This window comes from Salmo trutta, chromosome 14 (assembly GCF_901001165.1).
Source record: "Salmo trutta chromosome 14, fSalTru1.1, whole genome shotgun sequence".
Classification (NCBI taxonomy): domain Eukaryota; kingdom Metazoa; phylum Chordata; class Actinopteri; order Salmoniformes; family Salmonidae; genus Salmo; species Salmo trutta.
In genome coordinates, this window is record NC_042970.1 from 3,414,637 (window position 1) to 3,558,815 (window position 144,179).

The 144,179-nt window shown below is 42.3% G+C and overlaps 6 protein-coding genes and 1 long non-coding RNA gene across 11 annotated transcripts; 6 read left to right on the forward strand and 1 right to left on the reverse strand.

The window, feature by feature from the left end:
- Nucleotides 1–427: 427 nt before the first annotated feature.
- Nucleotides 428–11,210, forward strand: LOC115207258 (E3 ubiquitin-protein ligase RNF186-like). Of its 3 annotated transcripts, XM_029774234.1 has the most exons (4): nucleotides 469–513; nucleotides 759–1,312; nucleotides 1,907–1,982; nucleotides 10,914–11,210. In XM_029774234.1, the coding sequence occupies exons 2-4, from the start codon at nucleotides 975–977 to the stop codon at nucleotides 10,920–10,922; spliced, it is 423 nt and encodes a 140-aa protein (XP_029630094.1). In that variant the 5' UTR covers nucleotides 469–513; nucleotides 759–974; the 3' UTR covers nucleotides 10,923–11,210. The 3 variants fall into 3 exon arrangements, with proteins under 3 accessions (XP_029630095.1, XP_029630094.1, XP_029630096.1); XM_029774235.1 differs by lacking the exons at nucleotides 759–1,312; nucleotides 1,907–1,982 and adding an exon at nucleotides 9,796–10,370 and having other exon boundaries at nucleotides 428–513; nucleotides 10,847–11,210; XM_029774236.1 differs by lacking the exons at nucleotides 469–513; nucleotides 759–1,312; nucleotides 1,907–1,982 and adding exons at nucleotides 9,602–9,673; nucleotides 9,796–10,370 and having other exon boundaries at nucleotides 10,847–11,210.
- Nucleotides 11,211–22,892: 11,682 nt separating this feature from the next.
- On the forward strand, nucleotides 22,893–25,156 carry LOC115207257 (RING finger protein 208-like). The gene is made up of 3 exons (XM_029774233.1): nucleotides 22,893–22,978; nucleotides 23,224–23,777; nucleotides 24,357–25,156. The coding sequence occupies exons 2-3, from the start codon at nucleotides 23,440–23,442 to the stop codon at nucleotides 24,439–24,441; spliced, it is 423 nt and encodes a 140-aa protein (XP_029630093.1). The 5' UTR covers nucleotides 22,893–22,978; nucleotides 23,224–23,439; the 3' UTR covers nucleotides 24,442–25,156.
- A 6,274-nt stretch (nucleotides 25,157–31,430) lies between these two features.
- On the forward strand, nucleotides 31,431–32,887 carry LOC115207264 (RING finger protein 208-like). Its single transcript, XM_029774240.1, has 3 exons — nucleotides 31,431–31,495; nucleotides 31,742–32,310; nucleotides 32,511–32,887. The coding sequence occupies exons 2-3, from the start codon at nucleotides 31,973–31,975 to the stop codon at nucleotides 32,593–32,595; spliced, it is 423 nt and encodes a 140-aa protein (XP_029630100.1). The 5' UTR covers nucleotides 31,431–31,495; nucleotides 31,742–31,972; the 3' UTR covers nucleotides 32,596–32,887.
- A 24,148-nt stretch (nucleotides 32,888–57,035) lies between these two features.
- Nucleotides 57,036–66,384, reverse strand: LOC115207265 (RING-H2 finger protein ATL7). The gene is made up of 4 exons (XM_029774241.1): nucleotides 66,308–66,384; nucleotides 65,506–66,062; nucleotides 64,949–65,012; nucleotides 57,036–57,621 (listed from the first exon to the last, which is right to left on the reverse strand). The coding sequence occupies exons 2-4, from the start codon at nucleotides 65,841–65,843 to the stop codon at nucleotides 57,610–57,612; spliced, it is 414 nt and encodes a 137-aa protein (XP_029630101.1). The 5' UTR covers nucleotides 65,844–66,062; nucleotides 66,308–66,384; the 3' UTR covers nucleotides 57,036–57,609.
- A 10,290-nt stretch (nucleotides 66,385–76,674) lies between these two features.
- On the forward strand, nucleotides 76,675–109,607 carry LOC115207266 (homeodomain-interacting protein kinase 1). Of its 3 annotated transcripts, none has more exons than XM_029774245.1 (17): nucleotides 76,675–77,216; nucleotides 82,065–82,753; nucleotides 84,186–84,377; nucleotides 85,090–85,271; nucleotides 88,354–88,477; nucleotides 88,661–88,780; nucleotides 89,212–89,298; nucleotides 91,876–92,060; nucleotides 92,206–92,350; nucleotides 93,036–93,222; nucleotides 96,355–96,473; nucleotides 98,778–98,935; nucleotides 99,188–99,292; nucleotides 100,508–100,675; nucleotides 102,001–102,182; nucleotides 103,872–103,993; nucleotides 107,526–109,607. In XM_029774245.1, the coding sequence occupies exons 1-17, from the start codon at nucleotides 77,189–77,191 to the stop codon at nucleotides 107,937–107,939; spliced, it is 3,207 nt and encodes a 1,068-aa protein (XP_029630105.1). In that variant the 5' UTR covers nucleotides 76,675–77,188; the 3' UTR covers nucleotides 107,940–109,607. The 3 variants fall into 3 exon arrangements, with proteins under 3 accessions (XP_029630105.1, XP_029630104.1, XP_029630103.1); XM_029774244.1 differs by lacking the exon at nucleotides 76,675–77,216 and adding an exon at nucleotides 81,625–81,806; XM_029774243.1 differs by lacking the exon at nucleotides 76,675–77,216 and having other exon boundaries at nucleotides 81,971–82,753; nucleotides 98,781–98,935.
- A 16,193-nt stretch (nucleotides 109,608–125,800) lies between these two features.
- LOC115207267 (uncharacterized) lies at nucleotides 125,801–126,058 on the forward strand. Its single transcript, XR_003880971.1, has 2 exons — nucleotides 125,801–125,838; nucleotides 125,899–126,058. It is a non-coding gene; the product is annotated as an uncharacterized LOC115207267 (long non-coding RNA).
- A 921-nt stretch (nucleotides 126,059–126,979) lies between these two features.
- LOC115207170 (uncharacterized) lies at nucleotides 126,980–132,721 on the forward strand. The gene is made up of 4 exons (XM_029774153.1): nucleotides 126,980–126,985; nucleotides 127,029–127,325; nucleotides 131,000–132,481; nucleotides 132,539–132,721. Exons 1-4 carry the CDS (start codon nucleotides 126,980–126,982, stop codon nucleotides 132,566–132,568), a joined length of 1,815 nt encoding a protein of 604 aa, XP_029630013.1. The 3' UTR covers nucleotides 132,569–132,721.
- Nucleotides 132,722–144,179: the final 11,458 nt, after the last annotated feature.

Below are 144,179 nucleotides of genomic sequence, written 5' to 3' on the forward strand. Positions count from 1 at the left end.
CCACAGAGAGGGTTCTACAAGTCCACAGAGAGGGTTCTACAAGTCCACAGAGAGGGTTCTACAAGTCCACAGAGAGGGTTCTTCAAGTCCACAGAAAGTGTTCTACAAATGCTCCCCCCTCTCTTGTGAAAATTCTCTACAAAGAAGATTGATCCATCTTAAACTGGACGTACACTGAGTGAACTAAACATTAGGAACATATTTTATACACTCAGTGTATGTGCCCTTTGTAGACATGAACACCTGCCCTGTAAATGTCAATACACGGCCCTGGCAATTCTCCTGAAGTGACCTACTATGCTATAGAAGTGACCTGGAAGTGTTTACCTCGTTCTATGGAACTTTCCTGCCTCACCTGAGAGTAGAGGAGGTGAGAGACCGCCCTTTCTGGGAAAATAACTGCATTTTGTTTCCTCCCTCAAGGCTTAAAATAAGAGCACACACTCTTCTCTCTCACACACAAAGTTTTGTCGTTAGATAGTTGGTCGCTGTGCTGAAAATCTTCCAGAACCTGTAAGTAAAATATTGCCTCTCATTGATAATGATAAAAGTGAAAAGCTTTGTCTATATCTGATAACTATGGATGTTATAAATGTGTGTGATATTTTTAAAGATATTTTTTCTTCATGTCTTTTCAGAAAAACATGACAGCCTGTTGATTTAAGATATGTTATTACATTATATATGTTTACATAGTGCCAGTGATGAAGTCACTGTGTCTAATTTAATTTATTTTAACATCTTAATGTCTTTTGCAGATTCCTGACCTACTCTCCAAAGCACAGATCTAGGATCAGCTCATCCTCATCAAATCCAAACCAGGACCTGAATAAACCACAAGGGGAACACTGACCTCAGACCAGCGTTTAAACCCCACGTCTTCCTGCCCAGACACTGACTCTCTGTCTAGAGTTCCTCTGTGCTCCAGCCGTATATCCATCCATCCATCCATCCATCCATCCAGCCATCCAGCCATGGGTCTGATGAGTGAGGACATGGAGTGCTGCGTCTGCCTCCAGTCCTACTCTCGTAGGGAGAAGATCCCTCGGATGCTCCACTGTAAGCACACAGTCTGTGGGCTGTGCTTGCAGGCGATGTCCAGGCACCAGAGCGGCCTACTGACAGTCTGCTGCCCACTGTGCCGTTGGGTCACCTGCACCGAGCCCAGCCTCACCCTGCCGGGGTCGCTGTGGGTTAACACTGAGATCTGGGACCAGATACCAGACACACAACAGGAAGAGGAGGAGGAGGAAGAGGAGGAAGAGTGGAAGGAAGCTAACAGACAGACACAGACCACTACACAGTACACATGGTGAGTACCCCAAGCAAAGGTGGATGGATTTATAGACTGATTTAGAAACCTGGAGAAACATTCCTCTGCTCTCTGCTCTTCCTCCCATTTTGTCTCTTTCACTCTCTCTCTCTGCTCTCACTCGCTGCTCTCTTTCTCTGCTCTCTTTCTCTGCTCTCTCTCTGCTCTCTCTCTCTGCTCTCTCTCTCTGCTCTCTCTCTCTGCTATCACTCTCCCCTTTGCAACGCTCTGCTTTTTTTCTCTCTCTCTCGTATCTCTTGTTCTCTCTCTCTCTCTCTCGCTCACCTCTCCTTTTCTCTCTCTCTGCTCTCTCCCTTTCTGTATCACTACATCTATTGGTCTTGATTTCTCTATTCATCAGTTGTATTGTTGTACTGTGATGGTTTTAATTTAGGTGACAGTTTCCTCACGTTGATGGTATTATGATTGTATTATGCAGCAAGTACAGCTTCCTTTTTAGGTTCAGAAGTCTGTTCAATTACTAAACTGTAATTCTCTCTCTCTCTCTATCTCTCTCTCTCTCATTCTCTCTCTCTCTCTCTCTCTCTCTCTCTGCCTACTCTCTTTCTTTTCCCCTACTCTCCTGTCCTCCAGGTCTCCATCAAGGCATTGTGGCCTGAGGCTCAAAATACAGAATTTCCTGAGGAGGATGAGGAGGATGAAGCACATTGTACTATAAACCGAGAAGACGAAGAGCAGAGAAGAAGAAGACTGGATGTTACCATTTCAGAGTAGGAGATACTCATTGAGTAATGAAGCTAATTCACTAAACAGGACCGACCGGGGATTTTCCATAATGAGGCAAGATTGAACCAATTATCCATGTGCTTTGGTTCTGATTGACTTTGGGTATGTGTAATGTTCTCAGTCAACTTTCCTGGTAAAATAAGGGTTAAATAATATTAATAATAATGAAGGATGGATAGGGGATAGATAGATAGATAGATAGATAGATAGATAGATAGATAGATAGATAGATAGATAGATAGATAGATAGATAGATAGATAGATAGATATAGATAGATAGAGGGGTGAAGGTTAGAGACTGTGTGCTGTACAATGTGTGCTGTGTACAATACAATATACTGTGAACAATGTTTATAATAGATGTTTAATCATTTGATAAAAGGTGTATTACTGCGTGAAGGGAAGTGGATGTTTAGTATTTATTATTACATCATTTTATAACAGCTTTAATATTGCAGATTGATTGTTAATTTTATTAATGTAATTGTCTGCATCATTTCCAATCCCCCATATAAGGGAAGTTGGATTTGTTTATCCTCATTTTACATGTTTTATTTATCTGTTCTGTTTAAAGAGCATGTTTTTTTTATAATGGAATTATATTTATTGGTAAATAAATACATCTACTTTAAAATAACCCTGTCTTAGAGTTGTGAAATTGCTTGTTACTATCATTACATTAGGAAAGTAACTGTCCGATATCCAACTATTTATGGACCCCAAATAGAGTTGGGGGTGTTAATTCACTACACATTCTACACTACTATTTCCTAAAACACAAAACAACCAAAAACATTCCACTGTCCTTGGTTTTGGTGTGTGCTGTACATGACTGAAATCACTCTCTGTTGTAATCATGTTTCAGAGAACCTTGAATGCATTCTTACATATGAGATTCCCTAAAAGCACGTCACTTTGATAAAGCTATAACCAAAATTGACTTTTTCGTAGCAGGTTAGGAGAATTTACACAGCAGGTTAGGATAGTTAAACTAGCAGGTTAGGAGAATTTACGCAGCAGGTTAGGAGAATTAACTTAGCAGGTTAGGAGAATGTGGTTAAAAGAATAGATAGATAGATAGATAGATAGATAGATAGATAGATAGATAAGTATTCCCGTGTGGCTCAGTTGGTAGAGCATGGTGTTTGTAATGACAGCGTGGTGGGTTCGATTCCCACGGGGGACCAATACGGGAAGAATTTTTTTTTTAATAAAATGTATGCATTCACTACTGTAAGTTGCTCTGGATAAGAGTGTCTGCTAAATGACTAAAATGTAAAAAATGTTAGGAAAAGGCTTAGGGTTAGCTCTCCTAACCAGCTACGAAGTCACTTCTGGTTGTAGCTGTATCGAAGTGGTGTGTTTTTAGGAAGTCCTTCTGTGATTGGTGACCATAATGAGGAGAGAACAAGTCTACATAGGCCCTAGTGAGGAGACAGCAGTCTATATTGAACATAATGAGGAGACAGCAGTCTGTATAGCGCCTAATGAGGAGACAGTCTATTGAGCGCATTCAGAAAGTATTCAGACCCCTTGAATATTTCCACATTTTGTTACATTACAGCCTTGTTCTAAAATGGATTAAATATAGTATGCTCACCCATCTACACACAATACCCCATAATGACAGAGCAAAAACAGGATTTTCTAAATTTTTGCAAATGTATTAAAAATTAAAACCAGAAATATGACATTTACATAGGTATTTAGACCCTTTGGTCAGTACTTTGTTGTAGTATCTTTGGCAGCGATTACAGCCTCAAGTCTACTTGGCTAGGACTCTACAAGCTTGGCACACCTGTGTTTGGGGAGTTTCTCCCATTCCTCACTGCAGATCCTCTCAAGCTCTGTCAGGTTGGATAAGGAATGTTGCTGCACAGCTATTTTCAGGTCTCACCAGAGATGTTCGACCGGGTTCAATCCAGGCACTGGTTGGGCCACTCAAGGACATTCAGAGACTTGTCCCAATGCCACTCCAGCGTTGTCTTGGCTGTGTGCTTAGGATCGTTGTCCGGTCAGAAGGTGAACCTTCGCCCCAGTCTGAGGTCCTGATCGCTCTGGAGCAGGTTTTCATCAAAGATCTCTCTGTACTTTGCTCCGTTAATCTATCTCTCGATCCTGACTAGTCTCCCAGTGCCTGCTGCTGAAAAACATCCCAACAGCATGATGCTGTCACCACCATGCTTCACCGTAGGGCGTGACGCTTGGCATTCAGGCCAAAGAGTTCAATCTTGGTTTCATCAGACCAGAGAATCTTGTTTCTCATGGTCTGAGAGTCCTTTTAATGTGCCTTTTTGGCAAACTCTAAGAGGGCTGTCATGTGTCTTTTTACTGAGGAGCGGCTTCTGTCTGGCCGCTCTACCATAAAGGTCTGATTTGGTGGAGTGCTGCAGAGATGGTTGTCCTTCTGGAAGGTTCTCCCATATCCACAGTGGAACTCTGGAGCTCTGTCAGTGACCATCGGGTTCTTGGTCACCTCCCTGACCAAGGTCCTTCTCCCCCTGATTGCTCAGTTTGGCCGGGCGGCCAGCTCTAGGAAGAGTCTTGGTGGTTCCAAACTTCTTCCATTTAAGAAAGATGGAGGCCACTGTGTTCTTGGGGACCTTTAATAATGCGACATTTTTTGGTACCCTTCCCCAGATCTGTGCCTTGACACAATCCTGTCTCAGAGATCTACGGACAATTCCTTCGAATTCATGGCTTGGTTTTTGCTCTGACATGCACTGTCAACTGTGGGACTTTTTTATAGTCACGTTTGTGCCTTTCCAAATCATGTCCAATCAATTGAATTTCCAACAGGTGGACTCCAATCAAGTTGTAGAAACATCTCAAGGATGATCACTGGAAACAGAATGCACCTGAGTACATTTTCGATTCTCATAGCAAACGGTCTGAATACTTATGTAAATACAGTATTTATTTCTTATTTTGCAAAAAAATCGAAAAACCTGTTTTCGCATTGTCATTATATTGTTATGTGTGTCGATTGATGAAAAACATATATTGAATCCACATTAGAATAAAGCTGTAGCGTAACAAAATGTGAATAAGGTGAAGGGGACTGAGTACTTTCTGAAAGCTCTGCATAGGCCCTAGTGAGGAGACAACAGTCTATATAGGCCCTAGTGAGGAGACAACAGTCTATATAGGCCCTAGTGAGGAGACAACAGTCTATATAGGCCCTAGTGAGGAGACAACAGTCTATATAGGCCCTAGTGAGGAGACAACAGTCTATATAGGCCCTAGTGAGGAGACAACAGTCTATATAGGCCCTAGTGAGGAGACAACAGTCTATATAGGCCCTAGTGAGGACACAACAGTCTATATAGACCCTAGTGAGGAGACAACAGTCTATATAGGCCCTAGTGAGGAGACAACAGTCTATATAGGCCCTAGTGAGGAGACAACAGTCTATATAGGCCCTAGTGAGGAGACAACAGTCTACATAGGCCCTAGTGAGGAGACAACAGTCTATATAGGCCCTAGTGAGGAGACAACAGTCTATATAGGCCCTAGTGAGGAGACAACAGTCTATATAGGCTCTAATGAGGAGACAACAGTCTATATAGACCCTAATGAGGAGACAACAGTCTATATAGGCCCTAATGAGGAGACAGCAGTCTATATAGACCCTAATGAGGAGACAACAGTCTATATAGGCCCTAATGAGGAGACAGCAGTCTATATAGACCCTAGTGAGGAGACAACAGTCTATATAGACCCTAATGAGAAGAAAACAGTCTATATAGACCCTAATGAGGAGACAACAGTCTATATAGGCCCTAATGAGGAGACAACAGTCTATATAGGCCCTAATGAGGAGACAACAGTCTACATAGGCCCTAATGAGGAGACAACAGTCTATATAGACCCTAGTGAGGAGACAACAGTCTATATTGACCCTAATGAGGAGACAACAGTCTATATAGGCCCTAATGAGGAGACAACAGTCTATATACAGTGGGGGGGAAAAGTATTTGATCCCCTGCTGATTTTGTACATTTGCCCACTGATAAATAAAGGATCAGTCTATAATTTTAATGGTAGGTTTATTTGAACAGTGAGAGACAGAATAACAAAAATATACAGAAAAACGCTTGTCAGAAATGTTATAAATTTATTTGCATTTTAATGAGGGAAATATGTATTTGACCCCCTCTCAATCAGAAAGATTTCTGGCTCCCAGGTGTCTTTTATACAGGTAACGAGCTGAGATTAGGAGCACACTCTTAAAGGGAGTGCTTCTAACTGCAGCTTGTTACCTGTAAAAAAGACACATGTCCACAGAAGCAATCAATCAATCAGATTCCAAACTCTCTACCATGGCCAAGACCAAAGAGCTCTCCAAGGATGTCAGGGACAAGATTGTAGATCTACACAAGGCTGGAATGGGCTACAAGACCATCGCCAAGCAGCTTGGTGAGAAGGTGACAACATTTGGTGTGATTATTCTCAAATGGAAGAAACACAAAAGAACTGTCAATATCCCTCGGCCTGGGGCTCCATGCAAGATCTCACCTCGTGGGGTTGCAATTTTCATGAGAACGGTGAGGAATCAGCCCAGAACTACACGGGAGGATCTTGTCAATGATCTCAAGGCAGCTGGGACCATAGTCACCAAGAAAACAATTGGTAACACACTACGCCGTGAAGGACTGAAATCCTGCAGCGCCCGGAAGGTCACCCTTCTCAAGAATACATATACATGCCCGTCTGAAGTTTGCCAATGAACATCTGAATGACTCAGAGGACAACTGGTGAAAGTGTTGTGGTCAGATGAGACCAAAATGGAGCTCTTTGGCATCAACTCAACTCGCTGTGTTTGGAGGAGGAGGAATGCTGCCTATGACCCCAAGAACACCATCTCCACCGTCAAACATGGAGGTGGAAACATAATGCTTTGGGGGTGTTTTTCTGCTAAGGGGACAGGACAACTTCACCGCATCATTTGACGGGGCCATGTACTGTAAAATCTTGGGTGAGAACCTCCTTCCCTCAGCCAGGGCATTGAAAATTGGTCGTGGATGGGTATTCCAGCATGACAATGACCCAAAACACATGGCCAAGGCAACAAAGGAGTAGCTCAAGAAGAAGCACATTAAGGTCCTGGAGTGGCCTAGCCAGTCTCCAGACCTTAATCCAATAGAAAATCTATGGAGGGAGCTGAAGGTTCGAGTTGCCAAACATCAGCCTCGAAACCTTAATGACTTGGAGAAGATCTGCAAAGAGGAGTGGGACAAAATCCCTCCTGAGATGTGTGCAAACCTGGTGGCCAACTACAAGAAACGTCTGACCTCTGTGATTGCCAACAAGGGTTTTGCCACCAAGTACTAAGTCATGTTTTGCAGAGGGGTCAAATACTTATTTCCCTCATTAAAATGGAAATCATTTTATAACATTTTTGTCATGCGTTTTTCTGTATTTTTGTTGTTGTTATTCTGTCTCTCACTGTTACTATAAACCTACCATTAAAATTATAGACTGATCATTTCTTTGGAAGTGGGCAAACGTAGAAAATCAGCAGGGGAACAAATACTTTTTTCCCCACTGTATATACTGCACTGTATATATATATATATATGTATATATATAGACTTTGTGTTTGATATGTATATTTTATGGCTCCTTTTTGGTTTATTGTTCTTAACCTTTCTTGATAATTGTTGCCTTGAGGTGTCTGTCAGAGAAGTAGGCAGCTCTATTGTCCCTGGGTGTGTCCCAATTGGAACCCTATTCCATATGTAGTGCACTACTTTTGACCAGAGCCTTTGCCTTTAAAGTAGTGCACTATATAGGGAATAGGGTGCCATTTGGGACAAAGTCCCTGTGTTACCAAACAGGGCTGATAGTAGAGCTGGTTACCGTCCCTGGCTAGCAGAATTACTCATCATTTACTGTCATTTAGCTCACGTTGTTTTAGTGTGCAGCTTAGTCATTACTTCAGAAAGCAGAAAAATAACAATTATAAGCTAGCAGAAGACTTTGACAAAGCTCTTTCAGTCTCTTGTTCTGGCCCTTTAATGATAGGAAATCATTAGTGAGATACACCCAAATTCCATGCTTAATTATGCGATGTGAAATTGTATGTTTTGTCCATGGAATAAATGTGTTTGTTTGTGTGTCTGTTGTGCGTTAGTGGTTGGCACTTAGCTGACATTGTGAATAGACAGGTGTGAATCACCTGGAATTTCCAGGTGAACCTAAAGAAGAGCTGTCATAGTTTGTCAATTTCAAGTCAAGCCTGTTTATTTACAAGTTTCAACAGGGAGACTGTTTTCTAATTGACCGTTTAGAGTGGTTGTTTACAAGGTTTCCACTGATCTTGTGACTTGATATTAGTAGAAACACGTGACTTTAAAACAATAACACAGCAGCCTGAAACTCTCCTGATTGGGGTTTCATTCATCCATCAATTCATCAGATTTTTATGGTAAAACAACTGGACAGCCCACTCACTCATTAACACCTGACATTTCCATGGAGTCCTGGGATCCATATAAACTATAATAAACGTCATCCACAATATACAGGTATACCACATACTGTAAGATAAGTGAGTCATTAAAGGGTCATAGGAGAAGATCAACAACTTCTTCCATTGAACTGTGTCTCTTATCTAGAAGAGAAACTGCTTCCATTGAACTGATTCTGTACATAAACACTACAATAACCAGGAACGTACACAGAGAGGGTTCTACAAGTCCACAGAGAGGGTTCTACTAGTCCACAGAGAGGGTTCTACAAGTCCACAGAGAGGGTTCTACAAGTCTACAGAGAGGGTTCTACTAGTCCACAGAGAGGGTTCTACAAGTCCACAGAGAGGGTTCTACAAGTCCACAGAGAGGATTCTGCAATTCCACAGATGGGGTTCTACAAGTCCACAGACAGGATTCTACAAGTCCAAAGAAAGGGTTCTACAAATGCTCCCCTCTCTCTTGTGAAAATTCTCCTCCAAAGAAGATTGATCCATCATAAACTGGACGTACACTGACTGACCCAAACATTAGAAACACCTTTTATTCACTCAGTCTATGTGCCCTTTGTAGACATGAACACCTGCCCTGTAAATGTGTCAAAGGAATTTTCTATCCTAATGCTATAAATTAACAATCAATATATCCTTGACTAATCCCCAGGGTTTGTAAGACACAGGGTTAATAATTAGGCAAGGACTCAGCTTTCTGCAAAAGGTCTGTTCAGTTTATTCAGAGAACGTTCTGAGGTCCAAATAACAAAGATGCTCATTTTATCCTCTCTCCGCTTACGCACACACCTCCACACCAACCGTAGATAACCTATGCACACACATACGCACAGACAGTAGGTGAACAGTATCTCTTCCTTCTCTTATCTAAATGTCAATACACGGCCCTGGCAATTCTCCTGAAGTGACCTACTATGCTATAGAAGTGACCTTGAAGTGTTTACCTCGTTCCATGGAACTTTACTGCCTCACCTGAGAGTAGAGGAGGTGAGAGACCGCCCTTTCTGGGAAAATAACTGAACTTTGTCTCCTCCCCCAAGGCTTAAAATAAGAGCACACACTCTTCTCTCTCACACACAACATTTTATCGTCGGATAGTTGGTCGCTGTGCTGAAAATCTTCCAGAACTTGTAAGTAAAATATTGCCTGTTGATTTAAGATATGTTATTACATTATATATGTTTACATAGTGCCAGTGATGAAGTCACTGAGTCTAATTTAATTTATTTTAACATCTTAATGTGTTTTGCAGATTCCTGACCTACGCTCCAAAGCACAGATCTAGGATCAGCTCATCCTCATCAAATCCAAACCAGGACCTGAATAAACCACAAGGGGAACACTGACCTCAGACCAGCAATTTAAACCCCACGTCTTCCTGCCCAGACACTGACTCTCTGTCTAGAGTTCCTCTGTGCTCCAGCCGTATATCCATCCATCCATCCATCCATCCATCCATCCATCCGTCCATCCACACCCCAGCCATCCAGCCATGGGTCTGATGATCGAGGACATGGAGTGCTGCGTCTGCCTCCAGTCCTACTCTCGTAGGGAGAAGATCCCTCGGATGCTCCACTGTAAGCACACAGTCTGTGGGCTGTGCTTGCAGGCAATGTCCAGGCACCAGAGCGGCCTACTGACAGTCTGCTGCCCACTGTGCCGTTGGATCACCTGCACCGAGCCCAGCCTCACCCTGCCGGGGTCGCTGTGGGTTAACACTGAGATCTGGGACCAGATACTAGACACACAACAGGAAGAGGAGGAGGAAGAGGAGGAAGAGTGGAAGGAAGCTAACAGACAGACACAGACCACTACACAGTACACATGGTGAGTACCCCAAGCAAAGGTGGATGGAAACCTGGAGAAACCTTCCTCTGCTCTCTTCTCTTCCTCCCATTTTGCTCTGCTATCACTCTCTGCTATCTCTCTCTGCTATCACTCTCTGCTATCACTCTCCCCTTTGCAGCGCTCTGCTTTTTTTTCTCTCTCTCGCTGTATCTCTCTCTCGTATCTCTTGTTCTCTCTCTCGCTCTCTCTCTCTCTCGCTCATCTCTCCTTTTCTCTCTCTCTGCTCTCTCCCTTTCTGTATCACTACATCTATTGGTCTTGATTTCTCTCTTCATCAGTTGTATTGTTGTACTGTGATGGTTTTACTTTAGGTGACAGTTTCCTCACGTTGATGGTATTATACAGCTTCCTTTTTAGGTTCAGAAGTCTGTTCAATTACTAAACTGAAATTCTCTCTCTCTCTCTCTCTCTCTCTGCCTACTCTGTTTCTTTCCCCCTACTCTCCTGTCCTCCAGGTCTCCATCAAGGCATTGTGGCCTGAGGCTCAAACTACAGAATTTCCTGAGGAGGATGAAGCACAATGTACTGTAAACCGAGAAGACGAAGAGCAGAGAAGAAGAAGACTGGATGTTACCATTTCAGAGTAGGAGATACTCATTGAGTAATGAAGCTAATTCACTAAACAGGACCGACCGGGGATTTTCAATAATGAGGCAAGATTGAACCAATTATTCATGTGATTTGGGTTTGATTGACTTTGGGTATGTGTAATGTTCTCAGTCAACTTACCTGGTAAAATAAGGGTTAAATAATATTAGTAATAATGAAGGATGGATAGGGGGAGGAAATATAAAAGAAGTTATTAAATGGATTGAGGATGAAAGAAAGATAAAGGAAGTTATGAATAGACGGACGGACGGACGGACGGACATTGTCTGCATCATTTCCAATCCCCCATATAAGGGAAGTTGGATTTGTTTATCCTCATTTTACATGTTTTATTTATCTGTTCTGTTTAAAGAGCATGTTTTTTTATACTGGAATTATATTTATTGGTAAATAAATACATCCACTTTAAAATAACCCTGTCTTAGAGTTGTGAAATTGCTTATTATTATCACTACATTTGGAAAGTAACTGTCCGATATCCAACTATTTATGGACCCCAAATAGAGTTGGGGGTGTTAATTCACTACACATTCTACACTACTATTTCCTAAAACACAAAACAAACCCAAAACATTCCACTGTCCTTGGTTTTGCTGTGTGCTGTATGTCGTGTCTTTGGCATCATTAAAACAGAAGATATGTTTATCAAATATCTCTCTGCAAATATTATTACGTGATTAAACTGATTAATCGTTTAACTTTAATTAACTAGAAGGTCGGCGCACCAAGGAAAATATTCAGATTACAAAGTTATAATTTTCCTAATATAACTTTCAGATATTATAATATCTGATCGATTAGTCTCCTTTAATGATTTGTTAGTTTACCTCACTTCAATCTCATTCCAAACTTCGTAAATTGTTGTTTGTCTGCACGAACCAAGTCTTCACTATGAGTCATCCATACATCAATTGTCTTAAAATCATTTATTTGCTAACTAAATAATTCACAGAAATGCATAACAAACAGATATGGTTACAAGGAAATGATAGGAGAATGTGCCCTAGTGGGCTAAACCGGCATGGCGGCTTGTTACACAAAGAAAAGGGGTTGGGCTTGAATGAAAGAGCGGGAAGACTGAGGAACCAAGAAAGCAGCTATGCTATCGTAAATACAGTATCGTTTGCATTCCAAATTACCGCCCATTTGAGGGAAAAAAATTCAATAAATATTTACTCTGAGCTGTGCTTCGGTAGGTTGGTCGTAGATGCTGGCCGTGTTGGCCAACAGAGATCTTCCTGTCCTCGGAAGAATGTCACTGGTGGTAAAATGGATACATTGTAGTATATTCGTTGTGTGTTAGACTGGATACGTCGTCCGTCCTTTCCTAGCTCACATCTACAGCGGCCGCTGCTAACTCAACGTCTAGGAAGTATCACTTCTGTAGTGAATAAGAGTTCAAAGTTCATACCATTCGCAACCAAAGCTCACGCTGAGGTTGGCTTAGTTTTGTATTTGACATGTGAGTCCTTTTAACGCAGAGGCTGCAGACCTCACGTACCCTGAACAGGCTGGTTACATTTTGTCACTGACTTATATAGTGGCGAGGGGAGAAGGGTGTGTTTCATCGTTTATAACCCCTGTCTCTTCACAGGGGCGGGCCATTGATTAAGCAGGGCTCTTTCCTTATGAAAACCCAATGCCCTCATTTGGAAGCTAAAATTACATTTAATCTCCTAACCAACAGTTTCAATATCAAACATTTAAATTGCACAACAATTCCATGTGAATCTGATAACTAGAATGTGTAGACTTTCGCAGGTACAGTTTATGTCATCCTGTCATCAGTCATAATGTCTCAGATGACAACTGATCTGACATCATATTCATTAAGTCCCAACGCATATTTTCAGCTGGTTCTATTACTGAAATATGGTTCCTTTCCCCCCACTTGTTTGATGTTCCCAGACTCTCTATATTTAACAAAGGCTATTCAACAGTCCTTCAGTAGGGTCAAAGAGAGAGAGGAAGGGAGAAAGGTATTTATGGGGGGGTCATAAACCTTACCCACAGGCCAACGTCATGACAGTCCCCCCATGTTGGGTTCAATCTTGCAATTAACCTGCATGTTGCAAACCAACACAAAAATGAACGTGGGTTGTCCTGGTTATGGATCATCGTTGTGGTCCCCATCTGGCGGTTGACCCGGGTAGGGTCTCTGCAAATGAAGAAGTCCGTTCCATGGCTCGGCAGCGGATGTCCGGATTGGGATCGCCGTTCCGGACCCGTCATCTGGTCTTCCAGACTGGAATATCTGGGCAGTAACTTAGGCAGATGTTAGCAACGCACACACACTCATGAAATATATCATTACATTTCCTCCCAAATGAGCGGCGTTGTGGCACTAACTGATGGTTGTATGGGGGAGTTGTTTATGGCTCTATCACTTTCTAAGTGTCAAGGGAACTGAACCGAAAAGGAATGAAAGCATAAACAAAAGATATACAAAATGTAGTTCTCACACAAAAATCATCTAATTGGACTGTATTCTACATACATCCAATGTTCTGGCAAAATGATTATCATGGTATTGTCTCAAATGCAATATCTAGGGTTTTCCTACTTGGTGTATTGCTTAGGCACTATCCTAAGTTGATAACTATATGATAAGTCTACAGCTGTAAGGCACTAGTTATGGGCAGTCTACAGGGATGACCTATGTGTCACGTCCTGACCAGTAGAGGGAGTATTTGTATTGTAGTTTGGTCTGGACGTGGCAGAAGGGTATTTGTTTCATATGGTTTGGGTTTTGTGTGTTATTAAAGGGGTGTTTGGTTTATGTAGTCTGGGGTTTGAGTATATGTTCTAGTGTTGGTTTTCTATGGTTTTCTAGTCTGTCTATTTCTGTGTGGTTTGTGTGGCTCCCGATCAGGAACAGCTGTACGTCGGACGGACAGACGGACGGACGCCCCCATTGGTCACTAGGCTACCCTGCCGCACCCCATTGGTCACTGGACTGTCTTGAAACCATGAAACTCTTCAAACAAACAGACAGGTTGTGTCTGAAATGGCACCTATTCATTCCTTATATAGTATACTACTTTCGACCAGGGCCCTGGTAGTGCAGTATATAGTATACGGCTGCTAGAATCCTGACTAGAACCAAAAAATGTGATCATAATACTCCAGTGCTAGCCTCCCTACACTGGCTTCCTGTTAAGGCAAGGGCTGATTTCAAGGTTTTACTGCTAACCAACAAAGCATTACATGGGCTTGCTCCTACCTATCTTTCCGATTTGGTCCTGCCGTACATACCTACACGTACGCTACGGTCACAAGACGCAGGCCTCCTAATTGTCCCTAGAATAACTAAGCAAACGGCTGGAGGTAGGGCTTTCTCCTATAGAGCTCCATTTTTTTGGAATGGTCTGCCTACCCATGTGAGTCTCAACCTTCAAGTCTTTACTGAAGACTTATCTCTTCAGTAGGTCCTATGATTAAGTATAGTCTGGCCCAGGAGTGTGAAAGTGAATGGAAAGGCTGGAGCAACGAACCGCCCTTGCTGTCTCTGCCTTGCTGGTTCCCCTCTTTCCACTGGGATTATCTGCCTCTAACCCTATTACAGGGGCTGAGTCACTGGCTTACTGGTGTTCTTCCATGCCGTCCATGGGAGGGGTGCGTCACTTCAGTGGGCTGAGTCACTGACGTGGTCTTCCTGTCTGGGTTGGCGCCCCCCCCCCCCTTGGGTTGTGCCGCGGCGAAGATCTTTGTGGGCTATACTCGGCCTTGTCTTAGGACGGTAAGTTGGTGGTTGGAGACATCCCTCTAGTGGTGTGGGGGCTGTGCTTTGGCAAAGTGGGTGGGGTTATATCCTGCCTGTTTGGCCCTGTCCGGGGGTATCATCAGATGGGGCCACAGTGTCTTCTGATCCCTCCTGTCTCAGCCTCCAGTATTTATGCTGCAGTAGTTTATGTGTCGGGGGGCTAGGGTCAGTCTGTTTCATCTGGAGTATTTCTCTTGTCTTATCCGGTGTCCTGTGTGAATTTAAATATGCTCTCTCTAATTCTCTCTTTCTCTCTTTCTTTCTTTCTCTTGGAGGACCTGAGCCCTAGGACCATGCCTCAGGACTACCTGGCATGATGACTCCTTGCTGTCCCCAGTCCACCTGGCCGTGCTGCTGCTCCAGTTTCAACTGTTCTGCCTGCGGCTATGGAACCCTAACCTGTTCACCGGATGTGCTTGTTGCACCCTCGACAACTACTATGATTATTATTATTTGACCATGCTAGTCATTTATGAACATTTTAACATCTTGACCATGTTCTGTTGTAATATCCACCCGGCACAGCCAGAAGAGGACTGGCACCCCTCATCGCCTGGTTCCTCTCTAGGTTTCTTCCTAGGTTTTTGGCCTTTCTAGGGAGTTTTTCCTAGGGAGTTTTTCCTAGCCACCGTGATTCTTTCACATGCATTGCTTGCTCTTTGGGGTTTTCGGCTGGGTTTCTGTACAGCACTTTGAGATATCAGCTGATGTACGAAGGGCTATATAAATACATTTGATTTGATTTGATTAGATTTATACTACTTTTGACCAGGGTCCAGCTAGTGCAGTATATAGTATACTACTTTTGACCAGGGCCCGGCTAGTACAGTATATAGTATACTTCTTTTGACCAGGGCACGGCTAGTGCAGTATATAGTATACTACTTTGACCAGGGCCCGGCTAGTACAGTATATAGTACAGTCGTGTCCAAAAGTTTTGAGAATGACACAAATATTAATTTTCACAAATTCTGCTGCCTCAATTTGTATGTTGGCAAGTTCCATATACTCCAGAACGTTATGAAGAGTGATCAGATGAATTGCAAAGTCCCTCTTTGCCATTCAAATGAACTGAATCCCCCAAAAAACATTTCCACTGCATTTCAGCCCTGCCACAAAAGGACCAGCTGACGACATGTCAGTGATTCTCTCGTTAACACCGGTGTGAGTGTTGACGAGGATGATGCTGGAGATCGGTCTGTCATGCTGATTGAGTTTGAATAACTGACTGGAAGCTTCAAAAGGAGGGTGGTGCTTGGAATCATTGTTCTTCCTCTGTCAATCATGGTTACCTGCAAGGAAACACGTGTCGTCATCATTGCTTTGCACAAAAAGGCCTTCACAGGCAAGGAAATTGCTGCCAGTAAGATTGCACCTAAATCAACCATTTATTGGATCATCAAGAACTTCAAGGAGAGCGGTTCAATTGTTGTGAAGAAGGCTTCAGGGCGCCCAAGAAAGTCCAGCAAGTGTGGACCGTCTCCTAAAGTTGATTCAGCTGTGGGATCGGGGCACCACCAGTACAGAGCTTGCTCAGGAATGGCAGCAGGCAGGTGTGAGTGAATCTGCACGCACAGTGAGGCGAAGACTTTTTGGAGGATGGCCTGGTGTCAAGAAGGGCAGCAAAGAAGCCACTTCTCTCCAGGAAAAACATCAGGGACAGAAAGATATTCTGCAAAAGGTACAGGGATTGGACTGCTGAGGACTGGAGTAAAGTCATTTTCTCTGATGAATCCCCTTTCCGATTGTTTGGGGCATCTGGAAAAAAGCTTGTCCGGAGAAGACAAGGTGAGCGCTACCATTAGTCCTGTGTCATGCTAACAGTAAATCATCCTGAGACCATTCATGTGTGGGGTTCCTTCTCAGCCAAGGGATTGGGCTCACTCACAATTTTGCCTAACAACACAACCATGAATAAAGAATGGTACTGTCGTGTCTTTGGCATCATTAAAACTGAAGACATATTTATCAAATTGTCACATACGTCGTAAGGGACAGACCAAGGCGCAGTGGGTATAGTGCTCATCTTCTTTCTTTATTTTGATTAAAGTGAACACTTAAACAAAAATACTAACAAACAACAATACGACAGTTGCGTAAGGTACTACGACTATACGAAAAACAACGACCCACAGAAACACAGGAAAAACAGGCTTCCTAAGTATGGCTTCCAATCAGAGACAACGAAAGACACCTGCCTCTGATTGGAAGCCATACTTGGCCACACATAGAAAAAGAAACATAGAAATAGAAAACTAGAACCAAAATATCCTAGAACCAAAAAAATAACACACACAAAACAAACACCCCCTGCCACGCCCTGACCATACTACAATTACAAATGACCCCTTTACTGGTCAGGACGTGACACAAATAACTCTCTGTAATTATTATTACGCGATTAAACTGATTAATTGTGTAACTGTAATTAACTAGGAGGTCGGGGGACCAAGGAAAATATTCAGATTACAAAGTTATAATTTTCCTAATATAACTTTCAGATATTATAATATCTGATCTATTAGTCTTCTGATTAATGACGTATTAGATACCTCACGTCAGTCTCATTCCAAACGTCGTAAATTGTTGGTTATCTGCACGAACCCAGTCTTCACTATGAGTCATCCATACATCAATTGTCTTAAAATCATTTATTTACTAACTAAGTAATTCACAGAAATGCATAACAAACAGTAGATATCATTACAAGAAATGATAGAGGAATGTGCCCTAGTGGGCTAAACCGGCATGGCGGCTTGTTAGGCAAAAGGGGGGTCAACTGAGAAGGCACTACAGAGTTGATAATTATAACAATTGAAATGCTAAATCTTTGCACATGAACGCTCACTCAATCGGAAACAACTGCAATCAATATATATATTTACGCTCAGTGTGTCGTCTGGATCTCTGTTGAAAAGCTTGTTTCTGTTGGAGAGTCTGTCCGCCCGCTCTCTCTCTCTGTTGTGGTTAGATGGATAGTTCAGAGTGACATACATTCATGTCGTTATAGAATAGCTGTTTTCGACGGTTGTCGGTCTTCGCGTTCAACGATACCGAATTCCTTAGCTGCAGACAAGTAATCAATATCAAAGTCCTTATTCTGTCGGTATCAAAAGTCTAAGAGTTTAACCACGTGGTATGGTTAAAAGTTCAGCCAGAGAAATGCATGGTCAAACCTTGGCCCTCTCGTTATCGAGGTAAGCTGGTCTCCAACCTTTAGCCATCTCGTCATTGAGGTAAGCTCGGTCTGGGGATAGAAAACCAAGGTGGGGGTTTTATTCGGAAGAGCAGAGAAGGGCCTGTCCCATGACGCCAGACCATAACTGTGCTCATGCGCGGTCCTCGAATTTAGTTAAGACTCCAAAGGGAATTGGAGTTTCCTTCATTACACAGTCCAAAATCACATTACACAATTTCACAAAAAGTTCCATCCTTATTCATTCATTTTATACAACCATTTAGATGTAAGTCTCATACCTGAGACTCTTCTATAAACATGATTATGGTAATATGGCAAAATTGTCTCTCATGAGTTTCACAAAACTGCACCAAACAGACCAGTTCGTTGCTGGATTCTTCTCCGATCTTTTATACCTTCTCCAGAACCTGAATATTGTTTGGTTGTCAAGTTCTGTGAGGTAGAAGAATTCCTTTGTTTGGTCTATGAAAACTCACTCTCTCTCTATACTGGGGCCATGAGGCAGGATCTTCTCATAGGAATTTACGACCTCTTCTGACCACAGCAGCCTGGGTGTGGGAGACAGAGGTAGGGGGATGGTGCATAGAAAACCCAAAGAGGGCAACGTCATGACAGTACCAACACATCCTCCGAGAGCAACTTCTGCCAACCATCCAGGAACAGTTTGGTGACGAACAATGCCTTTTCCAGCATGATGGAGCACCTAGCCATAAGGCAAAAGTGATAACTAAGTGGCTCGGGAACAAAACATCGATATTTTGGGTCCATGGCCAGGAAACTCCCCAGACCTTAATCCCATTGAGAACTTGTGGTCAATCCTCAAGAGGCAGGTGGACAAACAAAAACCCACAAACTCTGACAAACTCCAAGCATTGATTATGCAAGAATGGGCTGCCATCAGTCAGGATGTGGCCCAGAAGTTAATTCACAGCATGCCAGGGCGGATTGCAGAGGTCTTGAAAAAGATGGGTCAACACTGTAAATATTGACTCTTTGCATCAACTTCATGTAATTGTCAGTAAAAGCCTTTGACACTTATGAAATGCTTGTAATTATACTTCAGCATTCCATAGTAACATCTGACAAAAATATCTAAAGACACTGAAGCAGCAAACTTTGTGGAAAATAATATTTGTGTCTTTCTCAAAACTTTTGGCCACGACTGTATACTACTTTTGACCAGGGACCGGCTAGTGCAGTATAAAGTATACTACTTTTGACCAGGGCCTGGCTAGTGCAGTATAAAGTATACTACTTTTGACCAGGGCCCGGCTAGTGCAGTATATAGTATACTACTTTTGACCAGGGCCCGGCTAGTGCAGTATATAGTATACTACTTTTGACCAGGGCCCAGCTAGTACAGTATATAGTATACTACTTTTGACCAGGGACCGGCTAGTGCAGTATATAGTATACTACTTTTGACCAGAGCCTGACTAGTACAGTATATAATATACTACTTTTGACTAGTGTCCGGCTAGAACAGAATACTGTACAGGGAATAGCATAACATTTCAGACAGATGACGATATGAGTTGATGCGTCTTGAGTAGTGTTCGTTGTCAGTCAACCCATGAGCCAAGCAGTTCAGGCTGGCGCCGTGAGTCTCCCTAACTGTGCTGAGACAGGGATTTAGAGACCAATATGTTTAAATATCCAATGGACTTAGCTGACTAGTATAGCAACAACACAACAGTCTATATAGACCTAATGAGAAGACAACAGTCTATATAGGCCCTAGTGAGGAGACAACAGTCTATATAGGCCCTAGTGAGGAGACAACAGTCTATATAGACCCTAATGAGGAGACAACAGTCTATATAGACCCTAATGAGGAGACAACAGTCTATATAGACCTAATGAGGATACAACAGTCTATATAGGCCCTAGTGAGGAGACAACAGTCTATATAGACCCTAATGAGGAGACAACAGTCTATATAGGCCCTAGTGAGGAGACAACAGTCTATATAGGCCCTAATGAGGAGACAACAGTCTATATTGACCCTAATGAGGAGACAACAGTCTATATAGACCCTAATTTTTTTAAATTTTATTTCACCTTTTTTTAACCAGGTATGCAAGTTGAGAACAAGTTCTCATTTACAATTGCGACCTGGCCAAGATAAAGCAAAGCAGTTCGACAACATACAAAAACAGAGTTACACATGGAGTAAAACAACATACAATCAATGATGCAGTAGAAAAAAAACAAGACTATATACAATGTGAGCAAATGATGTGAGATAAGGGAGGTAAAGGCAAAAAATGCCATGGTGGCAAAGTAAATAAAGTATAGCAAGAAAAACACTGGAATGGTAGATTTGTAGTTTGAAGAAAGTTCAAAGTTAAAATATAAATAATATGGTGCAAAGGAGCAAAATAAATAAAATAAATAAATACAGTAGGGGAAGAGGTAGTAGTTTGGGCTAAATTAAAGATGGGCTATGTACAGGTGCAGAGATCTGTGAGCAGCTCTGACAGCTGGTGCTTAAAGCTAGTGAGGGGGATAAGTGTTTCCAGTTTCAGAGATTTTTGTAGTTCGTTCCAGTCATTGGCAGCTGAGAACTGGAAGGAGAGACGATCAAAGGAGGAGTTGGCTTTAGGGGTGACCAGAGAGATATACCTGCTGGAGCGCGTGCTGCAGGTGGGTGCTGCTATGGTGACCAGTGAGCGGAGATAAGGGGGGACTTTACCTAGCAGGGTCTTGTAGATGACCTGGAGCCAATGTGTTTGGCGAAGATTATGAAGCGAAGGCCAGCCAACGAGAGCGTACAGGTCGCAGTGGTGGGTAGTATATGGGGCTTTGGTGACAAAATGGATGGCACTGTGATAGACTGCATCCAGCTTGTTGAGTAGGGTATTGGAGCCTATTTTGTAAATGACGTCCCCGAAGTCGAGGATTGGTAGGATGGTCAGTTTTACGAGGGTATGTTTGGCAGCATGAGTGAAGGATGCTTTGTTGCGAAATAGGAAGCCAATTCTAGATTTCACTTTGGATTGGAGATGATTGATGTGAGTCTGGAAGGAGAGTTTACAGTCTAACCAGACACCTAGGTATTTGTAGTTGTCCACAAATTCTAAGTTAGAACCGTCCAGAGAAGTGATGCTGGACAGGCGGGCAGGTGCAGGCAGCGATCGGTTGAAGAGCATGCATTTAGTTTTACTTGTGTTTAGGAGCAGTTGGAGACCACGGAAGGAGAGTTGAATGGCATTGAAGCTCGTCTGGAGGGTTGTTAACACAGTGTCCAAAGAAGGGCCAGAAGTATACAGAATGGTGTCGTCATGAGGAGACAAGAGTCTATATATACACTCTAATGAGGAGACAACAGTCTATATGTATATATATAAACTTTGTGTTTAATATGTATATTTTATGGCTCCTTTTTGGTTTATTGTTCTTAACCTTTCTTGATAATTGTTGCCTTGAGGTGTCTGTCAGAGAAGTAGGCAGCTCTATTGTCCCTGGGTGTGTCCCAATTGCTACCCTGTTCCATATGTAGTGCACTACTTTTGACCAGAGCCTTTGCCTTTAAAGTAGTGCACTATATAGGGAATAGGGTGCCATTTGGGACAAAATCCCTGTGTTACCAAACAGGGCTGACGGTAGAGCTGGTTACCGTCCCTGGCTAGCAGAATTACTCATCATTTACTGTTATTTAGCTCACGTTGTTTTAGTGTGCAGCTTAGTCATTACTTCAGACAGCAGAAAAATAACAATTATAAGCTAGCAGAAGACTTTGACAAAGCTCTTTCAGTCTCTTGTTCTGGCCCTTTAATGATAGGAATTCATTAGTGAGATACACACAAATTCCATGCTTAATTATGCAACTTGAAATTTTATGTTTTGTTCATGGAATAAATGTGTTTGTTTGTGTGTCTGTTATGCGTTAGTGGTTGACACTTAGCTGACATTGTGAATAGACAGGCGTGAATCACCTGGAATTTCCAGGTGAACCTAAAGAAGAGCCATCATAATTTGTCAATTCAAAGTCAATCCGGTTTATTTACAAGTTTCAACAGGGAGACTGTTTTCAAATTGACTGTTTAGAGTGGTTGTTTACAAGGTTTCCACTGATCTTGTGACTTGATATTAGTAGAAACACGTGACTTTAAAACAATAACACAGCAGCCTGAAACTCTCCTGATTGGGGTTTCGCTCATCCATCAATTCATCAGATTTTTATGGTAAAACAACTGGACAGGCCACTCACTCATTAACACCTGACATTTCCATGGAGTCCTGGGATCCATATAAACTATAATAAACGTCATCCACAATAGACAGGTATACCACATACTGTAAGATAAGTGAGTCATTAAAGGGTCATAGGAGAAGATCAACAACTTCTTCCATCGAACTGTGTCTCTTATCTAGAAGAGAAACTGCTTCCATTGAACTGATTCTGTACATAAACACTACAATAACCAGGCACGTACACAGAGAGGGTTCTACAAGTCCACAGAGAGGGTTCTACAAGTCCACAGAGAGGGTTCTACAAGTCCACAGAGAGGGTTCTACAAGTCCACAGAGAGGGTTCTACAAGTCCACAGAGAGGGTTCTACAAGTCCACAGAGAGGGTTCTTCAAGTCCACAGAAAGTGTTCTACAAATGCTCCCCCCTCTCTTGTGAAAATTCTCTACAAAGAAGATTGATCCATCTTAAACTGGACGTACACTGAGTGAACTAAACATTAGGAACATATTTTATACACTCAGTGTATGTGCCCTTTGTAGACATGAACACCTGCCCTGTAAATGTCAATACACGGCCCTGGCAATTCTCCTGAAGTGACCTACTATGCTATAGAAGTGACCTGGAAGTGTTTACCTCGTTCTATGGAACTTTACTGCCTCACCTGAGAGTAGAGGAGGTGAGAGACCGCCCTTTCTGGGAAAATAACTGCATTTTGTTTCCTCCCTCAAGGCTTAAAATAAGAGCACACACTCTTCTCTCTCACACACAAAGTTTTGTCGTTAGATAGTTGGTCGCTGTGCTGAAAATCTTCCAGAACCTGTAAGTAAAATATTGCCTCTCATTGATAATGATAAAAGTGAAAAGCTTTGTCTATATCTGATAACTATGGATGTTATAAATGTGTGTGATATTTTTAAAGATATTTTTTCTTCATGTCTTTTCAGAAAAACATGACAGCCTGTTGATTTAAGATATGTTATTACATTATATATGTTTACATAGTGCCAGTGATGAAGTCACTGAGTCTAATTTAATTTATTTTAACATCTTAATGTCTTTTGCAGATTCCTGACCTACGCTCCAAAGCACAGATCTAGGATCAGCTCATCCTCATCAAATCCAAACCAGGACCTGAATAAACCACAAGGGGAACACTGACCTCAGACCAGCGTTTAAACCCCACGTCTTCCTGCCCAGACACTGACTCTCTGTCTAGAGTTCCTCTGTGCTCCAGCCGTATATCCATCCATCCATCCATCCATCCATCCAGCCATCCAGCCATGGGTCTGATGAGTGAGGACATGGAGTGCTGCGTCTGCCTCCAGTCCTACTCTCGTAGGGAGAAGATCCCTCGGATGCTCCACTGTAAGCACACAGTCTGTGGGCTGTGCTTGCAGGCGATGTCCAGGCACCAGAGCGGCCTACTGACAGTCTGCTGCCCACTGTGCCGTTGGGTCACCTGCACCGAGCCCAGCCTCACCCTGCCGGGGTCGCTGTGGGTTAACACTGAGATCTGGGACCAGATACCAGACACACAACAGGAAGAGGAGGAGGAGGAAGAGGAGGAAGAGTGGAAGGAAGCTAACAGACAGACACAGACCACTACACAGTACACATGGTGAGTACCCCAAGCAAAGGTGGATGGATTTATAGACTGATTTAGAAACCTGGAGAAACATTCCTCTGCTCTCTGCTCTTCCTCCCATTTTGTCTCTTTCACTCTCTCTCTCTGCTCTCACTCGCTGCTCTCTTTCTCTGCTCTCTTTCTCTGCTCTCTCTCTGCTCTCTCTCTCTGCTCTCTCTCTCTGCTATCACTCTCCCCTTTGCAACGCTCTGCTTTTTTTCTCTCTCTCGTATCTCTTGTTCTCTCTCTCTCTCTCTCGCTCACCTCTCCTTTTCTCTCTCTCTGCTCTCTCCCTTTCTGTATCACTACATCTATTGGTCTTGATTTCTCTATTCATCAGTTGTATTGTTGTACTGTGATGGTTTTAATTTAGGTGACAGTTTGCTCACGTTGATGGTATTATGATTGTATTATGCAGCAAGTACAGCTTCCTTTTTAGGTTCAGAAGTCTGTTCAATTACTAAACTGTAATTCTCTCTCTCTCTCTATCTCTCTCTCTCTCATTCTCTCTCTCTCTCTCTCTCTCTCTCTCTGCCTACTCTCTTTCTTTTCCCCTACTCTCCTGTCCTCCAGGTCTCCATCAAGGCATTGTGGCCTGAGGCTCAAAATACAGAATTTCCTGAGGAGGATGAGGAGGATGAAGCACATTGTACTGTAAACCGAGAAGACGAAGAGCAGAGAAGAAGAAGACTGGATGTTACCATTTCAGAGTAGGAGATACTCATTGAGTAATGAAGCTAATTCACTAAACAGGACCGACCGGGGATTTTCCATAATGAGGAAAGATTGAACCAATTATTCATGTGCTTTGGTTCTGATTGACTTTGGGTATGTGTAATGTTCTCAGTCAACTTACCTGGTAAAATAAGGGTTAAATAATATTAATAATAATGAAGGATGGATAGGGGATAGATAGATAGATAGATAGATAGATAGATAGATAGATAGATAGATAGATAGATAGATAGATAGATAGATAGATAGATAGATAGATAGATAGATAGATAGATAGATAGAGGGGTGAAGGTTAGAGACTGTGTGCTGTACAATGTGTGCTGTGTGCAATACAATATACTGTGAACAATGTTTATAATAGATGTTTAATCATTTGATAAAAGGTGTATTACTGCGTGAAGGGAAGTGGATGTTTAGTATTTATTATTACATCATTTTATAACAGCTTTAATATTGCAGATTGATTGTTAATTTTATTAATGTAATTGTCTGCATCATTTCCAATCCCCCATATAAGGGAAGTTGGATTTGTTTATACTCATTTTACATGTTTTATTTATCTGTTCTGTTTAAAGAGCATGTTTTTTTTATACTGGAATTATATTTATTGGTAAATAAATACATCTACTTTAAAATAACCCTGTCTTAGAGTTGTGAAATTGCTTGTTACTATCATTACATTAGGAAAGTAACTGTCCGATATCCTACTATTTATGGACCCCAAATAGAGTTGGGGGTGTTAATTCACTACACATTCTACACTACTATTTCCTAAAACACAAAACAACCAAAAACATTCCACTGTCCTTGGTTTTGGTGTGTGCTGTACATGACTGAAATCACTCTCTGTTGTAATCATGTTTCAGAGAACCTTGAATGCATTCTTACATATGAGATTCCCTAAAAGCACGTCACTTTGATAAAGCTATAACCAAAATTGACTTTTTCGTAGCAGGTTAGGAGAATTTACACAGCAGGTTAGGATAGTTAAACTAGCAGGTTAGGAGAATTTACGCAGCAGGTTAGGAGAATTAACTTAGCAGGTTAGGAGAATGTGGTTAAAAGAATAGATAGATAGAGAAATAGATAGATAGATAGATAGATAGATAGATAGATAGATAGATAAGTAGTCCCGTGTGGCTCAGTTGGTAGAGCATGGTGTTTGTAACGACAGCGTGGTGGGTTCGATTCCCACGGGGGACCAATACGGGAAGAATTTTTTTTTTTAATGAAATGTATGCATTCACTACTGTAAGTTGCTCTGGATAAGAGTGTCTGCTAAATGACTAAAATGTAAAAAATGTTAGGAAAAGGCTTAGGGTTAGCTCTCCTAACCAGCTACGAAGTCACTTCTGGTTGTAGCTGTATCGAAGTGGTGTGTTTTTAGGAAGTCCTTCTGTGATTGGTGACCATAATGAGGAGAGAACAAGTCTACATAGGCCCTGATGAGGAGACAACAGTCTATATAGGCCCTAATGAGGAGACAGCAGTCTATATTGAACATAATGAGGAGACAGCAGTCTGTATAGCGCCTAATGAGGAGACAGTCTATTTTTTATTTATTTTTATTTTATTTCACCTTTATTTAACCAGGTAGGCAAGTTGAGAACAAGTTCTCATTTACAATTGCGACCTGGCCAAGATAAAGCAAAGCAGTTCGACAACATACAAAAACACAGAGTTACACATGGAGTAAAACAACATACAATCAATGATGCAGTAGAAAAAAAATAAGACTATATACAATGTGAGCAAATGATGTGAGATAATGGAGGTAAAGGCAAAAAAATGCCATGGTGGCAAAGTAAATAAAGTATGGCAAGAAAAAAACTCTGGAATGGTAGATTTGTAGTTTGAAGAAAGTTAAAAGTTAAAATATAAATATAAATAATATGGTGCAAAGGAGCAAAATAAATAAAATAAATAAATACAGTAGGGGAAAAGGTAGTAGTTTGGGCTCAATTAAAGATGGGCTATGTACAGGTGCAGAGATCTGTGAGCTGCTCTGATAGCAGGTGCTTAAAGCTAGTGAGGGAGATAAGTGTTTCCAGTTTTAGAGATTTTTGTAGTTCGTTCCAGTCATTGGCAGCTGAGAACTGGAAGGAGAGACGACCAAAGGAGGAGTTGGCTTTAGGGGTGACCAGAGAGATATACCTGCTGGAGCGCGTGCTACAGGTGGGTGCTGCTATTGAGCGCATTCAGAAAGTATTCAGACCCCTTGAATTTTTCCACATTTTGTTACATTACAGCCTTGTTCTAAAATGGATTAAATATAGTATGCTCACCCATCTACACACAATACCTCATAATGACAGTGCAAAAACAGGATTTTCTAAATTTTTGCAAATGTATTAAAAATAAAAACCATAAATATGACATTTACATAGGTATTTAGACCCTTTGGTCAGTACTTTGTTGTAGTATCTTTGGCAGCGATTACAGCCTCAAGTCTACTTGGCTAGGACTCTACAAGCTTGGCACACCTGTGTTTGGGGAGTTTCTCCCATTCCTCACTGCAGATCCTCTCAAGCTCTGTCAGGTTGGATAAGGAATGTGGCTGCACAGCTATTTTCAGGTCTCACCAGAGATGTTCGACCGGGTTCAATCCAGGCACTGGTTGGGCCACTCAAGGACATTCAGAGACTTGTTCCAATGCCACTCCAGCGTTGTCTTGGCTGTGTGCTTAGGATCGTTGTCCGGTCAGAAGGTGAACATTCGCCCCAGTCTGAGGTCCTGATCGCTCTGGAGCAGGTTTTCATCAAGGATCTCTCTGTACTTTGCTCCGTTAATCTATCTCTCGATCCTGACTAGTCTCCCAGTGCCTGCTGCTGAAAAACATCCCAACAGCATGATGCTGTCACCACCATGCTTCACCGTAGGGCGTGACGCTTGGCATTCAGGCCAAAGAGTTCAATCTTGGTTTCATCAGACCAGAGAATTTTGTTTCTCATGGTCTGAGAGTCTTTTTAATGTGCCTTTTTGGCAAATTCTAAGAGGGCTGTCATGTGTCTATTTACTGAGGAGCGGCTTCTGTCTGGCCGCTCTGCCATAAAGGTCTGATTTGGTGGAGTGCTGCAGAGATGGTTGTCCTTCTGGAAGGTTCTCCCATATCCACAGTGGAACTCTGGAGCTCTGTCAGTGACCATCGGGTTCTTGGTCACCTCCCTGACCAAGGTCCTTCTCCCCCTGATTGCTCAGTTTGGCCGTGCGGCCAGCTCTAGGAAGAGTCTTGGTGGTTCCAAACTTCTTCCATTTAAGAAAGAAGGAGGCCACTGTGTTCTTGGGGACCTTTAATAATGCAATATTTTTTGGTACCCTTCCCCAGATCTGTGCCTTGACACAATCCTGTCTCAGAGACCTACGGACAATTCCTTCAACTTCATGGCTTGGTTTTTGCTCTGACATGCACTGTCAACTGTGGGACCTTTTTATAGTCACGTTTGTGCCTTTCCAAATCATGTCCAATCAATTGAATTTCCAACAGGTGGACTCCAATCAAGTTGTAGAAACATCTCAAGGATGATCACTGGAAACAGAATGCACCTGAGTACATTTTCGATTCTCATAGCAAACGGTCTGAATACTTATGAGAAGACAACAGTCTATATTGACCCTAATGAGGAGACAACAGTCTATATAGACCCTAGTGAGGAGACAGCAGTCTATTTAGACCCTGATGAGGAGACAACAGTCTATATTGACCCTAGTGAGGAGACAACAATATATATAGGCTCTAATGAGGAGACAACAGTCTATATAGGCTCTAATGAGGAGACAACAGTCTATATGCAGTGGGGGGGAAAAGTATTTGATCCCCTGCTGATTTTGTACATTTGCCCACTGATAAATAAAGGATCAGTCTATAATCTTAATGGTAGGTTTATTTGAACAGTGAGAGACAGAATAACAACAAAAATATACAGAAAAACGCTTGTCAGAAATGTTATAAATTTATTTGCATTTTAATGAGGGAAATATGTATTTGACCCCCTCTCAATCAGAAAGATTTCGGGCTCCCAGGTGTCTTTTATACAGGTAACAAGCTGAGATTAGGAGCACACTCTTTAAGGGAGTGCTTCTAACTGCAGCTTGTTACCTGTAAAAAAGACACATGTCCACAGAAGCAATCAATCAATCAGATTCCAAACTCTCCACCATGGCCAAGACCAAAGAGCTCTCCAAGGATGTCAGGGACAAGATTGTAGACCTACACAAGGCTGGAATGGGCTACAAGACCATCGCCAAGCAGCTTGGTGAGAAGGTGACAACATTTGGTGTGATTATTCTCAAATGGAAGAAACACAAAAGAACTGTCAATATCCCTCGGCCTGGGGCTCCATGCAAGATCTCACCTCGTGGGGTTGCAATGTTCATGAGAACGGTGAGGAATCAGCCCAGAACTACACGGGAGGATCTTGTCAATGATCTCAAGGCAGCTGGGACCATTGTCACCAAGAAAACAATTGGTAACACACTACGCCGTGAAGGACTGAAATCCTGCAGCGCCCGCAAGGTCCCCCTGCTCAAGAATACATATACATGTCCGTCTGAAGTTTGCCAATGAACATCTGAATGATTCAGAGGACAACTGGTGAAAGTGTTGTGGTTAGATGAGACCAAAATGGAGCTCTTTGGCATCAACTCAACTCGCCGTGTGTGGAGGAGGAGGAATGCTGCCTATGACCCCAAGAACACCATCTCCACCGTCAAACATGTAGGTGGAAACATAGTGCTTTGGGGGTGTTTTTCTGCTAAGGGGACAGGACAACTTCACCGCATCATTTGACGAGGCCATGTACTGTCACATCTTGTGTGAGAACCTCCTTCCCTCAGCCAGGGCATTGAAAATTGGTCGTGGATGGGTAGTCCAGCATGACAATGACCCAAAACACACGGCCAAGGCAACAAAGGAGTAGCTCAAGAAGAAGCACATTAAGGCCCTGGAGTGGCCTAGCCAGTCTCTAGACCTTAATCCCAAAGAAAATCTGTGGAGGGAGCTGAAGGTTCGAGTTGCCAAACATCAGCCTCGAAACCTTAATGACTTGGAGAAGATCTGCAAAGAGGAGTGGGACAAAATCCCTCCTGAGATGTGTGCAAACCTGGTGGCCAACTACAAGAAACGTCTGACCTCTGTGATTGCCAGCAAGGGTTTTGCCACCAAGTACTAAGTCATGTTTTGCAGAGGGGTCAAATACTTATTTCCCTCATTAAAATGAAATCATTTTATACAATTTTTTACATGCGTTTTTCTGGATTTTTGTTGTTGTTATTCTGTCTCTCACTGTTAATATAAACCTACCATTAAAATTATAGACTGATCATTTCTTTGGAAGTGGGCAAACGTAGAAAATCAGCAGGGGATCAAATACTTTTTTCCCCACTGTATATATATATGTATATATATAGACGTTGTGTTTAATATGTATATTTTATGGCTCCTTTTTGGTTTATTGTTCTTAACCTTTCTTGATAATTGTAGCCTTGAGGTGTCTGTCAGAGAAGTAGGCAGCTCTATTGTCCCTGGGTGTGTCCCAATTGCTACCCTGTTCCATACGTTGTGCAATACTTTTGACCAGAGCCTTTGCCTTTAAAGTAGTGCACTATATAGGGAATAGGTTGCCATTTGGGACAAAGTCCCTGTGTTACCAAACAGGGCTGACGGTAGAGCTGGTTACCGTCCCTGGCTAGCAGAATTACTCATCATTTACTGTCATTTAGCTCACGTTGTTTTAGTGTGCAGCTTAGTCATTACTTCAGAAAGCAGAAAAATAACACTTAGAAGCTAGCAGAAGACTTTGACAAAGCTCTTTCAGTCTCTTGTTCTGGCCCTTTAACGATACACCCAAATTCCATGCTTAATTATGCGAAGTGAAATTGTATGTTTTGTTCATGGAATAAATGTGTTTGTTTGTGTGTCTGTTGTTTGTGGTTGACACTTAGCTGACATTGTGAATAGACAGGTGTGAATCACCTGGAATTTCCAGGTGAACCTAAAGAAGAGCCGTCATAATTTGTCAATTTCAAGTCAAGCCTGTTTATTTACAAGTTTCAACAGGGAGACTGTTTTGTAATTGACCGTTTAGAGTGGTTGTTTACAAAGTTTCCACTGATCTTGTGACTTGATATTATTAGAAACACGTGACTTTAAAACAATAACACAGCAGCCTGAAACTCTCCTGATTGGGGTTTCATTCATCCATCAATTCATCAGATTTTTATGGTAAAACAATTGGACAGCCCACTCACTCATTAACACCTGACATTTCCATGGAGTCCTGGGATCCATATAAACGTCATCCACAATATACAGGTATACCATATACTTACTGTAAGATAAGTGAGTCATTAAAGGGTCATAGGAGAAGATCAACAACTTCTTCCATTGAACTGTGTCTCTTATCTAGAAGAGAAACTGCTTCCATTGAACTGATTCTGTACATAAAAACTACAATAACCAGGCACGTACACAGAGAGGGTTCTACAAGTCCACAGAGAGGGTTCTACAAGTCCACAGAGAGGGTTCTACAAGTCTACAGAGAGGGTTCTTCAAGTCCACAGAAAGTGTTCTACAAATGCTCCCCCCTCTCTTGTGAAAATTCTCTACAAAGAAGATTGATCCATCATAAACTGGACATACACTGAGTGAACTAAACATTAGGAACACCTTTTATACACTCAGTGTATGTGCCCTTTGTAGACATGAACACCTGCCCTGTAAATGTCAATACACGGCCCTGGCAATTCTCCTGAAGTGACCTACTATGCTATAGAAGTGACCTGGAAGTGTTTAACTCGTTCTATGGAACTTTCCTGCCTCACCTGAGAGTAGAGGAGGTGAGAGACCGCCCTTTCTGGGAAAATACCAGAATTTTGTTTCCTCCCCCAAGGCTTAAAATAAGAGCACACACTCTTCTCTCTCACACACAAAGTTTTGTCGTTAGATAGTTGGTCGCTGTGCTGAAAATCTTCCAGAACCTGTAAGTAAAATATTGCCTCTCATTGATAATGATAAATCTGAAAAGCTTTGTCTATATCAGATAACTACGGATGTTATAAATGTGTGTGATATTTTTGAAGATATTTTTCTCTTCATGTCTTTTCAGAAAAACATGACAGCCTGTTGATTTAAGATATGTTATTACATTATATATGTTTACATAGTGCCAGTGATGAAGTCACTGAGTCTAATTTAATTTATTTTAACATCTTAATGTCTTTTGCAGATTCCTGACCTACGCTCCAAAGCACAGATCTAGGATCAGCTCATCCTCATCAAATCCAAACCAGGACCTGAATAAACCACAAGGGGAACACTGACCTCAGACCAGCGTTTAAACCCCACGTCTTCCTGCCCAGACACTGACTCTCTGTCTAGAGTTCCTCTGTGCTCCAGCCGTATATCCATCCATCCATCCATCCATCCATCCATCCATCCACACCCCAGCCATCCAGCCATGGGTCTGATGAGTGAGGACATGGAGTGCTGCGTCTGCCTCCAGTCCTACTCTCGTAGGGAGAAGATCCCTCGGATGCTCCACTGTAAGCACACAGTCTGTGGGCTGTGCTTGCAGGCGATGTCCAGGCACCAGAGCGGCCTACTGACAGTCTGCTGCCCACTGTGCCGTTGGGTCACCTGCACCGAGCCCAGCCTCACCCTGCCGGGGTCGCTGTGGGTTAACACTGAGATCTGGGACCAGATACCAGACACACAACAGGAAGAGGAGGAGGAGGAAGAGGAGGAAGAGTGGAAGGAAGCTAACAGACAGACACAGACTCCTACACAGTACACATGGTGAGTACCCCAGGCAAAGGTGGATGGATTGTATTATGCAGCTAGTATAGCTTCCTTTTTAGGTTCAGAAGTCTGTTCAATTACTAAACTGTAATTCTCTCTCTCTCTCTCTCTCTCTCTCTCTCTCTCTCTCTCTCATTCTCTCTCTCTCTCTCTCTCTGCCTACTCTCTTTCTTTTCCCCTACTCTCCTGTCCTCCAGGTCTCCATCAAGGCATTGTGGCCTGAGGCTCAAAATACAGAATTTCCTGAGGAGGATGAGGAGGATGAAGCACATTGTACTGTAAACCAAGAAGACGAAGAGCAGAGAAGAAGAAGACTGGATGTTACCATTTCAGAGTAGGAGATACTCATTGAGTAATGAAGCTAATTCACTAAACAGGACCGACCGGGGATTTTCCATAATGAGGCAAGATTGAACCAATTATCCATGTGCTTTGGGTTTGATTGACTTTGGGTATGTGTAATGTTCTCAGTCAATTTACCTGGTAAAATAAGGGTTAAATAATATTAATAATAATGAAGGATGGATAGGGGGAGGAAATATAAAAGAAGATATTAAATGGATTGAGGACGAAAGAAAGATAAAGGAAGTTATGAATAGATAGATAGATAGATAGATAGATAGATAGATAGATAGATAGATAGATAGATAGATAGATAGATAGATAGATAGATAGATAGATAGATAGATAGATAGATAGATAGATAGATAGATAGATAGATAGATAGATAGATAGATAGATAGATAGATAGATAGATAGATAGATAGATAGATAGATAGATAGATAGATAAGATAGATAGATAGATAGATAGATAGATAGATAGATAGATAGATAGATAGATAGATAGATAGATAGATAGATAGATAGATAGATAGAGGGGTGAAGGTTAGAGACTTGTGCTGTACAATGTGTGCTGTGTACAATACAATATACTGTGAACAATGTTTATAATAGATGTTTAATCATTTGATAAATGGTGTATTACTGCGTGAAGGGAAGTGGATGTTTAGTATTTATTATTACATCATTTTATAACAGCTTTAATATTGCAGATTGATTGTTGGTTTTATCAATGTACTTGTCTGCATTATTTCCAATCCCCCATATAAGGGAAGTTGGATTTGTTTATCCTCATTTTACATGTTTTATTTATCTGTTCTGTTTAAAGAGCATGTTTTTTTTAATACTGGAATTATATTTATTGGTAAATAAATACATTAACTTTAAATTAACCTTGTCTTAGAGTTGTGAAATTACTTATTATTATCACTACATTAGGAAAGTATTTATTTCCTCTCTTAGTTGGAAAAGAGGAGGGGAGGAGGGGAGCTGTAGGTTAACAAATACATTACTCTTCTATATGACAGTTTGTATGATGACTCGTTAAATTACAGGAAATGTTGAATACAAATGGAAGACCCAAAGAACTGAGACACTAACCCTTAGGACATGCTGTCTGTCTGCCTACCTGCCTACCTACCTGTCTGTCTGTCTGTCTGTCTGTCTGTCTGTCTGTCTGTCTGTCTGTCTGTCTGTCTGTCTGTCTGTCTGTCTGTCTGTCTGTCTGTCTGTCTGTCTGTCTGTCTGTCTGTCTGTCTGTCTGTCTGTCTGTCTGTCAACCTGTCTGTCTCTGTGTGTTTCTCTGTCTGTTTCTCTGTGTGTCTATCTGCCTGTCTATCTATCTCTGTCTGTCTCTTTCAGATTGTCTGTCTGTTTCTCTGTCGGCCTGTCTCTGTCTCTGTCTCCTCTTTAGGGCTGTGCTATCCCAGGAGGTCTACCCCGGGGGATGGTAATAGAGGGGAGGTACGTGAGGCGACTTTGGCTCCCTCTGCTGGGAATACGGGAGCTGGGCACCCCGACACAGACTGCTCTCACTGGAGGGAATTAGAGGAAAGTGCCAAATAAAAGGATCATGGTGGCACATAGCGGGAGAGAACGAGGAGAGACCGACAGCCATAGCAGAGAAGAAGGACCGAGCTAAACCTCAGTGATTTTCATTGTTACGTTTATTTTCTGGCTTATTATTGTTGTTTTTGCAGACTAAAGCATCCCGGTCTCTGTGTCAATCTCTGCATGCTCAGCCCAAGACCCCAAGGTTTACCACAGGGCTTATAAATACGGTTGTCTCCTCACTAGGTCCTATATAGACTGTTGTCTCCTCACTAGGGCAGGTAGTCTAGTGGTTAGAGCGTTGGGCCAGGTACAGAAAGGTTGCGAGATCGAATCCCCGAGCTGACAAGGTAAAATCTTTCTTTCTGCCCCTGAACAAGGCAGTAAACCCACTGTTCTTAGGCCGTCATTGTAAATAACAATTTGTTCTTAACTGAGTTGCATAGTTAAAGAAATATATATATTTTAAATAGTCCCTAATAAAGATACAACAGTCTATATAGACCCTAGTGAGGAGACAACAGTCTATATAGGCCCTAGTGAGGAGACAACAGTCTATATAGACCCTAATGAGGAGACAACAGTCTATATACACCCTAATGAGGAGACAACAGTCTATATAGGCCCTGATGAGGAGACAACAGTCTATATAGACCCTAATGAGGAGACAACAGTCTATATAGGCCATATAATTTTCGTTTCTCCTGATTGAACTTTTATGCCAGGGTCAGCCCAAGTGGCCCGTCTGCCCAGCGCAGCTAGCAGCGCCACCGAAGTGTGCGACGCCGAAGGTGGAGCAAGGTCCACGTCCTGCACCTGAGCCACCTCCAGGATAGGTGGGTTGGGGAGGGAGGGTGTAGCACAGTGCCGTCGGTGACGGCAGCCACCCTCCCTTCCCTCCCTTATGGTTTAGGGGTTATTGTTTGTTGGTTTTGTTGGGGTATTGGGATTTTCTTGTGTTTTTCTTTTTTTAGGTGCATCCCGGGGTCTGCACCTTGAGGGGGGGGGGGTACTGTCACGTCCTGACCAGCAGAGGGCATAATTGTGTTAGTCTTGGTCAGGATGTGGCAGGTGGTTTGTGTTTGTTTAATGTTGTGTTGGTGATTGGGACTTCCAATTGAAGGCAGGTGTGTTGAGTTGCCTTTGATTGGAAGTCCTATATAGGTGTGTGTGTTTTTCTTTGGGGTTGTGGGTGGTTGTCCTTGCACTGCATTGTATGTGCCTGCAAGACTGTTGCTGTTGTAAGTACTGTTTATTGTTTTTTTCAAGTGGATGCTTTTACGTGTTTTATTTAATAAACTTGATTGTCCACAATCCCGCTGCGCCTTGGTCCTCTTCTCTCCATGACAACTTCTGTGACAAGTGATAAGGAAATCAGCATACAGTTTTGCCATGTGTATTAATTTGCCTATAAACTAATCAGAATTCCTTTATGTTTACATTTAAAAAAAGAGAATACTTCAAAATGAGAAGGTCCTGCCATGGAAAAGACGACTGGGTGGACATAAAGTGTAAAGGAGGGGAAATAACTCCCACCATGCAGCAGGACACCTTCAGCTGTGGGGTCTTTGTAATGCAGGTTTGATAGTTATATTTTCAATAATGAATGGTTAGCTGTTATGTGACAATTAGGTAAAAAACTCTATTTTATTTTTTGGTGTAGATGGCCAAGGAAGTTGCACAGAACTTCCCCGACATCCCTTCCCAAATTGATATGGAACCTTCAAAAACACATGGAGCAACAGTGAAAAGAAATGGCTGAGAATATACTAAAAATGTCTGGTATGTAATTCAAAGTAAATGTAAATGATTGATTGTGATGTAGTTGTGTGGGACAGCCATATGTTCAGTTCAGGCCTATGATTTCAGAGTTCAACAAAGCCAACAACTGCTTCATGTGTGCCACTGATAAAGAACCTGGATGTGGCCCAAAGACTGACTGGGTTAGTAACTTTATTTAAACATGTTTATAATATTTTGACAACAGTGACGGCATGTAAGACAATGTATGATATAACACAATGGATGGCTAATTTGTCATACTGCGTTGATACTTGATATTATTTGAAAGTTTGAAAAATGTATGTACAATCGAGTGAGATGAAAATGGACAAACTCAAGGGTGTGCAATGTGTAGACCCACTGAATGGACATTCATGACCAAGGAGCTATTGAAATTAAAATGTTTGAAAAATTAATGTTTCAAAAGGCACTCGCACATCTGAGCAATCTTTTTGTGCAGGTGCCTGGTAACAGTTGGACAAGATGAAGGAAAAAGGAAACCTGAACACTGCTCTTGATAGTAGGGTCGTTACAGTATGTATCACCGATCTTTAATAAGCTTCACGTATCGGGCCTCACGGCCTTCGTCAGAGCTGTTTATAATTAGCACCCCCTAGGTAGACCTAGCCACACCCACATCCGGTCCCACGCATCGAAAGGGGTTGGAGGCGAAAGAAAACAAAAACAAGTGCTACCAAATATAACAATATGCATTTTATAAATATTAGAGTACCGTGTGTAAATAAGATGCATTAAACACGTCTGTAAAACCACAATGAGGACAACATAGACCCATTCATGTTCAAATTCACAACATAACATACATAGGCATTTCATCATTAAGACCTTTAGGAAACAATGTCTGGACGGTGAAAATCCAAAAACATTCTCTTTTACTCAGAGTATTATTAATGTCACCTCCGCTGTCTGATATCTTAACTTTCTCTATGCCACAACATCTAAAAAGGTAGAAATGTCATGTTTTAGGTCATTAAAATGTACTGCGACTGGATAATCAATGTCGTTTCTCCTGATTGAACTTTTATGTTCACTGATTCTCTGTTTGAGAGAGCGGGAGTTCTTACCGACATAGCACAGCCCACATGGACATTTAATCATGTAAATAACATGGGTGGTGGAACACGTAATAATGTAATTTATTTGAAACCGTTTTCCTGTGTGTGGGTGGCAGAAATATTCACACTTCATCATATTGTTGCACTGTGCGCATCCTCTGCATTTATAGCTTCCATTTGGTAGAGGGCGTAAAAGAGCCTGGCTGATTGTCTTTTGTGGCTGGCAGTTGGAATGAACCAATTTATCGCGTAAATTGCGACCTCTCCTATACACAATAAATGGTGGATTTATAAATTCAGCCGGCAAAGCTGGGTCCGATGATAAAATATGTCAGTGTTTCTTGACCGCATCTCCCACTTTTCGCAGGTTCAAAGTATATGTGATTGTGGACAATATGGACTGTTCTTTAGCTTTAGTGGGTCTTTTTTGTAGCAGTTCATCTCGTGTTTTTCCCTAATGCCAAATTAAGAGCTTCATCCACACATTGTCGCGAATAACCTCTTCTTAGAAACCTAATGCGCATCTCCGCTGCTTTTTCTAGATAATCCTCTGTGGAGTGGCATATCCGGCGCAGTCTGAAAAACTGGCTTCTAGGAAGTCCTCTTTTTAATGGCTCAGGGTGGAAGCTGTCCCCCTGTAATAGAGTATTTCTGTCCGTTTCTTTTCTATACAGTGTTGTAAACAGGGTTTTATTTGATTTCTCAATTCCACATATCGAGGTAATGAACACGTTGAGAGTCACATTCAATAGTGTATTTGAGATTGGGGTAAATGTCGTTGAGTAGTGCCATAAAGTCTGACAGATCTTTTTCCGTTCTTTCCCATATGCAAAAAAATGTTGTCAATATCGATACCACTTCAGGCCTTTATTCAAAAAATTGATTTTCGTTTCAATTATTAACAAAACGTTCTTCATAAATGACCCACATAAAGGTTAGCTTAGCTCGGAGCAAATGTGGAGCCCATCGATGTTCCATTCATTTGGAGGTAGTATTCATCATCAAACCTGAAATAGTTACATGTCAAAACATATTCAGCTATATAATAAAGTTTGTTGATGGATATTCGTTAGTATCTCTGTCTCCTAAATAGTGAGCTAGGGATGCCAGCCCCCCCCCCCCATTTGTCATACTGCGTTGATATTTGATATTATTTGAAAGTTTGAAAAATTCATGTAAAATCGAGTGAGATGAAAATGAATAAACTCAAGGGTGTGCAATGTGTAGGCCCAATGAATGGATATTCTGAACCTTGATTGAAGTTAGTAGGTCACATGACCAAGGAGCTATTGGAATTAGAATATTTGAAAAATTCATGTTAAAGCGTGTGAGATGAAAATGGACAAACTAAAGGTTGTGTAATATAGAAGGGTAGTCAGTGGATGTTCTGAACCTTGTTTGAGTCAAGTTGGTCACATGACTAAGGAGCTATTGAAATTTGAATGTAAAAAGGTGTGTGCTTTGTTAACACCCCCTAACTAATTCAACTGGGAATACAAAATGCTGCTCACATTTCAACATGTTTATTAGCTTTGGTAAGGGAAGAAATGAAATGGACAAAAATGAATGGGAACATACTGGCACCGTACGAAACATATACACGATGTACAATACCACTCATTTGGATGCCATTTCATTCAAAACATATTGCAAATGTCATATGGCAAATGCCAAGGGTCACACAGCAAAAATCCAATAGATGGCCAGCGCGCTCCATTGCAAATGTTACACAAGTCAAGACCCAAGAGTAAAATTGTGAAAATATGAAAAAATGTGAAAACTTATCACCCCCTTAAAAAAGTGCTTTCTGGACCGTTTTTTGAAATTCTTTCGATTTCTTTGTCAATTACACATGTATAAGAACTGTGTGAACATACTTTTGTCATATTTTATTGACACCATTTTTTTTTTTTTACTTGTCCATAAGGCATATGTTTTGTCCATTTACAATATGATTTCATAGCAAGTCAAAAGTCGAAGTCAAAAGTCACTTTTTTTGCCAAATGCCATAGGAAATGTCCAAATGCAATAATAAAGTATTGAATGTGCCAAATCAGGATGTTTGTCCATTTGCCATGTACCCAAAAGTCAGTGAACCATGTCCAAATGGCGTTTATACTGCTCAAATGATATATAGCCCTATGTTAAGCCATGAATCAACCTAGATGGTCTATTTGTCATGTATGATGAGGGAGAAGTGGGACTGTGTTGTTTTTTAACGATTTTTTGAAAAACGTCCCAAAAAATAGGGGCACGGGTGGGGGGTGCACCCTACCCAACCGTAGACCCCTTGCTCCCCCCTAAAGGCATTAAAAACCATTTAAAAAATGTGCTTCAGATAACCCATTCCAATCACCAGGTGCACGGCTGTCCATTTGCAATATGTTTCAATGGGCATTTACCATCACGAATTTGACATGCTCAAAAATACTGCAGAAATGCATAATTGACTGGCCCGATGAACTCGGGATGGCCGGGCAGTGACTGTGGTTCCTCTCCATGGCTCGTGGTGTTGATTTCATCATGTCCATTTGGTGATGTTTTTTCACTGTTGAATCATATTGCAAATGTACAGTACATTTGCGATATGTTTCAATGGTCATTTACCATCACGAATTTGACATGCTCAAAAATACTGAAGAAATGCAAAATTGACTGGCCCGATGAACTCAGGATGGCCGGGCAGTGTTAGTGGGTCCTCTCCATCGCTCGATGGTGATATGAGAGAAGACCAAAATGACTAGGGGCGCCCCCTACTGGATGGGCACGGATGGGGGGTGCTCCCTACCCAACCGTGGACCCCTTGCACCCCCTAAAGGCATTTAGGGGCGACGTAACCTGATCGCCCATCTGCGGCCAGCTAATCGTTAGCTGTCTTTTCGGCTGCGATCTGAATAGGTCTATCGGACACTTTTCTTGGGCCACTATAACTAACTATTTTGCCAACTTGGACAGGTCCCCCCTTCCACACGGAACCCCACTAACCCACAGACGGAAACGCACGAGGTGGCTAAAAACAGACCTCCCTCCCATCTTCCACCAGCTTGCTACCTATGGCCCTGCTAGCTGTCTGAATCTCACTGGACCCTCTGATCACTCGGCTAAGCATGCCTCTCCTTAATGTCAATATGCCTTGTCCATTGCTGTTCTGGTTAGTGTTTATTGGCTTATTTCACTGTAGAGCCTCTAGCCCTGCTCATTATACCTTATCCAACCTCTCAGTTCCTCCACCCACACATGCTATGACATCTTCTGGTTTCAATGATGTTTCTAGAGACAATATCTCTCTCATAATCACTAAATGCCTAGGTTTACCTCCTCTGTACTCACATCCCACCATACCTTTGTCTGTACATTATACCTTGAAGCTATTTTATCGCCCCCAGAAACCTGCTCCTTTTTCTCTCTATTCTGGACGTCACAGACGACCAATTCTTATAGCTTTTAGCCATACCCTCATACTTATTCTTCTCTGCTCCTCTGGGGATGTAGAGGTGAATCCAGGCCCTGCAGTGCCTGGCTCCACTCCTACTCCCCAGGCGCTCTCTTTTGATGACTTCTGTAACCGTAATAGCCTTGGTTTCATGCATGTTAACATTAGAAGCCTCCTCCCTAAGTTTGTTTTATTCACTGCTTTAGCACACTCTGCCAACCCGGATGTCCTGGCTGTGTCTGAATCTTGGCTTAGGAAGTCCACCAAAAACTGTGGAATCTTCATCCCTAACTACAACGTTTTCAGACAAGATAGAACGACCAAAGGGGGCGGTGTTGCAATCTACTGCAGAGATAGCTTGCAGAGTTCTGTCCTGCTATCCAGGTCTGTACCCAAACAATTTGAACTTCTACTTTTAAAAATCCACCTCTCCAAAAACAAGTCTCTCACCGTTGCCGCCTGCTATAGACCCCCCTCGGCCCCTAGCTGTGCTCTGGACACCATATGTGAACTGATTGCCCCCCATCTATCTTCAGAGCTCGTGCTACTAGGCGACCTAAACTGGGACATGCTTAACACCCCATTCTACAATCCAAGCTTGATGCCCTCAGTCTCACACAAATTATTAATGAACCCACCAGGTACAACCCCAAAGCCGCAAACACTGGCACCCTCATAGATATCATCCTAACCAATGTGCCCTCTAATTACACCTCTGCTGTTTTCAACCAAGATCTCAGCGATCACTGCCTCATTGCCTGCACCCGTAATGGGTCAGCGGTCAAACGACCTCCACTCATCACTGTCAAACGCTCCCTGAAACATTTCAACGAGCAAGCCTTTTTAATCGACCTGGCCCTGGTATCCTGGAAGGATATTGACCTCATCCCGTCAGTAGAGGATGCCTGGTTATTTTTTAAAAATGCCTTCCTCTCCATCTTAAATAAGCATGCCCCTTTCAAGAAATTTATAACCAGGAACAGATATAGCCCTTGGTTCTCCCCAGACCTGACTGCCCTTAACCTCTCTGGGGTATGTGGGACGATTTCGTCCCACCTACGTAACAGCCACTTCAATCCAGTGGCGCGATTTTTGAATCGTTAGAAATGCTATAACTTCAATTTCTCATACATATGACTATTTCACAGCTATTTAAAGACAAGAATCTCGTTAATCTAACCCCACTGTCCGATTTCAAAAAGGCTTTACAACAAAAGCAAAACATTAGATTATGTTAGCAGAGTACCCAGCCAGAAAAAATCTGACACCCATTTTTCAAGCTAGCATATCATGTCACATAAACCCAAACCACAGCTAAATGCAGCACTAACCTTTTATAATCTTCATCAGATGACACACCTAGGACATTGTGTTATACAATACATGCATGTCTGTTCAATCAAGTTCATATTTATATCAAAAACCAGCTTTTTACATTAGCATGTGACGTTCAGAAAAAGCATAACCACCGCAAACTTCCGGTGAATTTACTAACAGTTTGCTAAATTACTCACGATAAACGTTCACAAAAAGCATAACAATTATTTTAAGAATTATAGATACATTACCCCTCTATGCACTCGATATGTCCGATTTTAAAATAGCTTTTCGGATGAAGCACATTTTGCAATAATCTAAGTACATAGCCCGGCATTACAGGGCTAGCTATTTAGATACCCACCCAGTTCAGCCTCCACCAAAATCACATTTCCTATAAGAAAAATGTTCTTACCTTGCTTGTTCTTCATCAGAATACACTGCCAGGACTTCTACTTCAATAACAAATGTTGGTTTGGTCCCAAATAATCCATCGTTATATTCCAACAGCGACGTTTTGTTCGTGAGTTCTAGACACTATCAGAATGCTTCCTCACGGTCCCGCGCATGGCGCGTTGGCTTGTCAAAAATGTCTAAATATTCCATTACCGTACTTCGAAGCATGTCAACCGCTGTTTAAAACAAATTTTTATGCCATTTATGTCGTAGAGAAGTGATAATATTCCGACCGGGAGTATGCATTGAGCCTAAACAGCCGAATAAAATTTCTCCTCAGAAGCGACTCATGCACGCGCATCATTGAAAGGTCCTCCGAGCATCCACTTACAAAAGGCGATAATATGTTTCAACCTGAGGTTCCCTCGTAAACCTTCAGTTATTTCGCGGGCTCTGAGAGCCTATTGGAGCCCTGGGAATTGTCACGTTACAGCTAAGATCCTTACTTTTCAATAAAAAGAGGTAAGACGCACGACTCCTTGTCAGACAGGGTACTTCCTGCTTGAAGCCTTGTCAGGTTTTTGCCTGCCATAGGAGTTCTGTTATACTCACAGACACCATTCAAACAGTTTTAGAAAATTCAGAGTGTTTTCTATCCAAACCTGAACAATAATATGCATATTCTAGCTTCTGAGTTGGTGTAGGAGGCAGTTAAAAATGGGAACATATTTTTTCCAAAATTCTCAATACTGCCCCCTATACCAAACAGGTTAACCAACACAAAAATATCCTGTGGCGTTCTGCATTAGCATCGAACTGCCCCCGCGATATGCAACTTTTTAGGGAAGTTAGAAACCAATACACACAGGCAGTTAGAAACGCCAAGGCTAGCTTTTTCAAACAGAAATTTGCTTCGTGCAACTCCAACTCTAAAAAGTTCTGGGACATTGTAAAGTCCATGGAGAATAAGAACACCTCCTCCCAACTGCCCACTGCACTGAGGATAGGAAACTCTGTCACCACCGATAAGCCCACTGTAATTGAGAATTTCAATAAGCATTTTTCTACGGCTGGCCATGCTTTCCACCTAACTACCCCTACTGCATTCAACAGCACTGCACCCCCCACAGCTACTCGCCCAAGCCTCCCCCATTTCTCCTTCTCCCAAATCCATTCAGCTGATGTTCTGAAAGAGCTGCAAAATCTGGACCCCTACAAATCAGCTGGGCTTGACAATCTGGACCCTTTCTTTCTAAAATTATCTGCCGAAATTATTGCAACCCCTATTACTAGCCTGTTCAACCTCTCTTTCGTGTCGTCTGAGATTCCCATAGATTGGAAAGCAGCTGCTGTCATCCCCTCTTCAAAGGAGGTGACACTCTTGACCCAAATTGCTACAGACCAATATCCATCCTACCCTGCCTTTCTAAGGTCTTCGAAAGCCAAGTCAACAAACAGATTACCGACTATTTCGAATCCCACCGCACCCTCTCCGCTATGCAATCTGGTTTCAGAGCTGGTCATGGGTGCACCTCAGCCACGCTCAAGGTCCTAAACAACATCGTAACCGCCATCAATAAGAAACAATACTGTGCTGCCGTATTCATTGACCTGGCCAAAGCTTTTGACTCTGTTAATCACCACATCCTCATCGGCAGACTAAGTAGCCTTGGTTTCTCAAACGATTGCATCGCCTGGTTCACCAACTACTTCTCTGACAGAGTTCAGTGTGTCAAATCGGAGGGCCTACTGTCTGGACCTCTGGCAGTCTCTATGGGGGTACCACAGGGTTCAATTCTTGGGCCAACTCTTTTCTCTGTATACATAAATGATGTCGCTCTTGCTGCTGGTGAATCTCTGATCCACCTCTACGCAGACGACACCATTCTGTATACTTATGGCCCTTCTTTGGACACTGTGTTAACAACCCTCCAGACGAGCTTCAATGCCATTCAACTCTCCTTCCGTGGTCTCCAACTGCTCCTAAACACAAGTAAAACTAAATGCATGCTCTTCAACCGATCGCTGCCTGCACCTGCCCGCCCATCCAGCATAACTTCTCTGGACGGTTCTAACTTAGAATTTGTGGACAACTACAAATACCTAGGTGTCTGGTTAGACTGTAAACTCTCCTTCCAGACTCACATCAATCATCTCCAATCCAAAGTGAAATCTAGAATTGGCTTCCTATTTCGCAACAAAGCATCCTTCACTCATGCTGCCAAACATACCCTCGTAAAACTGACCATCCTACCAATCCTCGACTTCGGCGATGTCATTTACAAAATAGCCTCCAATACCCTACTCAACAAGCTGGATGCAGTCTATCACAGTGCCATCCGTTTTGTCACCAAAGCCCCATATACAACCCACCACTGCGACCTGTATGCTCTCGTTGGCTGGCCTTCACTTCATAATCGTCGCCAAACACATTGGCTCCAGGTCATCTACAAGACCCTGCTAGGTAAAGGCCCCCCTTATCTCCGCTCACTGGTCACCATAGCAGCACCCACCTGTAGCACGCGCTCCAGCAGGTATATCTCTCTGGTCACCCCTAAAGCCAACTCCTCCTTTGGTCGTCTCTCCTTCCAGTTCTCAGCTGCCAATGACTGGAACGAACTACAAAAATCTCTAAAACTGGAAACACTTATCTCCCTCACTAGCTTTAAGCACCAGCTGTCAGAGCAGCTCACAGATCTCTGCACCTGTACATAGCCCATCTTTAATTTAGCCCAAACTACTACCTCTTCCCCTACTGTATTTATTTATTTTATTTATTTTGCTCCTTTGCACCATATTATTTATATTTTAACTTTAACTTTCTTCAAACTACAAATCTACCATTCCAGTGTTTTTCTTGCCATACTTTATTTACTTTGCCACCATGGCATTTTTTTTGCCTTTACCTCCCTTATCTCACATCATTTGCTCACATTGTATATAGTCTTATTTTTTCTACTGCATCATTGATTGTATGTTGTTTTACTCCATGTGTAACTCTGTGTTTTTGTATGTTGTCGAACTGCTTTGCTTTATCTTGGCCAGGTCGCAATTGTAAATGAGAACTTGTTCTCAACTTGCCTACCTGGTTAAATAAAGGTGAAATAAAAAATAAATAATTTAAAACCATTATAAAAAGGTTATCCTGGTAACCCTGTCACGTCCTGACCATAGTAAGATGTTATTTTCTATGATAGAGTAGGTCAGGGCATGACAGGGGGTGTTTTGTGTTTTCTATGTTTTGTAGTTCTATGTTTAGGTTCTAGTTTTGTATTGCTATGTTTTTTGGGGGATGATCTCCAATTAGAGGCAGCTGGTCCTCATTGTCTCTAATTGGAGATCATACTTAAGTAGGGTTTTTTCCACCTGTGGTTGTGCATAGTTGTCTTCTGTTTAGTTTTCTGTACCTGACAGAACTGTGCGCTTTCGTTTTCTCTTTGTTATTTTTTCTTTAGTGTTCTGAGTTAAAATAAATAGTCATCATGAGCAATCAACACGCTGCGCTTTGGTCCCCTCTTTACGACAGCCGTTACAGAACTACCCACCACAACTGGATCAAGCAGCGTGCCCGGGAGGAGATGGATTCCTGGTCTCTGGAGGAGTGGCGAGAGAGGATAGACTGGACTTGGGGGCAAGTATTGGAAAGATGCAGAAGCCTGCCGGGGCAGCGCTTGAGGCAGCCCCCAAAAAACTTTGGGGGGGCACATGGGTAGATTGATGGAGTCAGGGTTGAGACCTGAGCCAACTCCCCATGCTTATCGTGGTGAGCATGTGCCTGCTCCTTGCACTCTCCCTCCAGTGCGCCTCCACAGCCCAGTACGTCCTGTGCCTGCTGCTCACACTCTCCCTCCAGTGCGACTCCACGGCCCAGTATACCCTGTGCCAGCTCTGCGCACCCGGTCTCCAGTGCGTCTCCCCAGTCCGGTGAGACCTGTTCCAGCTCCACGAAAGAAGCCTCCAGTGATGATCTATGGTCCGAAGCCTCCCGTGATGATCCACGGCACGAAGCCTCCAGTGATGATCCAAGACACGAAGCCTCCAGTGATGATCCATGGCACGAAGCCTCCAGTGATGATCCATGGCACGAAGCCTCCAGTGATGATCCATGGCCCGGAGCCTGTAGGGATGATCCATGGCACGAAGCCTCCAGTGATGATCCATGGCGCGGAACCTGTAGTGATGATCCATGGCACGGAGCCTCCAGCGACGCTCCCCAGTCCGGAGCCTCCAGCGACGCTCCCCTGTCCGGAACCTCCAGCGACGCTCCCCAGTCCGGAACCTCCAGTGACGCTCCCCAGCCCGGAACCTCCTGAGACGGCCTGCAGCCCGGAACCTCCGGCGATGATCTACAGTCCAGTTCCTCCGACGACGATCCACGGTCTGGTGGTACTGAAGCAGATGGATCAGCGGGTGGAGCGGGTGTTACGCCCCAAACCGGAGCCGCCTCCTCTGCTGGAGGATCCACTGGAGGATAAGGTTATGTGGACTGCACTAGAGCCGCCATACACAGGAGTTACCCACCCTACCCTCCCTTTTGTTTTTCAGTGACTGTGGTTCCTCTCCATCGCTCGTTGGTGTTGATTTCAGAATGTCATTTTGGTGATGGTCTATCACTGTTTAAACATATTGAAAATGGACAAAAGTCAGCCAGAAAGTCACTGTCCATCAGTCAATTAGATATATTTCTGACACCAAACTGACACCACACCCACTTTTTCCAACTCGATTATAAGCCAACTATCACATATTTCAGAGCAGGCCCATAATTTACAGCGCCTTCAGATTAAACGATATAAAAATGTAAAACATGTAGTTACGTTCTAGCTGCGGGTCCAGCTCTGACTTTATGTGTAGGCCTATGTGAGACGACCCCGAATCCTGAGTTAACTCCCTTTCTAGGGAGTTTTTCCTAGGGAGTTTTTCCTAGCCACCGTGCTTCTTTCACATGCATTGCTTGCTGTTTGGGGTTTTAGGCTGGGTTTCTGTACAGCACTTTGAGATGTCAGCTGATGTACGAAGGGCTATATAAATAAATTTGATTTGATTTGAGTTTTGGCTCGATATGTCATTCGGTGCTGGAGCAATGACCTTAATTGGTGCTGAAAATCCACTTTTTCCGGGCGTTGCTACCGGGTCCTTGAATGAGCTATCGGACAGAAACGTCGGGGTACATCTCTACGGGCCAAGGCGGTTTCAATGCACCTAGTCTTGCGACTCCGGGAAATGTCTAAATGTCGTCAATTTCGTAATGGTCAAAATTAATTGAAGTTATTGCAAATGTACGAGGCTGTTTCTCGGTCTGAGAACCTTCTAGAGCCACATAACTCACCGTGCACTATCAACTTGAGCTCTAGAACAGGTTTCTAAAGTTTCAGAGCTCTAGGTCTGACGGTTCTTTGATAGTTTGAACAAAGGTAACTATTGCAGGCTCTGTGTGTCTCTAAGCCCCACACTTTGTCACTCCATCCTAGCTGTGTGTGTGTGTGTGTGTGTGTGTGTGTGTGTGTGTGTGTGTGTGTGTGTGTGTGTGTGTGTGTGTGTGTGTGTGTGTGTGTGTGTGTGTGTGTGTGTGTGTGTGTGTGTGTGAGAGAGAGTTTTTCTTGGAAATCTGATGGGATATATGACTGATTTACAGTTGATGAGGGTTACCTAGTCACACATATGAAGTTTTGGAAAGATGTGACTTTTTTAACCCTTCGAAACTGCCACTGTGACCCCAATTTAAGGCACTTCCGGTTGGCACAGGAAGCTTAAAGTAAACACATATCCTCATTGGGGTAGAAAACTGAAAACTGATTGATGTAAACTGACTGATTTACATAGTGGCCTGATGAATTGTCATTGAAGACAGGTTCATAAGACATTCATAACCCACATAGGCTTCAGGTTGAATTTAGGGGAGCAGGCAATGTATTCCTATGGGGAGTGAAGTCATTGAAAACTTTTGATGTAAACACCTTCTTTTCAATGTTATGGGATAATGCCACACGGTCAAGGTTATGGCTTGCACAGATCGGGAGGACCTCAGGAACGTTCCTGAGGTCAAATTGTGCTTCTAACCTTAACGGTTCCGTCGCTGTCCCCCAAAAGCACCTGAAATTTAGGGCCAGGAGTCATTATGGGCCTACTTTTTTTCACGTTTGCTGCGCTCAGCCGAGCAAGCCATGGTCAAGCGGGGCATCTCGTTGAACTCGGCACAGCCTAGAGATTATGGTAATGCAATTGCAGGCTCTGCGTGTCTTTAACCTCTCTAGGGTAGGTGGGACGAAATCGTCCCACCTACGTAACAGCCAGTGGAATCCTGTGGCGCGTTATTCAAATACCTTAGAAATGCTATTACTTCAATTTCTCAAACATATGACTATTTTACACCATTTTAAAGACAAGACTCTCGTTAAAACCTCTTACATCTAGACGTTCCGCTAGCGGAACACCTGCTCCAATAGCCAATGATGGGCGTGGCGCGAATTACAAATTCCTCAAAAATACAAAAACTTCCATTTTTCAAACATATGACTATTTTACACCATTTTAAAGACAAGACTCTCCTTTATCTAACCACACTGTCCGATTTCAAAAAGGCTTTACAATGAAAGCAAAACATTAGATTATGTCAGCAGAGTACCCAGCCAGAAATAATCAGACACCCATTTTTCAAGCTAGCATATAATGTCACATAAATCCAAACCACAGCTAAATGCAGCACTAACCTTTGATGATCTTCATCAGATGACACCCCTAGGACATTATGTTATACAATACATGCATGTTTTGTTCAATCAAGTTCATATTTATATCAAAAACCAGCTTTTTACATTAGCATGTGATAACGACTCCCGGTCGGAATATTATTGCTTCTTTACGAAAAAAATCGCATAAAAATCGATTTTAAACAGCGGTTGACATGCTTCGAAGTACGGTAATGGAATATTTAGACATTTTTTGTCACGAAATGCGTCGTGCTCGTAACCCTTCTTTACCATTTGGATAGTGTCTTGAACGCACAAACAAAACACCGCTGTTTGGATGTAACTATGGATTATTTGGGACCAAACCAACATTTGTTATTGAAGTAGAAGTCCTGGGAGTGCATTCTGACGAAGAACAGCAAAGGTAATCCAATTTTTCTTATACTAAATCTGAGTTTGGTGAGGGCCAAACTTGGTGGGTGTCAAAATAGCTAGCCCGTGATGGCGAGCTATCTACTCAGAATAAGCTATTTAAAAAAATCTATTTTAAAATCTGACATAGCGATTGCATAAAGGAGTTCTGTATCTATAATTCTTAAAATAATTATTATGTTTTTTGTGAACGTTTATCGTGAGTAATTTAGTAAATTCACCGGATGTTTCGGTGGGTATGCTAGTTCTGAACGTCACATGCTAATGTAAAAACCTGTTTTTTGATATAAATATGTCTTGTCTTTAACCTGTTTGGGCTAGGGGGCAGTATTGAGAATTTTGGAAAAAATATGTGCCCATTTTTAACTGCCTCCTACACCAACTCAGAAGCTAGAATATGCATATTATTGTTCAGGTTTGGATAGAAAACACCCTAAAGTTTCTAAAACTGTTTGAATGGTGTCTGTGAGTATAACAGAACTTCTATGGCAGGCAAAAACCTGACAAGGTTTCATGCAGGAAGTGGCCTGTCTGACAAGGAGTCGTGCGTCTTGCATCTGTTTATTGAAAAGTAAGGATCTTAGCTGTAACGTGACAATTCCCAGGGCTCCAATAGGCTCTCAGAACCCGCGAAATACCTGAAGGTTGACGAGGCGGCCTCTGGCTGAAACAAATTATCGCCTTTGGTAAGTGGCCGATCAGAGGACCATTGAATGAGGCGCATGCACGATTCGCCCCCGTGGAGAAATTTAATTCGGCTGTTTAGGCTCATTGCAGATTCCAGGTCGGAATATTATCGCTTTTCTACGAGATAAAGTGCATAAAAATTGGTTTTAAACAGCGGTTGACATGCTTCGAAGTACGGTAATGGAATATTTAGACATTTTTTGTCACGCCAATGCGCCATGCGCGAGACCGTGATGTAGCATTCTGATAGTGTCTAGAAATCACGAACAAAACGTCGCTGTTTGGATATAACGATGGATTATTTGGGACCAAACCTACATTTGTTATTGAAGTAGAAGTCCTGGCAGTGTATTCTGACGAAGAACAAGAAAGGTAAGAACATTTTTCGTATAGGAAATGTGATTTTGGTGAAGGCTGAACTGGGTGGGTGTCTAAATAGCTAGCCCTGTGATGCCGGGCTATGTACTTAGATTATTGCAAAATGTGCTTCATCCGAAAAGCTATTTTAAAATCGGACATATCGAGTGCATAGAGGAGTAATGTATCTATAATTCTTAAAATAATTGTTATGCTTTTTGTGAACGTTTATCGTGAGTAATTTAGCAAACTGTTAGTAAATTCCCCGGAAGTTTGCGGGGGGTATGCTTTTTCTGAACGTCACATGCTAATGTAAAAAGCTGGTTTTTGATATAAATATGAACTTGATTGAACAGACATGCATGTATTGTATAACATAATGTTCTAGGTGTGTCATCTGATGAAGATCATAAAAGGTTAGTGCTGCATTTAGCTGTGGTTTGGGTTTATGTGACATGATATGCTAGCTTGAAAAATGGGTGTCTGATTATTTCTGGCTGGGCACTCTCCTGACATAATCTAATGTTTTGCTTTCGTTGTAAAGCCTTTTTGAAATCGGACAGTGTGGTTAGATTAACGAGATTCTTGTCTTTAAATAGCTGTAAAATAGTCATATGTTTGAGAAATTGAAGTAATAGTATTTCAAACGATTCAAAAATCGCGCCACTGGATTGAAGTGGCTGTTACGTAGGTGGGACGAATTCGTCCCACATGCGCCAGAGAGGTTAAAATGGTGTAAAATAGTCATACGTTTGAAAAATGGAAGTTTTCGGATTTTCGAGGACTTTGTATTTCGCGCCACGTCCATCATTGGATATTGGAGTAGGTGTTCCGCTAGCGGAACATCTAGATGTAAGAGGTTATTAACAGATTCATCTGAACACGCCGCACCTGGATCTGTAACTTTTTTGGGAAAAAAACTCATTTTTTTTAACATCACCAATTGTACATTGTACGATTTCTCTTAACCTCTTGAGGCTACCTGGGACGTTAGCGTGCCCCCCGTGGCGCACCCTATCAACAGCAGGTGCATTTCAAGAGCGGCAAATTTGAAACCAAATAAATGTACAAATTCAAATTTCTCAAACATACAACTAACTTACAGCCTTTGAAAGATAAACATCTTCTTAATCTAACCACGTTTACCGATTTCAAAAAGGTTTTACGGGGAAAGCATAAAGTTAGGTTATGTTAGGAGAGTACAGTGACAATAGCGGTGTGCAATGCATTGTCGATTCAAAGACAGGCTTCACCAAAACCATACAATCAGCTAAGTTCATATTTATATCTAAAAACAGTGTTTTACTATGGCGTTGATGTTCAGGAAATCGTTTCCCTCCAATACCGGCAGTCAAGTCATGACAACAAAATAATTAATTAATATTAGAAAACATTGCTAAAATATTATATTGTCATTCAAAGAATTATAGATTTACATCTCTTGAACGCAATGGACTTGTCAGATTTTAAATTAACCTTACTGGGAAATCACACTTTGCAATAATCTGAGCACTGCGCCAGAAAAATACGCATCGCGATACAGACTAACCGCCATGTTGGAGGAATCTAAAATCGAAAATACTATATAAATAATCCATTACCTTTGATTCTCTTCATCAGATGTCACTTCCAAAGAGTCCCAGGTCCATAACGAATGTAGTTTTGTTCAAAAAAGCTCATCATTTATGTCGAAAAACCTCCGTGTTGTAGCGCATGATCTAAGCCAGCCGGACTTCACTTCACTTCAAGAACGGAAAAAATATATTTCCGTTCGTTCAAACATGTCAAACGTTGTATCGCATAAATCATTAGGGCCTTTTTTAACCAGAACATGAATAAAATTCAAGGCGGACCATTGGGTTTTCTTTTAAAACGTTTCGGAATGAGAGTACCCACCATCAAATCGCGCGCCAGGTGTCTAATGGACCATCACGTTCCATGGCTCTTATTCGGTCAGATCTCACTGTAGAACACTCAAAACACTTTGTAAAGGCTGGGGACATCTTGTGGAAGCAATAGGAAGTGCCAGAATATACCTCACCCCCTTTGTTTTTCAATGGCATAGGCTCAAAGTCAATTCAACACATCAGGTATCCACTTCCTGTCAGAATCTGTCTCAGGGTTTTGCCTGCCAAATGAGTTCTGTTATACTCACAGACACCATTCAAACAGTTTTTGAAACTTTAGGGTGTTTTCTATCCATATATAATAAGTATATGCATATTGTAGTTACTGGGTAGGTGTAGGAGGCAGTTAAAAATGGGCACATATTTTTTTCAAAAAATTCTCAATACTGCCCCCTAGCCCCAACAGGTTAAATTACGATAGATAAATGTCTGGTTCTTTTTTTCCTGACACCATAGGTTCATGTACTTTGACATGAAGTGGTCAAATTATAGCTCTATTTTCGTTTCTGACCTTTAATCCTCGAAAAATGGCCTTAACTCAAACAGCGTTGAGGCCTCGACTCCATCTTGTTCAGGGCCAACTGCCCATTATGCCAAACCTATGCTCACCAAGTTTCGTCTTCGAACTCTTTTCCATTTAGGAAAAAAGGCCACGTCGTGATTGGTGATATTTTGTACATTTGCAATATGATTCCATTCGCCCTCTGGTGGTATTTTCCGGGACAGCAGAAAAATTACCAAAATGTGAACATTTTATAAAACGGAAACCGAATGTCCAGGAGACTTCGTTCAATGACTTCCAGGAAGATCTGGCCCCAGTGCACGGCCCGCCGCTGTCCGTGAATTTTATAAACATTCGCGGACGTCTAGTAAGGGACCGTACATTTGGAATATGGAGATTCTCATCAATCATACAGCAAATGCCAAAATGTTCCCGTCATGTACGAAAGCAAATTATAATGTCCAAATCATGAAAATAAGACTTGTGCAATGTTGTGCGCAATTTTTCCAATATCATGACACTTATTTGGAGTCTGTGGCTCAAGTGGTTTGAATGCTATTGAGGTTTGAATGAGCGAATATCCATCGAATATCCAACTTGAATCTGTTTTTACCTCAGATATGATAATTAGGTTACGGTTAGGAAAATAGTTAATGATTTGGCTAGGGTTAGCTAAAATGCCGCCACAAAAAAAGTATGTAGTTTACTTGAAACCTTTAAGGAGGCTATAAAGAAGGGAGAACTACCTGCCTCTCTGAAGCGAGGGGTTATTACTCTTATACCTAAACCACACAAGGATCTCTTAAATATTGATAATTGGCGTCCAATCACACTCCTAAATAACGACTACAAAATTATAGCCTTAACCTTTTTGCAAAGATTAAAGTCTTGCTTGAATGATCTAATTGATGAATGTCAATCAGGGTTTATGAAAGGGCGCCATATATCTAATAATCTGAGGCTGGTGTTAGACTTGGTTGAGTATCGTGATCTATTGGATGACTTCCCTGTTATCCTATTTTTGGATTTTCAGAAAGCCTTTGATACAGTAAGTCACAATTTTATCTTTGATTGTCTTATGCATTTGAAACTTGGTCTTTTTTGTTGTTGATGCTATTAGAACTCTGATTAATGGTGGCAATGACTGTATCAAACTCTGTCATGGAACAAATGGTGCTCGAAAATGTTTCATACACAAATCAAAATTTATGAACTAAAAGCCCCTTTTCTTATTTTTTTTATCTGATTTGGAAAACTATTTAGAGTCATTAAAACGTATACAAAACAAAATGTCAAAAAAATGTATTCGCTACATGTCTGTATTTGAATTGATTTAATGTGGATTAGTTTTATTTATTTAATTTTTTTCTCATTTCTTTGTGGAATCCCTCTGGCTGTTATGTTTATGTTTTGCATGTTACTATTAATAAAAATAAAAAATAAAGTATGAGCAGAGTTCCTACTTCCGTTTTTCAGAGGTAACGGACGTTAGGTTGAAAACACTGATAGAACAAGGAGATGTAGTTAGAGGTTTTTGCTGTATCCCTGAAAACCCGTATTTTAGCATTTCCTGGTGACTCCGCATAGGCAAATATTATAAATTATATTGACAAGTTATTCGTGTAACCACTCTAACAAGGAACCAGTCGGACCAATGATGTGGTCAGACCATTCTAGCCAATGAGAGGGCAGATAGTGTGTGAACAACAGGCACAACTAAATTGTTTTACTCAAGGTTGACGGAATGCCATGTGCATGCACTTTGGTCAGCACATTTGTAACAGCCTAAACATTATGAAACAGCTATTCGATCAAATAAGCCTCAAATGATTCGACACTCTCTCATAGACCTCCGTACAAAAAAAGGTTTTGGGTTGAGTAAATCCTCTCCCTTCACCTCTTCCTCTCTGGCATAATCAGCTGCTAAACTCAGAATTTACTGTAAGGTAAATATAGGAAGAGCTCGTGCACCAATAGGTGTATTGGATTATGCTAAACCGCGGGTCACTGGTCTATGACCCGTGACGTGAAATGGTTTAAAGCGTTAAGGGAAGAGCACACTTATCAAATCTAACAGTAATCTGCACTGCTAGGTCATGTTGTAATTTGTCAACAACAGTTGTGTAAAGTACTTGAACTGTGCCACTGTCTCTTATCTAGAAGAGATAACGCTTCCATTAAACTTATTCTGTCCATAACCACTACAATAACAAGGCACGTGCACAGATAGGATTCAACAAGTCCACTGATAGGGTTCTACAAATCCACAGATAGGGCTCTACAAGTCCACAGATTGGGTTCTACAAGTCCACAAATAGGGTTCTACAGGTCCACAGATAGGACTCTACAAGTCCACAGACAGGGTTCCACAAGTACACAGATAGGGTTCTACAAGTCCACAGATAGGGTTCTACAAGTCCACAGAGAGGGTTCTACAAGTCCACAGAGAGGGTTCTACAAGTCCACAGAGAGGGTTCTACAAGTCCACAGATAGGATTATACAAGTCCACAGAAAGGGTCCTACGAATGTTTCCCCCTCTCCAATGAAAATTTCTCTACAAAGAAGATTGATCATAAACTGGACGTACGCTGAGTGAACCACACATTAGGAACACCTTCTTGATATTAAGTTGCACCCACTTCTGCACTCAGAACAGCCTCAATCCGTCAGGGCATGGACTCTACAAGGTGTCAAAAGCGTTCCACAAGGATCCTTGCCCATGTTCACGCCAATGCTTCACAATGTTTTGTCAAGTTTGCTGGATGTCATTTGGGTGGTGGTGGACCATTCTTGATACACACGGGAAACTGTTGAGCGTGAAAAATCCTGCAGCATTGCAGTTCTTGACCCAAACCGGTGTGCCTGGCACCTACTACCATACCCCATTCAAAGGCACTTAAATCTGTTGTCTTGCCCATTCAGCATCTGAATGACACACGTATACAATCCATGTCACAATTGTCTCAAGGCTTAAAAATCCTTCTTTAAACTGTCTCCTCCCCTTCATCTACACAGATTGAAGTGGTTTTAACAAGTGACATCAATAAGGGATCATAGCCTTCACCTGGATTCACCTGGTCAGTCTATGTCCTGAAAAGAGCAGGTGTTCTTAATGTTTTGTGCACCCACTGTTCCTAGGCCGTCATTGTAAATAACAATTTGTTCTTAACTGACTTGTCTAGTTAAATAAAGATGAAAAAACAACAGTCTATATAGACCCTAATGAGGAGACAACAGTCTATATAGGCCCTAATGAGGAGACAACAGTCTATATAGACCCTAATGAGGAGACAACAGTCTATATAGGCCCTAGTGAGGAGACAACAGTCTATATAGACCCTAATGAGGAGACAACAGTCTATATAGGCCCTAATGAGGAGAAAACAGTCTATATAGACCCTAATGAGGAGACAACAGTCTATATAGACCCTAGTGAGGAGACAACAGTCTATATAGACCCTAATGAGGAGACAACAGTCTATATAGACCCTAATGAGGAGACAACAGTCTATATAGGCCCTAATGAGGAGACAGTCTATATAGACCCTAATGAGGAGACACAAACAAAACAGACATGAGTTCCACCAATCACAGAAGGACTTCCTAAAAACACACCACTTCGATACAGCTACAACCAGAAGTGACTTCGTAGCTGGTTAGGAGAGCTAACCCTAAGCCTTTTCCTAACATTTTATACATTTTAGTCATTTAGCAGACACTCTTATCCAGAGCGACTATCAGTATTGAATGCATACATTTCAAAAAAAACTATCTTCCCGTATTGGTCCACCGTGGGAATCGAACCCACCACACTGGCGTTGCAAACACCATGCTCTACCAACTGAGCCACACGGGACTATCTATCTATTCTTTTAACCACAATCTCCTAACCTGCTAAGTTAATTCTCCTAACCTGCTGTGTAAATTCTCCTAACCTGCTACGAAAACTACATTTTGGTTATAGCTTTATCAAAGTGACGTGCTTTTAGGGAATCTCATATGCAGGAATGCATTCAAGGTTCTCTGAAACATGATTACAACAGAGAGTGATTTCAGTCATGTACAGCACACACCAAAACCAAGGACAGTGGAATGTTTTGGGTTTGTTTTGTGTTTTAGGAAATAGTAGTGTAGAATGTGTAGTGAATTAACACCCCCAACTCTATTTGGGGTCCATAAATAGTTGGATATCGGACAGTTACTTTCCTAATGTAAGGATAGTAACAAGCAATTTCACAACTCTAAGACAGGGTTATTTTAAAGTAGATGTATTTATTTACCAATAAATATAATTCCAGTATAAAAAAAACATGCTCTTCAAACAGAACAGATAAATAAAACATGTAAAATGAGGATTAACAAATCCTACTTCCCTTTTATCAAATCATTAAACATCTATTATAAACATTGTTCACAATATATTCTATTGTACACAGCACACAGTCTCTAACCTTCACCCCTCTATCTATCTATCTATCTATCTATCTATCTATCTATCTATCTATCTATCTATCTATAACTTAATTTATCTTTCTTTCATCCTCAATCCATTTAATATCTTCTTTTATATTTCCTCCCCCTATCCATCCTTCATTATTATTAATATTATTTAACCCTTATTTTACCAGGTAAGTTGACTGAGAACATTACACATACCCAAAGTCAATCAGAACCAAAGCACATGGATAATTGGTTCAATCTTTCCTCATTATGGAAAATCCCAGGTCGGTCCTGTTTAGTGAATTAGCTTCATTACTCAATGAGTATCTCCTACTCTGAAATGGTAACATCCAGTCTTCTTCTTCTCTGCTCTTCGTCTTCTCGGTTTACAGTACAATGTGCTTCATCCTCCTCATCCTCCTCAGGAAATTCTGTATTTTGAGCCTCAGGCCACAATGCCTTGATGGAGACCTGGAGGACAGGAGAGTAGGGGGAAAGAAACAGAGTAGGCAGAGAGAGAGAGCGAGAGAGAGAGAGAGAGAGAGAGAGAGCGAGAGAGAGAGAGAGAAAGAGAGTGAGAGAGAGAGAGAAAGAGAGTGTGAGAGAGAGAGAGAGCGAGAGCGAGAGCGAGAGAGAGAGAGAGAGAAAGAGAGTGAGAGAGAGAGAGAAAGAGAGTGTGAGAGAGAGAGAGAGAGAGAGAGAGAGAGAGAGAGAGAGAGAGAGAGAGAGAGAATTACAGTTTAGTAATTGAAGAGACTTCTGAACCTAAAAAGGAAGCTGTACTAACTGCATAATACAATCATAATACCATCAACGTGAGGAAACTGTCACCTAAAGTAAAACCATCACAGTACAACAATACAACTGATGAAGAGAGAAATCAAGACCAATAGATATAGTGATACAGAAAGGGAGAGAGCAGAGAGAGAGAAAAGGAGAGGTGAGCGAGAGAGAGAGAGAGAGAGAGAGAGAGATAGAGAGATAGAGAGAGAGAGAGAGATAGAGAGATAGAGAGAGAGAGAGAGAGAGAGAGATAGAGAGATAGAGAGAGAGAGAGATGGAGAAAGAACAAGAAAAAGAGACGAGAGAAAGAAATAAAGAAAAAGAGAAAAAGAGGAAGCAGAGAGAGATAGCAGGGAGAGAGAGCAGAGAGAGATAGCAGGGAGAGAGAGCAGAGAGAGATAGCAGAGAGAGATAGCAGAGAGAGATAGCAGAGAGAGATAGCAGAGAGTGATAGCAGAGAGAGATAGCAGAGAGAGATAGCAGAGAGAGATAGCAGAGAGTGATAGCAGAGAGAGATAGCAGAGAGAGATAGCAGAGAGAGATAGCAGAGAGAGATAGCAGAGAGTGATAGCAGAGAGAGATAGCAGAGAGTGATAGCAGAGAGAGATAGCAGAGAGTGATAGCAGAGAGAGATAGCAGAGAGAGATAGCAGAGAGTGATAGCAGAGAGAGATAGCAGAGAGTGATAGCAGAGAGAGATGGCAGAGAGTGATAGCAGAGAGAGATAGCAGAGAGAGATAGCAGAGGGAGATAGCAGAGAGAGATAGCAGAGAGAGATAGCAGAGAGTGATAGCAGAGAGAGATAGCAGAGAGTGATAGCAGAGAGAGAGCAGAGAGTGATAGCAGAGAGAGATAGCAGAGAGTGATAGCAGAGAGTGATAGCAGAGAGTGATAGCAGAGAGAGATAGCAGAGAGTGATAGCAGAGAGAGATAGCAGAGAGTGATAGCAGAGAGTGATAGCAGAGAGTGATAGCAGAGAGTGATAGCAGAGAGTGAGAGCAAAAGAGAGAGAGCAAAAGAGACAGAACAAAATGAGAGGAAGAGCAGAGAGCAGAGGAAGGTTTCTCCAGGTTTCTAAATCAGTCTATCAATCCATCCACCTTTACCTGGGTACTCACCATGTGTACTGTGTAGTGGTCTGTGTCTGTCTGTTAGCTTCCTTCCACTCTTCCTCCTCTTCCTCCTCCTCCTCTTCCTGTTGTGTGTCTGGTATCTGGTCCCAGATCTCAGTGTTAACCCACAGCGACCCCGGCAGGGTGAGGCTGGGATCGGTGCAGGTGATCCAACGGCACAGTGGGCAGCAGACTGTCAGTAGGCCGCTCTGGTGCCTGGACATCGCCTGCAAGCACAGCCCACAGACTGTGTGCTTACAGTGGAGCATCCGAGGGATCTTCTCCCTACGGGAGTAGGACTGGAGGCAGACGCAGCACTCCATGTCCTCACTCATCAGACCCATGGCTGGATGGCTGGATGGATGGATGGATGGATGGATGGATATACGGCTGGAGCACAGAGGAACTCTAGACAGAGAGTCAGTGTCTGGGCAGGAAGACGTGGGGTTTAAACGCTGGTCTGAGGTCAGTGTTCCCCTTGTGGTTTATTCAGGTCCTGGTTTGGATTTGATGAGGATGAGCTGATCCTAGATCTGTGCTTTGGAGCGTAGGTCAGGAATCTGCAAAACACATTAAGATGTTAAAATAAATTAAATTAGACACAGTGACTTCATCACTGACACTATGTAAACAAATATAATGTAATAACATATCTTAAATCAACAGGCTGTCATGTTTTTCTGAAAAGACATGAAGATTAAAATATCTTTAAAAATATCACACACATTTATAACATCCGTAGCTATCTTATGTAGACAAACCTTTTCACTTTTATCACTATCAATGAGAGGCAATATTTTACTTACAGGCTCTGGAAGATCAACTATCCGATGACAAAACTTTGTGTGTGAGAGAGAAGAGTGTGTGCTCTTATTTTAAGCCTTGAGGGAGGAGACAAAGTTCAGTTATTTTCCCAGAAAAGGGCGGTCTCTCACCTCCTCTACTCTCAGGTGAGGCAGTAAAGTTCCATGGAACGAGGTAAACACTTCTATAGCATAGTAGGTCATGTCAGGAGAATTGCCAGGTCCGTGTATTGACATTTACAGGGCAGGTGTTTATGTCTACAATGGGCACATACACTGAGTGTTCAAAACATTAAGAACATCTGTTCTTTCCATGACATTCACTGAGTGTATAAAAGGTGTTCCTAATGTTTAGTTCACTCAGTGTACGTCCTATTTATGATGGATCAATCTTTGTAGGGGAATTTTCACTAGAGAGGGGGGAGCATTTGCAGAACCCTCTCTGTGGACTTGTAGAACCCTCTCTGTGGACTTGTAGAACCCTCTCTGTGGACTTGTAGAACCCTCTCTGTGGAATTGAAGAACCCTCTTGTCACGGTTGTGTGGAGAGTCCCACATATTTTTTTAAGTGAAACTCTCAAATAAAGTATACACGGCACGTGGCACTACAGAGTGATCACAGGCAACTACACATAAACAGGATCCCACAAAACACAGTGGGGAAATGGCTGCCTAAATATGATCCCCAATCAGAGACAACGATAATCAGCTGCCTCTGATTGGGAACCATACCAGGCTAACATAGAAATAAACACACTAGATCACCCACCCTAGTCACACCCCGACCTAACCAACATAGAGAATAAAAAGGCTCTCTATGGTCAGGGTGTGACACCTCTCTGTGTATGTGCCTGGTTATTGTAGTGTTTATGTACAGAATCAGTTCAATGGAAGCAGTTTCTCTTCTAGATAAGAGACACAGTTCAATGGAAGAAGTTGTTGATCTTCTCCTATGACCCTTTAATGACTCACTTATCTTACAGTATATGGTATACCTCTATATTGTGGATGACGTTTATTATAGTTTATATGTATCCCAGGACTCCATGGAAATGTCAGGTGTTAATGAGTGAGTGGCCTGTCCAGTTGTTTTACCATAAAAATCTGATGAATTGATGGATGAATGAAACCCCAATCAGGAGAGTTTCAGGCTGCTGTGTTATTGTTTTAAAGTCACGTGTTTCTACTAATATCAAGTCACAAGATCAGTGGAAACCTTGTAAACAACCACTCTAAACGGTCAATTAGAAAACAGTCTCCCTGTTGAAACTTGTAAATAAACAGGCTTGACTTGAAATTGACAAATTATGACGGCTCTTCTTTAGGTTCACCTGGAAATTCCAGGTGATTCACACCTGTCTATTCACAATGTCAGCTAAGTGCCAACCACTAACGCATAACAGACACACAAACAAACACATTTATTCCATGGACAAAACATACAATTTCACATCGCATAATTAAGCATGGAATTTGGGTGTATCTCACTAATGAATTCCTATCATTAAAGGGCCAGAACAAGAGACTGAAAGAGCTTTGTCAAAGTCTTCTGCTAGCTTCTAATTGTTATTTTTCTGCTTTCTGAAGTAATGACTAAGCTGCACACTAAAACAACGTGAGCTAAATGACAGTAAATGATGAGTAATTCTGCTAGCCAGGGACGGTAACCAGCTCTACTGTCAGCCCTGTTTGGTAACACTTTGTCCCAAATGGCACCCTATTCCCTATATAGTGCACTACTTTAAAGGCAAAGGCTCTGGTCAAAAGTAGTGCACTACATATGGAATAGGCTTCCAATTGGGACACACACAGAGACAATAGAGCTGCCTACTTCTCTGACAGACACCTCAAGGCTACAATTATCAAGAAAGGTTAAGAACAATAAACCAAAAAGGAGCCATAAAATATACATATCAAACACAAAGTCTATATATATACATATAGACTGTTGTCTCCTCATTAGGGACTTTTAAAAAAAAAAATCTTTCTTTAACTATGCAACTCAGTTAAGAACAAATTGTTATTTACAATGATGGCCTAAGAACAGTGGGTTTACTGCCTTGTTCAGGGGCAGAAAGAAAGATTTTACCTTGTCAGCTCTGGGATTCGATCTCGCAACCTTTCTGTACCTGGCCCAACGCTCTAACCACTAGACTACCTGCCCTAATGAGGAGACAACAGTCTATATAGGCCCTAGTGTGGAGACAACAGTCTATATAGACCCTAATGAGGAGACAACAGTTTATATAGACCCTAGTGAGGAGACAACAGTCTATATAGGCCCTAGTGAGGAGACAACAGTCTATATAGACCCTAATGAGGAGACAACAGTCTGTATAGATGCTAATGAAGAGACAACAGTCTATATAGACCCTAATGAGGAGACAACAGTCTATATAGGACCTAGTGAGGAGACAACAGTCTATATAGGCCCTAGTGATGAGACAACCGTATTTATAAGCCCTGTGGTAAACCGTGGGGTCTTGGGCTGAGCATGCAGAGATTGACACAGAGACCGGGATGCTTTAGTCTGCAAAAACAACAATAATAAGCCAGAAAATAAACGTAACAATGAAAATCACTGAGGTTTAGCTCGGTCCTTCTTCTCTGCTATGGCTTGCTGTCGGTCTCTCCTCGTTCTCTCCCGCTATGTGCCACCATGATCCTTTTATTTGGCACTTTCCTCTAATTCCCTCCAGTGAGAGCAGTCTGTGTCGGGGTGCCCAGCTCCCGTATTCCCAGTAGAGGGAGCCAAAGTCGCCTCACGTACCTCCCCTCTATTACCATCCCCCGGGGTAGACCTCCTGGGATAGCACAGCCCTAAAGAGGAGACAGAGACAGAGACAGGCCGACAGAGAAACAGACAGACAATCAGACAGAGACAGACAGACAATCTGACAGACAGAGACAGAGAAAGAGAGACAGGGAGATAGAGAGAGAGAGAGAGAGAGAGAGAGAGAGAGAGACAGGCAGATAGACAGAGAGAGAGACAGAGACTGGCTGATAGACAGGCATACAGAGAGACAGACAGACAATCTGACAGAGACAGACAGAGATGGATAGACAGGCAGATAGACACACAGAGAAACAGACAGAGAAACACACAGTGACAGACAGGTTGATAGACAGAGACAGGCAGACAATCTGACAGAAACAGACAGACAGACATAGAGACAGGTAGGCAGACAGACAGACAGCATGTCCTAAGGGTTAGTGTCTCAGTTCTTTGGGTCTTCCATTTGTATACAACATTTCCTGTAATTTAATGAGTCATCATACAAACTGTCAGAGAAAAGAGTAATTTATTTGTTAACCTACAGCTCCCCTCCTCTTTTCCAACTAAGCTGCAATACATTATTTTCCAACTAAGAGAGGAAATAAACAACAGTTAGTCATTAACGGGAGATATGTAGAAAGAGAAACTAAATCATTCTGAAACCTGTGTGTCAGGTGTGACTGGGGGTTAGGCTAGATAACAGGGTGGATGGAGCACAGCCCTGATCAAATGTAGTATATACTGTACTAGCCGGGCACTGATAGAATGTAGTATTTACTGTACTAGCCGGGTCCTGGTCAAAAGTAGTATACTATATACTGCACTAGCCGGGCCCTGATAAAATGTAGTATATTATTTACTGCACTAGCCGGGCCCTGGTCAAAAGTAGTATACTATATACTGCACTAGCCGGTCCCTGGTCAAAAGTAGTAGTATTTACTGCACTAGCCGGACCCTAAGCCTATTCCTAACCTTAACCTCATTCTCCTAACCTGCTAGTTTAACTATCCTATCCTGCTGTGTAAATTCTCCTAACCTGCTACGAAAAAGTAAATTTTGGTTATAGCTTTATCAAAGTGATGTGCTTTTAGGGAATCTCATATGTAAGAATGCATTCAAGGTTCTCTGAAACAGGACTACAACAGAGAGTGAATTCAGTCATGTACAGCACACACCAAAACCAAGGACAGTGGAATGTTTTGGGTTTGTTTTGCGTTTTAGGAAATAGTAGTGTAGAATGTGTAGTGAATTAACATCCCCAACTCTATTTGGGGTCCATAAATAGTTGGATATCGGACAGTTACTTTCCTAATGTAATGATAATAATAAGCAATTTCACAACATTAAGACAGGGTTATTTTAAAGTAGATGTATTTATTTACCAATAAATATAATCCCAGTATAAAAAAACATGCTCTTCAAACAGAACAGATAAATAAAACATGTAAAATGAGGATAAACAAATCCAACTTCCTTTATATGGGGGATTGGAAATAATGCAGACAATTACATTAATAAAATTAACAATCAATCTGCAATATTAAAGCAGTTATAAAATGATGTAATAATAAATACTAAACATCCACTTCCCTTCACGCAGTAATACAATTTTTATCAAATAACTAAACATTGAAACATTGTTCACAGTATATTGTATTGTACACAGCACACATTATACAGCATGCAGTCTATAACCTTCACCCCTCTATCTATCTATCTATCTATCTATCTATCTATCTATCTATCTATCTATCTATCTATCTATCTATCTATCTATCTATCTATCTATCTATCTATTCATAACTTCCTTTATCTTTCTTTCATCCATAACTTTGTACAGCATTCTCTAACCTTCATCCAGCATTCTCTAACCTTCATCCAGCATTCTCTAACCTTCATCCGATCGTCCGTCCGTCTGTCTGTCTATTCATAACTTCCTTTATCTTTCTTTCGTCCTCAATCCATTTAATAACTTCTTTTATATTTCCTCCCCCTATCCATCCTTCATTATTACTAATATTATTTAACCCTTATTTTACCAGGTAAGTTGACTGAGAACATTACACATACCCAAAGTCAATCAGAACCAAAGCACATGGATAATTGGTTCAATCTTGCCTCATTATGGAAAATCCCCGGTCGGTCCTGTTTAGTGAATTAGCTTCATTACTCAATGAGTATCTCCTACTCTGAAATGGTAACATCCAGTCTTCTTCTTCTCTGCTCTTCGTCTTCTCGGTTTACAGTACAATGTGCTTCATCCTCCTCAGGAAATTCTGTAGTTTGAGCCTCAGGCCACAATGCCTTGATGGAGACCTGGAGGACAGGAGAGTAGGGGGAAAGAAAGAGAGTAGGCAGAGAGAGAGAGAGAGAGAGAGAGAGAGAGAGAATGAGAGAGAGAGAGATAGAGAGAGAGAGAGAATTACAGTTTAGTAATTGAAGAGACTTCTGAACCTAAAAAGGAAGCTGTACTAACTGCATAATACAATCATAATACCATCAACGTGAGGAAACTGTCACCTAAAGTAAAACCATCACAGTACAACAATACAACTGATGAAGAGAGAAATCAAGACCAATAGATATAGTGATACAGAGAGGGAGAGAGCAGAGAGAGAGAAAGGGAGAGGTGAGCGAGAGAGAGAGAGAGAGAGAAAGAAAGCAGAGCGCAGCAAAAGGGAGAGTGATAGCAGAGAGTTAGAGCAAAAGAGACAGAACGAAATGAGAGGAGGAGAAGTGAGCAGAGGAATGTTTCTCCAGGTTTCTAAATCAGTCTATAAATCCATCCACCTTTGCTTGGGGTACTCACCATGTGTACTGTGTAGTGGTCTGTGTCTGTCTGTTAGCTTCCTTCCACTCTTCCTCCTCTTCCTCCTCCTCCTCTTCCTGTTGTGTGTCTGGTATCTGGTCCCAGATCTCAGTGTTAACCCACAGCGACCCCGGCAGGGTGAGGCTGGGATCGGTGCAGGTGATCCAACGGCACAGTGGGCAGCAGACTGTCAGTAGGCCGCTCTGGTGCCTGGACATCGCCTGCAAGCACAGCACACAGAATGTGTGCTTACAGTGGAGCATCCGAGGGATCTTCTCCCTACGAGAGTAGGACTGGAGGCAGACGCAGCACTCCATGTCCTCACTCATCAGACCCATGGCTGGATGGCTGGGGTGTGGATGGATGGATGGATGGATGGATATACGGCTGGAGCACAGAGGAACTCCAGACAGAGAGTCAGTGTCTGGGCAGGAAGACGTGGGGTTTAAACGCTGGTCTGAGGTCAGTGTTCCCCTTGTGGTTTATTCAGGTCCTGGTTTGGATTTGATGAGGATGAGCTGATCCTAGATCTGTGCTTTGGAGCGTAGGTCAGGAATCTGCAAAAGACATTAAGATGTTAAAATAAATTAAATTAGACTCAGTGACTTCATCACTGGCACTATGTAAACATATATAATGTAATAACATATCTTAAATCAACAGGCTGTCATGTTTTTCTGCAAAGACATGAAGAAAAAATATCTTTAAAAATATCACACACATTAATAACATCCGTAGTTATCAGATATAGACAAACCTTTTCACTTTTATCATTATCAATGAGAGGCAATATTTTACTTACAGGTTCTGGAAGATTTTCAGCACAGCGACCAACTATCCTACGACAAAACTTTGTGTGTGAGAGAGAAGAGTGTGTGCTCTTATTTTAAGCCTTGGGGGAGGAGACAAAATTCTGTTATTTTTCCTGAAAGGGCGGTCTCTCACCTCCTCTACTCTCAGGTGAGGCAGGAAAGTTCCATGGAACGAGGTAAACACTTCTAGGTCACTTCTATAGCAGAGTAGGTCACTTCAGGAGAATTGCTAGGGTTGTTTATTGACATGTACAGGGCAGGTGTTCATGTCTACAAAGGGCACGTACCCTGAGTGTACAAAACATTAAGAACACCTGCTCTTTTCAGGACATAGACTGACCAGGTGAATTCAGGTGAAAGCTATGATCCCTTATTGATGTCACTTGTTAAAACCACTTTAATCTGTGTAGATGAAGGGGAGGAGACAGGTTAAAGAAGGATTTGTAAGCCTTGAGATAATTGTGACATGGATTCTATACGTGTGTCATTCAGATGCTGAATGGGCAAGACAACAGATTTAAGTGCCTTTGAATGGGGTATGGTAGTAGGTGCCAGGCACACCGGTTTGGGTCAAGAACTGCAATGCTGCCGGATTTTTCACGCTCAACAGTTTCCCGTGTGTATCAAGAATGGTCCACCACCAGCCAAAGGACATCCAGCAAACTTGACAAAACCTTGGGAAGCATTGGCGTGAACATGGGCAAGGATCCTTGTGGTACGCTTTCGACACCTTGTAGAGTCCATGCCCTGACGGATTGAGGCTGTTCTGAGTGCAGAAGTGGGTGCAACTTAATATCAAGAAGGTGTTCCTAATGTGTGGTTCACTCAGCGTACGTCCAGTTTATGATCAATCTTCTTTGTAGGGAAATTTTCACTGGAGAGGGGGAAGCATTGGTAGGACCCTCTCTGTGGACTTGTATAATCCTATCTGTGGATTTGTAGAACCCTCTCTGCGGACTTGTAGAACCCTCTCTGTGGACTTGTAGAACCCTCTCTGTGGACTTGTAGAACCCTCTCTGTGGACTTGTAGAACCCTCTCTGTGTACTTGTGGAACCCTATCTGTGTACTTGTAGAACCCTGTCTGTGGACTTGTAGAGTCCTATCTGTGGACCTGTAGAACCCTCTCTGCGGACTTGTAGAACCCTCTCTGTGGACTTGTAGAACCCTCTCTGTGGACTTGTAGAACCCTCTCTGTGTACGTGCCTGGTTATTGTTGTGTTTATGTACAGAATCAGTTCAATGGAAACGGTTTCTCTTCTAGATAAGAGGCACAGTTCAATGGAAGCGTTATCTCTTCTAGATAAGAGACAGTGGCACAGTTCAATTACTTTACACCACTGTTGTTGACAAATTACAACATGACCTAGCAGAAGTAGGAAGTCTGCTCATATTTTTTCTTTTTTTTCTTTTTTTTATTAATAGTAACATGCAAAACATAAACATAACAGCCAGAGGGATTCCACAAAGTAATGAGAAAAATAACAATTAAATGAATCCACATTAAATCAATTCAAATACAGACATGTAGCGAATACATTTTTTTGTCATTTTGTTTTGTATACGTTTTAATGACTCAGATCTAAAAATAAGAAAAGGGGCCTTTTCTTCATAAATGTTGATTTGTGTATGAAAAATGTTCCGAATAAAATAAAGAGATTGATGACATACTCACGTTCAATTGTGGAATCAATGTAGTAAAATAATATGTCAAACTTCAATGGTTGTATGCAATTTGAGGCCAAGATATAGTTTTACATCAGTCCAGAACACTTCACTATATAAACAATGACAGAATAAGTGTTCAATAGATTCAGTTTCTAGTTCACAAGAACTGCATTCACTGGTAACATCAAGTATATATTTAGAAATCAAACTGTTACACGGATAGGATCTATGGACAATCTTAAAGGAGATCTCCTTTACTTTATTGGTCACCATAAATGTGTGTGGAGTGAGCCAAGCACGGCGCCAGTTTACATCAAACGATGAAGCCCAACAAAATATCGCAGAGGGAATAGACTTCCTGTAGAAAATATCCCTTAGTAAACGATTGTTGAATTTCGTATCTAGTAGACCAATGCCATTCACCTGAATATCGCTTACAATCGGAGATATTCTAAAATATGCATTATTCTGAAGTAAAGCTTTTATCCCACTAGGTATAGCTTTAATAACAGTGTCATATTCCTTGCTTGAAACCTCAAAGTTGTATCTTTCCATAAATTCTCTCCGTGTAAATAGATTCTCACTAATATTAACTAATTGGCTGACAGGGACAATGTTTTTCGAGAACCATTTATGGTAAAATAACATCGGGTTTCTATGCAATATTAACCCATTGTTCCATATAAAACATTTATTGAGGGGAAAAGTTGTGTTTATACAACAAAGCCCAGCACATTAAAGCCTGACGATTTAATATTTTCACCACCAGGAATGTTAAAGGTCGAAACCGATCTGTTAAAAATCAATAAATGACAAACTGGGTATACTTGAACTAGTCAGTAGGGATATAAAAGAGTTGAAGGCCTCGAGATGAGTGATGAAAAAGCTGCGACATTGGAGAAGGAAACACACAAGCTGAAAGGGACAGTCAATAAGATAGAAACCGAAGTTAATGAACTTAAAAAGGAGAACACCGTTCTGAGAGACGCCTTACTGGACATACAGACTAGATCCATGAGAGAGAATCTGGTACTTACAGGTATCCAAGAGAAAGAAGGAGAAGGTCCTGAATCTGTAGTTAGAGAGTTCCTCCTCACAGCGCTTCAGGTTCCATGCGAAGATATCGACAAAATCCAACTCGAAGTGTACACCGCTTCGGACAGAGAGGGCCGAGGTATGAACGTCCAATCGTTGCCAAATTTGCTTCATTTAAAGATAAAATAATGGTTAAAAGCCTGGGTAAAAGACTTGCTGGGACCAAAATTGGCATGAATGATCAGTTCCCGAAGGAAATTGCAGAAAGGCGTAAAGTTCTGTATCCAATTTTCAAGGCCTTCTCATACAGCTGCAAATGTATATGGATTTGTAAATCAAGACTTTTGAGTAGGGCTCTGGGATGGTGCAACTGTTGAGAATGTGAGCCTATGGTTGTGTGGGGAAAGGGTTGAGTGTGTGGGTGTATGTGTGTGTCCCACAACTGTTGCGAAGGAATAAAAGACGTTAGGGACAATGTAGGATGATTCACAATAATGGTTTGCTAATATAATAATTGCTTGCAATAATGTAAATTTGGTAATGGTGAGACTGGTGAGAGGTAAAATCCTTTGCATAAATTGCCTACATTACTACAAATATGAATGGCTAATTATGGAAATTAAGAAACAGGATTTTTTAAATATATCAATATTTTTTGTTGTTGATTGCTATATATATAATACAAATCGTGGTGAGGATGATGGAAATGCATTTGGTGGTTGATCTACTTCTGTTCTATGAATGGCACTGGGACCTCTTACACTTACTTCAGTGTTGTGATGCAAAATGCTTGGCGCATAGAATTAAAAAAGTATTGTCAGATATTATTCATCCCAATCAGACAGGTTTTTTACATGGACGATACATTGGAGATAATAGAAGACAAGTACTGGAAACAATAGAATACCATGAAATATCGGAGACACCAGGCCTCGTTTTCAACCAAATTATGATAAGTGATTATGATATTACGTATGGATCACTAAAAAATTTACATTTTACATTACCATGTAGTTTACCAATTAAATGGTCTGACGGAGATGTGGACATACTCGGTATACAAATCCCAAAAGAAAGAAATGATCTCACTACAATAAATGGAAAAAAAACACCTGTCTATTTGTGGAAAAAAGCACCCTGATTAACTCTTTAGTCATATCACAGTTTACCTATTTGCTTATGGTTTTGCCTACACCTAGTGACCTGCTTTTTAAATTATATGAACAAAAAATATTCAATTTTATTTGGAACAGCAAGGTAAATAAAATTAAAAGGGCCTATTTATATAATGAATATGAATTCGGAGGGCAGAAATGATTAAATATTAAAGCATTAGACCTCTCACTAAAGGCATCAGTCATACCAAAGTTATACTTCAATCCAAACTGGTTTTCTAGTAAATAGGATGAGACATTCGTACCAATGTTCAAGAAGGGCCTTTTTCCCTTTATTCAGATTACACCTGCCCACTTTCGGTTGTTTGAAAAGGAAATAATCTCCAAAATATCTTTTTTTTTAAACAAGCCTTAGAAAGTTGGTTGCAATTTCAGTTTAATCCACCTGAAAAGACAGAACAAATAATACAACAAATATTGTGGTTAAATTCAAATATAGTAATTTATAAAAAAAAAAAACTGTATTTTTCAAAGAAATGTTTAAAAAAGGTATAATTTTTGTGAATGATATTATAAATAGGACTGGTGGAGTGATGTCACACATGCAGCTAACACAGACATATGGAAATGTCTGTTCTACCCAAAATTACAACCAATTAATTGCAGCATTACCACAAACATGGAAGAGGCAAGTAGAAGGGAAAAAAGTAAGGAACTTGTATGTCGGCCCTGTATTAAAGAACATAAATGGTTAAAGAAAAGTGTGATAAATAAAAACATACCAATTTCATTTAAGGACCAAAAAACTGACAGCTGTGCCACATAAATTGCAAAATAGTTGGGAAGAGATTTTCGATGTACCCATTCCATGGCACATGGTTTATGAATTGATACGCAAAACAACGCCGGATTCAAAACTTCGAATTTTTCAATTTAAATTACTATACAAAATTCTTGCAACCAATAGAATGTTATATATATGGGGAACACAATCTTCCAGCTCTGCAGATTTTGCTGTGAGGAGGCAGAGTCATTAGATCATTTATTTTGGTATTGTCCATATGTAGCTCGTTTTTGGTCACAGGTCCAGGAATGGCTGAAGAATTACAACATTTGCCTAGAACTAACGCTGCAGATAGCAATACTGGGTGATTTGAAAAGCCATAGTCAATCAATCAATAATATGATAATTATTTTAGCAAATATTTTATTTTTAATTTACAATCTCAAGAAGCTATGAGAATAGAAAGGTTCAATTGTTTTGTGAAGCATCACAGCACAGTTGAAACATATATAGGCAAATAGAAATCCAAAATGGATGATGTTGAGAGATAGATGGGAGGGGTTGAATGGAGCTGAAGGGTGGGACTAATAACAAGATAAACATGGTAAAACATACGGGGTCTGTAAAATGTATATAGGTTCAGAACTTTTGTGAAATAGCAGTTACAAATAGAAATCAAACTGGATGGACATCAGAAATAGAGGAAGGACTAAAAACAAACAAAAAATAACTATTGTAAAATAGACTGTGTCTGTAAAATGTGTATAAGATGAATAAATTGAAGGTAAAAGCAGAAGTCTTTATTAGTTTACTCCAATTGGGGGATCGGTGGTGGGGTTTGCAGGGAATAATAATAAAGGTATATTCTTTAAAAAAGCATGTATGTCTATATAGGTATGCGTATGTATATATGTGTATATGTACGCATGCGTGTATGGATATATATATATTTACCCAACAAATATAAGGGGGATTGGAAATGATGCAGACTTACATTGATGGAAGCAATATTCATTCCGCAATATTAAGCTGATCCACCCCTAAAAAAAAAGATTTAATGCCAAACCTGAGATTTTGGAGAATTGCTTCACAATATCCAATGCTAATCTAGCTTGTGACACATTTTTCTAAAAAAGTGAGGTGTCATCTGCCAGTTGGGATATCTTGATCTCTCTGGCTTGGAATGTAATGCCTTATAGGGGACTTTTATGAACTAATGAGCATGAAGTTTGAGGTTCTAACAAAAATAAAAAAGGTGAAATTGGACAACCTTGTCGTATTCCTTTGTAAATGTTAAACCTTGAGGATGTTCCATGACAGAGTTTGAAACAGCTATTGCCACCATCCCTAGCTCACTATTTAGGAGACAGAGATACTAATGAATATCCATCAACAAACTTTATTCTAGAGCTGAATATGTTTTGACATATAACTATTTCAGGTTTGATGATGAATACTACCTCCAAACGAATGGAACATCGATTGTCTCCACATTCGCTCCGAGCTAAGCTAACCTTTATGTGGGTCATTTTTGAAGAACATTTTGTTAATAATTGAAACGAAAATCCATTTTTGAATAAAGGCCTGAACTGGTATCGATATATTGACGACATTTTTTGCATATGGGAAAGAACGGAAAAAGATCTGTCAGACTTTATGGCACTACTCAACGACATTGACCCCAATCTCAAATTCACTATTGAATGTGACACTCAACGTGTTCATTACCTCGATATGTGGATTGAGAAATCAAATGGAACCCTGTTTACAACACTGTATAGAAAAGAAACGGACAGAAATACTCTATTACAGGGGGACAGCTTCCACCCTGAGCCATTAAAAAGAGGACTTCCTAGAAGCCAGTTTTTCAGACTGCGCCGGATATGCCACTCCACAGAGGATTATCTAGAAAAAGCAGCGGAGATGCGCATTAGGTTTCTAAGAAGAGGTTATTCGCGACAATGTGTGGATGAAGCTCTTAATTTGGCATTAGGGAAAAACACGAGATGAACTGCTACAAAAAAGACCCACTAAAGCTAAAGAACAGTCCATATTGTCCACAATCACATATACTTTGAACCTGCGAAAAGTGGGAGATGCGGTCAAGAAACACTGACATATTTTATCATCGGACCCAGCTTTGCCGGCTGAATTTATAAATCCACCATTTATTGTGTATAGGAGAGGTCGCAATTTACGCGATAAATTGGTTCATTCCAACTGCCAGCCACAAAAGACAATCAGCCAGGCTCTTTTACGCCCTCTACCAAATGGAAGCTATAAATGCAGAGGATGCGCACAGTGCAACAATATGATGAAGTGTGAATATTTCTGCCACCCACACACAGGAAAACGGTTTCAAATAAATTACATTATTACGTGTTCCACCACCCATGTTATTTACATGATTAAATGTCCATGTGGGCTGTGCTATGTCGGTAAGAACTCCCGCTCTCTCAAACAGAGAATCAGTGAACATAAAAGTTCAATCAGGAGAAACGACATTGATTATCCAGTCGCAGTACATTTTAATGACCTAAAACATGACATTTCTACCTTTTTAGATGTTGTGGCATAGAGAAAGTTAAGATATCAGACAGCGGAGGTGACATTAATAATACTCTGAGTAAAAGAGAATGTTTTTGGATTTTCACCGTCCAGACATGGTTTCCTAAAGGTCTTAATGATGAAATGCCTATGTATGTTATGTTGTGAATTTGAACATGAATGGGTCTATGTTGTCCTCATTGTGGTTTTACAGACGTGTTTAATGCATCTTATTTACACACGGTACTCTAATATTTATAAAATGCATATTGTTATATTTGGTAGCACTTGTTTTTGTTTTCTTTCGCCTCCAACCCCTTTCGATGCGTGGGACCGGATGTGGGTCTGGCTAGGTCTACCTAGGGGTGCTAATTATAAACAGCTCTGACGAAGGCCGTGAGGCCCGATACGTGAAGCTTATTAAAGATCGGTGATACATACTGTAACGACCCTACTATCAAGAGCAGTGTTCAGGTTTCCTTTTTCCTTCATCTTGTCCAACTGTTACCAGGCACCTGCACAAAAATATTGCTCAGATGTGCGAGTGCCTTTTGAAACATGAATTTTTCAAACATTTTAATTTCAATAGCTCCTTGGTCATGAATGTCCATTCAGTGGGTCTACACATTGCACACCCTTGAGTTTGTCCATTTTCATCTCACTCAATTGTACATACATTTTTCAAACTTTCAAATAATATCAAATATCAACGCAGTATGACAAATTAGCCATCCATTGTGTTATATCATACATTGTCTTACATGCCGTCACTGTTGTCAAAATATTATAAACATGTTTAAATAAAGTTACTAACCCAGTCAGTCTTTGGGCCACATCCAGGTTCTTTATCAGTGGCACACATGAAGCAGTTGTTAGCTTTGTTGAACTCTGAAATCATAGGCCTGAACTGAACATATGGCTGTCCCACACAACTACATCACAATCAATCATTTACATTTACTTTGAATTACATACCAGACATTTTTAGTATATTCTCAGCCATTTCTTTTCACTGTTGCTCCATGTGTTTTTGAAGGTTCCATATCAATTTGGGAAGGGATGTCGGGGAAGTTCTGTGCAACTTCCTTGGCCATCTACACCAAAAAATAAAATAGAGTTTTTTACCTAATTGTCACATAACAGCTAACCATTCATTATTGAAAATATAACTATCAAACCTGCATTACAAAGACCCCGCAGCTGAAGGTGTCCTGCTGCATGGTGGGAGTTATTTCCCCTCCTTTACACTTTATGTCCACCCAGTCGTCTTTTCCATGGCAGGACCTTCTCATTTTGAAGTATTCTCTTTTTTTAAATGTAAACATAAAGGAATTCTGATTAGTTTATAGGCAAATTAATACACATGGCAAAACTGTATGCTGATTTCCTTATCACTTGTCACAGAAGTTGTCATGGAGAGAAGAGGACCAAGGCGCAGCGGGATTGTGGACACTCAAGTTTATTAAATAAAACGCGTAAAAGCATCCACTTGAAAAAAACAATAAACAGTACTTACAACAGCAACAGTCTTGCAGGCACATACAATGCAGTGCAAGGACAACCACCCACAACCCCAAAGAAAAACACACACACCTATATAGGACTTCCAATCAAAGGCAACTCAACACACCTGCCTTCAATTGGAAGTCCCAATCACCAACACAACATTAAACAAACACAAACCACCTGCCACATCCTGACCAAGACTAACACATCTACGCCCTCTGCTGGTCAGGACGTGACATCACTATAATCTAGTAGAGGTAATTTATTTTATGCTCCATTCGACACACAGCCTAAATTATAGGCACTGAAACATTTACAGGACAATAATAAAAGTAGCATACAGGATCCAACCCTATCACAGAGTGAATAAATGTAAAGCGTTTGTAGACTTTAAGAAAAAAAATATTAAGTGACAGTTTCATCAGTACGTGCTTAAAGAAAGAAAGTCATATCACAAAGATCACAGATGACAGTGCCCATCAAATCTATGACAATAGAGAATGAATTGTAAGCACCAAAGTGTGTTTTTGACAAAATAATATCTGAAAATGGCAGTTGTTGAACATAATACTTCTATTAGCAATTTATGATATATGCAGTTGAGGAATATTCCATGTATCAACACTACATGTAGGACGGACATAAGACATTCCCACATACAGTAGCCACATACATAGAGGCATTTTTCAGCTGTGATTTTACCACTCAGAATCCAGAATGGATATGACAATGGTGCCAGCACAGGATGGAATACACCCTTTACAACAAGCTGCTTTTTTGATCTTCTTGAATTCTTATCTGGTCAACTGCTACTATGTGTCAATAAAAAAAGGGCTGGTTTAGATTAAAAACTATTGCCCTGTGTCCCCGTTCATAGGGGCATGAGAGACTAGTCAGTGGTAGAATTGAGTTGGCACTTTATTGGCTCAAACACCCACAGACCCACAAGGTTGAGGTTTTTTGACGCATTGTTTCTTCTAACTGTCCAAGAATAGGATAAGTGTTTGGAAATATTTGTTCCCCATAAATACAAAGGAGGGGATGTCTCTTCTCATACTTCTGTCACTTTAGTCAGACTGCCAGACTGTAAAAACTTTATGATGGGGCCGGCAACGGAGTTCCCTGTGACTAAGGACCACGGAGACCAATCAGGAGAGAATACATACAGGTCAAGGGGTGTGTCTGTGCCTTCTAGATTACTCTCTCTTTACAGAGGAACCCCTGTGGTTCAAGTCAAGAGCTACCCTTCCTCTTTCAGTCTGCTCTGCGCATGTCTGAAAGTGACAGAGCCAGCAGCCAAGAGAGTTTTTCACAGTATGTCCTAAAAAATTATTACACTTATGAATGTATGTGAAATGGTAATATGTATTAGATCCAGTACAATGGAATAACTATAGTCCACTGAAATTTGAACGTTTGAAAAATTCATATAAAAACATGTGAGATGGGAAAATGGACAAACTAAAGTGTGTGCAATGTGTAGGCCCACTGAATGGACATTATGAACCTTGTTTTTTAAGTCAGTATGACCAAAGAGCTGAAATTCAAAAATGTAAATAAATATTTAAAAATATTGTGAGATGTAAATCGACAAAAAAAAACAAAAAAAAAACGTGTGCAATGTGTATCCATCGGGTTAGCTAGAACCAGTTTAGAACGTTTTAGGAGTAATGGTTAATAAAGAGCTATTGAAATTGAAATTAGAAAAATGAGATTTGTCACTATGTTGACGGTCCTTAACTGCTGTTGATGGACGTAAGGAAAACTACAGGAGAACATCCGTCGAATATCCAACCTAAAACTGTCTTTACCTCGGTATTATATTATCCTAACCTGCTAAGGAAAAAAATACATGCTCACAAAATATTGATCCCTTTCTACACCAGGTTAGCAGATGATAAATTACGTCGTTTGTTTTCCGTAGCTTTTAAAGGAAGTGTTTGTTATTGAAAGAAAATACGTTTTTATTTTTTTTACATTATCTAACTACTTTTGATTGAATTTTAATTTACAACCGAGTTGACTGTTTCCGACCGGGGAACCGCTCCCTTCTTGTGTTTTTGTTGGGACAACAACGAAGGCCTAGCTAGTTTTTAACGGTTACTTTATCGCTCTTTAGCTAGTTTATTTTAACGGTTTAAATCTGGATTCATCTGCTCTACTAATGTGGGATTTCAACCCATTACTAAGTAATGATTTACTAATTTACTGATCTTCGATGTTACACTGTGAAATAAAAAAATCAGGTATGTTGAGATTGTTTTAAAACAAGATGTTTTCGTAAGGTTACGTCCGTGTGTAATTTGATGTTTTTAGCTAGCAAGCTAACTAGTTTACAGTTAGTTACGGCTTGTAAATGTTACAAGTAGTTCATGTAGCTAAACCTGCTAGCTAGATGTGTATTTGCGACATAAATGACCGGCTCGTCTTGGCTAACTCTGATTTACCTTCCTACATTTGAACGATTATAGCTATATTGTAAGGCTGGAAGGGAAATATATAAGCGAGCTACTATTCAATAGATCATGTCATTTAAATGAAATGTGAAATGTTGATTTAACTGTTTTTAAGTCGTTCAGGATAGGAAGCGAGCGTCGGCTAAATTACTCATGCTAACGCTAAATCATGTCCCCCCCCTAAAAAACAGTATCACACTATTTGATTTGCTAGACATTTCCCTCTGGAAAGCACACTGTCTTGGCCGAAACATTGCAAAATGGTCAAGCTGGATGAGCAACTGTTTTGGATGGAGAACATCCTTATGGTTTGTTGTGGCTATCATAGATGGCTAGCCTGACGGTATATGTAGCATGTTTACTATGTTGATTGGTGCAGGTATATTGAGGACACTAGCTAGCTGTTTTAAACAACAATACAGAGACATGAGGTCAGGGGGGTGGCCTGTTCACCTGCAGAGCTGTAACATCGGATGAAGTTGTAACACCGGATTCAGTTGTAACACCGGATTCAGCCGTAACACCGGATTCAGCCGTAACACCGGATTCAGCCATAACACCGGATTTAGCTGTAACACCGGATTCAGCTAGCTGTCTACAGTGCCTTCAGAAAGTATTAACACGCCTGGACTTTTTCCCACATTTTGTTGTTATAAAGTCAGATTACAATGGATTTAATTATTTTTTGCTGTTGTTGTTGTCAACGATCTACACAATACTCTTGTCAAAGTGGAAGAACAATTTTAACAAAATCGTTTTAAAAAATGGATTAGATAGGTATTCAACCCCCCCTGAGTCAATACATGTTAGAATCACCTTAGGCAGCGATTACAGCTGAGAGTCTTTCTGGTTCAGTCTCTGGATTGTGTAACATTTGCCCATCATTCTTTTCACAATTCTTGTTGATCATTGCTAGACATCCATTTTCAGGTCTTGACATAGATTTTAAAGCAGTCAAAATAAAAAAAACTAACTGCCACATTCACTGTCTTCTTGGTAAGCAGTTCCAGTGTATATTTGGCCTTGTGTTTTAGGTTATTGTTTTGCTGAAAGGTGAATTCATCTCCCAGTGTATATTTGGCCTTGTGTTTTAGGTTATTGTTCTGCTGAAAGGTGAATTCCTCTCCCAGTGTCTGGTGAAAAGCAGACTGAACCAGGTTGTCCTTCAGGATTTTGCCTGTTTTAAAGAAAATGGAACCTTTTATTGAACTAGGCAGGTCAGTTAAGAACAAATTCTTATTTACAATGACAGCCTACTGGAGAACGACAGATTTTTACCTTGTCAGCTCAGGGATTCAATCCAGCAACCTTTCAGTTACTGGCCCAATGCTCTAACCACTAGGCTACCTGCCTCCCCTCTCTAACCACTAGGCTACCTGCCTCCCCTCTCTAACCACTAGGCTACCTGCCTCCCTCTCTAACCACTAGGCTACCTGCCCCCCCCTCTAACCACTAGGCTACCTGCCTCCCCTCTCTAACCACTAGGCTACCTGCCGCTCTAACCACTAGGCTACCTGCCCCCCCTCTCTAACCACTAGGCTACCTGCCCCCCCTCTCTAACCACTAGGCTACCTGCCGCTCTAACCACTAGGCTACCTGCCGTCCCAGTGTTTAGCGCTATCCAGTTTCTTTTTCTATCCTGAAAAACTCCCCAGTCCTTTTTTGATTTTTTTTTGTATTACTTTTTACCCCCCCCCCCCAAATTCGTGATATCCAATTGGAAGTTACAATCTTGTCACATCGCTGCAACTCCCGTATGGACTTGGGAGAGGCGAAGGTCGAGAGCCATGCGTCCTCTGAAACATGACCCAACAAGACGCACTGCTTCTTGACGCAGTGCCCACTTAACCCGGAAGCCAGCCGCACCAATGTGTCAGAGGAAACACCAAACAGCTGGCGACCAGAAGCCAGTGTGCCTGTGTCCAGACGCTACAAGGAGACGCTCGATGGGACAAGGACATCCCAGCCGGCCAAACCCTTCCCTAACCCGACCCGGATGGTTTTCTTTATTTTTTACTATTTTCTACATTGTAGAATAATAGTGAAGACCTCAAAACGATGAAATAATACATATGGAATCATGTAGTAACCAAAAAAGTGTTAAACAAATTAAAATATATTTTATATTTGAGGTTCTTCAAAGTAGCAACCATTTGCCTTGGCATTCTCTCATCCAGCTTCATGAGGTAGTCACCTGGAATGCATTTCAATTAACAGGTGTGCCTTGTTAATAGTTAATTTGTGGAATGTTTTTCATTAATGCTTTTGAGCCAATCAGTTGTGTTGTGACAAGGTAGGGGTGGTATACAGAAGATAGCCCTATTTGGTAAAATACCATGTCCATATTATGGCAAGAACAGCTCAAATAAGCAAGGAGAAATGACAGTCCGGACAATTTCAATAGCTTTGAAAGTTTCTTCAAGTACAGTCGCAAAGAACCATCAAGCACAATGATCAAACTGGATCTCATGAGGACCACCACAGGAAAGGAAGACTTAGTTACCTCTGCTGCAGAGGATAAGTTCATTACATTTTAGTCATTTAGCAGACACTCTTATCCAGAGCGACTTACAGTAGAGTGCATACATTTTTACATACTGGCCCCCCGTGGGAATCGAACCCACAACCCTGGCATTGCAAGCTCCATGCTCTACCAACTGAGCTACAGTGGGACAGAGTTACCAGCCTCAGAAATTGCAGCCCATATAAATGCTTCACAGAGTTCAAGTAACAGACACATCTCAACATCAACTTTTCAGAGGTAACTGTGTGAATCAGGCCTTCATGGTCAAATTGCTGCAAAGAAACCACTACTTAAGGACACCAATAAGAAGAAGAGGCTTGCTTGGGCCAAGAAACACAAACAATGGACATTAGACTGGTGGAAATCTGTCCTTTGGTCTGAGTCCAAATTTCAGATTTTTGGTTTTAACCGCCGTGTCTTTGAGACGCAGAGTAGGTGAACGGATGATCTCCGGAGCTGTGGTTCACATCATGAAGCATGGAGGAGGTGGTGTGGGGGTGCTTTGCTGGTGACACTGTGATTTATTTAGAATTCAAGGCACACTTATTTTTACCACAGCATTCTGCAGCGATACGCCATCCCATCTGGTTTGCACTTAGTGGGACTATTATTTGTTTTCAACAGGACAATGACCCAAGACACCTTCAGGGCTATTTGACCAAGAAGGAGAGTGATGGAGTGCTGCATCAGATGACCTGGCCTCCATAATCACCTGACCTCAACCCAATTGAGATGGTCTGGGATGAGTTGGACAGGAACAGCAGCCAACAAATGGGGCCAGTAGGAGGCACCCTTGCCTCTGGTCGAAATCTTTTTAGAATAAGGCTGTAATGTAACAAAATATGGTCTAAATACTTTCCGAAGGCACAGTATAGTGCCAATAAAAATAAAATATTAAGATGGGCAAAACAACACAGACACTGGACAGAGGAACTCTGCCTAGAAGGCCAGCATCCCGGAGTCGCCTCTTCACTGTTGATGTTGAGACTGGTATTTTGCGGGTACTATTTAATGAAGCTGCCAGTTGAGGAGTTGTGAGGCGTTTCTCAAACTAGACACTCTAATGTACTTGTCCTCTTGCTCATTTGTGCACCGGGGCCTCCCACTCCTCTTTCTATTCTGGTTAGAGCCAGTTTGCGCTATTCTGTGAAGGGAGTAGTACACAGCGCTGTACAAGATCTTCAGTTTCTTGGCAATTTCTCGCATAGAATAGCCTTCATTTCTCAGAACAAGAATAGACTGACGAGTTTCAGAAGAAAGTCTTTGTTTCTGGCCAATTTGAGCCTGTAATCGAACCCACAAATGCTGATGCTCCAGATACTAAGCTAGTCTAAAGAGGCCAGTTTTATTGCTTCTTTAATTAGAACATCAGGTTTCAGCTGTGCTAACATAATTGCAAAGGGGTTTTCTAATGATCAATTAGCCTTTTAAAATGATAAACTTAGACTAGCTAACACAATGTGCCATTGGAACACAGGAGTGATGGTTGCTGATAATGGGCCTCTGTATGTAGATATTCCATAAAAAATCAGCCGTTTCCAGCTACAATAGTCATTTACAACATTAACAATGTCTACACTGTATTTCTGATCAATTTGATGTTATTTTAATGGATTTTTTTTGTTGCTTTTCTTTCATAATCAAGGACATTACTAAGTGACCCCAAACATTTGAACGGTTGTGTGTGTGTGTGTGTGTGTGTGTGTGTGTGTGTGTGTGTGTATATATGTATTATTCTATAGGTTGTGCAGAGCCATGGTCGTGTCCACTCGGGTCTATCAGCTGTAGTTACAATCAAACGACCCGACCCAGATCCGAGGGAAAAGTTAGAATGTTGGACCCAGACCCGCTCAGGGGTTCGGGTGGACCTGTATAAACCTCTAATACTCACTGGATATTTCTAATGAACATTCTGAAACATGCAAGATATGTCCCATTGATTAGATCTCTCTTTCTTTCCGTCTCTCTCTCTCTCTCTCTCTCTCTCTCTCCTTCCTCCCCACTACCCCTCCCTCTCTCTCTCCTTCCTCCCCACCACTCCTCTCTCTCTCTCTCTCTCCTCCATTTCTCTATTTCCTTCCCGCCCCTCCATGCACACTCCCTCTTATCTCCAGGTATGTCGTCCCAGCTCCAAGTGTTTTGTCCTCCCTCCATCTCCTCCAGCGCCTTCTGCCGCGTCAAGAAGATGAAGTTAGAGAACTGTGTTTGGGAGGTGTCCTCTGACACCCCCTATGGTTCTGTGGGCGGCCATCAGGGGGTAGGGGGTTACTCCTTCGCCCCCTCTGCCACTCCAGGCTCCCGAGGCCAGGTGGTGGTCCGGGCGGCTGACAGCACAGGCAGCCTACCCAGAGGCTCCAGCCGCCGCCTCAACGACCACTACTCACATACCTCACACACACACAGCGAGACGACCGCAACAGGCACGGGGACGCGACGACAGGGCCAGAAGAGGAAGAATAAGGAAGTTGAAGGAAGTGGAAGTGTTCAGATTCTGGAGGAGCTCTCTGCCCCTCCACCCGTCTTCTCCGCGAGGACAGGGGGCGTCGGAGGAGGGGGTACGGGCCAGTCCGTCCCCCACTCGGCCCCAACCACCAAGAGCTCCAGCTCCAACGGAGAGGGGGACTACCAGCTGGTGCAGCATGAGACCCTGTGTTCAGTCTCCTGTAGTTATGAGGTGCTGGAGTTCCTGGGGAGGGGGACCTTCGGTCAGGTGGCCAAGTGTTGGAAGAGGGGAACCAATGAGATCGTGGCCATCAAGATCCTCAAGAACCACCCCTCGTACGCACGACAGGGCCAGATCGAGGTGGGCTATCCTATTTTTTTTGTTTGTTCAGTCTGTAATGAATGATTGATTGGTGATGTTTATTAGCCTGGAATCCAAACTGATATGCACTGTTTTATCTTAATGGTTTTATGAATTGAGTCTCACTAATGGGGGTGGGGGAGGGGCCAAGCATATCAGCTTGAACACCAGATTAGATGTTGGAGATTTTCCAGTCATCTGATGATTCTCAGTCTACTGTTCTCTGTTGAAGTAGAGATAATAATCAATATAAGCTTGAATATTGGACATGGGTAAGCAGAGTGAAGGCTAAATCCATGTGAGTGTACAGGGCTAGATCAACATCGAATTGACCCTTGGGACGTGTAAGGGGACGGAACGTGAGCAGAGTCTGTGTGGAATGAGGCGAGGCAAGGTAAACTTAACAAGACGTGACTGGTCTGGGCCATATCTGATCTTGTGAAGGATACTGGGCACATGCATAAGATAAGCATACATAGACAATGTAGGTCTGAACTTGTGAAGACCTTTGGACAGGAACATTAGCTAAGGGGTATGTATGTCACGGCCACCAATATAATCTATGCCCCAAAGACAACAAGATTGGTAAAATGGGGTGATGCCGTTATGTAAAGGTAAGACTGTATAAAAAGCAAGCACTAAGAATGAAGATGCAGTTGTTTCATGAACTAACTCGGCTTTCTTGCTCTCTGTGATAAAGTCTAATTGAATTCACAAGCTCTGGTATCTGAGAAGTATTTGAGTCAATATTTTTCCACAACAATGTTTGCCGCCTTTCAAGAGGATTTTCTCCATAGACCTTCAACCCCCCCGTCAATGAAATATATATAAGTGTTAGATTAGCCCAATTATTTATTTATATATATATGAATATAGAACATGTATCATTATAAAACAAAGCAATACAGTTATTTTGATAGAAAAGTAGTTTTCATTCAATGTTTTTTTTTAAACATTGAATGAGCAGGTGTGCCCAAATATATATATATTTAGCGGGATCACTGTTGGGATCACTGTTCAACTGAGAAATATTTTTAAAGATACATTTATACAGTATCAGTCAGGTTTGGGCACACCTGCTCATTCAATATATATATATATATATATATATATATATATGACAAAAAAATGTAGAGTGTGTTGAGCTGTGTCAATGTTTTCTCACTAACCCACCCTCTTGATTAATGTTCATTATCCTTCAAGAGAAACGCCTGGTAACCCATAGATCACCTACGGGTGACTTGACAAATAACGTGTGACCGGAATTCATTACCATAGACCTTTGTCAGGCATGGAGTTCACACTTCCTGCTTGTACCCAGGAGCTAGACTAGTTCTGGAATAGACAACTGGGAAAATAAGTGTAGCAGATTATGTTGAGCTGTGTCAATGTGCTCTCGCTAAGCCACTCCCACCATCCTGTCTGTTCCCAGGTGGGCATCCTGAACCGTCTGAGCGAGGAGAATGCCGACGAGTTTAACTTTGTGCGTTCCTACGAGTGTTTCCAACACAAAGGTCACACCTGCCTGGTGTTTGAGATGCTGGAGCAGAACCTGTATGACTTCCTGAAACACAGCAAGTTCAGCCCCCTGCCACTACAACACATCAGACCCATACTGCAACAGGTGACAATACAATACAATACAACTTTATTGATCCATTATTACCGACTATAGAAATGTGTGGAAGGAATACGGTCATGATGTTATGGTTGAACCTTATTTGACGGTCTGTTTACCTGGTAGGCCTAGTCATTCTAAAAGTTAACTTATTCCACTGTTATTACACTGTTATTACACTGTTATTACACTGTTATTACACTGGGGTGGCAGGTAGCCTAGTAGTTAGAGCGTTGGGCCAGTTACAGAAACGTTGCTAGATCGAATCCCTGAGCTGACAAGGTAAAAATCTGTCGTTCTGCCCCCTGAACAAGGCAGTTAACCCACTGTTCCCCTGGTAGGTCGTCATTGACAATAAGAAATTGTTCTTAACCGACTTGCCAAGTTAAATAAAGGTTAAATACATAAATGACATTATTACACTTATTATTACATAACTCCTTTTCATATGTTTTTGCTCACAGAACTCTCCTAAACTTAACATGGTAACCTACTTCGGCTGTGTGCTGTTGATAGGAGTTGTCTGTCTCCCTTCCAGTAAAAATATAATGGAAAATGATATCCTGAAAAGAGTGGGAACCGTGCTCCATTTACATTGGGGTGATGTCAATGGGAGACGAAGTGAAAATAGGACTTCTCTAGGTGCCACTTTTCAACCCTTTTCTGTTGATAAGCCTACACCTTTTGAAACCCTGCATTACTTACATTTGACCACTAGGTGGCGACGGCGCTGATGAAGCTGAAGTCTCTGGGTCTGATCCATGCTGACCTGAAGCCAGAAAACATCATGCTGGTGGATCCACTCAGACAGCACTACAGGGTCAAGGTCATCGACTTTGGCTCAGCCTCACACGTCTCCAAGGCTGTCTGCTCCACGTACCTGCAGTCACGATACTACAGGTTTGTGTTTGGCCAGTCACATCTCAAAAGGCTGTCTGTTCCATGTACCCCTAGTATTATACTGTGTGTGTGTGTGTGTGTGTGTGTGTGTGTGTGTGTGTGTGTGTGTGTGTGTGTGTGTGTTTGGCCAGTCTTGTCTCCAAGGCTGTCTGCTTAACGTACCCCTAGTCACGATACTACAGTCAGATTCACCTGAGACTAGGGGGTTTTCCTGTCCAGGTACAGTGCGGTATTCAGACCCCTTGACTTTTTCCACATTTTGTTATGTTACAGCCTTATTCTAAAATGGATTAATTTGTTTTTTTCCCCCTCATCAATCTACACACCTTACCCTATAATGACGAAGCAAAAACAGTTCTTAAGTATTTTTTGTAAAAATTATCTAAAAAAAAAAAATGAAACATCACATTTCCATAAGTATTCAGACCCTTTACTCAGTACTTTGTTGAAGCACCTTTGGCAGCGATTACAGCCTCAAGTCTTCTTGGGTATGATGCTACAAGCTTGGCACACCTTTATTTTGGGAGTTTCTCCCATTCTTCTCTGCAGATCCTCTCAAGCTCTGTCAGGTTGCATGGGGAGCGTCGCTGCACAGCTATTTTCAGGTCTCACTAGAGATGTTCGACCGGGTTTAATCCAGGCACTGGTTGGGCCACTCAAGGACATTCAGAGACTTGTCCCAAAGCCACTCCTGTGTTGTCTTGGCTTGTGTGCTTAGGGTCGTTGTCCTGTTGGAAGGTGAACCTTCGCCCCAGTCTAAGGTCCTGATCGCTCTGGAGCAGGTTTTCATCAAGGATCCCTCTGTACTTTGCTCCGTTCATCCAGCTCTAGGAAGAGTCTTGGTGGTTCTAATCCCATTTCAGAATGATGGAGGCCACTATGTTCTTGAGGACCTTCAATGCTGCAGAAATGTTTTGGTCACCCTTCCCCAGATCTGTGTTTCAACACAATCCTGTACCTGAGTTCATTATAGAGTCTCATAGCAAAGTGTCTGAATACATATGTAAACAATGTATATATATTTTTTGATTATTTATTTATGAATATGCAAACATTTCTAAAAACCTGTTTTTGTTTTGTCCATATGGGGTATTGTGTGTAGATTGATGGGGTCACAGCCAAGAAGACTCGAGAACGTAGTCGCTGCCAAAGGCGCTTCAACAAAGTACCGAGTAAAGAGTCTGAATACTTATGTAAATGTAATATTCCAGCGGTTTATTTTTAATACATTTGCAAAAAAAAAATCAAAACTTGTTTTTGCTCTGTCGTTATGGGGTATTGTGTGTAGATGGGTGAGCATACTATATTTAATCCATTTTAGAACAAGGCTGTAACGTAACAAAATGTGGAAAAAGTAAAGGGGTCTGAATACTTTCTGAATGCGCTGTACATCTGACATTATGGTACAGGTATATCTGACATTATGGTACAGGTATATCTGACATTATGGTACAGGTATATCTGACATTAGGGTACAGGTATATCTGACATTATGGTACAGGTATATCTGACATTATGGTACAGGTATATCTGACATTATGGTACAGGTATATCTGACATTATGGTACAGGTATATCTGACATTATGGTACAGGTATATCTGACATTATGGTACAGGTATATCTGACATTATGGTACAGGTATATCTGACATTATGGTACAGGTATATGTGACATTATGGTACAGGTATATCTGACATTAGGGTACAGGTATATCTGACATTAGGGTACAGGTATATCTGACATTATGGTACAGGTATATCTGACATTATGGTACAGGTATATCTGACATTATGGTACAGGTATATCTGACATTATGGTACAGGTATATGTGACATTATGGTACAGGTATATCTGACATTATGGTACAGGTATATGTGACATTATGGTACAGGTATATCTGACATTATGGTACAGGTATATCTGACATTATGGTACAGGTATATCTGACATTATGGTACAGGTATATCTAACATTATGGTACAGGTATATGTGACATTATGGTACAGGTATATGTGACATTATGGTACAGGTATATGTGACATTATGGTACAGGTATATCTGACATTATGGTACAGGTATATCTGACATTAGGGTACAGGTATATCTGACATTATGGTACAGGTATATCTGACATTATGGTACAGGTATATCTGACATTATGGTACAGGTATATCTGACATTATGGTACAGGTATATCTGACATTATGGTACAGGTATATCTGACATTATGGTACAGGTATATCTAAAATTTTGACTGACATACAGGTGAATCACATATAAAAAGTCAATTATTCCACCCACTTTTGAGAATCTGAGACTGCAAAAAATCCAGGTGGTTATTCCACTACAGTCTTGGTATATAATGAGTCCAGGTGGTTATTCCACTACAGTCTTGGTATAATGAGTCCAGGTGGTTATTCCACTACAGTCTTGGTATAATGAGTCCAGGTGGTTATTCCACAACAGTCTTGGTATATAATGAGTCCAGGTGGTTATTCCACTACAGTCCTGGTATAATGAGTCCAGGTGGTTATTCCACTACAGTCTTGGTATAATGAGTCCAGGTGGTTATTCCACAACAGTCCTGGTATAATGAGTCCAGGTGGTTATTCCACTACAGTCTTGGTATAATGAGTCCAGGTGGTTATTCCACTACAGTCTTGGTATAATGAGTCCAGGTGGTTATTCCACTACAGTCAAGTTATAATGAGTCCAGGTGGTTATTCCACAACAGTCTTGGTGTAATGAGTCCAGGTGGTTATTCCACTACAGTCTTGGTATATAATGAGTCCAGGTGGTTATTCCACAACAGTCTTGGTATATAATGAGTCCAGGTGGTTATTCCACTACAGTCTTGGTATATAATGAGTCCAGGTGGTTATTCCACTACAGTCTTGGTATAATGAGTCCAGGTGGTTATTCCACAACAGTCTTGGTATAATGAGTCCAGGTGGTTATTCCACTACAGTCTTGGTATAATGAGTCCAGGTGGTTATTCCACTACAGTCTTGGTATATAATGAGTCCAGGTGGTTATTCCACTATAGTCCAGGTATAATGAGTTCTATGTTTTCTCCCTCAGGGCTCCAGAGATTATCCTGGGCTTGCCGTTCTGTGAGGCTATAGACATGTGGTCTCTGGGCTGCGTTATTGCTGAGCTGTTCCTGGGCTGGCCCCTCTATCCCGGGGCATCAGAGTACGACCAGGTTAGTACGGCTACACACAAACACTTTATCCTCAACTGTTATGATGGAATCTTCATGAAGAGCCGGTACCTCTCCCAGACACAGGGCCTTCCTGGGTTGTGTTCTTACCAAGCTATATCAAATTGTTGATAGTAATGTATTGTGTAATACTTTCCTTCCTTCCTTCCTTTCCTCGTCCACTAGATACGGTACATCTCCCAGACCCAGGGCCTGCCTGCAGAGTATCTGCTGAGTGCCGGCACCAAGACTAGCCGCTTCTTTAAGAGAGGACCTGACTCCAGCTACCCCCTCTGGAGAATCAAGGTATTACACCACTGCACTGCTTCAACAGTCTGGTAATTGTTTAGGCATAAACTAGCTTTTATTTTTTCTTAGGAAGATCTACCTTTCTTGAAATAAGTCATGTAGGCAACTCTGCAATGCTTTATGGAGATGCACACAAAAATGTCATTTTTCCTTTTCCTGTATATTCAAGCTTCAGCGTGGCAGGTAGCCTAGTGGTTAGAGCGTTTGGCCAGTAACTGAAAGGTTGCTGGATTGAATCCCCCCGAGCTGACAAGGTAAAAATCTGTCGTTCTGCCCCTGAAAAAGGCAGTTTAACCCACTGTTCCCTGGTAGGCCGTCATTGTAAATAAGAATTTGTTTCGTAACTGACTTGCCAAGTTAAATAAAAGGTACATATTGAGCCGTATGAATATGAGGAGTGTAACGTGAATATTTTCTGTGTTTAATAGACTCCTTCAGAGCACGAGGCTGAGATGGGCATCAAGTCAAAGGAAGCCAGGAAATACATCTTCAACTGTCTGGATGACATGATGCAGGTAGGACATGGCTACATGATGCAGGTAGGAGGTGGCTACATTATGCAGGTAGGAGATGGCTACATTATGCAGGTAGGAGGTGGCTACATGATGCAGGTAGGAGATGGCTACATGATACAGGTAGGAAGTGGCTACATGATACAGGTAGGTAGGCTACATGATGCAGGTAGGAGCTGTCTACATGATGCAGGTAGGAGCTGGCTACATGATGCAGGTAGGAGATGGCTACATGATGCAGGTAGGAGGTGGCTACATGATGCAGGTTGGAGATGGCTACATGATGCAGGTAGGAGGTGGCTACATTATGCAGGTAGAAGCTGGCTACATGATGCAGGTAGGAGATGGCTACATGATGCAGGTTGGAGATGGCTACATTATGCAGATAGGAGCTGGCTACATGATGCAGGTAGGAGATGGCTACATGATACAGGTAGGAGCTGGCTACATGATACAGGTAGGAAGTGGCTACATGATACAGGTAGGTAGGCTACATGATGCAGGTAGGAGCTGTCTAAATGATGCAGGTAGGAGCTGGCTACATTATGCAGGTAGGAGCTGGCTACATTATGCAGGTAGGAGATGGCTACATGATGCAGGTAGGAGGTGGCTACATGATGCAGGTAGGTAGGCTATATTATGCAGGTGGGTAGGCTATATTATGCAGGTAGAGGATGGCTACATGATGCAGGTCGGAGATGGCTACATGATGCAGGTGGGTAGACTACATGATGCAGGTAGGTAGGCTACATTATGCAGGTGGGTAGGCTACATGATGCAGGTGGGTAGGCTATATGATGCAGGTGGGTAGACTACATGATGCAGGTGGGTAGGCTACGCGATGCAGGTGGGTAGGCTACATGATGCAGGTGGGTAGGCTACATTATGCAGGTGGGTAGGCTACATTATGCAGGTGGGTAGGCTACATTATGCAGGTGGGTAGGCTATATTATGCAGGTGGGTAGGCTACATGATGCAAGTGGGTAGGCTACGCGATGCAGGTGGGTAGGCTACATGATGCAGGTGGGTAGGCTACGCGATGCAGGTGGGTAGGCTACGCGATGCAGGTGGGTAGGCTACATGATGCAGGTGGGTAGGCCTTCCCTGTAGCTCAGTTGGTAGAGCATGGTGTTTGCAACACCAGGGTTGTGGGTTCGATTCCCACGGGGGGCCAGCACAGGAAAAAAAAAAAATATGAAATGTATGCATTCACTACTGTAAGTCGCTCTGGATAAGAGCGTCTGCTAAATGACTAAAATGTAAATGTAAATGTACATGATGCAGGTGGGTAGGCTACATGATGCAGGTGGGTAGGCTACGCGATGCAGGTGGGTAGGCTACATGATGCAGGTGGGTAGGCTACATGATGCAGGTGGGTAGGCTACATGATGCAGGTGGGTAGGCTACATGATGCAGGTGGGTAGGCTACATTATGCAGGTGGGTAGGCTATATTATGCAGGTGGGTAGGCTACATTATGCAGGTGGGTAGGCTATATTATGCAGGTGGGTAGGCTACATTATGCAGGTGGGTAGGCTATATTATGCAGGTGGGTAGGCTACATTATGCAGGTGGGTAGGCTACATCATGCAGGTGGGTAGGCTACATGATGCAGGTGGGTAGGCTACATTTTTGTATTTCATCTTTATGTAACCAGGTTGGCCAGTTGAGAACAAGTTCTCATTTACAACTGCGACCTGGCCAAGATAAAGCAAAGCAGTGTGACACAAACAACACAGAGTTACACATAAACAAACGTACAGTCAATAACACAACAGAAAAATCTATATACAGTGTGCGCAAATGAAGTAAGATTAGGGAGGTAAGGCAATTAATAGGCCATGGTGGTGAAATAATTACTATTTAGCAATTAAACACTGGAATGATAGATGTGCAGAAGATGAATGTGCAAGTAGAGATACTGGGGTGCAAAGGAGCAAGATAAATAAATAACAATATGGGGATGAGGTAGTTGGATGGGCTATTTACAGATGGGCTATGTACAGGTGCAGTGATCTGTGAGCTGCTCTGACAGCTGGTGCTTAAAGTTAGTGAGAGATATATAAGTCTCCCACTTCAGTGATTTTTGCAGTTCGTTCCAGTCATTGGCAGCAGAGAACTGAAAGGAAAGGCGGCCAAACGAGGAACTGGCTTTGGGGGTGACCAGTGAAATATACCTGCTGGAGCGCATGCTACGTGTGGGTGTTGCTATGGTGACCAGTGAGCTGAGATAAGGCGGGGCTTTACTTAGCAAAGACTTATAGATGACCTGGAGCCAGTGGGTTTGACGACGAATATGTAGCGAGGGCCAGCCGACGAGAGCATACAGGTCGCAGTGTTGGGTAGTATATGGGGCTTTGGTGACAAAACGGATGGCACCGTGATAGACTGCATCCAGCTTGTTGAGTAGGGTATTGGAGGCTATTTTGTAAATGATATCGCCGAAGTCGAGGATCGGTAGGATAGCCAGGTGGCAGCACCGGCCAGGTAGCTCACCCTCCACAAGTCCTAATCTATTAGAGGGGACGAAACCCAGGAACTGACCTTGTTGCATCACTTCTTCTTCCACTTCCTGATGCAGGTCAACCTCTCGTCTCACCTGGAGGGGACGGACATGCTGGCGGAGAAAGCTGATAGGAGGGAGTTCATCGACCTGCTGAAGCGGATGCTCCGATTGGACGCCGACAAGAGGATCACGCCCACTAAGACGTTGGTTCACCCCTTCGTCACCATGAGTCACCTGCTGGACTTCCCTCACAGCTCCCAGTACGTACACCTGCCATTGTGTGTGGAAGGATGTACTTGTGGGTGTCTTAAGGGTGGGATGTTATTACATTTGACTTTGCCCTAATGTGGGTGAAATTTGATTGGTTGATTGGTTAAAGGATTTGATCGTCTCACCCCTTTGCAGTGTGAAGTCTTGCTTTCAGAACATGGAGCTCTGTAAGCGCAGGAGCTCATCGTTCGACAACAACAAAACTCTCTTCTCCACCAACACTCTTCCCAGTGCTGCTGCCGGCAACCTCACTGTCACCTTCAGCAACCAGCTCAGCCAGGTACACACACACTGTCACCTTCAGCAATCAGCTCAGCCCGGTACACACACACTGTCACCTTCAGCAACCAACTCAGCCAGGTACACACACACACTGTGACCTTCAGCAATCAGCTCAGCCAGCTACACACACACTGTGACCTTCAGCAATCAGCTCAGCCAGCTACACACACACTGTGACCTTCAGCAATCAGCTCAGCCAGCTACACACACACTGTGACCTTCAGCAATCAGCTCAGCCAGCTACACACACACTGTCACCTACAGCAACCAGCTCAACCAGCACAGCCAGGTACACAGATACAAGTTAAGACCACTGTATACTTCCAGCGACGTCATACAGTAACAGTTTAATTGAGTATGAAAATGTCTTTGGCAGTTCCAGTTCCGGACGCTGTTCCAACCAATAAGATCAGAGAACTACAAACTTGTTATATAGGTTGCTGAGTCATGTTCAGGATTCCTGCTCATGTACGAAATGGGAGTCGGAGTTTCCCATTTTGCTCACCACTAAACTGTCAATAGACGACATGACATCATAAAATGATACAAAAAAAAAATGTTGTAATCACTGAATACCCAACATTTAAATGTTGGTGGAATTTCCCTTTAAACAGAACACAGAATTGTATTGATCACGATGAACTGACTGTGACCAGTATTCTGTGACTGGACTGTACCACCAGGTGCCGTCAGCAGGGGGAGCTGTTCCTCTCCTGAACTACCAGCCAGCCCTCTACCAGCAGGCCACCATCAATATCCCTGGGCTGGCCCAACAGAGTGTTCCCCTGCACGCTCGCCCCACCGGCCTGGCCTGCCAGACTGAGCCCTTCCAGCAAACTCTCATCGTCTGCCCACCAAACACCATACAGGGTAAAACAGGAACACTTTAGGAACGGTTCCCAAGACACAGATTAAGCCTAGTAACTGTACAGAAAAGCATGTTCAATAGAGATTGTCCTTTTGTTAGACCAGCGCTGTTAACCAGAGTCGGGTTTATTAGGGAATTGCAACGGAAAATGTTTTAAACCAGAAAAATTTTGAGTTGCTAAGAAATTGCATGGTTCAATGTAATAACACAGTAATTACCAATGAATGACTGTATTTTTTTTTTTGTTGAGGGGAGAGAGTAGCATTATTGTGGTCTAGAGGTTGACCCGGGAGTGAAAATCCATTCCTGCCCTGTCTTTTTTCCCCCGTACTGTCCAGATCCTGCAACAGTTCTATAACCACAGAACTTTCCTGTTCCGATCAAAAAAATATATATTGTGCCGTCCCGTGTTCATTATTACGTGTATAAATCTGATAATAACTTCCTCCGTTAGCTGCTCGTCAGTCTTTCCCTCGCTGTGCGTGTGGGTAGCCAATCACAGACGGGCAATAATCTTTAAAAAAAAATACATAAGTGCCTACAGAAAGTATTCGTACCACTTGACTTATTCCACATTTTGTTGTGTTACAGCCTGAATTCAAAATGGATTAAATACATTTCTCACCTATCTACACATAATGTCCCATAATGACAAAGTGAAAACATGTTTTTAGAATATTGTGCCAATCCCACCCTGAGTCAGTCGTTTGTAGAAGTACCTTAGGCAGCGATTAAAACTTTGAGTCATCTTGGGCATGTCTGTATCAGCTTTGTACATCTGGATTTGGGGATTTTTTTTCTCACACACTTCCATGGAGATTTTCTCAAGCTTTTTGGCAGGATCACTCAAGGACTTTCACATCCTTGTTCTGAAGCCAGTCCGGCGTTGCTTTGTCTGTATGCTTGGGGTCATTGTCCTGTCGAAACGTAAATCTTCACTCCCAGCCTAAGTTCGTTTGCACTCTGAAAGCAGGTTTTCATCAAGGAGTTGCCTGTATTTGATGAGCTGTACCTGGTTTTCGCCAGACATGGCGCTTTGCATTCAGGCCAAAGAGTTACATTTGTATCTCATCAGACCACAGAATCTTTTGCCTTTTGCTTTGTCTTTCAGGTGCCTTTTTTTTTGTTGCAAACTCCAGTCGTGCTGTCATGTGCCTTTTTCTCAGGAGTGTCTTCTGTCTGGCCAATCCCATAAAGCCCAGATTGGTGAAGTGCTGTAAAGACTGTTGTCCTTTTGCCAGGTTCTCTCATCTCAGCCAAGGAACTCTGTAGTTCTGTCAGTGTGTTCATTGGTTTCTTGGTCACCTCCCTGACCAAGGTCCTTCTTGCCCTGTTGCTCAGTTTGGTCAGATGGCTAGGCAGTCTGGGTAGTTCCATATTTTTTCCATTTCACAATAATGGAAACCACTGGGCTCTTAGAAACGTTCAGCACTCTGGATAATTGTTTTATCCCCAAATACCGTCTATGCCTCATCACAATGCTATCTCGAGAGATCTACAGACAGTTTCTTGGACTTCATGGTATAGTTTCTGCACTGTCAACTGTAGGAACTTATATAGACAGGTGTGGTTCTTTCTAAATCATATCCAAACAAGTGAATTGGCCACAGGTTGGACTCCAAGTTCTAGTTTACATCTCAAGGATGATCAAAGGAAATTGGATGCACCTGAGTTAAATTTGGAGTGCCATAGCAAAGGGGTGTGAATACTTATGTAAAGGAGATTTCTGTATTTCATTTTCAATACATTTGCAAAAATGTGGAAAAAATAAGTGTTTTAACTTTGTCATTATGGGTTATTGTGTGTATTTTATTTAATCCATTTTGAATTCAGGCTCTAACACAACATGTGGAATAAGTCAAGGCTGTCTAATTCATGTGGAATAAGTCAAGGCTGTCTAATTCATGTGGAATAAGTCAAGGCTGTCTAATTCATGTGGAATAAGTCAAGGCTGTCTAATTCACGTGGAATAAGTCAAGGCTGTCTAATTCACGTGGAATAAGTCAAGGCTGTCTAATTCACATGGAATAAGTCAAGGCTGTCTAATTCACGTGGAATAAGTCAAGGCTGTCTAATTCACGTGGAATAAGTCAAGGCTGTTTAATTCACATGGAATAAGTCAAGGCTGTCTAATTCACGTGGAATAAGTCAAGGCTGTCTAATTCACGTGGAATAAGTCAAGGCTGTCTAATTCACGTGGAATAAGTCAAGGCTGTCTAATTCACGTGGAATAAGTCAAGGCTGTCTAATTCACGTGGAATAAGTCAAGGCTGTCTAATTCACGTGGAATAAGTCAAGGCTGTCTAATTCATGTGGAATAAGTCAAGGCTGTCTAATTCATGTGGAATAAGTCAAGGCTGTCTAATTCATGTGGAATAAGTCAAGGCTGTCTAATTCATGTGGAATAAGTCAAGGCTGTCTAGTTCTAACGTTTTAACTTCTAATAGTAACTGTCATCTAAGAGTCACCATATTTATCAGTTCTGCCTGCCAGTAGTAATCGTCTCTGATTGATTGAGAGATTCAAGGAGCTACCATCGTTAAGTAACAGTCGATGCAACGCATTTGAATATTTCCATTCATTAGCTTCAAAATGAATGTTATAACTGTGTCAGAGAAGCGTTTCACTGCAGGGCAGTTAAACATCCCACATCATATGAAGGAATGTGTTCCTACCTGATTTAGGGGACGCAGTGAACAGTTGGGTGTTGGGGCCAATTTCATCGTAAAACTTTTCCTTGGTTTTAAATGCAAACTTTAAATGATGGTTCGCATTACGGGATGCCAAGGTCATATTTTTCCATATTCTGTTCTAGTTAAAGGGTTGTTCACATTCAGTTAGATCTGTGGACCATACTTTTTTAGTGGGTAGCTTTGAATATGAGCTTTCCAAAAGTTGTTTGTATAGTATAGAGATCAGTGATTCTAGAACTTCAGACCCATTCTGTCCAGTCCCTAGCTTGATTCTAGAACTTCAGACCCATTCTGTCCAGTCCCTAGCTTGATTCTAGAACTTCAGACCCATTCTGTCCAGTCCCTAGCTTGATTCTAGAACTTCAGACCCACAGGAGTCCTGTTCCCGTGTCAAGCTCTATTGTGTTGGTGGTTACTGATTGGCTGTTCCTCTGTCTGCAGGGCTCCAGTCGTCCAATAAGAGCTCTAGTTTCCCACTGAGGATGGACAGTTCAGTCCCCATAGTGAACCAGAACCAATCAACACAGCCACTGCAGCTGCAGCCTGCCATGCTCACACAGGTATGTGTGTGTGTGTGTGTGTGTGTGTGTGTGTGTGTGTGTGTGTGTGTGTGTGTGTGTGTGTGTGTGTGTGTGTGTGTGTGTGTAGGTAGGTAGAGTTGTTAAAGTGACAATGCATAGATAATAACAGAGTAGCAGCAGCGTAGAAGAGGGTGGGTGTGGGGGGCAATGCAAATAGTCCGGGTTGCCATTTACTTAGCTGTTCAGGAGTCTTATGGCTTGGTGGTAGAAGCTGTTTAGAAGCCTCTTGGACCTAGACTTGGCGCTCCGGTACCGTTTGCCGTGCGGTAGCTGAGAGAACAGTCTATGACTAGGGTGGCTGGAGTCTTTAACATTTTTTAGGGCCTTCCTCTGACACCGCCTGGTATAGAGGTCCTGGATGGCAGGAAGCAAGGCCTCGGTGATGTACTGGGCCGTACTCTCTGTAGTGCCTTGCGGTCGGAGGCCGAGCAGTTGCCATACCAGGCAGTGATGCAACCAGTCAGGATGCTCTCGATGGTGCAGCTGTAAAACCTTTTGAGGATCTGAGGACCCATGCCAAATCTTTTCAGTCTCCTGAGGGGAATAGGTTTTGTCGTGCCCTCTACACAACTGTCTTGGTGTGCTTGGACCATGTTAGTATGTTGGTGATGTGGACACCAAGGAACTTGCCCCTCTCCTACCCTCCTCCTTTCCCTAGCTACCCCCCCCCCCCCCATGTACGTCGCATTCAGTCTTTTACGGTTATCAGGATGTTACCAAATTAATCCATAAGCTATTTAAAGGCACAGTCAACTTAGTGTATGTAAACTTCTGACCCACTGGATTTGTGATACATTGAATTATAAGTGAAATAATCTGTCTGTAAACAATTGTTGTAAAAATGACTTGTGTCATGCACAAAGTAGATGTCCTTAACCGACTTGCCAAAACTATAGTTTGTTAACAAGACATTTGTGGAGTGGTTGAAACACGAGTTTTAATGACTCCAACCTAAGTGTATGTAAACTTCCGACTTCAACTGTATAAGAAAGATCAGGAAACTTATATTATTAAATTTTTTGACATTTATTTAACCCCTTATTTTTGGCACTAAACAGGCTCCAGATATACACACTAACATTTCTTTTCAACTGGTATCGGAGGACCTTTTAGACGAGGCCTGTGGGCGTCCTAGAGCAAAACAACATGTACGTGTTCCTGAGAGTCTCACCTTTCCACAGAAAGATCTGCTGAACAGACTTCAGATGAGTCCCAAGATGCCTGTGGGGGTCGTAGAGCGAAACGGAGAACACCATCGGGTTCGTGAGACTCTTTCCTGAGAGTGGTCATAATATTTTTGTAGGCCAAACCGCTCGGACGCTACAGACGATTTTTGTCTCATGGTCTGACAAACACCTCAGATGCGGAAGTTCGACAAAGGCGGACGCAGTGGATTGTGATGCATCCATTGCAAAAAAAAAAAAAGGATTTCTCTACCTTAAACTTTATCGAGATTGTTTATTACGCTAATAAATCGACCTTAGGGGGGTTAAAATCTTGATATCAACCTGGCCAGATTGTACGATTAGTTTCAGTTCTGTCGTCACGTTCTACGATTGGCTTGAGAGGCTTCTTCAGCCAGCGTAGGCTATGTCAACTGCAGCGGTGCATTTGATCTGCACAGGTTACAGCCTGTCTTTGCTTTATGCAACGTGACTGAAGTGAGTTCAGGGAAAAAAAACTGAAAGTAGGCATCTTAAAATAAACTTTCACGTACTTATTTCCCTCATTAAAATGCAAATCATTTTATAACATTTTTGACATGCGTTTTTCTGGATTTTTTTGTTGTTATTCTGTCTCTCACTGTTCAAATAAACCTACCATTAAAATTATAGACTGATCATGTCTTTGTCAGTGGGCAAACGTACAAAATCAGCAGGGGATCAAATACTTTTTTCCCTCACTGTACAAACTTTGTGTCTGAACTCAGAATCAAATAGACTTCCCCAAAATATCATAGTCGCTCTGGTAGAACGTTTATTTTGATTTGGGTGATTTTTGTGCATTTATCAAAATCCCATCAGGTAGCCTGATTTTTATGATGTGTGTAGCCTAAACAACATTATTAGGGAAATAGTTTTTCGTGCACAGCATGTAAACGTTTAAATCAAACCACTACACGATAAAGGCAAAACAATTCTGACACTGTCAGAAACTTTGTCGGAGCCTACGAATGTACTTAGCGGTACTTAAATCGGCAGACCTCTAGACCCTGTCACACTGAACGCGCCAAGACGTCCGGCAATCGTTTACGACCAAAGATTTTGTGTGTGTTCTCTGTAGCAGGCCTGGCCAGCTGGTACCCAGCACATCCTGATCCCGTCGTCATGGCAGCAGGTTCCGGGTGTGGCCATCCACGGCTCCACCCACCAGTCGGTTGTCACGGAGTCTCCCGTGGAGACACTCCTTCCGGACACAGCCCAGCAGACACACAGCTGGAGGTAGGGTCATCACCATGGTTACATGGCTGTCTGTTAGCATCAGAACTCATTATATAAAATAACAGAAGTCAAAGAGTCCATCAGAAAACAATTCTTACCCTTCACAGGATAGCTATCCCAGATAAAGAGAAACAGTCCTGGGTTACTGAAAAATGGATTCAAATACTTTATCTGTGTTTGCCTGGTTTAATAGACATGGGAAATGTCCCAAAACTGCAAATCGTGTGTGTGTTGTGTTTGTGGTGTGTGTAGGGGATCTCAGTACAGCGGAGTGCTGCAGCAGAACCTGGGGGTTAATTCCAGGAGCGGAGCGGGGAAGAGGGCTAAGGGTGGTCGTGGTAACAGCAGAACCACCAGGTACGACTGACTGGAAGAGAAGGAACTGAATGGATAGTGGCACAACAACTAGTTACAGTCATCAACTACACTGAACAAAAAATATAAAGGCAACACGCAACAATTTCAACGATTTTACTGAGTTAAAATTCATATAAGGAAATCAATCAATTTAAATAAATTCATTCGGCCCTAATCTATGGCTATCACATGACTGGGTAGGGGTGCAGCCATGGGTGGGCCTGGGAGGGCATAGGCCCACCCACTGGGGAGCCAGGCCCAGCCAATCAGAATCAGTTTTCCCCACAAAAAGGGCTTTGTTACAGACAGAAATACTCCTTAGTTTCATCAGCTGTCCGGGTGGCTGGTCTCATGCAGGTGAAGATGCCAGATGTGAGGCCAGTTGGACGTACTGCCAAATTCTTTAAACGATGTTGGAGGCGGCTTATGGTAGAGAAATTAACATTAAATTCTCTGGCAACAGCTGGACATTCCTGCAGTCAGCATGCCGATTGCGACACTCTCTCAAAAGTTGAGACATGTGTGGTTTAGAGTGGCCATTTATTGTCCCCAGCACAAGGTGCACCTGCGTAATGATCATGCTGTTTAATCAGCTTCTTGATATCCAACACCTGTCAGGTGGATGGATTATCTTGGCAAAGGAGAAATATTAACTAACGGGGATGTAAACAAATTTGTGCACAAAATTTGAGAGAAATAAGCTTTTTTTGTGAGTGTTGAACATTTCTGGGATGTTTTATTTCAGCTCATGAAACATGGGACCAACACTTTACATGTTGCGTTTATATTTTTGTTCAGTGTAGTAGCTGGTTAGGCCCATCAACTAGTAACGTGTTACAACTAACAGCTGGAAAAGTTACGTTTTCAGGGGCTCCACAAATGTGTTTTTTGCTTGCTGACTGAATGTCTTCGCCCTTGAAATCAGGAATAGTAAAGGTGTGTAACTATTTATTAAAAGGTTTTTATTTAACTCTTCTTTTAACCAGGTAAGTTGACTGAGAACACATTCTCATTTACAGCAACGACCCGGGGAATAGTTACAGGGGAGAGAGGAAGGGGGGATGAATGAGCCAATTGTAAAGTGGGGATGATTAGGTGGCCATGATGGTTTGGGAATACTAAATGTGTTTCTTTGCCGTGTGTGTGTGTGTTGTGTGTGTGTGTGTGTGTGTGTGTGTGTGTGTGTGTGTGTGTGTGTGCGCGCATGTTTTCCAGGGGCGTGTCTCGTGTATCCCTGCTCACCAACGCCGTGCTGACTCCGCCCATCTGCAGTGCGGCAGCTCTCTCTCAGCCAATCATCATCTCGGACACGCCCAGCCCAGCGATCAGCGTCATCACCATCCACTCAGACGAGGAGGACGAGAGGAAGTTCCACCCCGCCAGGTCTGTCTGGTCTCCCATCCAATCACAAACAACTGTAGCAGTTGGGCCCCTTCTTTATGTGATTAGTTCTAGACGGTCTGTAGTTGATAACTAATCTGTTGATATTTATTTTAAATATTTAAAAAATTATAATTTATTTAACTAGGCAAGTGAGTTAAGAACAAATTCTTATTTTCAATGACGGCCTACCAGGGAACAGTGGGTTAAACTGCCTTGTTCAGGGGCAGAACCACAGAGTTTTACCTTGTCAGCTCGGGGATTTGAACATGCAACCTTAAGGTTACTAGTCCAACGCTCTAACCACTACATCTTGACTGCTACTTGACCTCACCCTTTTACTCTGTGAGGAGCATAGGTCATCCACAAATGTACGAGGCTTTTAACCCTGTGGGGTCAAAGATATTCATACCAAGGATAACTCAGCAATTTGCTTTGGAATTTTAGGATCCCTTAAGGTATATACAAATATATTTTATGAAACATTTAATTTGGCCATACTGCTATTAGCCCATAGAAACACATTGAATAACAGATTACTGCTATTAGCCCATAGAAACACATTGAATAACAGATTACTGCTATTAGCCCATAGAAACACATTGAATAACAGATAGTCCTTACTGCTATTAGCCAATAGAAACACATAGAATAACAGATTACTGCTATTAGCCCATAGAAACACATTGAATAACAGATTACTGCTATTAGCCCATAGAAACACATTGAATAACAGATTACTGCTATTAGCCCATAGAAACACATTGAATAACAGATTACTGCTATTAGCCCATAGAAACACATTGAATAACAGATTACCATAGAAACACATTGAATAACAGATTACCATAGAAACACATTGAATAACAGATTACTGCTATTAGCCAATAGAAACACATTGAATAACAGATTACCATAGAAACACATTGAATAACAGATTACCATAGAAACACATTGAATAACAGATTACCATAGAAACACATTGAATAACAGATTACCATAGAAACACATTGAATAACAGATTCACTACATGGAACAAAACATCTAAATAAAATGAGTTCTGAAGTGTCTGTTCTATATCTGAGAAATATGAGATCAGAAAACCTACTTTGTGTTGCTGTATATAAAGCTCTAAACGTAAACGTCTCTAAACGTATGAAACCCAGTAGAAACTGTTGATGTGAATGGACTAGGAAATGATGATCCTGTCCACCACCAATACATCTACCATCTGTCTTTAATTTCTTAGTATCTAATGTATCTACCGACTGGTTTGTGTCTGCCGACTGTATCCGTCTAATGTATGTATGTGTGTGATTGTGAACCAGCTGTGGTCCGGCTCAGAGGACTAACGTGATCAGCTGTTTGACGGTTCACGACTCTGACTCCTCTACGACCAGCCCCCTCACCCCCCTCCCCAGCACACACCTCCCTGGAGGAGGAGGGACGGCGAGAGGCAGGTCACTGGCCGTGGTCGCACCGTCTGTAAAGACCCAGCCGACTCAGACAGGTGACAGGGCTCACACACACACACACACTGTACACACACACTGTACACACACACTGTACACATACACACACACACACACACTGTACACACACACTGTACAAACACACACACACACACACTGTACACAAATACACACACACACACACACACACTGTACACAAATACACACACACACTGTACACAAATACACACACTGTACACAAATACATATACACACACACACTGTACACAAATACACACACACACACACACTGTACACAAATACACACACTGTACACAAATACATATACACACACACACTGTACAAGAATACACACACACTGTACACAAATACACACACAAATACACACACACACACACTGTACAAGAATACACACACACTGTACACAAATACACACACACACACACACTGTACACAAATACATACACACTGTACACAAATACACACACACACACACACTGTACAAGAATACACACACACTGTACACAAATACACATACACTGTACACAAATACACACACACTGTACACAAATACATACACACACACACTGTACACAAATACATACACAAATACACCCACACTGTACACAAATACACACACACTGTACACACACACACACACTGTACACAAATACATACACAAATACACACACACTGTACACAAATACACACACACACACTGTACACAAATACACACACACACACACACACACACACTGTACACACACACTGTACAAACACACACACACACACACACACACACACACACAAATACACACACACTGTACACAAATACACACACACACACACACACACTGTACACAAATACACACACACACTGTACACAAATACACACACTGTACACAAATACATATACACACACACACACACACACACACTGTACACAAATACACACACACACACACACACACACACACACACACTGTACACAAATACACACACACACTGTACACAAATACACACACTGTACACAAATACATATACACACACACACACACTGTACAAGAATACACACACACACTGTACACAAACACACACACACTGTACACAAATACATACACAAATACACACACACACACACACTGTACAAGAATACACACACACACTGTACACAAATACACACACACTGTACACAAATACATACACACACACACACACACACACACACACACTGTACACAAATACATACACAAATACACACACACTGTACACAAATACACACACACTGTACACAAATACACACACACTGTACACAAATACACACACACACACACACACACACACACACACACACACTGTACACAAATACATACACAAATACACACACACACTGTACACAAATTCACACACACACACTGTACACAAATTCACACACAGTACACAAATACAGAATGGTTTAAAACCAGTTTGAGGGTGAAAATAATTTGATGATTATTATTTGTGTATTGCAAATGCTTTTTTTTGTTTGCATATACCAGCTGCCTTTGACACACCCTCGGAGAGCGAGATCGCGGCCAAGGTCAGCCGTTATCAACGGCGACCCTGGAGCTATTATGGTTAAGTGCCTTGCTCAAGGGCACGTTGACAGATTTTCACTTTGTCGGCTCAGGGCTTTGAACTAGCGACCTTTCGTTTACTGACCCTCCTTCTTCCTGGTTGGTTTCCAGTGCAACCCCAGAGTTCCTACATCAAGCCCAAGCTGGCCAATCGGCGTCTCTGTAGCTCTGGAGACGGCAGCAACCGCCATAGGCTAGTCCCCAGCCAATCACATCCTCTCAACCTCAGCCAGGTGAGTCCGCCAGCCAATAGCATCCTCTTTTACTAGTGAATATTTCACATTACAGGGGCATTTAGGGCCCAATAAAATCTGTGTTGCAGACCGAGAAGGGGAGTGGTTTGTCTCTACATCAACAATAATTGGTTGCTGAGTCGAGCGCAGTGTCGACCTATTGTTCACCCGTCTCGGGAATACCTGATGGTCAAATGCCGACCCTTCTACTTCCTGTGGGAGTTTACATCTGTTATCATGACTGTGATTCCACCTCAGGACAAGAAAAATAACAAGATGGCATTTAACCAACTGTACAAGGCTATAAACAAGCAGGAAAACTTACACCCGGAGTCTGCTGTTCTGGTTGCCGGCTATTTTTATTCCACATCATTAAGAAACGTGATGCCCAACTTCCTTCACCACTAGGGGGCGATAAAGTCCTAGACCACTGTTACTCTACCCACAAGAAAGCATACAAGGCCGTCCCTCGTCCGCACATTCGGCAAATCAAATCACGACTCCATACTCCTGCTTCCTGTTTACATGTAGAAGCTCAAACAAGAAATACCCCGTGACTCGCTCCGTTAAGAAATGTTCATCAGAATCAGAGATTATGCTACAGGACTGCTTTGCTAGCGCTGATTGGGATATGTTTAGAGACTCCACCTATAACATCGATGAGCTAGCCACCTCCGTCATCGGCTTCATTAGAAAATGCATCATCGACGTTGTCCCCACAGTGAAGGTTCACTGCTTCTCCAAATCAAAAGCCTTGGATTAACACAGAGGTTGGCGCTTAACTAAAAGACAGGGCTACCACACACACAGAGCTATCCCAGACAACTCTGAGGCTACGGCAAGTTCTACAGCTGTAACACTGAGGGCATCTTGACTGGCTGCATCACTTCCTGGTATGGCAATAGCACCGCTCTCGATCGCATGGTTGCTACAGAGGGGTGGTGCGGACAGCCCGGTACATCAATGGGGACCGAGCTTCCTGCCATCCAGGACCTCTATATATCAGGCGGTGTGAAAGGAAGGTTCCGGATAATCGTTAAGACTCCAGCCACAGACTGTTCTGTATTGCTGTGGAACTTCCGCGTGACAAGCGGTACCGAAGCATCAAGTCTGACACCAACAGGCTCCTGAACAGCTTCTATCCCCCCAAGCTATAAGACTGTTAAATAGCTAACAAAATGGCTACACGGACTAACTGAGTTGACCCTTGTATTTTAGTCTCTATGCACACTCACACCATCTGATCACTCACACATAATACGCACATACACTATCGTTCAAAAGTTTGGGGTCACTTAGAAATGTCCTTGTTTTCCATGAAAACAGACATGAAATGAGATGCAAAATCAATAGGAAATATAGTTTAGACGTTGACAAGGTTATAAATAATGATTTTTAATTGAAATAATAATTGTGTCCTTCAAACTTTGCTTTCTGTCAAAGAATCCTCCATTTGCAGCAATTACAGCCTTGCAGACCTTTTGGCATTCTAGTTGTCAATTTGTTGAGGTAATCTGAAGAGATTTCACCCCATGCTTCCTGAAGCACCTCCCACAGTTGGATTGGCTTGATGAGCACTTCTTACGTCCCATACGGTCAAGCTGCTCCCACAACAGCTCAATAGGGTTGAGATCCGGTGACTGTGCTGGCCACTCCATTATAGACAGAATACCAGCTGACTGCTTCTTCCCTAAATAGTTATTGCATAGTTTGGAGCTGTGCTTTGGGTCATTGTCCTTTTGTAGGAGGAAATTGGCTCCAATTAAGCGCCGTCCACAGGGTATGGCATGGCGTTGCACAATGGAGTGATAGCCTTCCTTCTTCAAGATCCCTTTTACCCTGTACAAATCTCCCACTTTACCACCACCACCAAAGCACCCCCAGACCATCACATTGCTTCCACCATGATGACAGATGGCGTCAAACACTCCTCCAGCATCTTTTCATTTTTCCTGCGTCTCACAAATGTTCTTCTTGTGATCCCAACACCACAAACTTAGATTCGTCTGTCCATAACACTTTTCTCCAATCTTCCTCTGTCCAGTGTCTGTGTTCTTTTGCCCATCTTAATCTTTTCTTTTTATTGGCCAGTCTGTCATATGGCTTTTTCTTTGCAACTCTGCCTAGAAGGCCAGCATCCCGGAGTCGCCTCTTCACTGTTGACGTTGAGACTGGTGTTTTGTGGGTACTATTTAATGAAGCTGCCAGTTGAGGACTTGTGAGGCGTATGTTCTCAAACTAGACAGTCTAATGTACTTGTCCTCTTGCTCAGTTGTGCACTGGGGCCTCCCACTCCTCTTTCTATTCTGGTTAGAGCCAGTTTGCGCTGTTCTGTGAAGGGAGTAGTACACAGCGTTGTACGAGATCTTCAGTTTCTTGGCAATTTCTCGCAAGGAATAGCCTTCATTTCTCAGAACAAGAATAGACTGACTAGTTTCGGAAGAAAGTTCTTCGTTTCTGGCCATTTTGAGCCTGTAATCGAACCCACAAATGCTGATGCTCCAGATACTCCATTAAACACCAACCGTTTCCAGCTACAATAGTCATTTACAACAATAACATTGTCTATATTGTATACATATCTACCTCCATCACTCCAGTATCCCTGTACACTGTTAATATGGTACTGACCCTGTATGTGTGTGTATTTGAATTTCTCATGTTTTTGTTCTATGTTAATTTTAGTATAACATTGTTATTGATTACTACATAGTTGGGTTTAAAACTTGAAAATAGAATCCAGACATTAAAACAGAAATCAGCAATATTAATAAAATGTATTGAACTCATTAGAAAGTTAATCATCAAACATGATTCATATTTTTCCTGCAACTTTTTGAAAACGACACAGGGACTGTCCATCTGTCTCTCTGTCTGTCTCTGTGTGTCTGTCTGTCTGTAGGAGCGATCCATTTTCGTGAACGGGGTGGTGTACCTAATAATCTGTCCTGTGAGAGTATGTCTACACTTTGTGTAGCAGTTAGCGGTGTAGCAGTTAGCGATGATGCTAATGACAACCTTCTTCTGGTAGAGAAGGAAAAGCAAAGTAGGTTATGCCTACCTGGTAGAATGATATCATGATTATTTACGTCATTCCAGTGGGTATTTGTTTAGTAAACTCTGCAATCACATGAGCGCTACAGAAATACTACTAACCAAGACTCTGACTGGTGCACAGTGGAATTATAGGGTAACTACACCCCAAAATCAACATGTCTATTATCCCCAGACCTCAAAAGTGGTATCTTGATGTGGTTTAAGACTTAAATCCTGCATTTTTTGGGGGGATTTGCTATTTAAGTGTGTTTTTTAAAGCGAAAAACTGAAAAAAAACTGAAACCTGGAAAAAACAAAATGGAGAATTCGCGGAATGTATAGGGCCCTTGGGATGTTCAAGAGGGTGCAACCTTCAGAGAAAGTATACAGAAATGTGTAGAAGTATATTATTATCTATTTGTGTCTTGTTGCTTGATGTATGAAATATTGTAATGGACAATAACATTTTCTATTCTATTGTTTTTTTTTTTTACAGCCTGTAGTCTCGTCCTCTTCGTCCGAGGACCGTTCCTACGGCAACCTGAGTCGCCAGGCAACCTACCCCCCCGGCCCCACCTCCCACTACACCTTCCAGGAAGTGCCCTCTCTAGGCACTGCCCCTAGTCTATACACCTTCCCTGCGTCCGCTGCGCTAGCCTCTGCCTCCCAGCTCCTGGTGCGTGGCCACCCCTCCACCTATGCCCCACCCACCGTTCCTTGCGGTACCTCGGGATTGGTCCGGAGGGATGCAGGAACCAGGAAGGAGTCTTCGGTGGGGGTTGTGATGGGTCTTCCTGCAGGTTATCAACACCAGTTTACTACCGGATCCCTTAGTGTCACGCCGCGCGCTGAGACCTACAGCGTATACCAGCTCAGCCCTCCACGGCTGGGACAATACCCCTACTTGTGATGAGAGATGATACTGGATGTAGAGAGGAGGGGGAGCGATGATGAGTAGGACTATGACCCAGTCAAACCGACGTATTCGCACACACACACACTGAAGGGGCAATAAGACCCACAGCTTCACCATGTTGATGAATCTGGGTGAGGTAGGGAAGGAGAAGGAAGGGGTAACAAATGTAACATTTGCACTACTGCATTTGATTTACTGTTAAGCAGTGGTTCACATCAAACTGGTTTAACTTTCCCACCTATTTTAGTACATTTTTATAAAAACATTCTGGGTATTTAAGGTTATTTTTAATATTGTACTGTTATTTTATTATTTTTCCCAGCAGAAAAAAAAAAGTATTGTTTTTTGTTTTATCCCTGTTTTAATTGGATGCAGAATGAGTTAGTGTGATGATAGGCCAGATATATTATTATATATTGTGTTAATAAAAAAAGGCTTTTATGTTTTAAAAGGGGGCAAGTCTCGTTCTCTAGTGGTTTAGTCAGTCAGCTGAAACATACAGAATACTGCAGATGGAAACATAGGTTTCTATACCTCTGTATTTTACATGGCAGAAATGTATTGTGTATAACAGATATGCTGGTCTGTGTGCATTCTGTAACGTTAGTTTCCTGAATAGGCCCTCGCTGTTGTTTCCTTACATTAGGAGATCCTAGAAAGGCCCTGGCTAGAGAGATGCTAGCTAAACTAAAGCAGACTGTAGCACGGCACGCTAGAGAGATGCTAGCTAAACTAAAGCAGACTGTAGCACGGCACGCTAGAGAGATGCTAGCTAAACTAAAGCAGACTGTAGCACGGCACGCTAGAGAGATGCTAGCTATTAGCTAACCTAAAGAAGTTCTAAAGGTGATCCTAGTATCTTTTAGCATGGCAGACTTGCTCAAGATGTTAGCTATTAGCTAACCCGAGTATGGGCAACTGGCGGTCATGCAGCCCGCTGCCTCCTTTTTGAAGGCCTGCGGACCAATTTCACCAACAAACAAATAAGGAACTCAGTTGGGGTCTCAACTTACTGTTGAGTTAAAATAATACCTTTTACTTACCTGTTTTCTTTATTGTGAGTTTGTTTAAATTATGATTTGTCGTTAATGTGAGCTGTCGGGGGAGAGAGAGATTGTTGTTCAACTTAACTCATGAGTATGCTGTACATGTATGTAGTCTATTCTGTCACAGCCTGGTAAAGACACTATAATCTTCACACCACCATAGCTGGGTTCAAACACTATTTGAAATCTTTCAAATACTTTTAAAAGGTTTGCTTTAGCTCACCTGGAGTACCAGGCAGGCAGGGTTTACACTTTTATGACTTTTCTATTGGTTCCATTCCAACAAGGCACAGTCAATTAAGCACAGTTTTAAATTATTTCAAATAGTATTTAAGCATAGCTCACTCTTGAGAGTTTTAATATTTTTCTGACTGTGATTGCAGAATGTATTTATAAGGCTGAAAGATAATTCAGCCAGAAACGACTTTAGAAACTCAATTAATTGAAGTAACAACAACTTGAAAACAAGACTTTTATGGAAAACGATTTGGTTCTCCCTCTGTTTTAAAGTGCACAATGCATTTAGTAATCAAGTTATTGGTGAGTATAATGTCAACCCAAATCAATCCACAACAACCCAACCACTGTTTTCAAATAAATGAACCATAATTCCTCATGTCTTTGACTCTTTATTATAAAGAATTATAACCGATCACAGATAATGTTGAACGTCCGCTATTTTCAACCCACTGCTACTTTTACCCGATTCATCTTAAACCCTAAAGTCTGTGATTCGAAAAACAACAAAATGTCCACCCGCCACTTGATGATATCAAATTCAGTGTAGAGCCTGTTGGGCTGTGGAGTCTGACCGTTGGGCTGTGGAGTCTCGCTACCAGTAGCTAGCTTCCCACTATCTAGACTGATGAAAGGCAATGAAACAAAAAACAGTGTTGCAAATTGGGCACAGAGCCATCCCACTGGGCACACACTAGTTATATCAACATGGTTTCCAAGTAATTTCAATGAAATTATCTTAAACCAATGTGGAATGGACTTTGAATTGACTTCTGTGACCAGTGGGATGGGTGCCATACTTGTGAACATTAGAATTGTTTTTACATTTAAACTGTTTCTCCATCTCAAAATGTCTGGATGGCAAGAAGCTCGGCTCCAGTGATGTACTGGGCCGTACGCACTGCCCTCTGTAGCGCCTTGCGGTTGGATGCCAAGCAGGTGCCGTACCAGACGGTGATGCAGCCAGTCAACATGCTCTCAATGGTGCAGCTGTAGAAAGTTTTGAGGATCTGAGGACCCATGCCGAATAAGCACACACCCCTGAGATGCCCCCCCCCCCGTATTGAGGATCAGAGTGGCGGCTGTGTTGTCGCCTACCCTCACTACCCGAGGACGACCCGTCAACATATTCTGCAGAGTTGTGGATGTTCTGCACAATTTATTACGTCCAGCAATAGAGTACCACAGTATGAGTCATAATACCCATAAAAACTTGTCAGAGAGATTTACAAGGTTATCAAAACGTCAATGCCAGGGTAAGCTTACACAAAATACAACCCTTATTTTAAGTGTTTGAATGGTGGAAAAACTATTTGAATAATTTCCCTGTTTGACCATTAGGTTTTATGGGTACTATGATACTTCCACTGCAGGGCTCTGTGGATCAATGGATAAGTGGAGTCTGATCTCTCTCAATTCAAATGGCTTTATTGGCATGGGAAACATATGTTAACATTGCCAAAGCAAGTGAAGTAGATAATAAACAAAAGTGAAATAATCAATCAAAAAAACAAACGGTAAGCATTACACTCACAAGTTCCAAAGGAATAGAGACATTTCAAATGTCATAGTATGGCTATATTCAGTGTTATAACAATGTGCAAATAGTTAAAGTACAAAAGAGAAAATAAATAAACATAAATATGGGTTGTATTTATAATAATGTTTGTTCGTCACTGGTTGACCTTTTCTTGTAGCAACAGGTCTTGCTGCTGTGATGGAACACTGTGGTATTTCACCCAATAAATATATTTATCAAAATTGGATCTGTTTTGAAATTCTTTGTGGGTCTGTGTAATCTGAGGGAAATATGTGTCTCTATTATGGTCATACATTTGTCAGGAGGTTAGGAAGTGCAGCTCAGTTTCCACCTCATTTTGTGGGCAGTGTGCACAAAGCCTGTCTTCTCTTGAGAGCCAGGTCTGCCTATGGCGGCCTTTCTCAATAGCAAAGCCATGCTCACTGAGTCTGTACATAGTCAAAGCTTTCCTTAATTTTGGGTCAGTCACTGTGGTCAGGTATTCTGCCACTGTGTACTCTCTGTTTAGGGCCAAATAGCATTCTAGTTTGCTCTGTTTTTTTGCTAAATTCATTCCAATGTGTCAAGTAATGATCTTTTTGTTTTCTCATTAATTGGTTGGGTCTAATTGTGTTTCTGTCCTGGGGCTCTGTGGGGTGTGTTTGTGAACATAGCCCCAGGACCAGCTTGCTTAGGGGACTCTTCTCTAGGTGAATCACTCTATAGGTGATGGCTTTGTTATGAAAGGTTTGGGAATCGCTTCCTTTTAGGTGGTTGTAGAATTGAACTTCTCTTTTCTGGATTTTGATAATTAGCGGGTATCGGCCTAATTCTGCTCTGCATGCATTATTTTATGTTTTACGTTGCAAAACAGAATTCTGCATGCAGAATCCCAATTTGGTGTTTGTCCCATTTTGTCTCTCAGATCGTTGACAGCTTTGTGGAAGTTACCTCTGTTGCTGATGTTTAGGATGAGGCAGGTATAGTTTTAGGGCTTTTATAGCTCTAGGGCAACAGTGTCTAGATGGAATGTGTACTGAGATTTACTGTCAGGGTCCAGGTCTGACAGAATCTGTGCAGAAGATCCAGGTGCTGCTGTAGGCCCTCCTTGGTGGTGGATCATTAGCAAACAGTAGACATTTGACTTCAGATTCTAGTAGGGTGAGGCCGGGTGCTGAAGACTGTTCTAGTGCCCTCGCTAATTCATTGATATACAGGGCATTCGGAAAGTATTCAAACCCCTTCCCTTTTTAAATAAAAAATGTTCCTCATCAATCTACACACAATACCCCATAATGACAAAGGGAAAACAGGTTTTTAGAAATTTTTGCAAATGTATAAAAAAACAAAAAAAGAAATATCTTATTTACATAAGTATTCAGACCCTTTGCTATGAGACTTGAAATTCAGCTCAGGTGCATCATGTTTCCATTGATCATCCTTGAGATGTTTCTACAACTTAATTTGTATCCACTTGTGGTAAATTCCATTGATTGGACATTATTTGGAAATGTACACACCTGTCTATATAAAGGCCCCACAGTTGACAGTGTTTGTCAGAGCAAAAACCAAGTCATGAAGTCGAAGGAATTGTCCATAGAGCTCCGAGACAGGATTGTGTCGAGGCACAGATCTGGGGAAGGGTACCAAAAAATGTCTGCAGCATTGAAGTGGCCTCAATCATTCTTAAATGGAAGCAGTTTGGAACCACCAAGACTTTTCAAGGCCAAACTGAGCAATGGGGGGAGAAGGACCTTGGTCAGGGAGGTGACCAACAACCTGATGGTCACTCTGTCAGAGCTCCAGAGTTCCTCTGTGGAGATGGGAGAAACTTCCAGAAGGACAACCATCTCTGCAGCACTCCACCAATCAGGCCTTTATGGTAGAGTGGCCAGATGAAAGCCACTCCTCAGGAAAAGGCACATGACAGCCCGCTTGGAGTTTGCCGAAAAGCACCTAAAGGACTCTCAGAACATGAGAAACAAAATTCTTTGGTCTGATGAAACCAAGATTGAACTCTTTGGCCTGAATGCCAAGCGTCACGTCTGGAGGAAACCTGGTACCATCCTTATGGTGAAGCATGGTGGTGACAGCATCATGCTGTTGGGATGTTTTTCAGCGGCAGGGACTAGTCAGGATGAAGGGGAAGATGAACAGAGATAAGTAAAGAGATCCTTGATGAAAACCTGCTCCAGAGCGCTCAGGACCTCAGACTGGGGCGAAGGTTCAGCTTCCAACAGGACAACAACCCTAAGCACACAGCCAAGATAATGCAGGAGTGGCCTCGGGACAAGTCTCTGAATGTCCTTGAGTGGCCCGGCCAGAGCCCGGACTTGAACCTGATCAAACATCTCTGGAGAGACCTGAAAATAGCTGTGCAGCGACGCTCCCCATCCAACCTGACAGAGGTGGAGAGGATCTGCAGAGAAGAATGGGAGAAACTCCCCAAATACAGGTTTGCCAAGCTTGTAGCTTCATACCCAAGAAGATTCGAGGCTGGTGTTCCATGTGGCTCAGTTGGTAGAGCATGGTGTTTGCAACGCCAGCATGGTGTGTGCAATGCCAGGGTTGTGGGTTCGATTCCCACGGGGGGCCAGTACAAAAAAATAAAAAATATGTAAATAAAAATGCATGAAATTAAATGTATGTATTCACTACTGTAAGTCGCTCTGGAAAAGAGCGTCTGCTAAATGACTAAAATGTAAAATATGTAATGTAAATGTAATCACTGCCAACAGTGCTTCAACAAAGTACTGAGTAAAGGGTCTGAATACATATGTAAATGTGATATTTACTTTTTTTTAAATGATAGAAATTTGCACCATTAAAAAAAAAGAAAATCTGTTGTTGCTTTGTCATTATGGGGTATTGTGATGTCATTATGGGGTATTGTAATGTCATTGTGGGGTATTGTATGTAGATTGATGAGGAAATAAAACTATTTTAATCCATTTTAGATTAAGGTTGTAAAGTAACAAAATGTGGAAAAAGTCAAGGGGTCTGAATACTTTCTGAATGCAGTGTATATGTTGAAGAGGGTGGAGGATCAAACTGGATCCCTGTCTCACTCCATGGTCCTGTGGAAAGAAATGTGTTTTTTTTTTTACCAGTTTTAGCTGCACACTTGTTGTTTGTGTATATGGATTATATAATGTTGTATGTTTTTCCCCCAACACCACTTTCCATCAATTTGTATAGCAGACCCTCATACCAAATTGGGTCAAAATCTTTTTGGAAATCAACAAAGCATAAGAAGACTTTGCCTTTTGTTTTGGTTTGTTTGTTTGTCAATTAGGGTGTGCAGGGTGAATACGTGGTCTGTCATATGGTAATTTGGTAAAAAGCCAATTTGACATTTGCTCAGTACATTGTTTTCACTGAGGAAATGTACGAGTCTGCTGTTAATGATAATGCACAGGATTTCCCCAAGGTTGCTGTTGTCGCATATCCCACAGTAGTTATTGGAGTCAAATTTGTTTACACTTTTGTAGATTGGGGTGATCAGTCCTTGGTTCTAAATGTTGTGAAAATGCCAAAGCTGAGGATGATGTTAAAAAGTTTAAGTATAGCGTATTGAAATTTGTGGTCTGTATATTTTATCATTTCATTTAGGATACCATCAACACCACAGGTCTTTTTGGGTCCAGTAGGTTCTGGTAGTCTTTAATAGCTGATTCTAAGACTTGTAAAATTAATTTTTTCCTGTTTGTTATTTGTTCTCTTTCACTGAAGGGATTCGATCATCCCGGGTTTCCCAAGTGGGAGGAGTTTACATCGGGTGAAAAGTGAATTAGTTAGCCACGGGGCTCTTCTCCCACACTCTATTTCCCTACCTGGGAGCGTTGAGATCTATAGGTCTGGATTTTTGACCTGGTTACAACACAGCAGCTTTTCGGGATGTTTTGTTTTCTCTGTATAACTAAAAAACAAAAAGGTTCTCGCCAATATCCAGCAACTTCCCACAGCAATAGAAGAGGAGTGGGACAACATTCCACAGGCTACAATCAACATCCTGATCAAATCTGTGCGTAGGAGATGTTTCGCGCTGCATGAGGCAAATGCTGGTCACACCAGATATTGACTGGTTTTCTGATCCACGACCCTACCTTTTTTTTTAAAGGTATCTGTGACCAAAAGAGGTATATCTGTATTCCCAGTCATGTGAAATCCAGAGATTAGGGCCTAATTTATTTATTTCAATTGACTGATTTCCTCATATGAACTGTAACTCAATAAAATCTTTGAAATTGTTGCATGTTGCATTTATATTTTTGTTCAGTGTAAACTGGCTATGATTGGCAGTTTCATAGGGTCTGGGTTTGGCAGGGGTAGGCTGTCATTGTAAATAAGAATTTGTTCTTAACTGACTTGCCTAGTTAAATAAAGGTTACATTTAAGATAAAATAAAAAAGTGACTGCTCAGGTTTTTAAATGTTTTTTAAAACAAGGATTTTTTAAAATTATTATCCAACCACAGGAGCCAGACGACTCAAGTCAGAGAGAACATAATTTACATTTTAGTCATTTAGAAGACGCTCTTATCCAGAGCAACTTACAGTAGTGAATACATACATTTCATACATTTTTTTCTCTGTTCTGGTCCCCCGTGTGAATTGAACCCACAACCGTGGTGTTGCAAACACCATGCTTTACCAACTGAGCCACAACAGAATATCAATAGTACCAAAAATAACTGTGGATTAAGTTTTATCACAAGCGCATACAGGTATCTGCCAAAATTATGGAAACACCAACATAAAGTGTCTTTAAAAAAAACACAAAGTTCCTGGGCCTGTCATGTTCTAGACGCTAATACCGCTAGCAATACACTGAACAATGAATATTACTCCTATACATAAATATTAATTGACTTGCTAATTGTAAACTTATACAAAAATATCACGGTTTTGTCTCAGCAGGGGTGATGATCGGATTCGTGTTATCGTCGAAGGAATGAACGTTACACCGAGGCCTGTACTCTTGGAGCGGGATCCAGGTAGAGGGTCCGTCATGGTCTTTTTTAATTTAATTTATTTATAAATGTGTGTGGAGTGAGCCAAGCACGGCGCCAGTTTACATCAGGGTCCGTCATGGTCTGGGGCGGTGTGTCACAGCATCGTCGGACTGAGTTTATTATCATTGCAGCTAAATCTGAACGCTGTGTTACAGGGAACACCTCCATCATGTGGTACCCTGAACCTGACCACTCACTTTTTTATTTAGTTTTAAATTGTGTGTATTGTTTTGAATAAAAAATAAATAAATAAAAATGGCTTGAATAAGTAAAGGTTTTTTATAAACTGTGCTGGAGTGGATTTAGCTACAACATGTTTATTTAGAAATGAATGATTAAAAAACCAAAAAGGCAACCGGAAGTTGCGAACTTCCCCACTGTCGCTAGGTGGCAACAGCGCTTCATGAAATGGATCCGAGCGCAACCTGTCAAGTGTCCAAAACATTTAGCATTTTTACATCATTTCTTGGGTTACAAACTGATTCACAATTGTATAGCATTAGCTACTGGTTACAAAACTTTCACTCAAGCTACATAAAACATTTTTTTGTAGATAGCTAGTGGTAGCTGAGTAATGTTATGAGGGTGATGATGATGGATTTTACGGGATGACATTATTATTGGGCTGAGAGTCGTGGTTTTAGACAGGAGAGAGGGACATTATTGGCTAAATTGAAGGACCCAAATTAGCTAGCTGTTGTGCTAACCCAGGGGGAAACAACAATGCCAGAAGCGAACTGACTGTTAACTAACTAGCTAGCTAGTACAGTAAATGACCTAGTTAATAATGTGTGTTTACTCCGACATTTAGCTACGCTAACGTAGCTAGCTAAGGGTTAACCAGAGTACCGTTAGATAACTCATGTTAGCTAGCTAACAGTTAGCTGGAGACTTGGTCTCAGGTTGCAAGTACATTCTATCTAGCTACATTTAACGTGAGTTACCCAGGTCTAGGTAACGTTAGTTATCGTTAGCTTGCTAGACTAGCGTCTAGTTAAACTGAGGCTATACGTTAGCTGCTAGGTAACATTTTTCTTTTCTTCGGGAACGACAACTTCATTCAGGGGTCTGTCTTGTTTGCCTTCCTATCTGGGATTTCACCGATTTGCTTCCATCTGTTAAACTGAGGATTCACAAAACCTGGTAAGTAAACAACGTTTGCTATACGTTGTTTTAATGTGTAACTAACTAGATGTGAAGCTTGCATTGCCACGAACGTTGGTTTACTAGCTATCTGGCTGAGATAATCTCAAATATATTGGTTTATTAACATACATATTTTGGTAACAAGGCTAGCTAGCTAGCTATGTGACTAACGTTGTTTAGCTATCTAGCTAACGCTCAGATGGTCCACGAACAATGCTATCAGCTAGCTACTTACAATATAAAGATATTTGCAATGTTTGGTTGTTGTTAATGCAATGTCTGTGATAGCTAATGTTAGCTTAATTATAAACTTGAATCGTGATTTTTATAACGTTAGCTAACTATAGACGGCAGTAACGTTAACTAGCTAACTGCTCTTGTCATGTCCAGTTGCAGTTCTCTAGTGTTAAATAGTGGCCCGTCATATTCTGCCCTTGAAAATGACTGGCAAGTCAGATGGACCTCTACCTGAACATGGATTGATATGTTCCGTTGTTTGCTCCTCTTACATTTTAATGAGAGAGAAAGAAAATAGCATCAGTTTCATTAGGAAGTCTTGTAAACTGGCAGGCCAGGCTGACTGACAGACATCCAGAGAATTCCCATCCCCTCTGCCCATGCCAGCACCTCCAGGCTTCAACCCTCTAGACCCCCCCCAGCCCTCTCTTAACATCACCACAGACCTAGGGTTGTTGCCTGTGTAACAGTTGTTAAAGTACTGTGTGAATTTCACCAGGTTCATATTTTAATATAGCATGTTGATTTGTTATTATGCATGTCTGCATCCTGGGAATAGGGGAGTGTGTCCCTGCGTGCTCATATCATATTGATGCCCTATGAGAGGTCGGCACACTTTTTCTGTCGTCTTCAGGAAAGTTAGATTATTTTAAAGCACAAAGTCATACACACAGTGTTTTGTTCATAAATAATGTTGTATATTTAGAGGTTACTCATAAGTGGATGGTATTGTTAAGATGTAATTGTACTTTTTTAGGATGATATTAACATTCTGAATTCAACATGTGGTTAATAGCTAGCTAAGGTATTAGCAGGCTATTGTATGTGTGAACGATGGTTAGCTCCTCGAATGATCCCAGTCCCTTGTATTGTGCATCTGTTGTAGAAAGAGGAGACGATTCGCAGAACATATGTGCTCTAGAAAATGTTTTATTTTCTTTTGGATGCAGACGCAGGATGCAGAGAGTGAATTCTGCTTAATTAAAACTACCTGATCTCCAAAGTCCACGTCTATATAATCTCAATCAACCACACACAAAACAGAGTTACAGCGGTGCAGTACAGCACCGGTTACACCTGCCTCCCCGCTGGGCCTTACATCATCAATTAGCATTCGTGTCACCTGTCGAATGTGTCTTTTTCCACACCGAGCCACTTTCCAAATACACAAAAAAAATGGTACTGATCACATGCAGATGTTATTGCCAGTGTAGCGAAATGCTTCTAGATCCGACAGTGCAGCAGCATCCCGGTATGGGTGACCTCCCTTGTGTACTGAAGCTGACAGTGGTGTAGCCTAGTGGTTAGGGGTGTCAGGTAACCTAGTTGGGCCAGTAACCAAAAGGTTGCTAGATCGAATCCCAGAACTGACAAGGTAAAAATCTGTCGTTCTGCCCCTGAACAAGACAGTTAACCCACTGTTCCCCGGTAGGCCGTCATTGTAAGTAAGAATTTGTTCCTAATTGACTTGCCTAGTTAAATAAAGGGTAAAATGTAAATAGTAACTAAAGGCTGCCTCTCCATGCCTCTTGGTCCTAGGCTTTGGGATAGTTAAAAGGCTGCCTCTCCATGCCTCTTGGTCCTAGGCTTTGGGATAGTTAAAAGGCTGCCTCTCCATGCCTCTTGGTCCTAGGCTTTGGGATAGTTAAAAGGCTGCCTCTCCATGCCTCTTGGTCCTAGGCTTTGGGATAGTTAAAAGCCTGTCTCTCCATGCCTCTTGGTCCTAGGCTTTGGGATAGTTATAAGGCTGTCTCTCCATGCCTCTTGGTCCTAGGCTTTGGGATAGTTAAAAGCCTGTCTCTCCATGCCTCTTGGTCCTGGGCTTTGGGATAGTTAAAAGGCCAGAGGACCTGAGGGACCTACTGGGTACATAACTTAAAAGCATGTCTGACGTGTATTAGGGTGAACAATCATGGATTGATTTAAAAACCAATAGAATAATCCTAAAATGAATTCCAGAACTCACAGGCAGCCAGTGCAGAGACCTTAACACCGGTTTAATGTGTGCTCTCTCCATGTATGTTTTGCAGTTGAGATGTTTTTCAGTTGAGAACATTACAGTAGTCAAGCCTGTTTGTAATAAAATCATGGATGAGTGTCTCTCTATCAGCCTGATAGAGAAACGGCCACACACCTTGGCAATGATCCCCAGGTGGAACAATACTCTATCCATTTTAAACAATTTCAGTTTAAACATGCAATGATTCTCTTCATTTATTAGGATATCTGTGGTAGTAGTGAACACGTGAAATTAAGATTAATTAACCACTTTATTTGGACATTTGCACACAAGGTCCAACCTGAAACTTGACTCCTTTTAACCCCTCTGAAAGACACATACATCTATCGGTTTTTTTGGGGGGGGCTGTTGTGGGTGGTTAAGTGCCTACGATTTGATACCAGCAACCCTCTGGTTCCAGCTCATTTCCCACCAGATTTTTTCCCCCCTTCGGACCCGGGATTCAAACTGGCAACCCTTCAGTTTCCGTGTCTCCTCTCTAACTGCTAGGCTACCTGCCACCCAGATGGCAGCATCAAAATGATTTTAGTCAGAAAGTGTGTGATGATGAAATTCTATTGGAGTTGTTCTAACTGTCCATGGGAAGACACACAGGATTGTGGGTAATTGCTTAGGGTTCATTGCACAAAATCAGAAGCTGCTTTCTCTCGTCCGGTCTCCCATCTCTGCATATCCTGGAATAGCTTACCACGAGTCAACACACACGACCAATGTAGGCACATCATGGATCCCTCCCTAACGGCACTCTATTCCCTATATAGTGCATTGCTTTAGACCAGGGCCCAGAGCCCATCATGCATGCGTCCCATATGGCACCCTATTCCCTATATAGTGCACTGCTTTCGACCAGGGCCCATAAGGAATAGGGTGCCTCTAATAACTGTAACTTCCTCCTTGTCTTCCCACATGAGTGCTGTTGTTTTGTCAATGCACAGTAACATCATGGATACTTCCCAAATGGCACCCTATGTTCTATGTAGTGCACTTCTTTTGACCAGAGCTCCATTTGGGACGGAGTCGTTGAAGACCAACTGACTGGTCAAGCGGAAGCAGGGTGAAGACAGACTGACTGGTCAAGCGGAAGCAGGGTCAAGACAGACTGACTGGTCAAGCGGAAGCAGGGTCAAGACAGACTGACTGGTCAAGCGGAAGCAGGGTCTGAGCCATGGTGTTTTTATATGGGCTGGAAAACCACCCTGATAGCTGAAGAGATGTTGTTGATACCTTTCAATCAATCACCACACGACAGACAGACGGACGGACGGACGGACGGACGGACGGACAGACAGAGCTCTGTTTGCTGTGGTGGTTAAGGTCAGGGCCTGTCAGTTATCTGATTTATCAGTTCTGGTTGGCTGTTTCTGTGGCTGTTTATCAGGGCTGGCTGCAGGGCCTAAAATTAACTTTATGGGACACCAGCCACTGTAGCTAATCTACAAGCCACTCAGATTTTTTTACCAGCCAAAATAACATTTTTTACCCCCCTGCTAACATTACACCAACAAAACACAAAGAATGGATGAGCATGCTTTGTAGTATTTCTAAAACATAGGTGTATAACTTGTAAGAAGTAATGTTCTGTATTGTTTATTTATTTTTATTTTTTTTTGGTGACCTAAGTCTTTTAACAAAAATATCACAGATGAGACAATGTTGAAGGGCAGGAGGTTACAATGGTAATGCGACTCAAGTCATGTTTGTGCCAGTGAGATTGAGAGTTTGACTCAATGTTTTTTTTTTTTTTTTGTCGCACCATTCTTGGTAAACCCTAGACACTGTTGTTTGTAAAAAAAAAAAAAAGCCCAGGAAGCTGGACTTTTCTGAGATACTGGAACCGATGATCATACTACGCTCGGTCACTTAGGTCACTCGTTTTGCCCATTCTAACGTTCAATCAAACAGTAACTTAATTACATTTTTTACATTTAAGTCATTTAGCAGACGCTCTTATCCAGAGCGACTTACAAATGGGTGCATTCACCTTATGATATCCAGTGGAACAACCACTTTACAATAGTGCATCTAAATCTTTTAGGGGGGGGGGGGGGTTAGAAGGATTACTTTATCCTATCCCAGGTATTCCTTAAAGAGGTGGGGTTTCAGGTGTCTCCGGAAGGTGGTGATTGACTCCGCTGTCCTGGCGTCGTGAGGGAGCTTGTTCCACCATTGGGGTGCCAGAGCAGCGAACAGTTTTGACTGGGCTGAGCGGGAACTGTGCTTCCTCAGAGGTAGGGGGGCCAGCAGGCCAGCGGTGGATGAACGCAGTGCCCTTGTTTGGGTGTAGGGCCTGATCAGAGCCTGAAGGTACGGAGGTGCCGTTCCCCTCACAGCTCCGTAGGCAAGCACCATGGTCTTGTAGCGGATGCGAGCTTCAACTGGAAGCCAGTGGAGAGAGCGGAGGAGCGGGGTGACGTGAGAGAACTTGGGAAGGTTGAACACCAGACGGGCTGCGGCGTTCTGGATGAGTTGTAGGGGTTTAATGGCACAGGCAGGGAGCCCAGCCAACAGCGAGTTGCAGTAGTCCAGACGGGAGATGACAAGTGCCTGGATTAGGACCTGTGCCGCTTCCTGTGCCTTGATGCCTGTCTGCCTGCTTTATATAGCAAGCCACGTCCACATGACTCACTGTCTGTAGGAGCGGTCCATTATTGTGAACGGGGTGGTGTCACCAATCATCTGCAATACAAAAAAAAAACTAATAATTTAGAATCTAACTAGCTATGCTAACCATAATTTACTGTATCTAATTGGCATGCTAACTAGCCTGACTGCTATTGTTACATCCGAAATGTGTTTGCAACAATAACAGCTGAGTTTCATCTCTGTGACTGTCTTTAACAATTGTTTGGACTGTTATGTTCATGACATTGTCATTGTCACGAATCAACTGCTATACACTAATAAATCGTTCAAATGTAGATGCTAACTAGCTATTCTAACCATAACAGAGTTACTGTATCTTGTTAGCATGCTATCCCGAATGCTACATCCCAAATATAGTGTCTGCAGCAATAATAGCAGAGTTTAATCTTAGCGATTTAGTCCAAACAAAATGTAGGCTTGTTAGAATAACACATTTATTATGAAATCTACAGACAAATCATTACTGAATCTTAGTTTCTCACCCTGTATCTTTGGTGCTAACGTTAGCAAATCGTGCTAACTAAGTAGCTATACATGCTGCATCTGTTAAGTCAGGCAAGTCAGTTAAGAACAAATTCTTATTTGCAATGACGGCCTTCCCTGGCCGAACCCTAACCCGGCCGACGCTGGGCCAAATCAGGGTCTGTAGTAATGCCTCTAGCACTGAGATGCAGTGCCTTAGACCTCTGCGCCACTCGGGAGCCCAAATGATAACAGACATACAACCTCATCGACTGTCCAAACAACCATTCAAAAACACTGGAGGCTTATTGGAACTAATAAAAAAAAGTATGAAGTTTACAAGTAATTCAATATGAAAATATAGGCTATTGGGAAATGGCACATTGGGTGCTGGAGCTGCACCTTCAGTCGGTGACGGTGGGAGTGGTTTTGCCGAATGGATTCATGGGAGTTTAAGTATTAAACAACAACAAATAATATTGGAGTAAACTGACTATATACAGTACCTTTTGGACCCTCTCAGACCCCTTGAATTTTATCAAATTTTGTTATGTTAAAGCCTTATTTTAAAATCGATTAAATTGTTTTGGTTTTTTTCCCCTCATCAATCTACACACAATACCCCATAATGACGAATTAAAAACAGTTTTTTAGAAATGTTTGCTAATTAAAAAAAAAAAAAAAAAAAACATTTACATAAGCATTCAGACCCTTTACTCAGTACTTTGTTGAAGCACCTTTTGGCAGATCCTCTCAAGCTCTGTCAGGTTGGAGGGGGTGCGTTGCTGCAAAGATAGTTTCAGGTCTCTCCATACATTTTCGATCAGGTTCCAGTCCGGGCTCTGGCTGGGCCAATCATGGACATTGAGAGACTTGTTCCGAAGCCACTCCTGCGTTGTCCTGTTGGAAGATCAACCTTTGCCCCAGTTTGAGGTCCTGAGCGCTCTGGAGCAGGTTTTCATCAAGGATCTCTCTGTACTTTGCTCCGTTCATCTTTCCCTTGATCCTGACTAGTCAGGTTTCCTCCAGACGTGATGCTTGGCATTCAGGCCAAAGAGTTCAATCTTGGTTTCATCAGACCAGAGAATTTTGTTTCTCATTGTCTGAGAGTCTAGGTGCCTTTTGGCAAACTCCAAGCAGGTTGTCATGTGCCTTTTTACTGAGGAGTGGCTTCCGTCTGGACACTACCGTTAAGGCCTGATTGATGGAGTGCTGCAGAGATGGTTGCCCTTCTGGAAGTTTCTCCCATCTCCACAGAGGAACTCTGGAGCTCTGTAAGAGTGACCATCAGGTTGTTGGTCACTTCCCTGACTAAGGCCCTCCTCCCCCGAGAGTCTCGGTGGTTCCTAACTACTTCCATTTAAGAATGATGGAGGACACTGTCTTGGATGTCATTTTAGTCTATTTTGGAGAAAAACATAGCTGGTGTTTTTTAGCCACTGGTTCATTGTTTTGTATTTTATGAGGACCATCTCTGGTTGGTTTAATGGCTTGCTACCTGACTAGCTTTGACAGTTGCATGGCTTGTTTTCACTTGACATAGTTGTTATTCCATCACCACTGACTTAAAAGGCTCCCTCCGGTTCAAAATAAACAAGTTATTACGTCTATATGGTGGCCCTCACCCTCTGCGGCATCGGCCACAACGGTTTTCAGGGGAAATGGAGAGAGCCTCTGACGCAACTTCCGCTTTTGGACCTTAACAAGGAGACACTCCATCTTAACTCCTCCTCCACATTTATTGGATTGGTTCAACAGTACAGAAGGGAACCTCCTCTTCCACATTGATTGGATTGGTTCAACAGTACAGAAGAGAACCTCCTCCTCCACATTGATTGGATTGGTTCAACAGTATAGAAGAGAACCACCTCCTCCACATTGATTGGATTGGTTCAACAGTACAGAAGGGAACCTCCTCCTCCACATTGATTGGATTGGTTCAACAGTACAGAAGAGAACCTCCTCCTCCACATTGATTGGATTGGTTCAACAGTACAGAAGAGAACCTCCTCCTCCACATTGATTGGATTGGTTCAACAGTACAGAAGAGAACCTCCTCCACATTGATTGGATTGGTTCAACAGTACAGAAGAGAACCTCCCTCAACAGTTGTTTTCATTGTGCTACTTCAGGTTAGGTGTCCCTTGATGTTCTGGTCATTTGTCCATGTTTCTATCATCCCATGATGCAATTCCAGACTCTATGAACCTGGGTTCATTGAATCACCCTTTTAATCCCTTTCCCTGTTAATGTTAATATTAGCGGTGGGCATTTTAAATCATTTCATTATTTTAAATAATATCAGGGTGCTCTTTGGGGGGGGGGCTGCTATATTCGAAATGATTGTTGCAACTTGGGAACTGGTTTGCTGTGCAGCCTGTGTGACTTGGGAGAGGTGCTGCTCTGCTTGCTTGCAGCAGGGGATGGGCCCGGGGCCGGGGTATAAAATCATTGCCACTTAGGGAACTCTGCCATGGGCTATCTATCATTCCATCTGGTAGTGCCTGTTGTCTTCACTGCATCGAATCCATGTAAAGAAGTTAGCCAAAATAGCCAGCTACTTTTAGGCTGTTTTTCTGCGCTCTGTCCATGTCTACAACAACTCCATTGAAATTGAACAACAGCCTACCAGATGGCTGCTCATTTTAGCCGTCTCCTTCTCATTGTAACTAACTTAATAACCGTAATTGTAATTCTATTTTGATGTACGGTGACTTCAGAAAGTAATCACAACCCTTTGATTTCCCCCCCACATTTTGTCTTTTTCTTTTGTCAACAATCTACACAAAATAAAGTAATGTTAGAATTTTTCTTTCACTTTGACATTTTGTACAAAAATTATGAAAAATCATGCACATAATCACGTGTGGGAGCTGTAGTTGGCAGCCACGTCCAGGTCTAGCCACAACTCGCCTGCTTCTCTCAAAACTCTCTTCTTGCACGTCTATTCATCATTTAAAAAAAAACATCTAAATTAGCCGTGAGGGCGAGGTGGGTATGCAGATCCTGATGAGTCTTCTGTTGTTAGATTAGATATTACAATGCCGAGCGAGCAAAGTTGATGCATTTGTATAATTTCATAAAACAGAAGCCAGTCTGAGTAGGCTTTTACAAGTTCACTGTCAATTAGCCTCTGAGTACCAGAGAGGACAAATAGAGCACAGCTTCATGACTGGCATGCTTGCAGCTTTACAGCAAATACCAACTTTACCAGCACTACTGTTTTTCCTTGTGTTTGTTTTTTGTTGCACGGATTTGATATCATTTCACAAACTGTTGCGGGCTGTTTTTAAACTAATCCAGGGTTGCTAATTATTGGTTTGATAAACAACGTTGTTCAGTCACGTTACCTAGCGAAAAACCTGCTAACTTGACAATAGGTCTAGGCTAATTTGATTGGCCGAGGAAGAAAGGAAAAGGCTCTGCTACTCATGAGATGTTTCATATGGGTGTGATTCATATAGGAAGGATTCATATGGGTGGGATTCATATAGGAAGGATTCATATGGGTAGGATTCATATGGGTGTGATTCGTGTAGGCCTTAATGGAAGATTCAACTATATCAAAGGTGTGATTCGTATAGGTGTGATTCGTATAGGTGTGATTCATATAGGTGTGATTCATATAGGTGTGATTCGTATAGGTGTGATTCGTATAGGTGTGATTCGTATAGGTGTGATTCGTATAGGTGTGATTCATATAGGCCTTAATGGAAGACTAAATTATACTGAACAAAAATATAAATGCAGCTTGCAACAATTTCAATGATTTTACAGAGTTACAGTTCATAAAAAGAAATCAGGCAATTGAAATAAATTCATTAGGCCCTAATCTATGGATTTCACATGACTGTGCAAGGGCTCAGACATAGGTGGGCCTGGGAGGGCATGGGCCCACCCTCTGGGGAGCCAGTCCCAGCCAGTCAGAATACGTTTTCCCCCAGAAAAGGGCTTTAAATACTCCTCAGTTTCATCAGCTCTTCGGGTGGCTGGTCTCAGACGATCCCGCAGGTGAAGATGCAACATGTGGAGGTCCTGGGCTGGCGTGGTCAGCGGTTGTGAGGCCAGTTGGACATATTACCAAGTTCTCTAAAACACCATTGGCGGTGGCTTATGGTAGAGAAATTAACATTAAATTCTCTGGCAACAGCTCTGGTGGACATTCCTGCAGTCAGCATACCATTTGTACGCTCCCTCAACTTGAGACATCTGTTGCATTGTTGTGTGTGACAAAACTGCCCATTTTAGTGGCCTTTTATTGTCCCCAGTACAAGGTGTACCTGTGTAATGATCATGCTGTTTAATCAGCTTCTTGATATGCCACACCTGTGAGGTGGATGGAGTATTGTTTGAACTGAGAAATGCTCACGAACAGGTATGTAAACAAATTTGTGCACAACATTTGAGAAGTTTTTGTGCGTAAGGAACATTTACGGTATGTTTTATTTCTGCTCAAAAAACAATGTTGCATTAGATTATATATAATCTATATATAATATATATAGATTATATAATATATTTCTGGTGCTCCTTCAATTCAGTTTTGTACCTGTCCGGTTCTGTAACATTTTTTACGTTGGGAGCTGTGTGTGCTTGTGGGAGAGTGATGTGTGTGTTTTGAGGGAGGGAGAGTGTGTGGGTCTGTTTACTGAAGAGTTACATTTTCATGTGGTGTTTTCACCTTACTGCCACAATGATTTGCAGATCATTATGCTTGTACAGTACATTCCTTCCTCCCGTTCCTCCATCTAAATCACAGGTAGGGTCTGTCCCTGGGTCTGTCCCTGGGTCTGTCCTGTCCCTGGCCCTGTCCACGGCCCTGTCCCTGGGTCTGTCCACGGCCCTGTCCCTGGGTCTGTCCCTGGGTCTGTCCCTGGGTCTGTCCACGGGTCTGTCCCTGGGTCTGTCCCTGGGTCTGTCCCTGGGTCTGTCCATGGCCCTGTCCCTGGGTCTGTCCATGGCCCTGTCCCTGGGTCTGTCCCTGGGTCTGTCCCTTGGTCTGTCCACGGGTCTGTCCATGGCCCTGTCCCTGGGCCTGTCCATGGCCCTGTCCTGGGTCTGTCCCTGGGTCTGTCCACGGCCCTGTCCCTGGATCTGTCCCTGGGTCTGTCCATCGCCCTGGCCCTGTCCCTGTCCATGGCACTGTCCCTGGGTCTGGCCCTGTCCCTGGCCCTGTCCATGGCCCTGTCCACGGCCCTGTCCCTGGGTCTGTCCACGGCCCTGGCCTGGCTGCAACAGGACTGTCGCCACACTAAAGAGGCTTAGAGGGTTCACGTCTCTTGAAATCTCTGTCTCGAATACTATTGTAATAACGATAATAATATCTGCAAAAACACGTTCAGACCCCAGTCCTTCCTAACTACAGGTTATTGAAAATGTGCTAATTTGACTATTTCTCCAGCAGGGTTCCTCAGAGAAAGCCTCCACTTCTATGTCAAAGATAATAAAACAAAAACAATACTTCGATCTGCAAAAACCCTCCACTAATTATTATAGTAGTATGTACAGCAGTTTTATTTTACTACATTATTTATACTGAAGTTGACTTTGAATACTACAGTGAATACTACAATATTTATACTATAGTTGACTGTAAATACTACAGTGAATACTACAGTATTTATACTATAGTTGACTGTAAATACTACAGTGAATACTACAGTATTTATACTATAGGTGACTGTAAATACTACAGTGAATACTACAGTATTTATACTATAGGTGACTGTAAATACTACAGTGAATACTACAGTATTTATACTATAGGTAACTGTAAATACTACAGTGAATACTACAGTATTTATACTATAGGTGACTGTAAATACTACAGTGAATACTACAGTATTTATACTATAGGTAACTGTAAATACTACAGTGAATACTACAGTATTTATACTATAGGTGACTGTAAATACTACAGTGAATACTACAGTATTTATACTATAGGTAACTGTAAATACTACAGTGAATACTACAGTATTTATACTATAGGTGACTGTAAATACTACAGTGAATACTACAGTATTTATTCTATAGGTAACTGTAAATACTACAGTGAATACTACAGTATTTATACTATAGTTAACTGTAAATACAGGTGAACACTAAAGTATTTATACCAAAGTATACTATACATTTTTTTTTTTCATGTGGGTTGGAGAGGGGAATTTACTGGAGGTAGACTGAAACCGGCTGTACAGGAAGGAAGGAAGGCAGTTTGTTATGTCACAGAATTACAAGGCTTTAATCCCTCCCCCATTTTGAACGCTGAGCATTGTATGGTCTGTTAAACTGAGTGCCAGCCACTTAGTGTCCTATAGGACTAAGAGTATGGACTACCACAGCGTGGCATGGCTAGCTCCGTACTGACAGAAGAGTGGTGAAAAAGGGGGTATTCTTACTGCTGGATGCTACTGTACTTCTCTGGTCATAAGAGCTGGGACTTGTCAGACGAGGATGCCACAATGATCAGGTTAAGAGACTGTTTTATTTTATGTTATATACAGATGTAGGATCTTAATTTGACCTATATTGTCAAAGCAGCATTTTAATGTTTAGTCCACGAAGTTGCTTGATCAATGGTTAGGCTATTAGCTGGCCAAAAGTAGAATACGTGAAAAGTGCAATCCTGTTAATATAACTCGGTGTGTTAGTGTTTCAATGAATGTATGTAAATCACACAGCTCATTTGCATTTCCTGCAGCGTAGGAACATCCCCAGCAAAACGTTTTATGTTGACATTTTGAGTCATTTAGCAGACGCTCTTATCCAGATCATCTTACAGGAGCAACCAGCTTCATGAGGTAGTCACCTGGAATGCATTTCAATGAATAGGTGTAACATGTTAATAGGTACGTTTGTGGAATTCCTTTCCTTATTAATGCGTTTGAGCCAATCAGTTGTGTTGTGACAAGGTAAGAGTGGTATACAGAAGATAGACCTATTTGGTTAACGTTACCAGCCTCGGAAATTGCAGGCCAAATAAATGCTTCAGAGTTCAAGTAACACACACATATCTCAACATCAACTGTTCAGAGGAGACTTTGTTCGGAGGGCAACAAAAGGGGTGCAACTCAATTTTAGGAAAGTGTTCCTAATGTTTTGTACACTCAGATTTATACACATACACCGTATAAATCATCTACATGCACACAGAGAGAAATCAGCTCAGGCAGGTTCAGCTCAGACCAACTGCAGCAGATATTAATGTTAATGTGAAAAATAAAATATAAATATTTTTTGTTGTTGCATTGAACCGAATCTCATCGATTTAGTTCCTCTAATGAAACGATATCACACAGAATTGTTTCTAACTAAATGTGTAGTCCCACTGTAGCTCAGTTGGTAGAGCATGGCGCTTGCAATGCCAGGGTTGTGGGTTCGATTCCCACGGGGGGGGGGGGGGCAGTAATATTTAAAAATGTAATAAAATGTATGCACTCTACTGTAAGTCGCTCTGGATAAGAGCTGCTGCTAAATGACTAAAATGTAAATGTATCGTTCCTGTATCGTTTCAGAGCCCATGTATATTAGATACGTATCCAATCGCCTCGGTAGAGAATGATGCACATCTCTTAACGTCTATGATTGGTTCAGGTTTGGTCCGGTCGTCTATGATTGGTTCAGGTTTGGTCCGGTCCTCTATGTTTGGTCCGGTCGTCTATGATTGGTTCAGGTTTGGTCCGGTCGTCTATGATTGGTTCAGGTTTGGTCCGATCCTCTATGATTGGTTCAGGTTTGGTCCGGTCGTCTATGATTGGTTCAGGTTTGGTCCGGTCGTCTATGATTGGTTCAGGTTTGGTCCGATCCTCTATGATTGGTTCAGGTTTGGTCCGGTCGTCTATGATTGGTTCAGGTTTGGTCCGGTCCTCTATGATTGGTTCATGTTTGGTCTGGTCTGGACCAACCCAATGTGAGCTGAACAATGTCAATGTGGTCTTGTTTGGTGACGTAGCTCATTAAAATAATCTCCAGTGTGTAGAATAATAGCCGAATATGCAAAGGAATATATTAAATGTTTCTACCTTTTTTTTGTACCTATTTAGGATACATCATCATGAAGAGAATGACATTCATATCCATAATTATGCATTTCTGTGTTGTACAGATCAGGGAAGCAATAATGTCAGTGTCTAAATCCACTTCATTTACTGTAGTTCAATAACCAAAAGAGATATTATATATATCTCTCTTTTCACCAATATATATATATATATATATTTTTTTTAATTCAAGGTGTCATGTCATAGTTGACGTCCCTTTTTTAAAATAAAATCTTAATTCAGAGCAGATATTTACGTTTTTTGGGGGGGAAAATGTCACAAAAAAAAATGTTTTGTTACCAAACTTTGTATCTGCAAAGTTCTTCCAGTCAATGTTTTTTTTTGTTGTAAAATGTTTAGTGTAAATTGTTAGTCCTTGTGCGTCGAGTTGTATGGTTTGTTTTGTTTGGGATCCATTTTAAGTCACCGTGGAGTTGCCCTCGACATCTAGGTATAGGTGACTCAAGTCTTGGTGATTGACAGAAGATTAGTTGAGTCATTTGGAAATAGGTGTGTAACTTGATAAGTCTGTTCTGTATAACCCACGGATCGTGGCTCATAAAGGTAGACTATATAGGTGTGTAACTTGATAAGTCTGTTCTGTATAACCCACGGATCGTGGCTCATAAAGGTAGACTATATAGGTGTGCGGCTGTTTTGTATAACCCACGGATCGTGGCTCATAAAGGTAGACTATATAGGTGTGCGGCTGTTTTGTATAACCCACGGATCGTGGCTCATAAAGGTAGACTATATAGGTGTGTGGCTGTTTTGTATAACCCACGGATCGTGGCTCATAAAGGTAGACTATATAGGTGTGTGGCTGTTTTGTATAACCCACGGATCGTGGCTCATAAAGGTAGACTATATAGGTGTGTGGCTGTTTTGTATAACCCACGGATCGTGGCTCATAAAGGTAGACTATATAGGTGTGTGGCTGTTTTGTATAACCCACGGATCGTGGCTCATAAAGGTAGACTATATAGGTGTGTGGCTGTTTTGTATAACCCACGGATCGTGGCTCATAAAGGTAGACTATATAGGTGTGTGGCTGTTCTGTATAACCCACGGATCGTGGCTCATAAAGGTAGACTATATAGGTGTGTGGCTGTTCTGTATAACCCACGGATCGTGGCTCATAAAGGTAGACTATATAGGTGTGTGGCTGTTCTGTATAACCCACGGATCGTGGCTCATAAAGGTAGACTATATAGGTGTGTGGCTGTTCTGTATAACCCACGGATCGTGGCTCATAAAGGTAGACTATATAGGTGTGTGTCTGTTCTGTATAACCCACGGATCGTGGCTCATAAAGGTAGACTATATAGGTGTGTGGCTGTTCTGTATAACCCACGGATCGTGGCTCATAAAGGTAGACTATATAGGTGTGTGGCTGTTTTGTATAACCCACGGATCGTGGCTCATAAAGGTAGACTATATAGGTGTGTGGCTGTTCTGTATAACCCACGGATCGTGGCTCATAAAGGTAGACTATATAGGTGTGTGGCTGTTCTGTATAACCCACGGATCGTGGCTCATAAAGGTAGACTATATAGGTGTGTGGCTGTTCTGTATAACCCACGGATCGTGGCTCATAAAGGTAGACTATATAGGTGTGTGGCTGTTCTGTATAACCCACGGATCGTGGCTCATAAAGGTAGACTATATAGGTGTGTGTCTGTTCTGTATAACCCACGGATCGTGGCTCATAAAGGTAGACTATATAGGTGTGTGGCTGTTCTGTATAACCCACGGATCGTGGCTCATAAAGGTAGACTATATAGGTGTGTGGCTGTTCTGTATAACCCACGGATCGTGGCTCATAAAGGTAGACTATATAGGTGTGTGGCTGTTCTGTATAACCCACGGATCGTGGCTCATAAAGGTAGACTATATAGGTGTGTGGCTGTTCTGTATAACCCACGGATCGTGGCTCATAAAGGTAGACTATATAGGTGTGTGGCTGTTTTGTATAACCCACGGATCGTGGCTCATAAAGGTAGACTATATAGGTGTGTGGCTGTTCTGTATAACCCACGGATCGTGGCTCATAAAGGTAGACTATATAGGTGTGTGGCTGTTCTGTATAACCCACGGATCGTGGCTCATAAAGGTAGACTATATAGGTGTGTGGCTGTTCTGTATAACCCACGGATCGTGGCTCATAAAGGTAGACTATATAGGTGTGTGGCTGTTTTGTATAACCCACGGATCGTGGCTCATAAAGGTAGACTATATTACTCTACTTGTTGTTTAGAAGATACACTGGCTACTGAGATGATACTATATCCTAATTCTGCTCATTTAGTGGAATATGCTATGATTTGCTGTCAGTGTGTGGAGCATGACGCAACGCCAAGGTTGTGGGTTCGATTCCCAAGGTGGGCCAGCACGAAAAAAAACAAAAAAACGTTTGAAAATGTATGCCCTCACTACCGTAAGTGGCTCTGAATCAGAGAGTCTGCTAAATGACTCACTACTGTAAGTGTCTCTGGATCAGAGAGTCTGTTAAATGACTCCCTACTGTAGTATCTCTGGATCAGAGAGTCTGCTAAATGACTCCCTACTGTAAGTATCTCTGGATCAGAGAGTCTGTTAAATGACTCACTACTGTAAGTATCTCTGGATCAGAGAGTCTGCTAAATGACTCCCTACTGTAAGTATCTCTGGATCAGAGTCTGCTAAATGACTCACTACTGTAGTATCTCTGGATCAGAGAGTCTGCTAAATGACTCACTACTGTAGTGTCTCTTGATCAGAGAGTCTGCTAAATGACTCACTACTGTAGTGTCTCTGGATCAGAGAGTCTGCTAAATGACTCACTACTGTAGTGTCTCTGGATCAGAGAGTCTGCTAAATGACTCACTACTGTAGTATCTCTGGATCAGAGAGTCTGCTAAATGACTCACTACTGTAGTGTCTCTGGATCAGAGAGTCTGTTAAATGACTCACTACTGTAGTGTCTCTGGATCAGAGAGTCTGCTAAATGACTCACTACTGTAGTATCTCTGGATCAGAGAGTCTGCTAAATGACTCACTACTGTAGTGTCTCTGGATCAGAGAGTCTGCTAAATGACTCACTACTGTAGTGTCTCTGGATCAGAGAGTCTGCTAAATGACTCACTACTGTAGTATCTCTGGATCAGAGAGTCTGCTAAATGACTCACTACTGTAGTATCTCTGGATCAGAGAGTCTGCTAAATGACTCACTACTGTAGTGGCTCTGGATCAGAGAGTCTGCTAAATTACTCACTACTGTAAGTGGCTCTGGATCAGAGAGTCTGCTAAATTACTCACTACTGTAAGTGGCTCTGGATCAGAGAGTCTGATAAATGACTCACTACTGTAGTGTCTCTGGATCAGAGAGTCTGATAAATGACTCACTACTGTAAGTGTCTTTGGATCAGAGTCTGTTAAATGACTCACTACTGTAGTGTCTCTGGATCAGAGAGTCTGCTAAATGACTCACTACTGTAGTGGCTCTGGATCAGAGAGTCTGTTAAATGACTCACTACTGTAGTGGCTCTGGATCAGAGAGTCTGCTAAATGACTCACTACTGTAGTGGCTCTGGATCAGAGAGTCTGTTAAATGACTCACTACTGTAGTGGCTCTGGATCAGAGAGTCTGCTAAATGACTCACTACTGTAAGTGTCTCTGGATCAGAGTCTGCTAGATGACTAAAAATGTCTATGTAATGTACCATGATGAAACTATGTTTTACAATGTTTTTTGCTAAATGTATTTGTCTATATTTGGTATTTTCCCAGTACTTTGCACCCCTACCCACTCACCCCAGTTCCCAGCTGAGGTTGGAGCATACGTCATTGGCTTGGAGTCATTGGTTATGTCCCAAATGCCACCATATTCCCTCTTTAGTGCACTACTTTGGACCAGGACCCATACAGGGAATAGGGTGCTATATTCCCTCATAAGTGCACTACTTTGGACCAGGGCCCATACAGGGAATAGGTTGCTATATTCCCACCAGGGAATAGGGTGCCATTTGAAACTCAAGTAGAGACAAACTGCACTCGCTGCATCCAAAGAGTTGGTCATTTTCAATATCATCTTGGCAATTTTTAGTTTTTACTTAAAGCTAGATTTATGCTGATGACCTGCTCCTTGATATAATTCCTTTAGTATAACTAGTTATTAACCATCTTGGGAATGTAGGTTTTAAACTCTTTCAACTCTGAACTGTAGGAGCACGCTGCCATAGAGAGACATTTTAAATGCTTTCTCCCAGTGCAACCATCTGTTGATCACCAGAGAAAGTGCCTGTAGCCTTTTCCCATCTAGATAAATCTTAACAGCTACTCAAAGCATTGAGCTATTTTTCAGATTGCCATTCATTTCCACCCATTGCCTAATTGCACGCTGCATCTCATATTGACCTGTTAGTCAATATCTCTCTCTCTCAGGGGGGAATGTGATTTTTTTTAGCCTAACAGACTAGATGTCAGCCATGGTGGCCAATGGCCAGTGGGCAGCACAGAGTGTTTATCATTGTTATGTGGGTTGGACCACTTATTCCATTTCTATGGTGGAAAGGCTGTTAACTTTTGAGGTAGAATAAGTCATTGTGTCGTAGTCTACACTTTTAAGGTTGTTTGTAGCTCTGTTGGTAGAATGGTGCTTGCAACACCTGGATAGTGGGTGCGATTCCCAGAAATACCTGTACGTAAAATGTATGCATTCATGACTGTAAATTGCTATGAATAAAAATGTCCGGAAAATGGCATATATTATATGATGTCTGTCTACATGTGTCTATGGTTAGATTACTGAAGCATTTGGAGTAGGGTTGCAAAATTCCAGAAAATCCCAGAAACCTGGCAAGTTTCTGGATGGTAACAACTTTTTAATTTGGAGACTCGCGTGCTGTTCCTGGAAGTCATTGGTTGTTCTACGGATCAACTGTGGTCCTTGGCGCGGCCTGGTGTGGACATCCTGGCTTGTCCTGCTCTGCTCTCTAGTAGGCTGATAGAAATAGCTCCTAATCTTGACCAGGATGTTACTGCAGTACATAGAGTTGGATAGAGAGTGCACCTGGAACAAAGCCTGTTTTAGAATGGGCAGTGCCATTTTTGAAGGCTTTCACCATTTTTGAAGTCGTCAACTCGGTGGGATTATTTACAAACTGCCAATACACTCAGAAGAAAAACAAAAATAAGAAATGGACTACTTTTAAGATAGTATAATGACTCTGTCTAAGAATGCCCCATTGCAAGGATTGGAGTTGTCATCTTTCCATATCTATGTTCCAGTCTAATGTTGTGGATCCTCAGCCTTCCTGTCCTCTTGATGATGTAAGTGCTTAGTTAGAGCTCCACAAATCTCATTTGCGAATGCGTAGCAGCCACAACCCACATCCTGGATCCAACCGCATCGGATGGAAAATCTTAAAATGCACAGCAAGCAGAGATTACTGCTGTTTGTGTGAACGAATGAAGCCTTCGGGCTCCTATTCATGTTGTTGTAGGTGTTGGTTTGGCTGTAAACAATGCATTCCAAACCCCTCTTGACCTAAGTTGACACACATCATATCTGTTAATATGAACGCAATAGAGTCAAAGCTTGGGTAGGGAGGGGTTTCTACTAAACTATAGGGAATTGTTTTAAGAAGGTCGTACCAAGGATCATTTTGATATTTGATTTGGAATACGAAGACCCCTTGAAGTATAAAAAAAAAAAAAATATGAAAACTTTATTTGATGAAAAATAGTCAGTACAGCAGATGTGTTAATGTTACGTCACTGTGTCGTTGTAGATGAAAGGCTAGGCGATACGGCCTAAAAAACACATTTCAAACTTATGAGCGAGTCACAATATAGAGCCTGTTTTTTCTTTTTTTTCTCTTTTTTTTGTGATGTTTTCTCAAAATATTTTTTGTTGTACAATTAAAGGTCAAATACACTGCATTTAAAACAGTCAGTAATAATCTAATTAACTTGTGAAGTTATACCTAGGTTAAATATAAGCCTTCCACAACCATCAGACCCACTAATCATTAAATCATTTTTACAAAATAGTTTAACCTTTTTTTTTTTCTTTTTTTTGTAATAATCACTGATCTGGCTATCAAGTCTATGAAAAATTATATATATTTTTTGTAACAAATATAACCAGAACCATTGCATAATGCACATTCACTAATAATGATTCACGTCTAGTAGCAGGCATTTATAAATCATTAACTCAGGTTTCTTAAACAATCTGTCAAGCACAAGTCCACGTGCTAGTGAGTAGCCAGCTTATCTTTCATATGTAAAGTCTAGCCAACGTGGATCTATTTGCTAGCTAACAAGGTTGAACAGTTGGTGAACTGTTATAACATCCTTCTGTCCGTCTCCAACTCAACAGCTTGTCCACTAACTGTATTTCACATGTTGAACTCAAGTGGCCTACCATATTTCTCAGAATGAGAACGAGTTGTCCATTCCTTTTTATATAATTGTTTTATGCTTATTGTACATTTTATAAAACACAGATTTAGACAGCTTGTATAACAGTCTTTGGCTAAAAATGCTGCTAGCGATACTCGGTGTCGCAATACCACTTGCGACAAACTGAGCTTGCATTTTTCCAGAATCGATGTTCATTGATTCTCTCGTTTTAGTAGTGTCTGCTCTGTGCCAGAACTTGATTATTTGAGACATAAAAAAAAGGGTATTATAATTTCTATATCCTGTATTCCGGTAAAATAATGTCTCAGTGTGTTTGTGTCCATAAGACACATTCTGTGTTGGACCAAACCTCAAATGTAAATAGTGAGTTGGAACCTCTTGTCAGAGAGGAAGAAATTATCATCTTTGTTACGAGAGTGGCAACGGAGGGGCTTGGTGTGTGTGTGTGTGTGTGTGTGTGTGTGTGTGTGTGTGTGTGTGTGTGTGTGTGTGTGTGTGTGTGTGTGTGAGTGTGAGAGAGAGGCAGAGGTTTCACTTCTCGCTAAAATCTCATTAAAAAAAAGGAAAGAAAACATTTGAACTATTGCGCAAAAGCATAATTTCAAATGAATCTAATTGGATATATTGCCCAGCTCTATGGGAAAGAGGTCTGTAGGCTGACCCCTAACTCCTGACCCTTTTCTAAACCAAAGCTGCTGCTGCAAAGTGGCATGGTTCTGGTTTAGTTTATTTGGAGTGGGTCTCAAATGCTGTGACACACCGCTCCAGAACATGACGGACCCTCCACCTCCACCTCGATCCCGCTCCAGAACATGACGGACCCTCCACCTCCACCTCGATCCCGCCCCAGAACATGACGGACCCTCCACCTCGATCCCGCCCCAGAACATGACGGACCCTCCACCTCGATCCCGCCCCAGAACATGACGGACCCTCCACCTCGATCCCGCCCCAGAACATGACGGACCCTCCACCTCGATCCCGCCCCAGAACATGACGGACCCTCCACCTCGATCCCGCTCCAGAACATGACGGACCCTCCACCTCGATCCCGCCCCAGACCATGACGGACCCTCCACCTCCACCTCGATCCCGCTCCAGAACATGACGGACCATCCACCTCGATCCCGCCCCAGAACATGACGGACCCTCCACCTCGATCCCGCCCCAGAACATGACGGACCCTCCACCTCGATCCCGCCCCAGAACATGACGGACCCTCCACCTCGATCCCGCCCCAGAACATGACGGACCCTCCACCTCGATCCCGCCCCAGAACATGACGGACCCTCCACCTCGATCCCGCTCCAGAACATGACAGACCCTCCACCTCCACCTCGATCCCGCCCCAGACCATGACGGACCCTCCACCTCGATCCCGCCCCAGAACATGACGGACCCTCCACCTCGATCCCGCCCCAGAACATGACGGACCCTCCACCTCGATCCCGCCCCAGAACATGACGGACCCTCCACCTCGATCCCGCCCCAGAACATGACGGACCCTCCACCTCGATCCCGCCCCAGAACATGACGGACCCTCCACCTCGATCCCGCTCCAGAACATGACAGACCCTCCACCTCCACCTCGATCCCGCCCCAGACCATGACGGACCCTCCACCTCGATCCCGCCCCAGAACATGACGGACCCTCCACCTCGATCTCGCCCCAGAACATGACGGACCCTCCACCTCGATCCCGCCCCAGAACATGACGGACCCTCCACCTCGATCCCGCCCCAGAACATGACGGACCCTCCACCTCGATCCCGCTCCAGAACATGACGGACCCTCCACCTCGATCCCGCCCCAGAACATGACGGACCCTCCACCTCGATCCCGCTCCAGAACATGACGGACCCTCCACCTCGATCCCGCCCCAGACCATGACGGACCCTCCACCTCGATCCCGCTTCAGAGTACAGGCCTCGGTGTAACGTTCATTCCATCGACGATAAACGCGAATCCGACCATCACCCCTGGTGAGACAAAACCACGACTCGTCAGTGAAGGGCACTTTTTGCCAGTCCTGTCTGGTCCAGCGACAGTGGGTTTGTGCCCATAGGCGACGTTGTTGCCGGTGATGTCTGGTGAGGACCTGCCTTACAACAGGCCTACAAGCCCTCAGTCCAGCCTCTCTCAGCCTATTGCGGACAGTCTGAGCACTGATGGAGGGATTGTGCGTTCCTGGTGTAACTCGGGTAGTTGTTGTTGCCATCCTGTACCTGTCCCGTAGGTGTGATGTTCGGATGTACCGATCCTGTGCATGTGTTGTTACACGTGGTCTGCCACTGCGAGGATGATCAGCTGTCCGTCCTGTCTCCCTGTAGCTCTGTCTTGGGCGTCTCACAGTGCAGACATTGCAATTTATTGCCCTGGCCACATCTGCAGTCCTCATGTCTCCTTGCAGCATGCCTAAGGCATGTTCACGCAGATGAGCAGGGACCCTGGGCATCTTTCTTTTTTTTTTCAGTAGAAAGGCCTCTTTAGTGTCCTAAGTTTTCATAACTGTGACCTTAATTGCCTACCGTCTGTAAGTTGTTAGTGTCTTAAAGACCGTTCCACTGGTGCATGTTCATTAATTGTTTGTGGTTCTTTGAACAAGCATAGGAAACAGTGTTTAAACCCTTTACAACGAAGATCTGTGAAGTTATTTGGATTTTTACGAATTATCTTTGAAAGACAGGGTCCTGAAAAAGGGACATTTCTTTTTTTGCTGAGTTTACAACCTCTCCCTGTTTACTAGGTGTTGTAGTTACAGTAGCAAGGAAATCCAACCTCTCCCTCAATGTCTGCAAGACAAAGGAGCTGATTGTGGCTAACAGGAAAAGGAGGGCACGTCGCTATTACATCAGCGGAGCTGTAGTGGAGCGGGTCGAGAGCTGCAAGTTCCTCGGCGTCCACATCACTAAGGACCTGTCCAAACACACCAACACAGTCGCGAAGAGGGCGCGGCATCGCTTCTTTCCTCTCAAGAGGCTGAGGGGAAATGGGGGCCCACCCTCCTCTGTTATACAGCTGCACCATTGAGAGCATCTTGACTGGCTGCATCAGCGCTTGTTATGGCAACTGCACCAATTATGGCAACTGCACCAACCCCAATTGCAAGGCACTACAGAGGGTGGTGAAGACTACCCAGTACATCAGTGGGGCCGAGCTCCCTGCCATCCAGGACCTCTATACCAGGCGGTGTCAGTGGAAGGCCCAAAAAATGGTTGAAGACTCCATCCACCCTAGTCATAGACTGTTCTCTCTGCTACCGCACGGCAAGCGGTACCGGAGCGCCAAGTCTGAAACTAAAAGGCTCCTGAACAGCTTCTACCCCCCCAATCCATCAGACTGTTGAACAGCTTCTACCCCCCAAGCCATCAGACTCCTGAACAGCTTCTACCCCCAAGCCATCAGACTCCTGAACAGCTTCTACCCCCAAGCCATCAGACTGCTGAACAGCTTATACCCCCAAGCCATCAGACTGCTGAACAGCTTCTACCCCCAAGCCATCAGACTGCTGAACAGCGTCTACCCCCAAGCCATCAGACTCCTGAACAGCATCTACCCCCAAGCCATAAGACTCCTGAACAGCGTCTACCCCCAAGCCATAAGACTCCTGAACAGCGTCTACCCCCAAGCCATAAGACTCCTGAACAGCTTCTACCCCCAAGCCATCAGACTGCTGAACAGCTTCTACCCCCAAGCCATCAGACTCCTGAACAGCTTCTTACCCCCAAGCCATAAGACTCCTGAACAGCTTCTTACCCCCAAGCCATAAGACTCCTGAACACTTAATCAAATGGCAGCCTGGACTATTTACATTGACCTCCTTTATTGTTTTTTTGCTGACTCTCTTGCACTGGCTCTACCCACACACATACTGGGCTCTACCCACACACCTACTGGACTCTACCCACACACCTACTGGGCTCTACCCACACACCTACTGGGCTCTACCCACACACCTACTGGACTCTACCCACACACCTACTGGGCTCTACCCACACACCTACTGGGCTCTGCCCACACACCTACTGGACTCTGCCCACACACCTACTGGGCTCTACCCACACACCTACTGGACTCGACCCACACACCTACTGGGCTCTACCCACACACCTACTGGGCTCTACCCACACACCTACTGGGCTCTGCCCACACACCTACTGGGCTCTGCCCACACACCTACTGGGCTCTGCCCACACACCTACTGGGCTCTGCCCACACACCTACTGGACTCTACCCACACACCTACTGGGCTCTGCCCACACACCTACTGGACTCTGCCCACACACCTACTGGGCTCTGCCCACACACCTACTGGGCTCTACCCACACACCTACTGGACTCTGCCCACACACCTACTGGGCTCTGCCCACACACCTACTGGACTCTGCCCACACACCTACTGGGCTCGACCCACACACCTACTGGACTCTACCCACACACCTACTGGGCTCTGCCCACACACCTACTGGGCTCTGCCCACACACCTACTGGGCTCTACCCACACACCTACTGGGCTCTGCCCACACACCTACTGGGCTCGACCCACACACCTACTGGGCTCTACCCACACACCTACTGGGCTCTGCCCACACACCTACTGGGCTCTGCCCACACACCTACTGGGCTCTGCCCACACACCTACTGGGCTCTGCCCACACACCTACTGGGCTCTGCCCACACACCTACTGGACTCTGCCCACACACCTACTGGGCTCTGCCCACACACCTACTGGGCTCTGCCCACACACCTACTGGACTCTGCCCACACACCTACTGGGCTCTGCCCACACACCTACTGGGCTCTGCCCACACACCTACTGGGCTCTGCCCACACACCTACTGGGCTCTGCCCACACACCTACTGGGCTCTGCCCACACACTCACTGGACTACTCACAGTACAGCTACTCCTTGTATATAGCCATGTTACTACCTTGTACTGCTACTCCTTGTATATAGCCATGTTACTACCTGGTACCTCTATTCCTTGTATATAGCCATGTTACTACCTGGTACCGCTACTCCTTGTATATAGCCATGCTACTACCTGGTACCTCTATTCCTTGTATATAGCCATGTTACTACCTGGTGCCTCTATTCCTTGTATATAGCCATGTTACTACCTGGTACCGCTACTCCTTGTATATAGCCATGTTACTACCTGGTACCTCTATTCCTTGTATATAGCCATGTTACTACCTGGTACCGCTACTCCTTGTATATAGCCATGTTACTACCTGGTACTGCTACTCCTTGTATATAGCCATGTTACTACCTGGTACCTCTATTCCTTGTATATAGCCATGTTACTACCTGGTACCTCTATTCCTTGTATATAGCCATGTTACTACCTGGTACCTCTATTCCTTGTATATAGCCATGTTACTACCTAGTGCCTCTATTCCTTGTATATAGCCATGTTACTACCTAGTGCCTCTATTCCTTGTATATAGCCATGTTACTACCTAGTGCCTCTATTCCTTGTATATAGCCATGTTACTACCTGGTGCCTCTACTCCTTGTATATAGCCATGTTACTACCTGGTGCCTCTATTCCTTGTATATAGCCATGTTACTACCTAGTGCCTCTATTCCTTGTATATAGCCATGTTACTACCTGGTGCCTCTACTCCTTGTATATAGCCATGTTACTACCTGGTACTGCTACTCCTTGTATATAGCCATGTTACTACCTGGTGCCTCTATTCCTTGTATATAGCCATGTTACTACCTAGTGCCTCTACTCCTTGTATATAGCCATGTTATTTTGTTACCATTTCCTTTCTTTCTTTAACACATTGTTCTTAGTTAACTTTGCATTGTTGGGAAAGGACTAGTTAGTACTGCGTTGTTGAGAAAGGACTAGTAAGTACTGCGTTGTTGGGAAAGGACTAGTAAGTACTGCGTTGTTGAGAAAGGACTAGTAAGTACTGCGTTGTTGGGAAAGGACTAGTAAGTACTGCGTTGTTGGGAAAGGACTAGTAAGTACTGCGTTGTTGGGAAAGGACTAGTAAGTACTGCGTTGTTGAGAAAGGACTAGTAAGTACTGCGTTGTTGGGAAAGGACTAGTAAGTACTGCGTTGTTGGGAAAGGACTAGTAAGTACTGCGTTGTTGCTTGTTGCTTGTTGCACCCTCGACAATTACTATGATTATTATTATTTGACCATGCTGGTCATTTACGAACATTTTAACATCTTGACCATGTTCTGTTATAATCTCCACCCGGCACAGCCAGAAGAGGACTGGCCACCCCTCATAGCCTGGTTCCTCTCTAGGTTTCTTCCTAGGTTTTTGGCCTTTCTCAGGAGTTTTTCCTAGGGAGTTTTTCCCAGCCACCGTGCTTCTTTCACATGCATTGCTTGCTGTTTGGGGTTTTAGGCTGGGTTTCTGTACAGCACTTTGAGATTTCAGCTGATGTACGAAGGGCTATATAAATAAATTTGATTTGATTTGTTGGGAAAGGACTAGTAAGTACTGCGTTGTTGGGAAAGTCTACACCTGTTGTATTCGGCGCATGTGACAAATGAAATGACATTTGATTTGACCAACACGAGGTATTTACACACTGTACGGATGGTTCAATACAGTGGACACGAGACAGGCCAGCTCAGCGGTTCTCTTTTTTTTTAATGTCTCAGAAAGGAACAGGACAGGGCCCGGGTTACAAATCATGGAGACATATTCCTCTTTTGCCAGGATTCTTTGGACTCCATTTTGTTCATGATTGTGTGATGTCATCAGCATTGCCTTAGGTCTTGACCTTCCAGGTCGGTAGAGGACAGGACCTCCATATGTTTCTCAGTGTGAATACTGCTGTCCTGTTTAACATCAATTCACCCACTGTGTTGATGTTAAATTTTGTTCTTCTTTTTTTTTTTTACATTCTAAAGTTCAATCTATTCTACTGGGAGACAAACTATGTTTTTAAGCAAATATGTTTCTCTTGACAAAGCGATTCCAACCAGAGACAGATGTGTCCTTCTATATTAGGCACTCTAAAACCCATGCGAATACTGTGTTTACTGACCTAATGTCCCTGGGGGGGGGGGGGACTACAGCGTTGTTTACTCTGTAGTCTGTGGACTGTGGGAGAGAAGTGGCTCTGGCTAAACAATAGGACAACATGGACTATGCCATCGTGATACTTAGCTACTGAAACGATATGTGTTGCCATTCTCATGGTTCTATATGTAGGTGAAACGCGGAAGGAATCCCATCATTCAGACATTTTTAAAAGACAATTCAACAGTGTTAAAACATGTATTTAATAGGACTGGTTGATTGTTTGGTCGATAGGCTGGCTGTTGGTCGACCGAGATTTGTTTTAGTCAAGCAGTCTCAAAAAAAAAAAAAAAGATTGGCGCACAAGACACTTGTCTGATTTCGCGCCTGTCCGAGTGGACTAGTACCAAAAATAAGACTATTTTGTAACAATTGAGCCTTTCTCCCACGTTGGATAG

Excerpts from the sequence above, each read along its gene's own strand:
- LOC115207258 (XM_029774234.1), top strand. The coding sequence starts at position 975 with ATGGGTCTGATGAGTGAGGACATGGAGTGCTGCGTCTGCCTCCAGTCC. Across the intron at positions 1,313-1,906 it reads ACCACTACACAGTACACATG|GTCTCCATCAAGGCATTGTG; the intron begins GTGAGTACCCCA and ends CCTGTCCTCCAG.
- LOC115207257 (XM_029774233.1), top strand. The coding sequence starts at position 23,440 with ATGGGTCTGATGAGTGAGGACATGGAGTGCTGCGTCTGCCTCCAGTCC. Across the intron at positions 23,778-24,356 it reads ACCACTACACAGTACACATG|GTCTCCATCAAGGCATTGTG; the intron begins GTGAGTACCCCA and ends CCTGTCCTCCAG.
- LOC115207264 (XM_029774240.1), top strand. The coding sequence starts at position 31,973 with ATGGGTCTGATGAGTGAGGACATGGAGTGCTGCGTCTGCCTCCAGTCC. Across the intron at positions 32,311-32,510 it reads ACTCCTACACAGTACACATG|GTCTCCATCAAGGCATTGTG; the intron begins GTGAGTACCCCA and ends CCTGTCCTCCAG.
- LOC115207265 (XM_029774241.1), bottom strand. The coding sequence starts at position 65,843 with ATGGGTCTGATGAGTGAGGACATGGAGTGCTGCGTCTGCCTCCAGTCC. Across the intron at positions 65,013-65,505 it reads ACCACTACACAGTACACATG|GTCTCCATCAAGGCATTGTG; the intron begins GTGAGTACCCCA and ends CCTGTCCTCCAG.
- LOC115207266 (XM_029774244.1), top strand. The coding sequence starts at position 81,677 with ATGTATTATTCTATAGGTTGTGCAGAGCCATGGTCGTGTCCACTCGGG. Across the intron at positions 99,293-100,507 it reads GGTAACAGCAGAACCACCAG|GGGCGTGTCTCGTGTATCCC; the intron begins GTACGACTGACT and ends CATGTTTTCCAG. Across the intron at positions 100,676-102,000 it reads AGGAAGTTCCACCCCGCCAG|CTGTGGTCCGGCTCAGAGGA; the intron begins GTCTGTCTGGTC and ends ATTGTGAACCAG.
- LOC115207170 (XM_029774153.1), top strand. Across the intron at positions 127,326-130,999 it reads TGTCCATGGCCCTGTCCTGG|GTAGACTATATAGGTGTGCG; the intron begins GTCTGTCCCTGG and ends TGGCTCATAAAG. Across the intron at positions 132,482-132,538 it reads ACGGATCGTGGCTCATAAAG|GTAGACTATATTACTCTACT; the intron begins GTAGACTATATA and ends TGGCTCATAAAG.